The sequence below is a fragment of the Coregonus lavaretus genome (assembly GCF_964263955.1).
Source record: "Coregonus lavaretus genome assembly, chromosome: 38".
In the NCBI taxonomy this organism is placed as follows: Eukaryota; Metazoa; Chordata; class Actinopteri; order Salmoniformes; family Salmonidae; genus Coregonus; species Coregonus lavaretus.
The window spans coordinates 3,529,270-3,673,448 of record NC_140025.1 but is presented as its reverse complement, the minus strand read 5'-3'; the positions used below and the strand labels follow the sequence as shown (position 1 = coordinate 3,673,448).

General features: G+C 43.4%; 2 protein-coding genes across 2 annotated transcripts; both read right to left on the bottom strand.

The window, feature by feature from the left end:
• Window positions 1–23,713: 23,713 nt before the first annotated feature.
• On the bottom strand, window positions 23,714–81,381 carry LOC311111984 (inactive dipeptidyl peptidase 10-like; the record flags this gene model as incomplete). Its single annotated transcript, XM_084154935.1, has 26 exons — window positions 23,714–23,854; window positions 24,600–24,673; window positions 24,804–24,900; window positions 25,790–25,848; window positions 26,136–26,232; window positions 26,321–26,375; window positions 28,774–28,968; window positions 29,165–29,234; window positions 29,414–29,512; window positions 30,027–30,074; window positions 30,393–30,514; window positions 30,720–30,767; window positions 30,961–31,052; window positions 31,186–31,293; window positions 31,490–31,528; window positions 31,647–31,770; window positions 32,298–32,395; window positions 33,645–33,799; window positions 34,525–34,645; window positions 35,480–35,561; window positions 36,386–36,438; window positions 37,481–37,555; window positions 38,678–38,772; window positions 43,098–43,193; window positions 43,475–43,589; window positions 81,319–81,381. 26 exons carry the CDS (start codon window positions 81,379–81,381, stop codon window positions 23,714–23,716), a joined length of 2,421 nt encoding a protein of 806 aa, XP_084011061.1.
• A 34,889-nt stretch (window positions 81,382–116,270) lies between these two features.
• Window positions 116,271–127,181, bottom strand: LOC311112163 (actin-related protein 3). The gene is made up of 12 exons (XM_084155140.1): window positions 126,956–127,181; window positions 126,262–126,317; window positions 123,446–123,570; window positions 122,885–122,995; window positions 122,704–122,799; window positions 120,817–120,924; window positions 118,846–118,989; window positions 118,456–118,629; window positions 117,546–117,638; window positions 117,168–117,293; window positions 116,923–117,006; window positions 116,271–116,727 (listed from the first exon to the last, which is right to left on the bottom strand). Exons 1-12 carry the CDS (start codon window positions 126,997–126,999, stop codon window positions 116,632–116,634), a joined length of 1,257 nt encoding a protein of 418 aa, XP_084011266.1. The 5' UTR covers window positions 127,000–127,181; the 3' UTR covers window positions 116,271–116,631.
• Window positions 127,182–144,179: the final 16,998 nt, after the last annotated feature.

The window sequence follows — 144,179 nt, the reverse complement described above, 5'->3', positions numbered from 1 at the left end:
GGTCTTGGTTGGGGTTTTGAAGTGTCTCTGAGAGGGTTGGTCCCCTAGACCTCCATGCCTGGAGCATCATAGAGGTTATGAGAATGTCAGCACTGCAAATCACTTAGTAATGACATTCCCATATGCTCCCAAACAGATATTTCTCTGTCAAAAGCAGAATACATTTGATGTCCTCAGTCAGTTCGATTTCATTGCTGATCCATGCATTTTCATTGTGGATATCTTCGGTCATGGTGTATCTCCTGTATGCGTTTTAGAGCAACGCTGTCTACAGTCTGTATACAGTCTATGTCACCTAGGGAGTAATATATATTCACACTAACAAATTGCATTGCAGGAAATACGATTTAATCAACAGTTTTAATAAGCAAGATTTGCAACAAATCCAGGTTAAACAGGGTTCTTTATCTGCTGGTGATAATGATGATATACTCTTACATATATTTTCCTGCTCTTCTCTGGCATTTTTCATTTGTTCTTTCTTCTTGCTCTTTGTTCCATTACACACCACCTAGCTAGAATTCAGCATGGTCTGAATAATATTGTTCTCTCCTCTAGGTCTGCAGCATCTGCTGGTTTGATAACCCAGTGATTTCGCTGTCTGCAGGGATTCAGGGGAGCAAACATGCAACAACACTCAGACCCCTCGAGTGTGACCGCAACCATTGTTCCTCCCAAACAAAGTCTTCACTTTGATGTGTCTGTGCTTGGCTAACTGGAGGAACTTTTTTCAATCTGCGCTATCCGTCCTCTCTTTTCCTCTTTTCAGTCCCTGGTCTGTTTGAGGAGCTAACACAACCCCAAAATACCACAGATGTTTTCCACCCTCCATGCGTTGAGACAAAATCAATAATGGCTAAAGAGAGTGTGTTCAGTCAGATGGCTTATTAGAATGAATCCAAATGCTATAAAGACCAGCTGATAAAAACACAGAAATAGACAGATGTCTTTACTGGTCGAAATCTACAAAATTCATATTACTTTTTTCAAATAAACAAAACCTACCTCGTAAGTTTAGTGAATGTTCATAAGCTCCTAAACACCGCTCAAAGGATGACATGTATATGTTCAGCTGGAAATTAGGTCTGACAGAGACAACATCCATATCCAGGATATTGTTCCTGCCTTCTCATCTTTGCACCAGTCTCTGAGCAGCTTTGTAACACATTGTGTGTTGCATGGTGATCTTACTTGGAACAATTGCAGGGTTTCTGTTGCACTAATACATCCCAGACTCCCTTAAAGGGTTAAGCCCTGGGCACTACTTTGTTATTGTCCTGTTGCTGTGACAACATGGTGTTTTGACTCCTGTTCAAAGTCTTGATTGACAGGTTCAGCCCGCCAATGCGCTGGGCACAAAAGGTGACAAAACCATTGAGGAAGTAAGCCTTTATCCAGGCCTCTGAGCTACTTAACCTGCACACTGATTCTTATTCACAGGCTAAATTGTTTACTACACACACAGGAGCACATGCAAGAATACACACAAAAACATTTTGGTATGCACGCAATCACACACGCAAGCAAGTGTACACACGCACGCACACAAGCAGGTATACACACACACACACATGCCGTACACAAACACACACACATTTATATGCCATACGCAAACACACACATGTACGCACACACACACACAGAGAGAGAGAGAGCTGTGCATATGCACATAGACTTACATGTTTTATATAAAATGCTATTTTCCATTAAAAAAAATATATATATATATATATTAATGGAAAATAGCATTTTATATATATATATATATGAAAATAAAGCATCTTCTGATGGCAGTTTTATCTAACCAAAATAGTTTATTTACAAACCCAAGAGTAGGATATTTTACACATTACATTATCCATGGTAACAAGAGTACTATCCATGATTGGAGTTGTCATGAAAAAAGTCATTTTTGTCACAACCAATATAGGAAATGCAATTCAATTAATTTCGACAGTAATGTTATCATCTCAAATTGTCTGGAAAGTATTTTTTATACACAATATATAGGTTTCGATTCAGATAGTTAAGAGGGTCTCAAATATAGTGTCGAACAATATATTAAAATAATATAATTTCTTTTGAAATACTAGTCCCTAAAAAGGAAATGCATAAAATAATATTTTCCTTATCCTGAAATACAATTTAATGCAACATACTTTATTTATAATGTTGATAGTATACAGGGAAATAGCAATAATTTGTGATGTATGGCATTGCATTATTGACATTTATCTAAAAACACCTACATATAAATATTTCAAGTATACAAAAATCGTAACTTATTTTTAACACTTTTAGTGTTTTTTCCATTTTCAATGTTTCAAATTAATTTTAAAAAGTGATAATTGGTCATATAAATTGGAGTAGTTTCCCTGTAGCCTGCAGTCTTCTGACAGTGGGAGTTGATTACTGTTCAAAAGGGGCCTCAATGTACGGTTATATGTCGGGTACAGTGATTTTGTGCCCCCTTCTGGCTGTTCAGAATACACTTTTTAACAACAATTTGAAAGATGGAAGGCCATTGAGACGAAAGTATATAAATATGATCAACATTTTGCTGAATAAAGATTTGGACATCACTGCATACACAAATGATTGTGTGTCACAGTAGGTATATAAAGACTTTACTGGGACCTTGCATTGTCTTAAGTGTAAGTATATACTGCAAAGGTCTATGAGGCTGATTCTGTCCAAAGCCTATTTTAATGTGGCATTTTAATTAAGGCACTGCAAAGCCAGCCACTATGAATCTATCTATCAATCTCACTGTTTAGGTATGTCACCCTCTCTCTCTCTCTCTCTCTCTCTCTCTCTCTCTCTCTCTCTCTCTCTCTCTCTCTCTCTCTCTCTCTCTCCTCTCTCTCTCTCTCTCTCTCTCTCTCTCTCTCTCACGCACACACACACAGACAAACACACACAGACCGAGGCCATTTAACTGTGAGCGCTGAAGAGGTTGTTGTGCATTGGGCCCTCCCTCAGATAACGATTCCAGTCTCCTTGACACCCTAATAGAATGCCTCTCCCCCTACGAGTGCAATTGAGCCAGGCGCTGGAGCAAAAATCATTAGGTAAGCAAGATAATCAAAACCAAATCAGCCAGTATCCCCAGTGCATCTGTGTATTCTGCGTCCTGACAAGCTACCGGTCTCTCAAGTCTCCCACTCAACATTTTTTCTTTATTTTCTTTCCCCTCCTTCGCACCTCGACCCACCATCCACCTCTCATCCTCCTCTCGTCTTCTCAGCATACATGTCACATTCCCCCATATTCATTTCCGAATGTGTAAAAGAGATGCTGACTTTGCAGCCTGCGCAATCTGGGAATGACAATGACCCTCAGAGTGGCTGAGGTAGAGCAGCGAGCGCTATCGGAACCATAGAACTATGTTATCACCGCTATTAGGGAGCTTTAAACAGTGGCTGGGAGTGGGGAGACATGGGCGAAATTGGAAGCTTATTGTGATTGATGGGTTCCTATTAGAGGCTGTGTGTTATCTCTGTGAGGGTGGGGCGAGATGAGGGGAGAACGGGCACTGAGTTGTAACACAACAGATTACCTGAACCTCCAGTCGCTCCCGTCTCTCCCTCAAGGATGTTTAAATAAAACAGAGCTGCCTTTTTATTTACAGAGACGCTCATTTTCACTCTCTCAGGCACTCAAACTATTTCACGTCAGGTGCGATTTGTCGTAGCCACTCAATAAACTGACACGGGATTCATATTTTCCATTCATTTCATTCAGGTAACGGTTAGCCTATTTCTTCAGAGGTTTCTGTAAAACAGGCAAAGCCAACAGGAATTGTGTTAGGGTCCAAGGTGCTTCACTCAGATTTTTTTCTTCTCTTTTTTCCTTATTCTTTTCAGTTTTTCGGTGCACAGTTGCCAAAATGATTGATTGTGACTAGCAAACTGGGTGTCCGGCATCATCCAACAAATGACTTTGGCCCGTACCGGCAGACCTTGGCCAAACAGAAATCAATAATTCACCATTAAAATCTATCAAAGAAGAGTTAAGGCTCCAGCTGTCTTGGCCGCCTTTTTGCGGCACTCCGACATGAAATCCGACACTTGTAGTACATGAGTAATCAATATATAGTGGTTCACAGATCATCTGTGGTCACCTCGTAGCCAGTGATGGATGCCTTGAGTAGTTGTGATTCATTTTGTCACCCCATTAAACTGGATTCTGTCGAGTTCTTCCCTTGATTTCATTTAGGAGATCATTCTTCACACTTCAGAAGACAGGCAGAAAAACGGCTGGAAAAGGGAAAGGAGAGAATGGAGAGCATTGCTTTTAGTTTTTTCTCTATTCAAATATGTCAGGTTATAGACATTTTGTAGCTCACAGAGTGTGAAAATCCCATGGCGGGTCGAACAAACATGCTTTCGGAGCCATTCGCTGCATGACTTATGCTGAGTGTGAAGTGGCCTATGTGAGTACATTTACCTATGTACTCGCTGCATGACTTATGCTGAGTGTGAAGTGGCCTATGTGAGTACATTTACCTATGTACTCGCTGCGTGCCGAACCCATTCACTCTGCTCAGAAGATGTATTTTTACTCTGTGTAAAAGTATAAGGGGCTAAATGGGTTCTGAGAGCTAAACTATTGTATATTTAAAGGTTGCTGCGTACAGTTTTCACACAGAGAAGTATGTTACACTACTGCAAACTCTATCCTTCTTTTAAAACACACAATGTAAGTCTCATAGCCTCATACGCAGAGAGCACCATCTTGTAAATAAAAGATGACCACACATTAACAACGAACAAGAAACGACAGAAAAACACGTGTGTTGTTGATTCAGAGGAGGACATTGGTTTCTCTCTTATTTCTCTCTTTCCCTGAGTGAGAGAGAGAGTGATTTTCTTTTCACCGCTCATTTGCTTCAAGGACAGACTGTGTGTGTGTTTGTATTTGTGTGTGTGTGTGTGTGTGTGTGTGTGTGTATACCTGCTTGCGTATGTGTGTCCTTCCCTGTCTGCCTCCCTGTGTTGGACCGTAGCCCAGGAACACACTGAGCGTGCTCCGTAGCTCACTGACTCAGCTACAACAAACAGCTGCTGGAGTAGTTGTCCTCCTTCAGCTCACCCCATATGTTGGTCCTCACCTGCTGCCAGTGCTGAGAGGATTATTAGGTACAACCCTTATTAAAAATGGATTTGTTTCACCCTAACTGGGGGGGCTGTGTGTGTGTGTGTGTGTGTGTGTGTGTGTGTGTGTGTGTGTGTGTGTGTGCGCGTGTGCGTGTGTGTGTGTGCGTGTGCGTGTGTGTACGTGCTTTAACCCACATGACTCTTTCTAGGCCCATGCCCTTTACACAATCGCCTACCCAATTCCACACACACGTACACTCAGCCCTGTGCATGCTGACATACTCACACATAGTCCCCTGTAGCTCAGTTGGTAGAGCATGGCGCTTGCAACGGCAGGGTTGTGGGTTCGTTTCCCACGGGGGGGCAGTATGAAAATGTATGCACTCACTAACTGTAACTGTAAGTCACTCTGGATAAGAGCGTCTGCTAAATTACTAAAATGTAAATATACACAATAGCACACATACATACTGTACAGTAAGTCTCAATTGACAACCTCCTTTAATAACTGTAATTCCCCTTTGTCAGCTGAATGGTTCCTCTCTAACCAATCACGTGCAGTATCCAATCATGTAATGATGCCATAGCAGAAGCATCTTTTCTCATTGTGGAAGCACAACATGTTTAGATGGTTATGTACATCATCCACTAGATGAATACAGTGTGATGCCTGAGTATGATGCCTGAAAATTATGCCTGAATATGATGCCTGAATACGATGCCTTAATATGATGCCTGAGTATGATACCTGAGCTGAGCCCTAGAAGAAGAGATCTGTGTGATGCTGTTGTGATCTCAGTATGTACAAATTATCATGACCCATTCAGCTTTAGTACTAGATACTGTACTGGGCCAGTAATAAGTCTGACTATCCTCATTGGCAGTTAAATAGCTACTTACAAAGATTGCTTTCAATTCAATTGTTTCTTATTAAACACGTTATTTTGATTAGTATTTCCAAAACACTTCACAATAGTATTGTGAAAGAGATGATACCAGACAGACTGCCAGTGTAATTCTCTAAGTAGATGCAAATGTAAACCAACCCCATTCACAACCAGCAGGAGGGCTAATGGCTTTTCTGATTTGGTCTAAATGGCAGAGACGCTGATTCAAAAAAGAGAATAAAAAACATAATATTTGCAGTCAAATCTGTAGTGTACAATACAGCTGCATCACCAGGGTTGAAATGGGATACACAATTATTCTTTTTTGAAAAAGAAGATGAGGGAAAGGTACAAATTTTTCAAGTACACCAAAGGTTTCAGTGCAAGCGCCTTCTCCTTGGCATTGACCCTCATCTACTGAAATGACTTTGCAGAATGTCAAGAGTGAAACATAATTCATATTAATTCATAACCTGTAATAATAGACTGTTTAAGCTTTTCAAACAGTGAGCAGCAGTGTCATACCACTTACTCTAATTCACACTCCTGATGAAAATGACTCCACAAAACAACTACCCTTGAAACTTTCCACATTATCTGCTTTTCAAAAGGGGAGAGGAGATAAGGGGAAATGGGGGATTATCCCACACACAGAACAGACCTAAATGGAGAATATTCATCTTAATTGCTTGTGGTGGTGGCAGCCAAAAGGAGGCAGGTAGCATTAATCTGCATTAGGACAGGCAGACAGAGGAGAGGACACTTAGGCTGAGTCCCAAATGACAACCTATTCCCTATGTAGTGCATTACTTTTCACCAAGGGCCCATGGGGCTCTGGTCAAAAGTAGTGCACTGTATATGGAATAGGGTGCCGTTTGGGACGTTTCCTCAGTGCTGATTCATAGTCATTTAGGCTGCATGTTACTAAAGTGATAATACTGGACCTTGAATAAAAGATCAGGGGATTTATTAATCCACCTTCCAGTTAGGGGAGTAATATTATTCTAATTTTCAATATACACTAGTGTTAGAAACTGTGAATTTTCATAAGCATTGGAGAGGTGTTTCTTACAGTATGATGTCACATTATTTGCAGTTTGGTGAGATTTATATATTTTTCTGTTGCTGTGTTTGAACGTGGAGGACCGAGTATGTGTGTCACAAAGGCCAATCAGTGGGCCGTGTGTGTGTGTGTGTGTGTGTGTGTGTGTGTGTGTGTGTGCGCGCGCGTGCGTGCGTGCGTGAGCATGCATGTGTCTGTTCTCACTCGCATGTGCATGCATGTGTGTATGTGTGTGTGTGTGTGTGCGCGAACCTGTGTGTGCACCGGTATCATCCAAGGTGTTATCTCTGGGTGAACTGGAGCCTGTCTGCCACACACGATGAGGGATGGGCCGATAAGGTCACACAGAAACACAATATTAATGTAATTAAAGGTAATCCACTTAGCTCAGGTTTTATCTGCTCGCAGCCTCTCGCTCAATCTAGGATTTACATAATTTACTGAGCGCGATGTCAAAGAGCAAACTCCAGCACTATGCTGAAATGTGGCCCGGATCAACAAAAGGGATTTTGGGGGAAAGGGACAATGTCACAGTCAGAGAGAACGAGAGGGGGAGAAGAATGAGAGGGGGAGAAGAATGAGAGGGGGAGAAGAATGAGAGGGGGAGAAGAAACGAGAGGGGAAGATAGGAGAGGGGGAGAAGATACGAGAGGGGAAGATAGGAGAGGGGGAGAAGATACGAGAGGGGGAGAAGAGCAAGAGGGGGAGAAGGGTGGTTGAGGGAAGTAGGGGACGATTATTGTCATAATGTCCATATTTTATATTTTTGTATTGCTAATCAACCTTTGAACTTATGGATGATTGACATTATACAGGAAAATATGAAGTACTTCATAACAAAATGTACTTATTAAGACGTAATAACGGGGACAAAAATGCTGTTACTAAATCATAGGCAAAAAACACACAACACTCTCCACACTGTTGTATTCTATTGGAAATGTTCAGCGTTTTCATCATTCAAGGTTACCCTACTTGGCCCCTAAGGGCCACTACATTAACTTCTAGGAGAGGGTCAGACTGGAGGTGAAGTGGAGTGACAGCACTGGTCTGGAATGAGCAGCAGACAGCTAGAGTAGAGGAACATGCAGGACGTTAGCCGTGGGAGGTCTGTCTGCTGCACTGCTCTACTGGCATTCCACAGACAAGTGTTTGGCACCTGCTGAGGCTTGCTCAAAGACTGGGCTATGGATCATGGAGGTGGGTCTGAAAATCCCTTTTAAAGCACATCTTGTGTGACGTTGTAGATTGAAAATATTCATGGTTGTCCTTACAAGATTCTGCTGTCATTTTATTTGTTAGGTTTATTCCATTTATGTTTGTATTACATTTCTTAATTATAATAAAATAAAATAAAATAATCCCAATATGTTTAAATATTATATCTTTATTATGGTGGGATTCCTTTCACAGTCAGAGTTTTTTGGAGATTACGTTTCTAATAAGTGAAATTACTTGATTCATGGCAGCAGGAAATCGAGGCGCCAAGCGGTCAGTCTGACCACAATCCCAGCCAAAAATGGATTTCAGGGTTGAAACATAAACATGCTGGAGAGCACTGGTTCACACCAAACAATACACAGAACCATCACATGTGTATGTGTTAGCCTTCCAGTGTGAGAGCCTATGAATGTGAGTACCCAACTGCCCATCATTTTAACTGTAACAATATCTTAACAAGTCATGGCACAAGCTGCCAAAAGGCAGTCTATGGAGAATTAATCAAATACACAGAGGCAGAACACAAGTGAGACAGTTGTGATTTTGGATGCTACAGATGTAGGATCTTCATTCGAGCCAGTTTGCTACAACAGGAAATGTTAATTATTATATGGATTGTAACTAATTGACATTTTTGTAGGGGTTGACATATTTTTCATTAGGGTAAATCAAGTCTGAAATTTCAAAGTGGAAATGACAAGCTTCAGAAGACATCTGAAACCTCAAATACACTACAAGTTTTACATTTCCTACATACAGGGTGATCAAATTAAGATCCTACACCTGTACACTGGCAGTATGGTAAGGAGATGGAGCTCCAGCAGTCAATGTCTGACAGACAGGTGCACATTTTCTAGGCCTGTTCACAGTGGATCACAGCGCTTGTCCCGCTCCCCGCTTCGCACCACCCCACACCGGCCTCCAGGATCTCTCCAGGGGCTCCCTACAACACCCCATGGCCAACACACTGCTGCTATTGTTGCCCCCCTGTCAGATGAACTGCAAACAGCTCATGATTTACCAAGCTGTCTGATGTTGTCTAGCTGCATGACTCTGGCCCTAATGGAGTTTTCAGCTTTTGGATTTCACGTCTTGGGCTGAGCCAAATAAACAGCAGAGGATGAAAACGAGTTGGTCTCGCAAGAGTTCAGCAATATAATATTGGCACTGCAGTCCCTGTAATGTGTGAGCGCAGGGGTTACATTTTGATGCCCCCCCCCAAAAAAGACACGCACTGGGACAAAATAACCGTAACATTTCAGATAGATGGGATGGCACCTTGTCCAAGGTGAGTTCTGAATACTCTAACCAGCGGTTAGGCCTACATCACATGAAACACATGTTTTTTTTGCACTGTGTAGGGCTACTTTACATGCTCAATGGGACAATCAAGAAGAGAACCAGTAGTTGCTACATGTCTACCAGGCCCTATTGTATGTTGTCTGGGTAATTTATGACACGGTGCCTGTGTAGGCCAGTTGAACTTCCATCACCGCCGTACAACTCCCACCCGCCGCAGCTGCCCCAAAAATGCCGCCTTTGAGAAATCGATCATTTCACACCTCGTAAAGCATTCTGCCTCCAAAAATATGTGGATCAAGTCTGGTCCCCCCCTCCACAGCCCTCCTTAGCCCCAGCCCCTTCAAAATGCATAATCTGCCAGACACCGCAGCAAATCCAAACTCATATGAGTCTCAGGCTCCCAGTAAAGTTTAGAATTCAGGTAGCCTACACAAAAGTGGCCATTCCTTTGGCGGCATCATTTCATGCATTTGGCAAATAGATTCCCCTACACTTGTTAATGCAAAGTTTTACAGTTTACTGTATGCCTGACCCATAAAGTCATAGGATGAAATATTAGCAGCATACTCAAAATATGTCACGTGACATTTAATTAGACCAAAATTGTCTGCTATGAGCAACTCCAAATGCACTGATCCCAATCCAAGCCTCTTGTATGAGTTTCTAAAAGTATTCTAAACCTTTAAACATGCACAATACACACTGTGTAATACCCTCTAAAATATAAATGGCAAACTCTTGGAGTGACTAATACAAGCAGGAATAAAGTGCTAACTGCAGAGATTTCCTTAATCCATCTTGATTTATTTTATTTAGCAGCTTAGCCTTAAATCTATTAGACCTCATACTGCGGTAAATCATGTGTGGAGTAGTTATGAGAGAGAGGAACAACAATAATCACACACACGTTCTTCAGGGGATTCAATGTGCTCTGCTGTAAACAAGTTAGGGACATTCAGATTAAGTGGAGCCAGACCAACACTCAATAAAACTGTTCCTATGCCTCTATTTTTGGTCAATCCAAATACTGAAAATGTTTGCACTCACTGTCCTGTAAGTTGCCTCGAGTCGGATAAGAGTGCCTGCTAAGTGGCATATAATTCACATTTCCTGGAACCCTAGGAAGAAGACACCAAGGCATACAGTATTTCTGACAAGCCTGAAAAATTGTCACGGTTGTATTGTAATGGAGGATCCATGCTCAAAGCTTTCTCACACTCTCAACAGCACACATCAGGACCTAGCTTGAGAGGCAAGTGCAATCAAATGATAATGCAGCATTTGCAATAAAGAAAGCAGAGCCCCGGTCCTTCTCCCATATAATTACAGTGATACCGCAGCTCCTGCTCTTCAGCGGGAAGCTCAGAGGTGTTGTTCCTGTCCATATATATGAAGGGGTTATCGCTGCTTAATGGCATCATTGCTTGTAAATTAATTCAGGGCTGTCAGCAGCTCACCGCGCTTATCAGTTAATGTGAACGAATAGGCTGGGGGGCTGGGGTTCTATCTCTAGAGAGAGGACAGAGGGAGGAAAAAAGAGGATGAGATGGTAGAAAGAGGGAGAGAGAGAGGAAGGGAGGAGGAATAGAGAGTGAAGAGAAAGAGAGAGAGATAGAGGGATAAAGAGAGAGAGAGAAAGCGAGAGAGTAGATGGGTGGAGGGATCCCTATTAGGGTGTCAGAGGGGCTGATAGTAGCAGTAGCCTCCTCTGGATGATAAGTGAATATGACCTGGCACCCGATTCATCATCCCGGCCGGCCCAATATTGAGGGTCCTTCAGTTATCAGCACTATTTGTCCCAGTGTCACAACCCTGGTATAAATCTTCCACTGGGGGCCCCTCTCGTTAAACTGCCCCCACATGATCAGCCCCCTCCAGCCTCCCCTGACCCCTCAGTTGTTTCTTATTAACCCTTCAACCTCTGCATGTAGGCTCAATTCCCTGACGAAGATAAAAACCCTTAGCCCAGATCCCATTGACGCCGAAGCTCTGGTGACAAATTGGGACAGACAGTGACAAATTGTTGGGAAAACACTCACTGCAGGGATTACATTTAGCACAGTGAAGGAGCCATTGGGAATGGGATTATATGGGATAATGTGGATAATGGTGATAGAAAATAGTGCAGAAAAAGCAGATGTAAATGTGAGTTAATTAGCATTAGCTGGTATGTTTTTTTATTTCCCAAATCAATTTACAATAAGAAGATAATTTGAAAATAGATAGAACATTACGAAGTCTTTATCAAAATCAATTTAAAGAAAACAACATCAGAACTACTTGAAATGACTGTCCACACACACATCTGATTCGGTTTGGAAGTGAGGCACAAGGCACAAGTAACATATGGCCAATTGTTCTGGTCGCCTCATATCCTCAAGTATTTTGTTGTTCAATAACATTTTCCGTTTTTATGCAATGGAAAGTGGGAGTGATATGCGAGTGCCCCCAATCTCCCACACAGATCAAGAAATCATTCTAACTACTTGTGACAAGTTGTGGAGACCAGCTAAACATCTGCTGGGCAGCGTCTGAGCCAGGGAAGAAGCAGTGGAGGAGAAAAGACAGGAAATGAATAGAGAAATATGACTAATAGGGCTATATCTTCCCAAGCGTCTCCAGGGGAAGCTACATGTATGCATAGACCTGATCTGATCTAGCTGGCTCCTTACCCATATCTATCCAGGGGAAGCTACATGTATGCATAGACCTGATCTGATCTAGCGTCTCCTTACCCATATCTATCCTGTTAACATTGTGAAGGTACATAAATAATGGTATTCCCTCTCTAAAGGTGTTTGGTTCAGAAACTACAGATGAGACCATCTTCAGTTGAAGCATTTACTTTTAAAAATATATATACATTGTTCTCTCATTGTACTTCCCTTAACTGCTGTGTTTCTGTATTTAAGTAATCAATGTATTCACTGCTGTGCAGGACATTGTAATTTCACCACAGAATAAAATATAAATGTCCATACAACAAATAAATTCCAACATACCATTTATCTGATGTATGAATGGCTGAAATATATTCACAGCAAAACATGCTTGGCAAAACATCAAAGACTAAACAATGCAGGCTTTTTAGCCACTGTGAAGAAAACAATAAGGTACCATGCATCATCCTTTGTGATCCATTATGTGGGACCATTATTGGCTATGGTTTCTGAGACAGCAACCCAAAAGCATTAGAGAGAGGTAATAATGGTAGTGATTTCTGCACATTCGGCTTGACAAAAGCAGCATTTCAGCCGTCAGCAAATGAAGCCAAATGAATAAAGCAGTCAAGCCATACATTTATAAAAACTATGCTGTGTTTAACATGTCGAAACCTCTGTGGATCCTCACGATTGGAGCGCTAACCAGCTTGTGCCACCTAGTGCTAGTGTTTGAGCACACACACACACACATACAAACACCTCGATTTAGAGGGGAAAACAACACAAATCAGCTCAAAGAATCATAGTCCCAGGAACAATGGCAAAAGGCCGACACTGCAGTGGTTGCAGGTCTGTTTTCCCCTTCTGCGTGCAGCAGGTTTTCAGAGGCCTCATCTCAGGGTTGCCTCTACTGTTTGCTGCTCTGCCAGCTTGATACGCCTTGCTAGCCTTTTAAAGGAATACTATGTTGCATAGTAGCACCGACTACTGCCTGAGATACAGTTATATAGACTGAGGAAAGGCAATACTTTTCCGTTCTGTCTACCGGCTTGCACATTTAGGGACTACAGTCCACGCAAGCGCGACCACTAGCAAGTACATCCCCCACCCACTCCCCCCACCTCCGTTTTCTAATTAGCCCAGACCCATCCATTAAGAATACTGAGCAGCAGGCCGGCTGCCATACGCGTATTACGAAGCATACTAACCATGCTACTTAGCGCCCATAAAGGCAATACATTCTAGTCTTAAAGTCGCGTTCTGCCCGCCTGCACCTATAATGCTCGCTAATTGAATGAAGAAAGAGGAAGTCTACGCTCTTGAGAATGGTGGATTCTGATTGGCTGGCGGCGTGCGAGCCTTTCGGTTGCTCCAAACTGTCAGTGTTAATCAAGTCTCATCTCTTAACACTGGGCTGGTAGTTATCAATGAGGTTGAGATTAATATTCGGGGCGAAACAGATGATAAATCATTTGTGCGTAATTAGTGCACACGGCAAGGTTACAGCTGACATGAATTTTTATCTTAATTACGTGGGAAATTTGTTCCATTAATTTAATTTGGCTTGCTCGAATGAGTCCGACAACTAACAAAGTTAATCTTACACCTGTCACTTGGCAGCAGGACAGGAAAGGGCTATGTGGGTTTGGAAGGAGGAAGGAAATGGGTTCTTCATATTACTGGCTGTTTTAAGTGGTGTGTGTGTGTGTGTGTGTGTGGTGTGTGCGCGCGTTTGTGTGTGTGTGGGTCTGTGTGAGTGCGTGCGCGTATATGTGCATGCATGTGTGTGTGGCCATAAAAAAGCCAAACAGGAGCACCTCAGCCTCTACCCATCTGTTACAGTATTTCCCCCAATTCACCCACTCTCTTAGTTTACAACTAGGGCATCATGTTGTTGGAAAATTATCACCTTGATTTGTAGAACTGACGTATCGAATCAGACATTTTGCAGTGGAGGGTTAAATGAGCTCCGTTTTATGAGAGTCACAGAGTGTGACAGTACATTGAGTGTATTATTATTTCTGGTGTCACCAGACAGTGTCAACGCTGTTCATTGGCTCTCATCAGGGAGAGGAGGCCTCCACAAGGACCCTGTCATGGATAGCTGCTTCAAATAATTAGCATACTTGAATCAAAAGTAGGAATAGGACAATAACCCTGGAATTATTCAATCAGATGCCTCATTTTTCTCAGTACCTAAGAATAAGATAATGTAGTAGCAATATTGCAACAGTTTTCGTGAACATAATATCGAAATGGACAACACAGAAAACAAGATAGCAAAATAGTATGACTTCAAATCAAATCATAGTTTTAAAGTGGATGTGCTTTGGTCAGAATATGTATGTTTTTAAGTAGTACTAATAGTCTAATCGTGCCATAATAACAAACACAATAGTACTACAGGAATTAACTGAATTGAATAAACTTAAAACTTCACTACCGATTAGAAGAGAAGAGGGAACATGAAGGGAGCATCAGACATCCCACTCTCTGAGGGTGCCTCGGGAGTTGGGATATGCAAAAAATATATATAATTCACACATGCGTATACTCCACACTTGTACATGTGTGAAATAGGACAAATATATGCACCCACACAATGATTTTTTATTAATATTACATTCACGTTCGATATTAAGCCATGATAATTACACGACCAATCCCGTGACACCGAAGGTTAACCGAACGGGAAAGCCCCGACAAAGACTGATTTAGAAACAAAGGGGCCTTAATCGAATTCACCTGCTCCTCAGTCATTCAAACTGGCAACTCTATTACCTGGCGGTGATTCACAGTCCATTATGGCCTCCGCCATTCTAATAGAACGTCTATCCCGCTGTAATACAGACGCCTCAGGCTTGGAGACATTTGTCAAGCCTGTGATTTCACCTGGAAACTAGGTTTAACCCCACTTGGAAACTAGGTTTAACACTTTCTCTGGCACGGAGCAGCTCTCAGCTCCTCACACGTCACTTACCCTGGCACGGAGGAGGACGAGCTAATGATTGACTGATTCAGAAAGAGACACTCAAGAAAAGAAATGGGGAGGAGGGATTGGTAGGTTCTAGGTTACATTGCTGTCTTGATATTAGAGCAGATATTGACGCCTAAAGATGCTGCTGCTGCTGATGATGATGATGATGATGATGATGAGGAGGAGGAGGAGGAGGAGGAGGAGGATGAAGAGGATGAGGATGCTGAGTAGCACAAGTAATAGTATTGATTTTAAGTTTTTCACAAATTTTACCTCAGACTACAGCTTCAAGACACTGTGTCAGCATATAATGCCATAGGGAGTCCCTGAGCTGCTCTTTAAACCAGGTGAAGTCAGGTTGAAGCCAGGTGAAGGAGGCTCCCTGATTAGAAACAGACTACTGGAGAACATCTCCTCTCTCTAAGTTCTGCTTCATTGGCCAGGTGATGACCTCTAAGAACTGGAGTGAACATCATTATGGAGCTGTCTCAGTAATAAGAAGACAAGAAGGAAAGGAGGACAGATGATCCTAGCCTTGGCCAAGTAGCCAAGGATTTCAGGCTCTGTAGGACAGTAGAAACACCAAACTATGGATCATCAATACAGTGTCTTAGAATCCTATGTGGGCACTTGAATAATGAAATATATCCATTAGAAAAAATCACTATAATCCAGTGTTTTTTGGGAGGTCAATATATAAGCAAATGTAGTCCTACTTCTATTAAATGAACGTCTTCACAGTGAATGTGCTGCTATTGTTTTCACAGTGGTGCTGTATTTTGATTATATTACATTAATAATTCATAAATAACTGCATAGAAATACATGCATGTTATTCCCTTCTGGTGAATGTATAAGGATTACATTACAAATACAATTTGACTTGATAGATTAGGCTATCCAGCATTTAGCTGAGGCTTGGACAAGATGTGGACAACAGCGCTCTCCTGTGGTGAGCGAAAATACTCAAACGCATCTGTCCAAAACTAAATACTGTAGTTAGATTAGAGCACCACCTTTCGGTGAAAAGGCACTGTGCCCATATAATATGTTCAGTACTATAATTTCATCCTTACCTACAGTCTTTATCTCTAGTCTATTCAGTGTCATGCAAGACAACATGCATGTATTATAACACTGCGCTCATATCTCTATTTCATTCATAGATTGTTCCATATTTATAAATGTCAAGTACTTAGTTAATTTGTTTGCAAATGGTTGGTGAATGCTTACTGCTGAGCTGTCTATCTAAGCGTCAGTCCCCATCACTGTGCCCAGTTTCCACCCTGGCATTGTTAACACCATAGTTGAGGTGGCACTGGCAGATGTATCCACCATTACGGCTCTGGCTCTATAAATCCCTGGTGCCTCCATTGCTTATTCATCTAGCAGTGTGTTTAGGGCGACTGGGACACAGATGGCATTGAACTAGAGCCACTGGAGCCGTGCTAGCTCTTCAGTAGGCCTGGCTAGTTGTCACCAATGAGGTGTGAAGGTGTTTAGAGCTAAGCAGACCTCCAGACCTCCATGTCCTGCAGAGTACCAGATAAGCAGGCTCTTTCTATCTCGCTTTAGGGGAGCCTGGAGGGGCTGTCTAGGCTAATTAGAGAGCCAGGAATCAGTGGTTATATTACATATACTGTACTAACATCATATGAAGAGTAAGCTGTAATCTATCAACTGGAATGAAAAGAAGGATACTCCTGTTTGGCAGGAACTGGCTGATAATGTCGTCTGTCCCTCATTGTAAGAATGTAGATGGAATTTATTTGTATTGAATCAACAGACAATCTATTGTCAATCTATTTCATGTTCAGTGGCTAATGTGTACATGTGTTCACATACAAGCCTGAAGACTGTGTTGTTCTAAATGTACTCATGTGTCACACACTTGTGTCAAAGGGTTTGTGCTTTTAGCAGCTGAAATACTGTCCAAGTGGACTGTCTGGTTCTCTGTTTTTGGAATTACAAACTGTAGTAAGAGACCTGATTGGTTGACTAGAACGAGATGGCTTGATGCAACCTGGGCATAACAGGTGCCCCACTGAACGCTGCAGCTATTCAGTACTCATGGAGGTCCCTCCTTGGTCCCTCCCCCTTCCTTCCCACCCACCCTCAGTAGCTGAGAGCAGCTGCTTCAGCATGCAGTAGAGCAGGTCTGAAGTAGCCCTGGCTCCAGATGTTTCTGCTGGGAGGTATTAGTGGAGGGTCATGCTCTGGAATTTACTGCAAATCTTCCCCATCCTTCACTGCCACCAGAATGCGCAGACCCCCCTGGAGTTTGGCCCTGAGACGAGTTGGGGGGAAGCATTTCAGTGTGACACCTACTACATGTTTGTATGCACTAGCATTAGGCCTAGGCTATATGTGTATGAGGTATGCTGAGTTTGGGAAATCATTGATTGATAATGGTTTACTGACAGTGATGGCTCCCACATGTGTGACAGGTGCGGAGACTAAGTTGAGATCCGTTTACCCCATCTAGTGAAATAAAAACCTTGTTAAAGCTCAACTCTGTTTGCTTTGTAAAGCCAGGTGGTCATGGCGACGGCCACTTACAGGTCAGAGGGCGAGGGAGCGGGGCATCTATTACTCGACACTGACGTGCATTATTTCCACCGCCAGGTGCGGCGAGCGCTGTGACAGCGATTGTTAATGGATGGTATGTCACTAATATGGCCAGATGTCTTCACATATGGTTCCCCCACCGCCACACCGTTTCATTGGCGTGAACGAATTAGGCACGCGGCCACGGAACGGAAACTCAGACACAACTGGAGCGTATTCATTAGGGCACATCGTAGGAAACCGTTTTGCAAGAACAAAAATACATGTCTTATTGGAGGAGTTCAGGTGTTTCAGTCAGTTTTCCTCAGTTTGGTGCCTAATGAATACAACCCTGATAATCAAAAGTGATAGGCCTACTTCCTCCCTCAGAACTGTCTGTATGGATATTCCGTGAGAAAAACGATACCAACATGGTGTTTAGAGGCGGGTCTCCATTATGGAATGTATAAAACTGTATCCTATTACACCACATGTTTACTGAAGAAAATAGACAGGTTGGTTGAACAGCTGAAAAATATAGTCATACAGCAGGAAAATAGTTGTGTCCAAAATGGCACCCTATTCCTTATAGTGAAATACTTTTGACCAGAGCCCTATGTGTTGTGGTCAAAACTAGTACACTACACAGGAAATAGAGTGCTATTTGGGACGCAAACCTGGTTTGAGGAGTATTAGCTAATGACAAGAGCTGAGCCTTGGTCACGGTGAAAGGATGTCAATTGTTGAGTCATAAATCCTCATCTTTTCATCCTCTCGATTTGTCTTCTCTGAGGTAAGAGGATCAGGTTTGCAGAGAAGCACGCCATCAGGCCCACAGGGCTTTCATTCTCTCCCCTGTCTGGTCTTGCCTGGAGAGCCACAGCAATAGGACAAACTGTTATTCTGTAGCGAAGACTAATGGTGCAGCAAGTTGAGCAGTGCTTTCACAATATCAGAAAGGAAGATATATTGAGCAATGCAGATATGGCTTGGCTTTATGTCTGTACTGCTTACGTTTTGCTTTCGGCTTTGCTATCCCCATCTTTACCTCAGGATGGGATTGGAAGCATCTTCTTTTGTCATTTTCTACTTCTTTGTCATTTTCTAATGTCCTTCCTTATAGGAAACATATTACATATATTTCTGGTCACTGGTCTTATCACAAAAATAACTTCATGTTTAATAGTATTAAAAACCTCGACCACAAAAATACATATGTTAGCCGGCTGCTGTAAAGCGTTGAGACATACATTATGTGTAAGGGTTAACGTTGGTAGAACTATCTCTCTCGGTAGATGAGATGAGGGCACTTCAACACTAGATGGTGGTCTGGTCTTACTAATGGGCTACAAAACAAATCAACAAAGTTGTACATATTACTCACAAGTGTGGAATACTGAACCAACATTATGGCACAAAGGCTGCGTTTACACAGACAGCACAATTCTGATCATTTTCCCCACTAATTTGTCTTTTGACCAATCAGATCAGCTCTCTTGCCAATAATTTGACAAAATATCTGAATTGGGCTGCCTGTCTAAACTCCATAGTGACTCTCTCAGGGCTATGACTTAGTTGAAACAGGTTATTTGTATGCAGTGCAATCAGTGCAACCAATGACCATAGTGAGAGGTAACATAATCTTAGTGGTATACTCTGTGGTTTTCAAACAATTCATATCTGTCTTCCATTCAATAATATCCAAAAGCATTTAATGAAATACCCTTTTTTGAGTGTTTATCGAGTGTAGTTTGTCTGAGGCTGAGGGAGGAATCAACATGCAGCCCAACTGAGCCACATTCCCTCTCCCACTCCCCACCACAGAGTGAGACATCCAACCAGGCAGGGTTATAGCCTGACAGATAGAAGCATTAAGGAAGGCCAGGGCCCCGTACAATGACATGGAATCTGAGCCTTGGAAGGGCAGTGGGAAACTACTTGCAAGCCCATTGATCCCATTTGTTTAGATGGCCGGCTTATGAACTGATATCTATTTCAGCCATTTATACAACATAGAAACATAGCATAGGTTTATGTCAAATCCTCTTCAGTACAATGTGTGGCCTCCATAGTGTTCATCAGCATTCCAGTTAAAACGCTGCAGTGAAAGGCCTTCAATACACTCTTAGAAAAAAGGGTTCCAAGGGGTTCTGCGGCTGTCCCCATATAAGTACCATTTTTGGTTTCAGGTAGAACCCTTTTGGGTTCCAGGTAGAACTATTTTGGGTTGTGTAGAACGTTCTGTGGAAAGGGTTCTACGTGGAACCCAAAAGGGTTCTACCTGGAACCAAAATGGTTCTACCTTGAACCAAAAGTGGTTCTTCAAAGGGTTCTCCTATGGGGACAGCCGAATAACGTTTTTGGTTCTAGATACCACCTTTTTCTCTAAAAGTGTAGTGCTGACATCCTTCTTTGAGCCACAAACCAAAACACTAGCTTACTTAGAACAATGAAGAAATAGGTCAATGGAATGTATAGTACATAATGTAAAGTACATGTAAAGAACAATACTGTGTGTCTACTCAGATTTAGAAGGTACAAAGGGCTTGGAGATATCTTCAAATGTTTTCTCCTCAAGATAATCTAGCCAATATAGTCTGAATAAGGCCATTTGTATGCATGCATGCACACACTGTCAGTATAGGTTGTGAATTGTTGTATTAATTCAATTACATACCAAGATGATAGAAGTGGGAGGAGGTGTTACGTAACATTAAGAAATATACATACAGCTAATCATTTATGGTTGTGGCAACATCTATTCCTAAGGAGAGCCTAAGGAGATGCGTGACTTAGTTTTAGACTTCACATTACATACACAGGGCAAGTGGCAAATGAGTAGGACGCGGAGTGGGGAAACAGACCCTCAGGGCCTGCAGAGGCTAAAATGGCCACAACAACTCATTATTATTTGCTGCATTGATACAGGTGTAGGATCTTAATTTGATCACCCTGTTGCAATATAACTTTCCTGCATGAAGGACATGTTCAACATGTAGTCTATTTGAGGTTTAAAAAGGCTTCTGAAGTTTGTAATTTCCACTTTGAAATTAAAGACTTGATTTTCCCTTACGAAAAATGTATCAACCCCTACAAAAATAGCCATTAATTATAATCCACATAATAATTCACATTTCCTGCTGTTGCAGGATTATTTTCCTGTTGTAGCAAACTGGTTCAAATTATGATACTACATCTGTATAGGGTCTGCAACTGTAAAAACATGAGGAATATGGGGGTAGAGGAGGAAAAAAGCATAGCTGTTGACAGAGAAAAATGTTCTAGCTTTTGCTTTCTGCTCAAAATCTCTCTCACAGACCTTCACCAAAACTGACAGTGGACATAATAATATTCTCAAGTTATGGGAAGGATAGCCTCAGGGCCAAGTTATTTGTGCTATCGTATCAACTCCTTGTTACTCGTTGTCATGACAAACAGTATTTGGCTTGTCAATGAAAGCAATGGAGTTGGCAAGAGCACAGACAGATCTGCGACCAGACTATAGGAAGGAGGCTTCAGGTGTAAGAATGAGAAAATGATGTATTGATGCTAGCTAGACCTTACAGATGCTACATATACTGTATGATAAGATGTATTCTGGAGATAAGCAGCTGTTGTGTTTTGAACAATACAATAAACCAATTCAGCTAGCACAGTTTAGGCTCTTCAGAGATCCATGTGTAAAAGAGTCCTCTGGATAAGTGGCTAGGATTGCTTATAATAGGCCAACATGCTAACAAACCATGCAGTGCTATAGTCAATGTCCATTTTACATAGTATCAGCCACGTTGGAATTGTATTCCTTTCTAGGGTGGTGAGAGCGACCCCCTATGTCTCAATGATGAATGACCTCGTATCATCGACTTTAAAAAGACAGACAGAAACCCTAAACGCATGAATAATAAAGTGAATCCATCGTGCTACAATGGGATCTCCCCATGCTATTGACATTTGGCTCTGTATCCCTCCACATTGCTCAAGCTCAAGGCCTATTTTGTAGCCTGGTTAAACCAAACTGAATGCTGCGCTCACCATTGGCTCTGAGGCTACCTATTTTGTACTTTCCTTCTCTCAAATAGGTTCATTCAGTCAGAGGAGACGCAGTATCAAGCTGACTCACAGGGCAGTTTAATTTGTTCCTGTAAAGTAATTAAGTCTCTCTCAGATAGTGTATGCGTCACAAATGCCACCCTATTCCCTGTATAGTGCACTACTTTTAACCAGAGCCCTATGGTTCTGCAGGTAGTGCACTAAAAAGGGTGCCATTCAGGACACAAACAGTCTGTCTGTAAAATAATCACACAGGTCACTGGCTCGATCTATGGGACTACAGTCAAAAATTAGCCGGCTGGCTAATCAGGCACAGACATTTTCACACATGTTGATTAATGTGCATTGCCCCTGTCAAATACACCTAATAAAATCAAGTAAAGATGAATGGGAAACAACTAGTGTAACAGGGCTATCATACCCAATGTGCATTTGTTTGTATTGCATGCAATAAATGAATGAGAACAGCAATAACCTCCAACCTGTTGCACTCATAACCTACCATTTGAACCACTGAGACACTGAGTAGGAGGCAGTCTTGGCAATGGATACTCAAGCAGGATTAAAGACCTCAGATTCACTGTCGTTCCAGACATCTGAATACCGTGCAGAATATATCCTATTTGAGCCTTATATTAACTTGGCTCTCAGATGGAAAAATCTACAGAAAGTCTCTCAATATGAGACCAAGAGAGACCTTTAATGGACATTTCGTTGGCAGAATATAGTTGTTTCTAAAGTTCTTTATTTTTCAATTAATCCAAAGACAATGGCTATTATTCTAAAGTGTAACAAACCCCAGCAAAAACAAAGACCATAAATTCATACAATATTCAAATAGATCAACCCCTGCGACACATATCTAAAAAATATACACACTGTATACTGTAAACGTTCAGCTGAAAACAGCATATCATTAGAAGACAAGAAAAATAGCACTTTATCAAATAATATGGCGTTATATTGTATATATAATATCAGAAACTGGAAGTGAAATTGAAGCATTATTAGTGCACAGACAGGAATGGGATACATCAGACAGAAAGCGGTAGAGTTGTGTTGATGATGCTTAGTACAATTGGAATCATGTGGATGAACGTGGGCTTCAACAAAAGCATGCTTTCACAGTATAACGATACAGCTGATGGTAAGAAGCTGTGAAGGGAGAAGCCAGTGTATCACTGAGTGGAATTTTGATATGTAAAAAATAATGTTTAACCCTCAGATTTTGTCCATCAATCATTGTGCCATTCTACAAATAGAAAGCCTCCATGATTTGTAGTCCTGCATTTGCAAGCACGCACACACCAAACACACATCACTTTACCCCACATCAGCTATGTCTTGCCTACATTGGACACCTAATCAACAGCCAAACAGCCCTCGTGAGGGCAGAGCAGTCATTGCACTGCTTCAACATAGCGATCCCAGATCCACACACGGCCCGTCTGCACGTCCTCCTGTCAGTCACCATTTAACCCTAACCTTGTCAGTCACCATCTAACCCTAACCCTGTCAGTCACATCTAACCCCAACCCTGTCAGTCACCATCTAACCCCAACCCTGTCAGTCACCATATAACCCTAACCCTGTCAGTCACCATCTAACCCCAACCTTGTCAGTCACCATCTAACCCCAACCCTGTCAATCGCCATCTAACCCCAACACTGTCAGTCACCATCTAACCACAACCCTGTCAGTCACCATCTAATCCTAACCCTGTCAGTCACCATCTAACCCCAACCCTGTCAGTCACCAACTAACCCCAACCCTGTCAGTCACCATCTAACCCCAACCCTGTCAGTCACCATCTAACCCCAACCCTGTCAGTCACCATCTAACCCCAACCCTGTCAGTCACCATCTAACCCCAACCCTGTCAGGCACCATCTAACCCCAACCCTGTCAGTCATCATCCTCTTTGCCTATCTCCTCAGGTAGCGGTGTGCTGAAGTCCCGAAAACATGTTCTGAAGTAGCCAACCAGGGACTCAGACAGGTGCTGCTGGCTCTGCAGGGACAGGAAGTGGCCCTCGTCTGGGTAGAGCTGTCTCAAACAAAGGTCAAAGGTCAAACAGAAGGTCAGTCAGGATAGTGCTGTCCAGCATTGGGACTATCATTCCTGTAGTGAAGTGTGGTTACTCTTCTATCAGTTAGAAGGAACAAGAAAGTAACTCAATGTTTTTCCTGAGAGGTGTGTGTGTGTGTGTGTGTGTGGACGTGTTTAACTATTCTTGTGGGGACCATAAGTCCCCACAAGAATTGTAAACAAACAAAATTTGACCAACAGGGGACATTTTGTTAGTCCCCACGAGGACAAATGCTATTTCTAGGGGGTTTAGGGTTAAGGTTAGAATTAGTGTTATGGTTAGAATTACGTTAAGGGTTAGGGTTAGGAGCTAGGGTTAGTTTTAGGGTTAGGAGCTAGGGTTAGGTTTAGGGTTAGGGTTAAGGTTAGGTTGTTGTGTTAAGGTTAGGGTTAGGGTTAGGGTTAAGGTTTGGTTAGGGTTAGGGTAAGAGTACGGGTTAGGTTTAGGATTAGGTGTTAGGGAAAATAGGATTTTGAATGGGACTGAATTGTGTGTCCCCACAAGGTTAGCTGTACAAGACTGTGTGTGTGTGTGTGTGTGTGTGTGTGTGTGTGTGTGTGTGTGTGTGTGTGTGCATGCGTGCGTGCAAGTGTGGTGGGTAGGTGCATTTATATTGGCTAGCAATCAAAATCACTTCAATAATCACATTATGTAATCACTCATTCAACATTTTCATTCAAATTTGTGGATCACGGCTCATACCTGCATTGTGTAGTTCGCTCCAATTTTGATCAAGTGCTTAATCAACTCTGCTGAATGTTGGAAATGAACATTTGCTGAGAAAGGAACAAGAAAACACCAATTGGTTTAGCAAACTGACTTTGAATACAACACAAGGCCAATCAATGATTATGACTGATTTAGGATGGTCTATTTTCCATTTCAGTTGGACAAAAGGGTCATTACCATCAGCTGTTCCATGAATCAACAGAAAATCCGGTCCTTGCGGTCCTTTCATCATGTTTCCTTGCAGTCCTTTCATATTTGGAAGCACTCTAGAAACCTAAAAGATTATAGATATGGTAGACAATGTAACCTCAGGTGTTCTGTTATTTCTTCCCCTTTATTTGAACAGGGAGTCATGCTGAGACCAAGGTCTCTTTCACCGATGAGCCCTGTATACACATCAGTACACATCAATATACACATCAATATTCACATGAATATTCACATCAATACACGAAAAGCTAAACAAAACTTCAGGTTTGAACAGAAAACAATATCTGAGGGAAAACCAACCACAGCAGTGTACAAATAGTTTGTGAAAAGGTCACGTTATACAACTAGCCTTGTTAAATCGGACTGCTCACCATTGCTTCACTACACAAACAATGGTGAGCACAGTGTTCAGTCTGGTTGAGCCAGGCTACATTACAAGACTGGATCAAACCTTTCTAACACCCCAGGGGATCCAGTGTGTTGCTTCATTAACAGAACAAGACCATGTCTTTTTCCATCTACCTCTGAGGACTGTATGAGTGATACCCCGCTGATTAGTTTATGATCAATTTGACCTACTTCTCTGGACTAGCATCATATTACATTTTAAACCACTCATCTGGGTGCTACTGGAAATGGTTCAAACTGTGTGGTCCACAACCCACTTTCAGGGTACATTGTCACTGATTACACTGTAATCTCACACAGGAAGTTGTACAACACTGGTTATTATTCTGACTGATGGACAATACCTGGCCCATGAACATATGCGCACACATACATTTGTGCCCGTCCACACACATAAATACGAACACAACACCCCACACACACGCACGCACACACGCTTCAGTGCGACAGTTCCCGCTGTTCTCCAATCTGCTGTGACATACTGTCGAACAAAGAATAGAAGACCATCAATAATAACAACAGATGGACTGTGATAAACAACTTACTTGATATCTGTTGTCATTCTTTGACGTCAGGCCAAAGTATCGCTCTGAAAATGCTGAAGCTGCATATAGAGAAAGTAGACAACATTTCAAAAATATATTCAGTTCTTTCATCTCCAATTTCATTGATAATCAAATTTGTACAATATTAACTGTCGTTTGTTGTGGGAAAATGTACTCACACAAAACACATAGCACCGGTTTCATAATCCTAGATTGAGCCTAAACCTAGATTAAAAAGCTAGTTCAATGGAGATTGTCAATTGAGCTTAATTTTCAATCCAGGAGTAGGTTTAATCTCTGACAAGGAAACTGACCTAAAGGGTAGGATCATGGAGACATTACTCACCATAGAGTTTCCAGTCAATCACTGGGGAATTAGCAGCTGCACACTTAATCAGTGCAGTGGACCTCAGAAGCATCAAAGTGAGGTAAGCACCATATCCCTGGAAAGAAAAGAACACCTTCACTTGTTGAAAAACACCCGTGAGTGTGAAGCATGGCGATCAACTGAAAGACAGCAGTTAAACTTGCCTTTCCGTAGATTCCGATCCGTGCGCGGTCAATGTATGGGAGTGTCAACAAGTATCTGTAATAAGTAAATTAAAAAAACAACCCCAAAAAACATAATTACTCATTATTTTTACAGACATCTCATGAGGGCTTTAACACAGATGACTGACAGGGAAGTTAAAGAGTGTACAACCATGTCATACATTTGCAATGGATTTCAATGGAAATGGGCAAATATTGTATCATACAGTATTACATCATATCGTACCATATCACATCCTGTCTTATCTTATGGTGTTGTATTATATCATATTGAATGGCATAGCATCGCACTGTATATCGCATTACATCTTATATATTGCATTGTATATCGTATCATATAATACTGTCCATCGCATCGTGTATCATATTGTATTGTATATATATATATACTACCGGTCAAAAGTTTTAGAACACCTACCCATTCAAGGGTTTGTCTTTATTTTTTACCAGTTTCCACATTGTATAATAATAGTGAAGACATAAAATAACACACGGAATCATGTAGTAACCAAAAAAGTGTTAAACAAATCAAAATATATTTTATATTTGAGATTCTTCAAATAGTCACCCTTTGCCTTGATGACAGCTTTGCACACTCTTGGTATTCTCTCAACCAGATTCATGAGGTAGTAACCTGGAATGCATTTTAATTAACAGGTGTGCCTTCTTAAAAGTTAATTTGTGGAATTGCTTTCATTCTTCATGCGTTTGAGCCAATCAGTTGTGTTGTGACATGTTAGGGGGGGTATACAGAAGATAGCCCTATTTGGTAAAAGACCAAGTCCATATTATGGCAAGAACAGCTCAAGTAAGCATAGAAAAACAACAGTCCATCATTACTTTAAGACATGAAGGTCAGTCAATCCGGAAAATGTCAAGAACTTTGAAAGTTTCTTCAAGTGCAGTTGCGAAAACCATCAAGCGCTATGATGAAACTGGCTCTCATGAGGACCGCCATAGGAATGGAAGACCCAGAGTTACCTCTGCTGCAGAGGATAAGTTCATTAGAGTTACCAGCCTCAGAAATTGCAGCTCAAAGTTCAAGTAACAGACCCATCTCAACATCAACTGTTCAGAGGAGACTGTGTGAATCAGGCCTTCATGGTCGAATTGCTGCAAAGAAACCAATACTAAAGGACATCAATAAAAATAAGAGACTTGCTTGGGCCAAGAAACACGCGCAATAGACATTAGACCGGTGGAAATGTGTCCTTTGGTCTGGAGTCCAAATCGGAGATTTTTGGTTCCAACTGCCGTGTCTTTGTGAGAAGCAGAGTAGGTGAACGGATGATATCCGCATGTAATGGTTCCCAACGTGAAGCATGGAGAAGGAGGTGTGATGGTGTGGCGGTGCTTTACTGGTGACACTGTCTGTGATTTATTTAGAATTCAAGGCACACTTAACCAGCATGGATACCACAGCATTCTGCAGCAATACGCCATCCCATCTGGTTTGCACTTAGTGGGACTATCATTTGTTTTTCAACAGGACAATGACCCAAAACACACCTCCAGGCTGTGTAAGGGCTATTTTACCAAGAAGGAGAGTGATGGAGTGCTGCATCAAATGACCTGGCCTCCACAATCACCCAACCTCAACCCAATTGAGATGGTTTGGGATGAGTCGGACCACAGAGTGAAGGAAAAGCAGCCAACAAGTGCTCAGCATATGTGGGAACTCCTTCAAGACTGTTGGAAAACATTCCAGGTGAAGCTGGTTGAGAGAATGCCAAGAGTGTGCAAAGCTGTCATCAAGGCAAAGGGTAGATACTTTGAAGAATCTCAACAATAAAATATATTTTGATTGTTTAAGACTTGTTTGGTTACTACATGATTCCATATGTGTTATTTCATAGTTTTGATGTCTTCACTATTATTGTACAATGTAGAAAATAGTAAAAATAAAGAAAAACCCTTGAATGAGTAGGTGTGTCCAAACAGACCAATAGTAAATGCACTGAAAGAGGGTACATTTTTTTTAGCACATCTTCTCATTCTTGAGATGATTTCATTTCAATGATGTATTACATCTATTCAATACAGATGGGTAAGATACACTGGAGCTGAATAGGGCTAACAGTTACTAGAATGCAGCTGAAATGTCTGGTGTTATTGAGTAGAATATTTTGACATACAGAATGTGCATTTCTTCATGGGGAAAATGTTTTAGAATAATTTCTCACCTGTGCACGTACCCTGGACTCCGACATTGCTCATCCTAATATTTCTATATTTTTTAATTCCACTCTTTTACTTATAGATTTGTGTGTATTGTTGTGTATTATTAGACATTATTGCACTGTTGGAGCTAGGAACACAAGCATTTCGCAACACCCGCAATAACATCTGCTAAATATGTGTATGCAACCAATAACATTTGATAATATTATATCACATCTCATCACATCACATGCTGGTCGGAGGCTACATACTCCAGTGCAGCTATCTGGTCCTGAACCTCCACAGTACCCAGGCGCTGGTGGACCTGCTGCAGGACTCTCAGGCCCTGGAAGCCTGTCCCCCTGCCATCCAGCCTGGCCACGATCACCTCATCACAACTGACCAGCACCGAGTCCCAACCCAGCTCATACTCATCACTCACCGACTGACTGCCAGGCCCACCATCACTAAGAGAGGGGGGGAAGTGGGGAGGGAGGGAGAGAGAGAGAGGGAGAGAGAGAGAGAGAGAGAGAGAGAGAGAGAGAGAGGTAAAAAAAATAATTGTGTTAGTTCTCAAGGTAAAGTATTCAGTTCTAAATGTATTTTTAAATGAAAATGTACTGTAACTATGTTAGAATGCCAGGAAAGAGGAGCGATGCTTACACAATCAAAAGAAGGCCATAGAGAAGAGATTCAGAAAAGTCAAGCGGATAGGTGAGCTTCAAAGGCAGCTCTGTGGGAATAAATTATTTAAGTACAGTTATTAAAATAAACTATATACCGTAGAGAGAGAGAGAGAGAGAGAGAGAGAGAGAGAGAGAGAGAGAGAGAGAGAGAGAGAGAGAGAGAGAGAGAGAGAGGGAGAGAATGAGAAAAATAAAGAAATATACACAGAGAGAAATGGTTAGTTACCAAAGTCTTCACTTAGAATAACCCTGACATCTGATTTAGAGATCTTTTTATTTTCCAAGGCAGCTCTCAGAGGCATGTTGTTGTCCAAGATAAAGTAAGCTGTGGGAAGAAAGTGTGAAAGTAATCATTCACATACTGTGTGTTAAGAGACACAAGGATACTGATTATATGGCGTATTAAACTGTGATGGGAAAAGCAATCAACAGATTGTTTCAAGAAACACATTCATTTCAGTTTTACATTTTTATAATACAGTTGATTGACTTCACATAGGCCACTGCATCTAAATCACGTCCTGTGATTCTTTGTTTTAGACTGTCACCTATCACATCATTTCAGTACAATTATGCCTCATTTTCAGTCTCATTGAAAAGCATCCAGGCATAAAAAACACAAATCAATACAATTTGCATTAAAAACACTTCCCAGATGCTCATTTAAACCTTGGCAGAACATTCCATTTGGATAGCTGTTAAAAATGTATTTCACACGATGTGAAACACAGCCAACAACCTCTTGGCCAAATATGAAATACGAACCATTGAAACAGACTGGAAATAGTACAGGACAGTACAGGAGAGGAGAGTTCATATCAATACTTAGTACTACTCACTGTTTACATCATTAAAACTCTGCAGCATCACAGATGGAGCACCGGGACCTGTGGAACAGAAGATACTCTAGCAATAATGCATAGCATCGTTTTGAGACTGAACAAACGTTCAGTATGATATTCTAACGTGGGCTTCTAGCAGTATTGTAGTACCCTAGCCTATGTAAGCCCAACGATGTCACCGGTGGGATATACTTATTGCAGCAGTGGTTACATCATGGCATAATTGACATAATGACTCCCTAAGCATACCTCATACATTACCCAGAATCAGTTGTGTTTTACTACAGTGGCTATATCATATCCACATAAAGCTGTATTTGGCTGAATGATTTCCAGAAGGAAAAACACTGACCAGACTCTTACCTTTACACTGTAGAATAACATGCTGTTTGTTCGGGCTGATGTCTGCATCAAAGAACGTGCATGCTTCCTGGTTCATCTCACAGGTCAAACATCGTTGAGAGAACAGACCAATAGTAGATGCACTGAAAGAGGGAAAACATTTTTAGATAAATGCATTTCAATGATGTATTACATCTATTCAATACGGATGGGTAAGATACACTGGAGCTGAATAGGGCTAACAGTTACTAGAATGCAGCTGAAATGTCTGGTGTTATTGAGTAGAATATTTTGACATACAGAATGTGCATTTCTTCATGGGGAAAATGTTTTAGAATCATTTCTCACCTGTACACGTGTCTCTTTTGTGGGGAGTCTTGAGTACTGATAAAATATCTATATGGGTGAAAGCAGAACAACTTTAACTAGGGCAAGTACAAGAAACTATAGTTACAAATAGAATAGTTTGACCAGAAGAGATGTTTGAAAAGAGAAAAAAGGTAAACACCTGTTGAAGCTCATATCTATAACACAAAATATGATATTAAATGACTCTCATAACTGATCTGAAAGAATCTGACAGACTTACATGGTTTGCTCTTCCTCATCATAGGCTAATATCTTGGTCACCTCCCAGTTGCCTGACGTCAAGTGACGGACATCACTTTGATCACTTCTGAACTGAGAATAGGCAAATTATAATTTCTTTGATAAAAACATGTACAAAAAAAAGAAACAAAGTGAGCGCTGACAAAGCAGGAGAATGACAAGATGACCAATGTGTATTTCGGAATTGGAGTATGACAACACCCACCGATTTGGTGAACATGGCAATATGATGGAAGTCTCCTTGTCCCCCCTGCTTCACTGGTATGGTCAGGAAAAACCTGCTCCCGTCCTTTGAAAACACTGGCTCCTGGTTCTGAAGACATTGGATTTAAGGGACAGTCAAAGTGCATCGATTTCATCTTTATTATTAGCATATAGATACAATACTCACTGTTTTAAAATTGCAGCACAATTTGGAACACATCAGGCCCATTGTAGCATTCAAATAAAATGTTACTAGATGGAAATATGAATTGCTAATATTATAGAACATTTACATTTCAGTTTACCTGTCTGGTGAGCCAGAGATCTGAAGCTTCCTCATGTTTCTGAAATTCAAGTGGAGGAACACGTCTTAGATCCAACATGGAGTACGACACAGATGATACCAATAAAACCTGTTTCTAGTGAGGACCATCTTAGCGTAGGTGAAGAAATAAAACCCACCTGTACACAGGACCCGATGGTGGCGTCACACACAGTGAGGAAGGACATGTTTTGGGGCCGGTTGAGCCATCGAACTGCTGCATGGGTGTTGCTGATCCATTTCACCATCCCTACATAGTGTTCTCTGGGTCAATGTGAGACAAACATTCAGACGTATAGCAACTACTTCTCCGGGCTATTTCATATTTCTGAACGATGGTTGTGTACTTGATCAAACATGCACAATCAGGGGAAGACTGGCCTTCTGGCATTTCGGGTAAATGCCAGATGGGCTGGTCCATTTTTAGCAAATGGGCCTCTCTAACTTGGGTTTTTCACGCAAAATTATTACTTTCTGGCTAATAATGGGGGCCTTAATGAAAAAAATGGGCCAGTGTAGGGGCCTCGAGGAATATAATGGGCCGGTCTGGGGGTCTCAAGGAAAAAAATTGTCCGGTGTGTTAGAAATGCCAATACTGATTTCTGGTCCCAGTATGCTCCTGGAAACAATGAAACATGCATACATGCAGATTCAATTGTCCTATACTGGTTATAATGGTTAGTAAAGAAATAACCTGCAAAGAATAACCTGACATGCCTGTTAGCAGCACAACAATTACAAATGCAGAGTAAAAGAACTAAGGGGCTGCCAGAATGTTGAGGCTTCCTCACCTTCCTCTCAGGCCATCGGGTGGTACCAACTCCTGAGTGTGTGTGGGGCCGTACAGGTTCACCACCAACAGCCTGACTGTAGGGTTGGGCTGGCCAGCCTGTCAGCAAACAGATCCTCATAATGTCAATTATTAAGCATGCTGAGAAAAACAAATACTGTTGCTACACCGCGTTCAAATCAAGGTGCATTAACAGTGGAGTAAATTGAAGCTGTAAGATATTCAGCAACTCATAATAAATTATGCTAACAATCAATGCTTCAAATGACCTCACAGGTTATTATCTTCTTATCATCTTTGTTTTGCCTGGACCATTTGGATGTCTGTCTCTAGCTTAACATCCAACAAGAGATTATCTCAGAGCAAATCATCTATTTTTTAAATCCCTGGAGTTAAGGACTGAACTGGCAGAATATCATTGTGAATACTTCATACAAGCAGGCTGCTTCGTTCCGGCAGATTTAGATATGTTAGAAGTAGGGCTGGCACGGTTATTCTATAATCGTGTAAACAACGAATATGGATGAAGACCGTCATTTTCAAGTCGACAAACTTTACCTAAAAGCAGTCAAGTAAAAGTAAGTCTGGTTCACATCGAACAGCCGATGTAAGGAGAGATGAGAGGAGCGAAAACTAGCCTATCTTGGAATGTTGTGTTCTGGAACGAACAGCTGACTGTAGACAGCCGGGCATTCAAAAAGACGAGATGTGCAGTCAGGAGGAGAGGAGAAGATGTGCTTCTTTTTTTTGCTATTCGAAAGGTTATACTTGTAACTATAACTGGGATCATTTGGCTGACAAAGAACCGTAATCCAAAATTACATAACCGTCACAGCCTTTGCTAGAAGCGCTATTACCTCCTCCTATAAAATCTAAGCAGGGTTCTGATCATTTTGTCTAATCATTTATTCAGTTTCCAATTTCCCTTTTGTTGCGACTCCATAAATACTTGATCTATCAGAATATAAGACCTTTATGTGTGCAGTATTTCTAACCAACACTATGCACAGGGTAATCGAGATACCTGGATAGCTATAGTTGTTGTATCGACATGGAGTACATGTAATACAGTACATCAATCGATAGCACAGGAACATGACTTCCAAAGCTCAAATCTAGTATACTGTGTGAATCAACAAAGACATACAATAGTTATATAATCAGAACTGAAAGAACTGTTTCTTGAGCCAGCAGTTTTTGTTGTTGTTGCTAAGACCAATAGTGTTTTTTTTCTTCCAGCAAACAAGCACAATTTCACCAATGGGGGCAACATAGTGACACAGACAGATACATGCACTTTCTTCTGCAGCATGCTATCCTATCCCATTATATTGTGTCTTTCCATTACCTTGGGGTACGGGTACTCCTGTGATCTGGGGTAGGGGCTGCCAGTGAACCGGGGCAGTAACATGTTGGGTACCAGGGTATCGTTGATCATGAGGAAGGCCAGTCTCTCTCCATCAGGTGACCACCAGTGGGCTATGTGTGACTGCAGAATCTCCTCTAAAAACACAAGGACCAAACTACCATCAATCACACACTGAACTATACTATAGTTTTTTTTCCAATCTAGTCCTATCCACATGAATATAGGCTTCTTCTGTACACCAGTCCTTGATGTTGCTATATATATATAATATCAATATGTTATTGTAAATGAAGTTAAGAGAAAGTTTGAATTTGTATCTGCATCAATTGGAAATCTGTGTTTTACACAACCTTGTTGAAAATATGTCAAAAGGAAGATTTTTTTATTTTTATGGAACTTGTTTTGGGCTGATGTAGATAAAATAAAATGAGTCTTAATTAAGTCAGAGCTAAAATCCATTATTAAGGTGTAATTAATAAGTGCAAATTATGAATAAAATTGTCCCTGCTATCCAAGAGCATGGAACAATGCGTGGATTATGGCCCATTCATGAGAAGACTTAACACTGCTGTAGTGAAATAATGACTTTCCTTCATCTATATTTAATTAACTTTAATCAAAATTCTGAGTTAGTTCTCATTTATTCAATTATTCTTCGGAAATGGGACTAATACCGTTAGTAGTGTTAATTTTGAATTCTTATTCCATCCGTCCCTGAATGCGACCGAGAGCCGTTCAACTGTGAAAGTGATGAATTCCTTTGTGGCTGAACATGATTTATTTCCAGTACCTGGCATACCTTTCCTGACATTGTGTCCTTGGGTACGCCGTGAACCTGTCAATTGGCATTCAGACAAACCTTCATACAACCAGTCAGCGATTCCATTAAATATGACTCCTTCCTCTCCCGACGACGTAATCCTAAGAGAATTGCTCTGCACATCTGATTGGTAATAGATGTTGTTTTCAAAGATGTAGATCTGAAATGAGAAGGTGCAAAGAGAATTGCAATTGTGCTTTGAACGGTGGCTATAAAACTATAGCTCAGCAAAAGCCAGACTGATACCCTTCATTCTCCTGCTACAATACAGCACTAGTTCACTGCCAGGGAAATATGGTAGTGATTTTATTTTACATGATGACTTATTTCCATTTATGATCCATATCAGGAATTAAAGTGCACTGTAATAGGTAGTATTGATTCATTATTCTATATTGCTAAACTTCAGTATTCTCTTTTTCAGTCAGTTCCTTTCACACATTCACTTTTGTTCCCTTTTAACAATCAAGTGTGCTTCGTTAGGCCGCCAGATGTTCAGCCAGACAAAAATCACATGCTGGGTTTTGTTTGTGACCAAACAAACTCTGAACAGAGTAACAGAAGCTCAAAGACGTCTGGTCCAGATAAGTGTAGTCTGCATCCCCATCTGTAACAGGACCACCTGCTGTCAAAATGGCTGCCTGATATACAGCAAATGGTGCTTTTTACTCCTTCACATGAGAAACTGTACCACAACTGGCCATCACAAGAAATATAAATATGGCAAATTTGATACAAACCCCTAGTGTGACGACTGGGTTTGAAACCGGGTCTCCTGCATGCCAGAAAAGCCCATTCAACACATCTTGATGGCACCCTGTGCCAAAGCCATTGATAATGCTCACACCTATCAATTTCTTTCATATGTGTGATGAGGCATCTATGACCGTCTAGGAGTTGTGCCCAGAGGTTGATTTCAGATTGGGCGAGAGAGAGAGAGTGAAAAGAGGAAGTGTATGGCATCATAGAAGAGGAGAGGAGGGGAGAGACTCACCAGCTGCTGTCTCTTCACACCCCACGCCGCATGCTGAAGCACTGCATTCTGGACCTCAGGAGGATTCAATTCCCACACCTCCCTAAACACAAGCACGCACACAAAAGCACACACAGACACAAAGACAGGCAGACAGGCATGAACAAACCCCATCTGTTGTTGAACTGGAGATGTCAAAGATTGGGTGTATCATACGTAATACTAGTGGTGTAACGATTCGTTTTAACAACGATTCGATTTGTATCACGATTCGTGGTTGTCGATACGATTCAAGGACGATATTGGTTCATTTAGAACGATACGATCCGAAACGATTCAGTGACTTGAAATCGATTCAGTAACCTTTTAGCCAAAAATTCAACCAGTGTGACTGAAATAAATACCTGGATACTGGACAGTGCAGGTGAAGTTTCCTAGATTCCTGTTTCTTGTAAGGACCGCAATGGTGGCTTGATAATTTCTCGCTCATCGGCTTCTCCTCTGTCGTCCGCCATGCTATGTTTTGTTGTCTTTGCGCCTTTGCGCTGCTGCTGGCGCGGGGCGATGACGTCACGGATAGGCAGACTGAATCGAGTGATGTTTACAGCCTTTATCATTAAAAGTGCTAAGAAAAAACATCCATATAAAGTCTGACGTGCTTAAATCCAATGGGTTATTTCCTAGTATCGATACAATCGATTTATTACATTTTAAAACAATGTTAGATTGATATATGTTGTCCAAAAGGCCAACTCGCCGAGCACAGATCGATGTAGTTGGATCATAGGAATATAAATCGATACATCGATGTAGTAGATGGATCGTTACACCCCTACGTAATACAGTATGTTCTTCAGTTACAGGAGTGTGGGGGTATGCATGTCAATACAAGACATGAAGCATCAACCAGTCCATTCTGTCTCTTACCTTGTGTGGATGTTGTAAACGATGTACGATGCAGTATAGGAATGTCTATACACCTGAAATTAAAAGTATTGACCATTAATATGATAATAAATAATAGAAAACAATAAAGCATACATGATGCAAATGAATCATGTCAGAAACCACGTCAGGATTCCACAATGTAATTGTTTCCAAAAGGAATTCAAAACTGTGTTAGCCCACACAGCTCAGGAAGCCAATGCAAGTCTTCAGTTGTCAGGCAAGGTTAATCATCACGCAAACTTGGTTGAACACCACCTTTGATACTGCATAATAATAAACAACAATATAAATAACAAAATTTGCGCCTAAGTCCATTCTCTAGGGAATCCCATGATGGTGCAATGTTTCCAAACCTTGGTTGCCAGCGATCCAGCCATTAAACAAAGTGGAAATCAATGAGAGATCCTTGATTTGGGTCTAACATTAAAACGGAAAACTGCATAAACAATGAATAAAGAATAAAGAAAGAGAAAGAAGATACAACTCAATGAGGTTAGTACACCTGCCATTAACCCAGGTGGTGCAATCAGATTTCTGATCAGAGCCTATTTGCTGTTTGTTCTCCTTCCTGTCAAACTATGGGTGAATCCCAATTGTAATTTCCTTGAATCCTTGCATCCTCTCTCCTCACCTTCTTCAAACGCATTGAAACAGAAGATCTGAGATTTTCTTCTGACCTTATCCACCTATGCATTCTGAGAAGGAGGCGAGGAGAGAGGAGGCGAGGAATCAAGGAATCAAGGAATTACAATTGAGACTCAGCCTATGCTTAGGGTAATTGGAAACACTGATTAACTCTGTAGCTCCATTTTTATTTTGGTTGGCTCAAACATTTGTACTGCATTCATGTTTGGTTATTTGCTAGGGATCAAGACTTATATAATTATCTGTTAGCCTGTTAGAAAGGTGATCCATATCTCATGCTGCTCTGGTGGAAGACAATTGTATTCATTTGACTGTTGGTGTACTAATGATGCCCTGTGACGTTGTACTGTATGTGTTATGTAACTGTTATTGGAAAAGCCTAATGGTAATTAATAAACAACAGTCATTTAACAAGTATTCATATCCTACCTGTTTCACTTCGTAAGCAAATAGCACATATTTCATGTCTGGAGAAAGAGAATATTTGGCAACTTTGAAAGACACCTAGGACAAGGGAAAGACAGTTAGAAGTCACAAATAATACATATAAAGGTTAATACATATTGTACATAGATCTAGGAAGTATCTTGTACATAGATCTAGGAAGTAATTCAGATGATGGTAAACCATTACACAGCTTGTATACTTTGCCCGTTAGGGCCACCGTACTATTACAATCCCAGGCATATGACCATTCCACCTAAAATTGTAGCTAGTATTGCTAAACATTAAACAGGGATTAATAGTGTCCTCCTTTCCCCCCCAGTTAGATAATTAAATGGCAAAAAGCAAGTCTGCTAATGACAGTCCAAAGCTGCTTAGGCCATGAGCCTTATGCAACACATAAAACATGACCTGTCAGATGGGTATTCTTAATATTTTTTTTATTATATATATTTTTTCTCAAACAATAACAACCATACATAAACAAAAGACAATAAACAGACGGACACACATTTCAACAAACATCAATGACATCACACCTGCTCAGACCCACATGTTCCCACCGCAACCATACACATCACATATGTCTCACAACCACACGCCCCGTCATCCTTCATCCCCTGGAACTTTCCAGTGCTTGCAGCACTCTATGCCATTGTTTTCTCCGTAGCCCACACCTTTTCAATATTTAAATAATAATAATAATAATTCAGATATATCACAATGCTACCGGAGGCAAATAATGACAATGTGCTCATCTTTGATATTTGTATGCAATATGGTACTGTGTTATGAATGCTGATGGATCAATATGGTACTGTGTCATGAATGCTGATGGATCAATGTGGTACTATGTCATGAATGCTGATGGATCAATGTGGTACTGTGTCATGAATGCTGATGGCTCAATATGGTACTGTGTTATGAATGCTGATGGATCTATATGGTACTGTGTTATGAATGCTAATGGATCAATGTGGTACTATGTCATGAATGCTGATGGATCAATGTGGTACTATGTCATGAATGCTGATGGATCAATGTGGTACTGTGTCATGAATGCTGATGGCTCAATATGGTTCTGTGTTATTAATGCTAATGGATCTATATGGTACTGTGTTATGAATGCTGATCGGTCAGTTGAGGTTAGAGAGGGGGACCCATAGGTGGCAAGCTACTTACAAATATGCTGTTTCTCAGAACAATTTCTGTTTCGTTTAAAGCAAAGTTGAACTTGATGACGTGGCCGTCTCGGTTCCTGTACAAAACCTCTGAATCTGTAAAATTATACAAGAACATTTTTGTAAAATGATAACCATATTTTAGATAAGAAATAAATAGGCCTACACATTCTGACACTGTATATCCACTTATCAATATTCATGTCAGACCCCAAAGAGAGAGAGGGAGAAGGAGATGGAGAGAGGGGGGAGAGGGTTATCTTAGTCCCACATCGCCAGACTTACTGGCACTTCATTTTCCAGCAGTTCATTTCAAGAGTGCCTCTCCTCATTTCTACTGAGCAAAACCTTTTAGACCTGCAGTCAGCCAGCCAGTCAGCCAGCCAGACAGCCACATTATTGCAATGGCTTCCTTGTGTTCTGCATTACAAATCTCACTATCTACCTTTAGGAAGATGGCTCCCAATTCACAGTTGTTGGCTCGGGCAGTTGCTCTGAGTAAAAATGTGATCTTAAATGCAGCCACGTAACTGGTATGCTAAACCATGCAGAACAAGTGTAAAACGGTTGGTCAGCATTATATTATATTATATATTAGAAATTAGAAATGAATTCCTCAAATAAATAAAAAAGAACAATGGAAAATTGAATAGAAATCTACAAAGCCACCTAGCAATGCCCAAATGTTTTGGTTTTGCCCTAGCACTACACAGATGATTCATATAATCAAAGCTTGATGATGAGTTGGCTATTTGAATCAGCTGTGTAGTGCTAGGGCAAAAAACAAAACGTGCACCCAGGGGGGACCCCAGGACCGAGTTTGGGAAACACTGGCCTACTATAGACCATTTAGCAATACTTTCATTTCAGGAGAACTAGGAATAGGACAACCAACAAGCCCAGTTTAAAGCCTGTAGCCTATGTGGTGATTCATATTATCTAGCTGGAGTTCGTGTGACACTATAACCTTTAAATGGCCTTTCGCTTAGCCACTGCTGTCTCTGCCTCGGCGACATCATTAGAAATATATTTGTATTTAGTTCATTAAAATTCCTCCTATGTCCACAAGGCTAGGCAATTATAATCTTTAAATAGCCTTCCTCACATGACATCCAACCTCTATCTATGTAGACCATAATCAGGTAAAATGAGTGTTGTGGTCCTGTGTGGCTTAGTTCATAGAGTATGGCACTAGCAACATCAGAATCATGGGTTAGATTCCCGCTGGGGCCACCCATGCAAAAATGTATGCACTTTGGATAAAAGCATCTGCTAAAAATATGTCTTCCAATTTGAGATACTACTATGGTATTAATGAATAGAAATACATGTATCAGTCACCAAAACATTGACATGAAAATATATATGAATACAGAGTAGTAAATGAATAATGAATTATTACAGAGACATGTCAGAGGTTATGGAATCACATATGTTGGTAGTCATGATCATGCTTGGCACATGTATGGACAAGTTAATAGGATATGACTGTGGTGATGAAGTTGATGCTATATTGAATCACTCATCATATCCCCCATGGTATACCTAGCATGGCTTCCAATCTAATGTCTCTCATTCTAGTATAATATACACTTCATATTCTATATAAATGTATGGACAACCACTTCATATTCTATTTGGGCTCCCGAGTGGCGCAGCGGTCTAAGGCACTGCTTGAGGCGTCACTACAGACCCCCTGGTTCGATTCCAGGCTGTATCACAACTGTGATTGGGAGTCCCATAGGGCGGCGCACAATTGGCCCAGCGTCGTCCGGGTTTGGCTGGTGTAGGCCGTCATTGTAAATAAGAATTTGTTCTTAACTGACTTGCCTAGTTAAATAAAGGTAAAACATTTAAATAAATGTATGGCCAACCACTTCATATTCTATATGTATGGCCAACCACTTCATATTCTATATGTATGGCCAACCACTTCATATTCTATATGTATGGCCAACCACTTCATATTCTATATGTATGGCCAACCACTTCATATTCTATATGTATGGACAACCACTTCATATTCTATATATATGGCCAACCACTTCATATTCTATATGTATGGACATCCACTTCATATTCTATATGTATGGACAACCACTTCATATTCTATATGTATGGCCAACCACTTCATATTCTATATGTATGGACATCCACTTCATATTCTATATGTATGGCCAACCACTTCATATTCTATATGTATGGACAACCACTTCATATTCTATATGTATGGCCAACCACTTCATTTTCTATATGTATGGACAACCACTTCATATTCTATATGTATGGACAACCACTTCATATTCTACATGTATGGACAACCACTTCATATTCTATATGTATGGACAACCACATCGTATTCCACTAACGGGATAAACAGAGTGTGTATGGTGTTCACATTTCCGAGGCTATATTTGGTATGAAAATTGTGTCCTCTTCCCTGATTAAAACACATGAAGACTTGTTCTGACTAATATGTTGTGTGAAAATGTAGGGTTAGTTTACATTTACATAAGTCACATATACAGTACATGCCTCTGGCCAGAACAAACAGTTATTTATCGTTCCCCAGATTGTCGACAATTATATACGACCCATACAATATATTCAGAAAATCGATAAATAGGGCATATAGTTTCCATGGTTACACAAATTAATTGTATGAGATTTAAATGAATTGTTGGGATGCAGGCTGTTTGGAATTTCATGTAATGTATGCACTAGAAAATAACAAGGGCCATACTAAATATCATGATCAGCAAGAGTACATTTACTATTACAGCACTGTTTACAGCATGTGAAATGAACACTAATTTCTACTTTTTGGTACTTAGGTTATGGACTAGAAATGACAACATGTGATACACAGTTAGTGCTGATCATGTCAAACAAGGTGTTAAAAAAATACAATTCAGTTAACATGTATGCGATTGTGAACACTAGTTTTATAAATGTAATAGCCTAAACCTGAGCAGCTTTCCTAAGTTGTTCTGCCTACTTAGAACTAGTCTGATAGTGTTGTAGCATAGCATGCTAGCAGCAGGCAGACAGGGAGCACTCACCAAGATAATCGCCCCAAATGTAATGAGGTCCTAGCAGGAACTGTCTCTACAGCTGTGCCATGGCAGACCACTGCCCTTCACCATTACATCACTGTCTGTCTGTCTGTCTTTCTGTCTTTCTGTCTGTCTTCATACCACCTGATAGCTTGGCTCTAATCACTATGCTAAGTAGCCTACACATCAATCTCACCAATATTTACCACTATAACGTAATGTCAGCTAACATGAGAGAGGTGGTGATGAAATCACTAGTCATTATATTTCTCATAGTGTTTTATGAGGGGGGGGGGGGGGGGGTAGCAAAGTTTTATCGATGTGTCCTACAGAAGGAGAAACGTCAGCATGAGCTGACGAGGGGGCGGACGATATGGCTTGATCCATCACGGAAGGCGTTGTAAAAAATTACAGGAGGCCCATGAGAGTTAATGCAGTCCATCAGGTTAACACAGTGTGCGAGAAGGCATCACACCCCAATCCCCATAATGAGAATCAACAGGCGACTGAAAAAGTCATTTGTATTTGCTACCCTTCGATGGAAAGCTCTCCGCAGGCTTCCAGGCCTCCATTTCATATGCAGGCTGGAAGAGAGCCCGTTTGCTGTGTCCAAGAAGAGTGAAGAAGAACCACACTAGCTCAGACAACAGAACAGACACCAGTGCTGACACTCCAAATGATTCTCTCACACTATTAAGAAACCTGCTAGGTTTTAGAGAAAGGGGTATTGTTCTGGATATGGGGCTGGGAGATTTGACCTGAGAGTATATCCCAGATGAGCGCCCAGTGATAGCTTAAGATAGAGTCAATCCTGTGTTTTGGCAAACCAGACAGAATAGGGGCTTGACTGGGAGGCCATCTGTTTTACTGAGACGGGTCAGGAGGTGTTGCTCCCATGCCATGCTAAACTCTCAGCCGTCATTATAGCTCAAGATGAGATGAAAGCTTGCAGGAATACTCCCATGCTTGAGTTGAGAGGTTCAGAATGCTCTGCTTGTGAGTGAAACAAAGTTTTAAATGTATACCAACAACAAGCGAAAATCTAGGATTGAATAGTTTCTATATGAGAACTAGGATTCTAGGATCATGTCAAGAGAATATAATCTCTGTCACCCTCATCCAACTATCAGACAGAATGTAGCCTAATAGCTTCCAAAAACTAGCCAACCTGGCCACACCCTTTCTCTTATAATGGTAGCCTCCTTGGCAGACCCTTTGTGTGACTGCTGAGGGCTTATAAACTGTCGCTTTTGGGGGTGCTTTTTTAAAGAAATCCAAACTTTTCAATAAGATTGAGAGGATAGAGATCAGCCTAAAGGCTTCATTAGAACAGGAGTGTTAGATGGTTATCCTGAAAGTACTTACCACTTATCCACCTGGCCTCAGGATCGTGCACGGAGAACTCTGGTTTAAACAGGTCCAGGACAGTAAGTCTGGAGTTAGCGGCACCAGGGAGTTCCACTGCAAATAAGATATTAGTGTTAGGCTAGTTATCAAAATATGGATTAGAGCTTGATGAGGATAAAATCACACAGGAAAATAACTGATGTTCACACACATAACAACAGTCAATATTGCACTGATCATAAAACTGATTCGAAAAACTCAGGGCTCTGACTACATAACCTGACCAGGACAAATTCTGGTTCTTATATTTTGTTAGTTAGAATACAGGCCTACATTAACTATGACCCTAGAAAGAAACTCCATGAGGTCTCCTGGTCCCCTGGTGAGTACAGTACCTGGTGTGAGCACAAAGACAGACATGGTGATGAGGGAGCAAACCGCCACTATGACCAGCAGGGAGATGGCTATTCCTTTGTAGTTCCTTGATTCAGGGCTTACTTGCACAAAGTCCTGGAAAAAACACACAAAGCAAACTGAGAACACTCTTCAACTAAGTAATGTAATGATTACTACCAGATATACACATGTTTGGTAGTAGAGGTTCATATGGAACATAGAGGCTCCTATGGAATGGCGAAATACTGTGTTCATTTGAACTTGTGGATTGTCAATAAAACAATATTGTAAGATTCTAATTCTAAATTGTAATTAAGTAGAGTCCACTTTTGGTGTCAGCAATGGGATCCAATCCCACAACTTCCCGCAATATAATCCCTAATATAATGACAGTACTAGTTAGTCACTGTAAGCTTATGGTTTAATTAAATGGGATCACACTGCTATCTATGGACATGTCTTTGTCTCAAAGCAGTAGGTGTCTACCTTTTCATGATGAGCATTCTGAATATGTCAAAGTGAATAGGCGTATGTCTAGCAATTTTTTGACTGACCAGAGCTGGCATGATTAGAGCTGAGAGGTGTATAGAAGAGTGTTACAGTACAACACCTAGCCTTCCTTTCGCAGTAGATAAGGGACGTAGGGAGGGCAGAGGGTGGTGGAAACACAAACTATTGATTGCTGTCAAGTAGCTATCTCCAGAGAAAATACTCCCTTAGACCTTCAAATGTCCCTTTCATTTCTCCTCTAAAAACACTGAGTCATAGCCACTGAGTCATAGAGGGAGATAGTTTTAACACGGCTTGTTGCATTGGTTTTTGGTATGTCTATAGTCTATACATAAATCAATTATGTCAATTTAATCTAATGTTGGAAGCATGTAGAATTATAGCTGTACACGGTTGGTTACATTGGTTTGGGTAAGAATGTAGAATTACAACTGCAAAACCATACCGGATTTACATGGTTGGTTCACAGCCTGTAGCCTATGCCCAAATAATGTAATATGTATAACAACTATAAAACCAAACAGATTTTTGGTAAATGCAGACATCGTTTTTTATTTTTTTCATCATTTGCTAGTTTGTCATGAGGTGGTTATAACAAATCAATAACTAAAATATTTTTGACGCCAACATCCAGCCAATTATGTTTTCAGCCTGTTACATTTTGGAAACAAGCTCATTCATCAGAACAATGCAAATAGACAAGCATGGTCCAGCGCAAGGTAATCAACGCCATAAGAAACACCTGTAATGTGAGACTCTGCTGGGCAGACAAACAAACTAACGAGGTCATGTTCCAGGCAACTGTGGCCTTTCATTAATCTATTGATTAGCACTGAAAAGCATGAGTCATGGCTCTGCGAGTCTGAACCTGTTTGTCTAGTCTACTGTGGAGAACCTACTGTGCTCTCTCAAGAAACCAGTTAAGGAGAACATTGTTTTCACAAGGAGCAGAAACTCACTAGCCTGGATTTAAAGTCAATTGTTCTGTTTCAATTCACAAAATGTAAATAGAACAATTCTGTTTGGATCCAGGCTAGAAAGTACAGCTGTAGATATACAGTATACAGGCCTATGTAATTATGTGCTTGACGTGAGAAATCTACTGTACACAAAACCATGTTTGCACACATCATCCAGTAGAATAGTGATTTTTGACAGACCATCTTCTCAAGGCACTGGGATTTAGGAGAAGAGTGAGGATTACCCCTGCAGTCACTGAGTCTCATTAACTTCCTGACTGTGAGCCAGCCACTACAAACAAGTGCAATTAGGGAGAGTGAGGCCTTGCCAAGTCCTTACAGAACACATCTCCCTAGCCCTCCACTCTGCTGCCAGACTCTTCTTGTTTGTGACCACAGGGCCACCTGTCACAGTCTGGCCCCTAATGACCACTTTTATGAGTCCCAATTCCTAACAGATATTCATGTAATGCTAGCTCTGGTCCAGGGTGTTAGTGTGGCTTGCTAACGCTGAGCCTGTGAAGGAAAACACACTCACACCCAGGACCAGAGCTAATATTAATATCATTTTTATTTTTTTATTTTATTTTTTATTTCACCTTTATTTAACCAGGTAAGCCAGTTGATAACAAGTTCTCATTTACAACTGCGACCTAACCAAGATAAAGCAAAGCAGTGCGATAAAAACAACAACAACACAGAGTTACATATGGAATAAACAAAAACAAAACGTACAGTCAATAACACAATAGAAAATCTATATACAGTGTGTGCAAATGTAGTAAGTTATGGAGGTAAGGCAATAAATAGGCCATAGTGCAAAATAATTACAAGTTAGTATTAACACTGGAGTGATAGATGTGCAGAAGATGATGTGCAAATAGAGATACTGGGGTGCAAATGAGCAAAATAAATAACAATGTAAATAACAATATGGGGATGAGGTAGTTGGGTGGGCTAATTACAGATGGGCTGTGTACATTTATAGATACGTGCCAAGAAAATAGATGGGTTTGATCTACGAAGGCCCCCTACTCAGCCTTAACTCAGTCTAACCTGTCATGAATGTATTGAATCACACAGGTATGTGGAGTTACCCCTGGGCCGTATACAGTACATGCCCATAACTCCCTACTGGGCAGCTTTCAGTGAATTCTGAATTATTTAGAGATGAGCTGTGCTGTTGTAGTGGTTTCATTATGAGATCTTTTGGCAGTACATTCAGCTAGCCAGCCTCGCCATACATCAGAGCTGGGCTGTAGACAGGTATAGACTAGTAATGTCTCACTCTCTCCCTCTCGTTCATTGTATCCAGGCCATTGAAAAGAGAACCATGATGTGAGTGCAAAATAGGCAGCCTATAGGGAGGAGACCTGGCAGTGTGGTGCCAGGACAACAACCTCTCCCTCAATGTCAGCAAGACAAAGGAGCTGATCGTGGACTACAGGAAAAAGAGAGTTGAGCAGGCCCCCATTCACATCGACAGGGCTGTAGTGGAGCGGGTTGAGAGCTTCAAGTTCCTCTGTGTCCACATCACTAAAGAATTAACATGGTCCACACAACCAACACAGTTGTGAAGAGGGCACGTCAGTGCCTCTTCCCCCTAAGGAGGCTGAAAAGATTTGGCATGGGCCCTCAGATCTTAAAAAAGTTCTACAGCTTCACCATTGAGAGCATCTTGACTGGCTGCATCACTGCTTGGTACGGCATCTGCAAGGCACCCGACCGCAAGGCGCTACAGAGGGTAGTGAGTACGGCCCAGTACATCACTGGGGCCGAACTCCCTGTCATCTAGGACCTCTATGGTGTCAGAGAAGGCCCAAAAAATTGTCAAAGACTCCAGCCACCCAAGCCATGGACCGTTCTCTCTGCTACCGCACGGCAAGCGGAACCAGTGCACCAAGTCTGGAACCAAACAGGACCCTGAACAGCTTATAAGACTGATAAACAAGACTGATAAACAAATGGCTACCCGGACTACTTGTATTGACCCTTTTTTGCACTAACTCTCTTGCACCTACTCTATGCACACACACTGGACTCTACCATACTCACACTGACATCCCAACACACACATACACACAAATAGCACGAGCACACATGCATACTGACGCTACACACACACCCACGCTCACACACACATTCACACACACATTCACACTCAACACATATGCTGCTGCTACTGTCTATTATCTACAGTATCCTGTTGCCTAGTCACTTTACCCCTACCTAACTGTACATACAGTGGGGAGAACAAGTATTTGATACACTGCCGATTTTGCAGGTTTTCCTACTTACAAATCATGTAGAGATCTGTCATTTTTATCATAGGTACACTTCAACTTTGAGAGACGGAATATAAAACAAAAATCCAGAAAATCACATTGTATGATTTTTAAGTAATTAAAATTTGCATTTTATTGCATGACATAAGTATTTGATCACCTACCAACCAGTAAGAATTCCGGCTCTCACAGACCTGTTAGTTTTTCTTTAAGAAACCCTCCTGTTCTCCACTCATTACCTGTATTAACTGCACCTGTTTGAACTCATTACCTGTATAAAAGACACCTGTCCACACACTCAATCAAACAGACTCCAACCTCTCCACAATGGCCAAGACCAGAGAGCTGTGTAAGGACATCAGGGATAAAATTGTAGACCTGCACAAGGCTGGGATGGGCTACAGGACAATAGGCAAGCAGCTTGGTGAGAAGGCAACAACTGTTGGCGCAATTATTAGAAAATGGAAGAAGTTCAAGATGACGGTCAATCACCGTCGGTCTGGGGCTCCATGCAAGATCTCACCTCGTGGGGCATCAATGATCATGAGGAAGGTGAGGGATCAGCCCAGAACTACACGGCAGGACCTGGTCAATGACCTGAAGAGAGCTGGGACCACAGTCTCAAAGAAAACCATTAGTAACACACTACGCCGTCATGGATTAAAATCCTGCAGCGCACGCAAGGTCCCCCTGCTCAAGCCAGCGCATGTCCAGGCCCGTCTGAAGTTTGCCAATGACCATCTGGATGATCCAGAGGAGGAATGGGAGAAGGTCATGTGGTCTGATGAGACAAAAATAGAGCTTTTTGGTCTAAACTCCACTCGCCGTGTTTGGAGGAAGAAGAAGGATGAGTACAACCCCAAGAACACCATCCCAACCGTGAAGCATGGAGGTGGAAACATCATTCTTTGGGGATGCTTTTCTGCAAAGGGGACAGGACGACTGCACCGTATTGAGGGGAGGATGGATGGGGCCATGTATCGCGAGATCTTGGCCAACAACCTCCTTCCCTCAGTAAGAGCATTGAAGATGGGTCGTGGCTGGTTCTTCCAGCATGACAACGACCCGAAACACACAGCCAGGGCAACTAAGGAGTGGCTCCGTAAGAAGCATCTCAAGGTCCTGGAGTGGCCTAGCCAGTCTCCAGACCTGAACCCAATAGAACATCTTTGGAGGGAGCTGAAAGTCCGTATTGCCCAGCGACAGCCCCGAAACCTGAAGGATCTGGAGAAGGTCTGTATGGATGAGTGGGCCAAAATCCCTGCTGCAGTGTGTGCAAACCTGGTCAAGAACTACAGGAAACGTATGATCTCTGTAATTGCAAACAAAGGTTTCTGTACCAAATATTAAGTTCTGCTTTTCTGATGTATCAAATACTTATGGCATGCAATAAAATGCAAATTAATTACTTAAAAATCATACAATGTTATTTTCTGGATTTTTGTTTTAGATTCCGTCTCTCACAGTTGAAGTGTACCTATGATAAAAAATTACAGACCTCTACATGCTTTGTAAGTAGTAAAACCTGCAAAATCGGCAGTGTATCAAATACTTGTTCTCCCCACTGTAGCTACTGGTGATGGGGAAAAAATCAAAACAATTATAATGGCGCCGGAGGGGATGGCTGCTGTTTTACGGGATAATAACCAACTGTGCTATTTTGTAACTTATTTCGTACATAATGTTGCTGCTGCCGTCTCTTATGACCGAAAAGAGCTTCTGGATATCAGAACAACGATTATTCACCTAAAATGGGACAAATAGGTTTTCTTTAATGAGTCCAACTCGAAGGATATACTGCTTCTCTGAGACAAGGCCCAAATCCCCGTCATTTGCGTGGAGAAAAGACGGAAATACATGTGCGGAGATTGGGGTGCCTTGGGAGAATTCGTCGGCGAGTGGGTCCGTTCTATTGGCCAATGTGCAATCACTGGAGAATAAACTGGATGATCTCCTTTAGAGACTATCCTACCAGCGGGACATTAAAACTGTAAAATCGATGTTTCACCGAGTCGAGGCTGAATGACGACATGGATAATATACAGTCGGCTGGGTTTTCCGTGCATCGGCAGGACAGAACAGCTACGTCTGGTAAGACGAGGGGCGGGGGTGTGTGTCTATTTGTCAATAACAGCTGGTGCACAATGTCTAATATTAAGGAAGTCTCGAGGTATTGCTCACCTGAGGTAGAGTACCTCATGATAAGCTGTAGACCACACTATCTACCAAGAGAGTTTTCATCTATATTTTTTGTAGCCGTCTATTTACCACCACAAACCGATGCTGGCCCTAAGACCGCACTCAACGAGCTGTATAAGGCCATAAGCAAACAAGAAAATGCTCATCCAGAAGCGGCACTCCTAGTGGCCTGGGACTTTAATGCAGGCAAACTTAAATCCGTTTTACCTCATTTCTACGAGCATGTCACATGTGCAACCAGAGAAAAAAAAAACTCTGGACCTGTCACGGTTTCGGCCGAGGCTGCCTCTCTCCCTTGTTCGGGCAGGCTTCGGCGTTCGTCGTCTCCGGAATTCTAGCTGCCACCGATTTATGTTTTCATGTTCGTTTGCTTTTGTCTGTTTGTGTCACACCTGTTTCTGTTTTACGTGATTAGTGTCCTATAAGTTTCTCGTTGTGTTTGTCTTGTGTTGTGTGTGATTGTTTTCGTCAGTGTTGTGTTTGCTCGGTTGAGCATATTTCTCTCCACTGCGCTGGAGCTCGTTTGCACTTGTTTCGTGCACTACATATTTTGTCGCACCTGTTTGTGCGCATTTTGCCTACACGCCTTGGGCGTAGTTTAGCTGTTGGGCTTTGTTGCCCTGTTGCCTGTGTTTGGGTCGGAATACAGCTTTTGGAACCTACCGTCTGCGTCCTGCATCTGATTTCCTACACCACACCTACACACGCCCTGACAGAATCACACACCACCCATGGAATCAGCAGGAGCAGAAGCAGCCCAGACAAGACTGGAAGCCCAGGTTCGGGATCAGCAGGAGCAACTCCTGCAGATGGGGAACGCCCTGCAGGAGGTTATTTCCACACTCCGAGGCTGGGGTTCGCCTCCACCACCGCCCGCCCAGCCAGCACCATCGGCCAGCCCGCCCGTTCCAGCACCGGAACATCGAGGAGTCCGACTATCTCTCCCGAGGGCTTACGACGGGACAGCGGCTGGGTGTCAGGGGTTCTTGCTCCAGGTCGAGCTGTACCTGGCCACAGTCCATCCGGCACCTTCAGGGCATGAGAGCGTGTCCGCCCTAATCTCCTGCCTGGCCGGTAAAGCGTTGGAGTGGGCCAACGCGGAGTGGAGGAAGATCGACGCCACGACCATTACCTACACCGAGTTCTCCCGCCGCTTTAGGGCGGTGTTCGACCATCCCCCGGAGGGGAAAGCGGCGGGGGAGCGTCTGGTCTTCCTTAGGCAGGGGAGGAGGAGTGCCCAGGAATTCGCACTCGAATTCCGTACTCTAGCGGCAGATGCAGGGTGGAATGATCGGGCCCTCATCGATCTCTACCGATGTAGCCTCAGAGAGGACGTCCGTCGGGAGCTGGCCTGTCGGGACGCCAGTCTCACTTTCGACCAGCTGGTCGACATGTCAATTAGGTTGGATAACCTATTGGCTACCCGCGGACGTCCTGAGGGGGGTCCGTCCATTCCATCCTCCAGCGCACCCGAGCCGTGTCCTATGGAGCTCGGGGGCGCTGGCGCTAGAGGTAGGAGGAGTCGGCAGAGTGGGGGGTCCATCCACTGCACCAACTGTGGTCGGGGAGGACACACCGCGGCTAGGTGCTGGGGATGGCCTCCTCGGGGAGATGACGACAGGTCCCGCACTGGGGATTCCCTCCAGGTGAGTAGGCGCCCCACTCACCCAGAGCTCACTGTTGCCCATTTTTGTATGCCTGTGTGTTTTCCGCAGGTGGCACCTCATTCCCAGTGTAAGGCGCTGGTAGATTCAGGCGCGGCTGGGAATTTCATTGATAAGAAGTTTTGTTTAGAGTTAGGGTTTCCCCTTCTCCCTGTGGAAGTTCCTTTTCCCGTTCACGCCCTAGATAGTCGTCCGTTGGGTACGGGCTTAATCAGGGAGGTCACGGCGCCACTTAGGATGTGTGCGCAGGGGAGTCATCAGGAGATAATACAACTGTTTCTGATTGACTCTCCTGCGTATCCGGTGGTGCTGGGCATGCCCTGGTTAAGTACCCATAACCCCGTTATTTCGTGGCAGGAGAGGGCTCTGAAGGAGTGGTCTGCTCAGTGTGTGGGTAGATGTTTGGGCGTTTCCTTAGGGGCTACCTCGGTGGAAAGTCCAAACCAGGTGCCCGCATTGCACATTCCACCTGAGTATGGGGATCTGGCTATCGCGTTTAGTAAGGCGAGGGCGACGCGATTGCCACCCCATAGGCAGGGGGATTGTGCGATAGACCTTCAGGCAGGAGCTGCGCTCCCACGGAGTCATGTGTATCCTCTGTCTCAGGAGGAGAAGAAAGCTAAGGAGGTTTACATAGACGAATCACTGAGACAAGGATACATACGGCCGTCCACTTCCCCCGCGTCCTCGAGTTTCTTTTTCGTGAAGAAGAAGGATGGGGGGTTGCGTCCGTGCATCGACTACCGTGGTCTCAATCAGATTACGGTGAAGTATAGTTATCCACTCCCGCTGATTGCGACCATGACTGAGTCGTTGCATGGGGCGCGTTTCTTCACGAAATTAGATCTCAGGAGCGCGTACAACTTGGTGCGCATCAGGAAGGATGATGAATGGAAAACAGCCTTTAGTACCACCTCGGGCCATTACGAGTATCTCGTCATGCCATACGGGTTGATGAATGCTCCGTCAGTTTTCCAATCATTCGTGGATGAGATCTTCAGGGACATGCAGGGACAGGGAGTGGTGGTGTACATAGATGACATCCTCGTGTACTCACCTACCCGTGTCGAGCATGTGGCCCTGGTGCGCAGAGTGTTGCGGAGGCTGGTGGAGCACGACCTGTATGTGAAGGCAGAGAAGTGTCTGTTTTTCCAGGAGTCGATTTCCTTCTTGGGGTATCAGTTGTCTGCGTCAGGGGTGAAGATGGAGGTAGACCGAGTGTCAGCCGTGAGTAATTGGCAAACACCAACCACTGTGAAAGAGGTGCAGCAGTTTTTGGGGTTTGCGAATTACTACCGGAGGTTTATCCGGGGTTTTGGGCAGGTGGCAGCTCCCATCACGTCTCTCTTAAAGGGGGGCCCGGTGCGTCTGCAGTGGTCAGTCGAGGCGGACAGGGCTTTTAAGAAGCTGAAGGACCTGTTCACCTCGGCTCCGGTGCTGGCGCATCCGGATCCCTCTTTACCATTTCAGGTAGAGGTGGACGCGTCTGAAGCCGGTATTGGCGCCGTGCTGTCCCAACGGTCAGGCGCGCCACCTAAACTCCGCCCCGTTGCCTTCTATTCCAAGAAGCTCAGCCCGGCGGAGCGAAATTATGACGTAGGGGACAGGGAGCTGTTAGCTGTGGTCCAAGCCCTTAAGGTGTGGAGGCACTGGCTTGAGGGGGCTCAACACCCTTTCCTCATTTTGACGGACCACCGTAACCTGGAGTACATCCGGGCAGCGAGGAGGCTGAACCCTCGACAGGCTAGATGGAGTATGTTTTTGACCCGTTTCTCTTTTAAGATCACCTACATCCCTGGGTCACAAAACGGTAAGGCAGATGCACTGTCTCGGCGGTATGACGGGGAGGAGAGGTCCGTGGAGCCCACTCCCATACTGCCGGAGTCGTGTCTAGTGGCACCGGTGGTGTGGGAGCTCGATTCTGAGCTCGAGCGGGCATTACGCACCGACCCTAGTCCACCACAATGCCCGGAGGGTCGGAAGTATGTTCCGCTCGAGTGTCGGGATCGATTGATCTATTGGGCTCACACGTCACCCTCCTCTGGACATCCGGGTATCGGCCGGACAGTGCACTGTCTTAGTGCCAAATATTGGTGGCCTACGTTGGCCAGGGATGTGAGGGTTTATGTTTCCTCCTGCTCGGTGTGCGCCCAGTGTAAGGCGCCTAGACATCTGCCTAGGGGTAAGTTACTACCCCTGCCCGTTCCACAACGACCATGGTCCCACCTCTCGGTGGATTTTATAACTGACCTTCCCCTCTCTCAAGGGAATACTACACTCCTGGTCGTTGTGGATCGGTTCTCTAAGGCCTGTCGTTTGCTCCCCATGCCGGGTCTTCCTACTGCCCTACAAACCGCCGAAGCACTATTCACTCATGTGTTCCGGCACTACGGGGTGCCCGAGGACATTGTGGCTGACCGGGGTCCCCAATTCACCTCCAGAGTCTGGAGAGCTTTTATGGAGCGGTTGGGGGTCTCGGTGAGTCTCACCTCGGGTTACCACCCGGAGAGTAATGGGCAGGTGGAACGCGTAAACCAGGATGTGGGCAGGTTTCTCAGAACATACTGCCGGGACCGGCCGGAGGAGTGGGCGAGATATGTGCCCTGGGCTGAGATGGCACAGAACTCTCTTCGCCACTCCTCCACCCAACTAACCCCTTTTCAGTGTGTTTTAGGGTACCAGCCGGTTCTGGCACCATGGCATGAGAGCCAGATCGAGGCCCCCGCTGTGGATGAGTGGGTGCGGCGCTCGGAGGAGACGTGGAACGCTGCACACGTCCATCTGCAGCGTGCCATACGTCGACAGAAGACGAGCGCCGACCTACACCGCAGTGAGGGGCCTGTGTACGCACCTGGAGATCGAGTCTGGCTCTCTGCCAGAAACCTGCCCCTCCGCCTGCACTGTCGGAAACTGGGTCGGCGGTTTGTAGGGCCATTTAAAGTCCTGAGAAGGTTGAACGAGGTTTGTTATAGATTACAGTTGCCAGTGGAGTATAAATGTATTAACCCCTCGTTCCATGTGTCCCTTCTCAGGCCGGTGGTAGCAGGCCCGCTCCAAGAACATGAGATCTTGGAGACCCCCCCGCCCCCGTTGGACATCGAGGGGGCACCGGCGTACACCGTGAGATCCATCTTGGATTCTAGACGTCGGAGAGGGGGTCTTCAGTATCTAGTGGAGTGGGAGGGGTACGGTCCGGAGGAGCGGTGCTGGGTGCCGAGGAGAGACATCTTGGACCCGTCGCTCCTGACGGAATTCCATCGGGGGTATCCGACGCGCCCTGCGCCGCGGCCTCCGGGTCGTCCCCAAGGCCGGAGTCGGCGCGCGTCTGGAGCCGCGCGTCAAGGGGGGGGTACTGTCACGGTTTCGGCCGAGGCTGCCTCTCTCCCTTGTTCGGGCAGGCTTCGGCGTTCGTCGTCTCCGGAATTCTAGCTGCCACCGATTTATGTTTTCATGTTCGTTTGCTTTTGTCTGTTTGTGTCACACCTGTTTCTGTTTTACGTGATTAGTGTCCTATAAGTTTCTCGTTGTGTTTGTCTTGTGTTGTGTGTGATTGTTTTCGTCAGTGTTGTGTTTGCTCGGTTGAGCATATTTCTCTCCACTGCGCTGGAGCTCGTTTGCACTTGTTTCGTGCACTACATATTTTGTCGCACCTGTTTGTGCGCATTTTGCCTACACGCCTTGGGCGTAGTTTAGCTGTTGGGCTTTGTTGCCCTGTTGCCTGTGTTTGGGTCGGAATACAGCTTTTGGAACCTACCGTCTGCGTCCTGCATCTGATTTCCTACACCACACCTACACACGCCCTGACAGGACCAACTTTACTCCACACACAGAGACGTATACCAAGCTCTCCCTCGCCCTCCATTTGGCAAATCTGACCATAATTCTATCCTCCTAATTCCTGCTTACAAGCAAAAACTAAAGCAGGAAATACCAGTGACTCGCTCGATACGGAAGTGGTCAAATGACGCGGATGCTACGCTACAGGACTTTTTTGCTAGCACAGACTGGAATATGTTCCGGGATTCATCCAATGGCATTGAGGAGTATTTCCCACCTCAGTCACCGGCTTCATCAATAAGTGCATCGAAGTCGTCGTCCCCACAGTGACCGTACGTACATATCCCAACCAGAAGCCATGGATTACAGGCAACATCCGCACCGAGCTAAAGGCTAGAGCTACCACTTTCAAGGAGATGGACACTAATCCGGACGCTTATAAGAAATCCCGCTATACCCTCAGACGAACAATCAAAGAGGCAAAGCGTTAATACAGGACTAAGATTGAATCCTACTACACCGGCTCTGATGCTCGTCGGATGTGGCAGGGCTTGCAAACTATTATGGACTACAAAGGGAAACCCAGCCACGAGCTGCCCAGAGATGCAAGCCTACTAGACAAGCTAAATGCCTTTTATGCTTGCTTCGAGGCAAGCATCACTGAAGCATGCATGAGAGCACCAGCTGTTCCGGATGACTGTGTGATCACGCTTTCCGTAGCCGATGTGGCAAGAACTTTAAACAGGTCAACATTCACAAGGCCGCGGGGCCAGATGGATTACTAGGACGTGTACTCAGAGCATGCGCGGACCAACTGGCAAGTGTCTTCACTGACATTTTCAACCTCTCCCTGACCGAGTCTGTAATACCAACATGTTTCAAGCAGACCACCAAAGTCCCTGTGCCCAAGAAAGCGAAAGGAACCTGCCTAAATGACTACCGCTCCATAGCACTCACGTTGGTAGCCATGAAGGGCTTTGAAAGGCTGGTCATGGCCCACATCAACACCATCATCCCAGAAACCCTAGACCCACTCCAATTCGCATACCTCCCCAACAGATCCACAGATGTATCAATATCAATGTCACAGATGATGCAATCTCTATTGCACTCCACACTGCCCTTTCCCACCTGGACAAAAGGAACACCTATGTGAGAATGCTGTTCATTGACTACAGCTCAGCGTTCAACACCATAGTGCCCACAAAGCTCATCACTAAGCTAAGGACCCTGGGACTAAACACCTCCCTCTGCAACTGGATCCTGGACTTCCTGACGGGCCACCCCCAGGTGGTAAGGGTTGGCAACAACACTGCCATGCTGATCCTCAACACGGGGGCCCCTCAGGGGTGCGTGCTTAGTCCCCTCCTGTACTCCCTGTTCACCCACAACTGCATGGCCAAGCACGACTCTAACACCATCATTAAGTTTGCTGACAACACAACAGTGGTAGGCCTGATCACCGATAACGATGAGACAGCAACCTCTCCCTCAACGTGAGCAAGACAAAGGAGCTGATCTTGGACTACAGGAAAAGGAGGGCCGAACACACCCCTATTCACATCAACAGGGCTGTAGTGGAGCGGGTCGAGAGTTTCAAGTTCCTTGTTGTCCACATCACCAACAAACTATCATGGTCCAAACACACCAAGACAGTTGTGAAGAGGGCACGACAACACCTTTTCCCCCTCAGGAGACTGAAAAGATTTGGCATGGGTCCCCAGATCCTCAAAGAGTTATACAGCTGCACCAACTAGAGCATCCTGACCCATTGCATCACAATCTGGTATGGCAACTGCTCGGCATCTGACCGTAAGGCGCTACAGAGGGTAATGCGTACAGCCCAGTACATCACTGGGGTCAAGCTTCCTGCCATCCAGGACCTATATACAGTGGGGAAAAAAAGTATTTAGTCAGCCACCAATTGTGCAAGTTCTCCCACTTAAAAAGATGAGAGAGGCCTGTAATTTTCATCATAGGTACACGTCAACTATGACAGACAAATTGAGAAAAGAAAATCCAGAAAATCACATTGTAGGATTTTTAATGAATTTATTTGCAAATTATGGTGGAAAATAAGTATTTGGTCACCTACAAACAAGCAAGATTTCTGGCTCTCACAGACCAGTAACTTCTTCTTTAAGAGGCTCCTCTGTCCTCCACTCGTTACCTGTATTAATGGCACCTGTTTGAACTTGTTATCAGTATAAAAGACACCTGTCCACAACCTCAAACAGTCACACTCCAAACTCCACTATGGCCAAGACCAAAGAGCTGTCAAAGGACACCAGAAACAAAATTGTAGACCTGCACCAGGCTGGGAAGACTGAATCTGCAATAGGTAAGCAGCTTGGTTTGAAGAAATCAACTGTGGGAGCAATTATTAGGAAATGGAAGACATACAAGACCACTGATAATCTCCCTCGATCTGGGGCTCCACGCAAGATCTCACCCCGTGGGGTCAAAATGATCACAAGAACGGTGAGCAAAAATCCCAGAACCACACGGGGGGACCTAGTGAATGACCTGCAGAGAGCTGGGACCAAAGTAACAAACCCTACCATCAGTAACACACTACGCCGCCAGGGACTCAAATCCTGCAGTGCTAGACGTGTCCCCCTGCTTAAGCCAGTACATGTCCAGGCCTGTCTGAAGTTTGCTAGAGTGCATCCAGAAGAGGATTGGGAGAAAGTCATATGGTCAGATGAAACCAAAATAGAACTTTTTGGTAAAAACTCAACTTGTCGTGTTTGGAGGACAAAGAATGCTGAGTTGCATCCAAAGAACACCATACCTACTGTGAAGCATGGGAGTGAAAACATCATACTTTGGGGCTGTTTTTCTGCAAAGGGACCAGGACGACTGATCCGTGTAAAGGAAAAATGAATGGGGCCATGTATCGTGAGATTTTGAGTGAAAACCTCCTTCCATCAGCAAGGGCATTGAAGATGAAACGTGGCTGGGTCTTTCAGCATGACAATGATCCCAAACACACCGCCCGGGCAACGAAGGAGTGGCTTCGTAAGAAGCATTTCAAGGTCCTGGAGTCTCCAGATCTCAACCCCATAGAAAATCTTTGGAGGGAGTTGAAAGTCCGTGTTGCCCAGCGACAGCCCCAAAACATAACTGCTCTAGAGGAAATCTGCATGGAGGAATGGGCCAAAATACCAGCAACAGTGTGTGAAAACCTTGTGAAGACTTACAGAAAACGTTTGACCTGTGTCATTGCCAACAAAGGGTATATAACAAAGTATTGAGAAACTTTTGATATTGACCAAATACTTATTTTCCACCATAATTTGCAAATAATTCATTAAAAATCCTACAATGTGATTTTCTGGATTTTTTTCTTCTCATTTTGTCTGTCATAGTTGACGTGTACCTATGATGAAAATTACAGGCCTCTCTCATCTTTTTAAGTGGGAGAACTTGCACAATTGGTGGCTGACTAAATACTTTTTTTCCCCACTGTACTAGGTGGTGTCAGAGGAAGGCCCAAAAAATTGTCAAAGACTCCAGTCACCCAAGTCATATACTGTTCTCTCTGCTAGCGCACGGCAAGTGGTACCGGAGCGCCAAATCTATGTCCAAAAGGTTCCTTAACAGCTTCTACCCCCAAGCCATAAGACTGCTGAACAATTCATGAAATGGCCACCCGGACTATTTACATTGACCCCCCCACTGCTGCTACTCACTGTTTATTATCTATGCATAGTCACTTTACCCCTACCTACTTGTACAAATTACCTCGACTAACCTGTACCCCCACCCATTGACTCGGGTACCAGTACCCCCTGTATATAGCCTCGTTATTGTTATTTTATTGTGTTACTTTTTATTTAATTTTTTACTTTAGTTTATTAAATACATATTTTCTTAACTCTATTTCTTGAACTGCATTGTTGGTTAAGGGCTTGTAAGTAAGCATTTTATGGTAAGGTTGTTGTATTCGGCACATGTGACAAATAAAATTTGATTTGATTTGATCAGGATATTAGTTTTAACATATCGTATTGTTTTCAGAATATCAGAGTATTATTTTTGCGTTAGTTGGCTGTACCGGTACCAAAACTCCAGTATTTTTCCTTCATAGATTGTTCTCCATCTTCTTTTTAAATAGGGAGCCAATTTGTTTTCAACACTTTCATTTCCATGACTGATCAAAACTCGTTTTCTCATATCTCTCTCTTGTTCCTCTGCAGCAGACATATGGTGAGCAAATGTTTGGATCATCGAATCGCAATAAATTCACAGTATTGAATTGCAATATATAGAATCGTGAGAATCGCAATACATACTGTATCGTATCGGCACCTAAGTATCGTGATAATTATTGTATTGTGAGGTCCCTGGCAATTCCCAGCCCTAATAGCGACCTCAATTACCTCGTACCTCTGCACATCGACTAGGTACTGGTACTCCCATGTTACTTGTACCTGTTATTGTTATTCATCATTCACTGTTTATTTATTCCTCGTGTCACTATTTACATTTTTAATTACATTTTGTATCATTATCTTAACTCTGCATTGTTGGAAAAGGACCCGTCAGTAAGCATTTCACTGTTAGTCTACAAATGTTGTTTACGAAGCATGTGACAAATAACACATTTATTTGATTAGAAAATAGGCTACTATACTCGCCCTTTTGGATTAACTTCAGACTTGAGGGGCATTCTCCTTTGGCTGTCGTGAAAAAGTTAATAGTACAAATGAGCATCCAGGCCACACACTTATGAGGACGGTTCTATCGATGTCAGAGTATTCACACAAACAAGGTTGGTGTAGTGTGAGGGAAAGGTTGAGCATGTCACACACACACACACACACATATCACACAAACACACACACAGAGACAAACACACGACCAGATTTGTATTCTGCTCGTAATCCAGAGATTTAGAATAATTAATGTTCTTTCCTACTGAGACTACATGTCTGTCAATAGGATTTCCGCTGTACTCACCAGCTGACTGAGCATTCACTGCACAGCACTGGGCTTTAAAAGTCCCAGAGTATTTGTTAAACACGTATTGGAGCTATCCTTCTACTTATCAAAGCCAGATAAAGCCCAAGCAGAGAGCTGGCCAGACTCTCCTGAAACCGCCTAAAACTATGTTTGAAAACTGGAATCATTAATGAAAACCAGAGAATAAGGCCGGTAAGAACTGCAGTCCAGTGGTTTTACATAACATAAAAAAATCTAGATTAAACAGCAAGGGAGTACATGATTAGCTGACGAACTCTACTCGTCGCAATGTGTTCGGCTAATAAAATGATTTGTAGAACAAACATACAATGATTGTCAAATGTGTGAGAGATCTCAGAGATTCCCTGACACAGAATGACCATTTGGGGAGTGGTATCTCTTTTGTCTGGACCATTCAACTCTCATGAAGAACCAGTACACTTCAAAGTTTGCTGATAAACATTTTAAACAGCATGCCTAAATTTGTATACAAACCTGACTATAGTTATTTCCAAAATGTGCAATGGGCTATACAATTTGTCACTGTTGTTGAAGTTTATCATCTTTATGGATCCCAGAGAGTTGGGCTCCCGAGTGGCGCAGTGGTCTAAGGCACTGCATCTTACTGCTTGAGGCGTGCGTCACTATAGACCCCATGGTTCGATTCCAGGCTGTATCACAACCGGCCGTGATTTGGAGTCCCATAGGGCGGCGCACAATTGGCCCAGCATCGTCCGGGTTTGGCCAGTGTAGGCAAATAAGAATTTGTTCTTAACTCTTAACTGACTTGCCTAGTTAAATATATATATTTTTTTTAATGGCAGGGTTGGTCGGACACACAACACCCCGCACATCCCCCAACCCCCCCCCCCCCCCCCCCCACCCCCCCCCCCCCCCCCACCCATCTCCCCTACTCAATAGCACTCAATAGCACTTAAGCAATAAAAATAATTATGACTAATTGATGTGGTAATGCTAAATATAAGGATACGTTTATAACATTATTATGCTGCACAGTTTTTTAAATTATGCTATAAACTAATACTACTAGTTTGATGGTTTTAGCCATCAATTGTCCCATTGACAATCACCCATATTAGCAAACTTATTTCATTTCAAACTTCACATTTCTCTAGTATAGGCAACTTATCATAATGAACGATATCGGTATGGTCCGTGTCGATAATTTTCGGTTTATCGTCCCAGCTCTAGTTTGACCAGTAACCGAACGGTCGCTAGTTCAATTCCCAGAGCAGACAAGGTGAAAGATCTGCCGATGTGCCCTTGAGCAATGCACTTAACTCTAATTGCTCCAGGGTCACAGTTGATAATGGCAGACCCTGGCCATGACCCCACTCGCTAAGGGTGTCTCAGAGGGAGTTAGGGAAGGGGGGATATGCAAAAAAGCTATTTTCAATTCACACATGCGTATAATACACTCTAGTACATGTGTGAAACAGGACAAATATAAGCACCCACCAAATTAATGTTATTATTGTTATTAATAGGAATCACTTTCAAGTAATAAGATCTCACCTTGAAATAAGTGAATTGCCTAGGAGAATGATCAGTGCATGCATCCAGTACATCTCTGGGAGTAGGCTTAACAGCATTCATATTGGTTTGAGCATGTGCTGAACTAAAATGTTCAGGACAATGTTATTGATGTAAGTTGTGATAACATAAGGCAACTTCAGAAACCTATGAAACAGTTCATCTTAGCAATTATGGTGTAGTAGCCTAGGTCATGATGGAAAGATGCCAATACAATATGCGTCATTGGGAGTCAATTAATAAAACTTCCATGAATGGTAGGCTAAATATTTCTAAAAAGAGAGTAGATTAATGTCGTCAAAGTGTGCCTATCCGAAGATATTAATACATCTCACGTCTTTTCAAACAAAACTAATCCCTTGCAATATGGCATCAGTTCTGTTTTGCATGATGCCTGATCTGTTGCATCCATCACGCAGTTGACACAGACTGCACGCAACTGAAAATAAGCACTCCATCTCTACACAAATACAATACCTCTATCAAAATCAGTATTAGCGTGTACCACCCTACCTCCTCTCCTTCCTTTGAAGCTGTCATTGTGGAATCTTGATTTTCGGACCTCCTCGATCAGATGGACTCGATAATGTGTGCAATGTATGCACAGACCTTTCGGAGTAGCTGATATATCTACGTATCAACACAGAGAATGGCGAGCCGCTTGACGCACAACACAATTCAGAAATTTTGACCCAAGTCAAGCAGGGGGCATCACGATTTCAAGAAATCTACCGGAGCTCGCATTTCAAAGAAGCATAGATAGAGAAAATGTAAAACCTCCAGTGTATCAAATCTCTTTCAAGCACGCAATATCACGAGAAAGATAGTATGTGATGTGTGTTGCTGACGCTGTAAACATCCACGACCACGAGTAGAAATATCCCCCCCTCTCACTACAATAAAAGAGACACACACTCCGCAAAGGGGGCGGGAAATAATACACTTCGTGTTCATTACAGAGTTTTCAGAGTACTGGATACAATTAGACTGGCACGGGGTTCTATCAATAGTATGATGTGTATGTGTGTGTATATCTTTGTATCATAATCCAGTTTGGCTTGAATAAATTAATCTCTCACTTTGAAGGATATAGCGCTCAATGTGAGCTGTCCATGGTGCTGAAGTTCACTACGGCATTGTGCATTGAAAGAATGGACAATCGTTCACTGAAACAAAATAAATCTAACAAACCAGAAATGTTACAAGAAAAATGAGATATCACCTACATGGACATTGAGAAAATAATTTTGCCAGGTTTAAACCAGCGGTCTATAGTGCCGTTCATGCAGAGGCGTCATGCACATATGGGGCACGTGCCCCCTCAGATTTGTTCTATCAAAAAAATGTGTTGTTGTTTCTCTGTAGTACTACTAGCCACCTAGCAATTTTAGGAAGTTGGCTTTAGCTAGCCCAGATAGGTTCCCAATCTCCCAACCTCATAACTAGCTGTCAAAAGCGATTTCAGGCTATCAATCAAGTTAGAGTAGCTAGCTTGTGTAAATAACTATCTTAGCCGGCATCCCTGCTGGCAAGGTTGGTAGACTTTAGAAAAGCAAGCAATTACTAAATGTACTGAATAAGACTCACATTCCTGTCAATCTTTTACCCATATTTTAGTAGAGATACAGAGAAGCATATTTCGTTTCTTTAAAAACATAACCACCAGTCAGGAGGACACAGACAGCTCAGGAGGTATGCTTAGATATGCAGAAAAATACATATATTGTTGACATAGAATTAAGCATAGTGATGATGGCTCTAGATGAAAGGAAAAAGCTGTTTCAGATGTTTGAAAAATCAAGAGTTAATGATGCAGATTGCAGCCTTCCTTTATCTGCCGCACTGCCAAGCAATCATGGTCCACATAGCGGCTCTCAAAATAGCCATCCATCCCCAGTCCAGTTGAAAGACTGTGAGTCATACTCGGGCCTACATATTCTTCACATCATCATTACTTTTCCAAATGAGCGCCATGTCCTGCAAGATTATAATCGTGATTGATAAATTGGTACAAATTCCCTGTTGCTCACAAACACAGGGCTGATTTGTCACTGAGTTAGTGTTGAAGGTGTGTGTGGGGTGTGTGTGATATGGTGTGTGTGTGTACCAGAGAGAGAGAAAGAGAGAGTGAGAGAGAGAGAGCGAGAGAGCGAGAGAGAGAGAGAGAGAGAGAGAAGTAGAAGAGAGAGAGAGAAATAGAAGAGATTGAGAGAGAGAGAGAGAAATAGAAGAGATTCATAGCGAGAGAAATACATGGACATTGAGAAACAGGGAAGGGACTCAGGGGGTATGCTAATTTGATATAGAGCAGACCTAACTCACTCTATTAAATTAATCAAAACAGGAACATTTTACATTTGGCTAGAAATTCAAAAGGAAATTATCTCAACAGAGAAAAATGTCCTCCTGTGTGCTACCTATACCACTACCACTAGAATCCCCATACTTTAATGAAGACAGCTTCTCCATCCTGGAGGGGGAAATCAATCATTTACAGACCCAGGGACATGTACTAGTCTGTGGCGACCTAAATGCCAGAACTGGACAAGAACCTGACACCCTCAGCACACAGGGGGACAAACACCTACCTGGAGATGACAGCATTCCCTCCCCCATATGCCACCCTAGGCACAACTACGACAACATAACCAACAAAAACGGGTCACAACTCCTGCAGCTCTGTCGCACGCTGGGTATGTACATAGTCAATGGTATGCTTCGAGGGGACACCTATAGCTCATCTCTTGGCAGTAGTACTGTAGACTACTTTATCACTGACCTCAACCCAGAGTCTCTCAGAGCGTTCACAGTCAGCCCACTGACACCCCTATCAGACCACAGCAAAATAACAGTCTACTTGAACAGAGCAATACTCAATCATGAGGCATCAAAGCCAAAGGAACTGAATAATATTAAGAAATGCTATAGATGGAAGGAAAGTAGTGTTGAAACCTACCGAAAAACAATTAGGCAACAACAAATTCAATCCCTTTTAGACAACTTCCTGGACAAAACGTTCCACTATAATAGTGAAGGTGTAAACTTGGCAGTAGAAAACCTAAACAGTATATTTGACCTCTCAGCTTCCCTATCAAATCTAAAAATCTCTAACAGAAAACCGAAGAAAAGTAACAACAGTGACAAATGGTTTGATGAAGAATGAAAAAACCTAAGAAAGAAATTGAAAAACCTATCCAACCAAAAACATAGAAACCCAGAAAACTTGAGCATACGCCTCCACTATGGTGAATCACTAAACCAATACAGAAATGCACTACAGAAAAAGAAGGAACAGCATGTCAGAAATCAGCTCAATGTAATTGAAGAATCCATAGACTCTAACCACTTCTGGGAAAATTGGAAAACACTAAACAAACAACAACACGAAGAGCTATCTATCCAAAACGGAGATGTATGGGTAAACCACTTCTCCAATCTTTTTGGCCCTATAACAAAGAACAAACAGCAAAAAAATATACATGATCAAATGCAAAACTTAGAATCAGCTATTAAAGACTACCAGAACCCACTGGATTCTCCAATTACATTGAATGACAAAATACAAACCCTCCAACCCAAAAAGGCCTGTGGTGTTGATGGTATCCTCAATGAAATGATAAAATATACAGACCACAAATTCCAATTGGCTATACTTAAACTCTTTAACATCATCCTTAGCTCTGGCATCTTCCCCAATATTTGGAACCATGGACTGATCACCCCAATCCACAAAAGTGGAGACAAATTTGACCCCAATAACTACCGTGGGATATGCATCAACAGCAACCTTGGGAAAATCCTCTGCATTATCATTAACAGCAGACTAGTTCATTTCCTCAGTACTGAGCAAATGTCAAATTGGCTTTTTACCAAATTACCGTACGACAGACCACGTATTCACCCTGCACACCCTAATTGACAAACAAGCAAACCAAAACAAAGGCAAAGTCTTCTCATGCTTTGTTGATTTCAAAAAAGCTTTTGACTCAATTTGGCATGAGGGTCTGCTATAGAAATTGATGGAAAGTGTGGTTTCGGGAAAAACATACAACATTATAAAATCCATGTACACAAACAACAAGTGTCCGGTTAAAATTGGCAAAAAACACACACATTTCTTTCCACAGGGCCGTGGGGTGAGACAGGGATGCAGTTTAAGCCCAACCCTCTTCAACATATGCATCAACGAATTGGCGAGGGCACTAGAACAGTCTGCAGTACCCAGTCTCACCCTACTAGAATCTGAAGTCAAATGTCTACTGTTTGCTGATGATCTGGTGCGTCTGTCACCAACCAAGGAGGGCCTACAGCAGCATCTAGATCTTCTGCACAGATTCTGTCAGACCTGGGCCCCGACAGTAAATCTCAGTAAGACAAAAATAATGGTGTTCCAAAAAAGGTCCAGTTGCCAGGACCACAAATACAAATTCCATCTAGACACCGTTGCCCTAGAGCACACAAAAAACTATTCATACCTCGGCCTAAACATCAGCGCAACAGGTAACTTCCACAAAGCTGTGAATGATCTGAGAGACAAGGCAAGAAGGGACTTCTATGCCATCAAAAGGAACATAACATTTGACATACCAATTAGGATCTGGCTAAAAATACTTGAATCAGTCATAGAACCCATTGCCCTTTATGGTTGTGAGGTCTGGGGTCCGCTCACCAACCAAGAATTCACAAAATGGGACAAACACCAAATTGAGACTCTGCATGCAGAATTCTGCAAAAATATCCTCTGTGTACAGCGAAAAACACCAAATTATGAATGCAGAGCAGAATTAGGCCGATACCCGCTAATGATCAAAATCCAGAAAAGAGCCGTTAAAATCTATAACCACTTAAAAGGAAGCGATTCCCAAACCTTCCATGACAAAGCCATCACCTACAGAGAGATGAACTTGGAGAAGAGTCCCCTAAGTAAGCTGGTCCTGGGGCTCTGTTCACAAACACAAACAGACCCCACAGAGCCCCAGCACAACAACAACAACACAATTAGACCCAACCAAATCATGAGAAAACAAAAAGAGAATTACTTGACACATTGGAAAGAATTAATAAAAAAACAGAGCAAACTATTCGAAAACAAACCCAATTTTGATCAACTCCCTTATCTACTGGGTGAAAAACAACAGTGTGCCATCACAGCAGCAATATTTGTGACATGTTGCCACAAGAAAAGGGCAACCAGTGAAGAACAAACACCATTGTAAATACAACCCATATTTATGATTATTTATTTTCCCATTTGTACTTTAACTATTTGCACATTTGGTACAACACTGTATATATACATAATATGACATTTGAAATGTCTTTATTCTTTTGGAACTTCTGAGTGTAATGTTTACTGTTAATATTTATTGTTTATATCACTTTTCTTTACTATCTACTTCACTTGCTTTGGCAATGTTAACATACATTTCCCATGCCAATAATGCCCTTAAATTGAAATTGAAATTGAAGATATTGAGCGAGAGAGAGAGAGAGAGAGAGAGAGAGAGAGAGAGAGAGAGAGAGAGAGAGAGAGAGAGAGAGAGAGACAGAGAGAGAGAGAGAGAGAGATTGAGAAATAGAAGAGATTGAGAGAGAGAGAGAGAGAGAGAGAGAGAGAGAGAGAGAGAGAGAGAGAGAGAGAGATAGAAGAGATGAGAGAGAGAGAGAGAGAGAGAGAGAGAGAGAGACAGAGAGAGAGACAGAGAGAGAGAGAGAGAGAAATAGAGAGAGAGAGAGAGAGAGAGAGAGAGAATAGAAGAGATTGAGAGAGAGAGAGAGAGAGAGAGAGAGAGAGAGAGAGAGAGAGAGAGAGAGAGAGAGAGAGAGCGAGAGAGAGAGAGAGAGAGAGAGAGAGAGAGAGAGAGAGAGAGAGAGAGAAATAGAAGAGATTGAGAGAGGGACAGGGACAGAGACAATACTACTATGACAAGACATCTCAACACACCACTATATTGAAAGTAATCCAACCCACCAAATCCACATTAAAGTCCTCTAACTTACCAATACGACCAATCAAAATATAATAATAACAGCCATGTTACATCAGTGATAGAACAGCAGCCAATGGGTGTGACTGAGATTGACCTTTAGATATTATTCAAGCCAAGCTCCCGAGCTCCTCTCTAAAAAATAAAAGGACAGAGGAAAGGTAATCAACAGCCCGGGGATATTTTTCTTTTCTTTGCTCTTTTGGAGTTGGGAGATATGAGTGACATTTTCATTTTTTTATTTAACTGTTATTTATTCAGGGAGCCCATTTGAGACCATGGTGCCTTGAAAACAAACAATTCACAAATCAACATGATAATTCAATAAAACAGCAAAAAATAAACTACAAGACACTGCAGTTACAGAAACACTACATTTCAACAACACAAATAAATTATTAAAATCAAACAAAACACTCACAAACCCTCAGTGAATCCATTCCTCTTCAGTGTTCTTAACTGCCCTATTGGCAACAGGGATTCAAGGCGTACTGAGGTTTGTAAATTCTTCCAAACATTGGGTGCATTAAAGCTAAAGGTTGATTTACCTAGGTTGGTAGAGACACCAGGGACCTCAAGAGTTAACCAACCCTGTGAGTGGGTTTGGTGCCTCGTATTTTTATACTTTAACAGAGAAGTGAGATACGTTGGAAGCTTGTGCAGCAGAGCTTTGTAAACAAAAAGGGAGAAATAAAGTTATCTACGGGAATTTATAGAGGTCCAGCCGACCTTCTGATAAAGGATGCAGTGATGAGTGTTAAACCTGTCACCTGTGATAAAGCGAAGCGCACTGTGGTACACAGTATCCAAGGGTTTTAGAGTAGTTGCTGCTGCATTCTGGTAAATGGTGTCACCATAATCAAGCTGGCAGGAAGGTTTCCTGTTAAACCTGCTGCCTGCTGTTTAGGGAGAGGCATGATCTATTTCTATAAAATAAGCCTACTTTAGCCTCAGCTTCTTAATTAGCTCATCCGTACGCTTTTTAAATGTCAATTTATTTGTCAATTCAAAGCCCAGTTATTTATAGGTGGGAACCTGCTCAATGAGAGAACCATCCTATGCATAAATGTGTAAATCATCTGAAACATTTCTATGAGAATTACAAATCAACATACATTTCATTTTTCCCGCATTAAGTATCAATTTTAAATAAACAAGGTCTTTCTGCAAGGCAGCAACATCTGATTCCAGCTCTAACATAGCCTTTTCAGCAGTAGGGGCAATAGTGTACATAACAGTTTCATCTGCATACAGATTAATGTTACAGGTTTTGCAGATAGACCAATATTATTTAAATAAATAGTAAAGAGGACATGTCCCAAAATCGACCCCTGCGGGACACCTTTAGTAATATTGAGGTAACTTGACTTATAGTTCCCAAACCACTTGCAAGATGCCTGGTCGAGACCCATTTCAGACAACCTCTGAATGAGTAGGGGATGGTCGACAGCCTTGGATAGGTCTATAAATATGGCAGTGACTAAAGCAATTTAACACGTCATTTAAGACAAATGCAGCTGCTGAAACGGTGCTATGTCCAGGTCTATAACCAAACTGGTGCACATTAAGAATATCATTTGGAATGAGCAGGAGAACAGAGGGAGAAATCACAACCACTCTCCCATTAAATATTTAACCAGAGAAATCAGAGACTGTGTGTGTGTGTGAGTGTGTGTGTGTGTGTGTGTGTGTGTGTGTGTGTGTGTGTGTGTGTGTGTGTGTGTGTGTGTGTGTGTGTGTGTGTGTGTGTGTGTGTGTGTGTGTGTGTGTGTGTGTGCGTGCGTGCGTGCGTGTGTGCGTGCGAGCGTGCGTGCGTGCGTGCATGCATGCATGTGTGTGTAAATGCTCTTCTCTCTCACTCAAGGAGAGGTGACCTCCACTAGTGTGTTGAAATACAGTCATATCCTCTGGACTGGAGAGAGTCCACATTGTGTTGTTCTATTCTAAACGAACATGTATAAGAAGCCTTCCTCCCTTCTCTCCTTACTCATGCCCTGACTAATTGAGACAATTTACATGGCAAACATCCGAAGAATACAATGCTAAAATATAATGTATGAATGTCTTGCTGTGGCAATTTGAAACACCGTAATCATCATAGCTCAATTTGAATTGACCTTCATGTGTAGGCTACACCATTTATAGATAGTTGATGAATAGGTTTCGTCTACAGCTCCAGGTGGTTTTCTAAGTGTAATATCCTGGTATTTTTAGCCTGGTCTGCTCTCCCAGTGGGCGAGAGGCTGAGGTAGAGCAGGAGTCTCCTCTGTCTATTAGCATTGTAGGTCATTGGAAACGACTCAAATGAGAGCTTGAAAACTCTATTTCCAAAGAGGTGTCGTCACTTAGTCTCTACTCCTTTTCTTTGCCAAGAATCTTCACACTGATCTTTGGTTGGGCAATTTATCAGAAGTATTATCATTGTGGAGAGTCAAACAGCCTATAATCTTCATTTTCATTCCTCTCTTGTACAAAGAGAAGACACATTCTCCATGTGGTACTCACGGCCCAGAGCTCCGCTGATGTCAGTAATCAAATATTCTCATCTGAAATACTCTCAAATGGCCGACCACCAGGGATGTGTTCCAAATAACATCCTATTCCCCATTTTGTGCACTTCTTTTGACTAGGGCTGCATAGGGTTCTGGTCAAAAGTAAATAGGGTGCCATTTGGGAAGCAGCCCAGGAGTTCCTAACTACCAGGGCACAAATGAGAGCCTGTAAGACTGTGTTCCGGAAGACAATGTACAGACAATATTATCCCAAAGGAGGCTGTCGATCTCTCAATCTCAATTACGGCTGCATATTATAGTCTCATAACTCAATCATGCATTCAACAGACTAGGCCCTACACATGGGCCTACTTCTCCACTCTGAGGCACGGTGTCAGAGTGCATCATCTACATTAAACATAGGCCTACAGGAGGGATGAAAACAGCAACACACTCAGACAACAAGACTGCAGAACAACACGAACTCTGAAACAGGTTACTTTGCTTTCTGTCCAGAGGAGAGGAGGAACAAGAGTCCTCATCAAGTCGCCTGTTATTATGGCAATAGACGGACCTAGCTGACAAGCTTTTCCTCTGAATACTAAAGCAGGCAGTGGACATGTATTGGAAGACAATGAGTACGGCTGAGTAGGGATCTGCTGCCCACGGGATAGCCTAGGCCTTTTAAAACCATCCCCAAATACACCAGTGTAGAGAGTTGGCGCTCGACAACAAACTGAACACACAGTGCTACAGTTACCCTGGGGTGCGTCCCAATAATATCTCCTTTCTCATGAAGTTAGCACTCGTTCACTACTTTCCAAAAATATATAATCATTAGATGAGGTGGAGGCACGGGCTAGTGGGAGTTTCCACCATATTTCTTATACCAGCCATTTCTCTTTCAAATCACTGAAGGGAAGTGAACAAGTGCACACGTCGGGAGGAAGGAGAGATAATTGGGACATAGCCCCATTTCCTCACATAAGCGCTATAGTCACTGAACAAACTCAGAAGGAGATTGTTGGAGCGCTGGCTACACTGACTATATCTACTGCATGCGGTTATTGATAAGCTGTAGTACTATACAGATAGTTACACTCAAAATCACAGACAGACAGATAGAAATATGAGGAAGTTTCAACTATTCTCTACCCACTCCCGTTGGCACTAATAATGGACAGGTCAATTGTTTTTGACCCTCGCTGCCCTGACCATTTTAACAAATAGCCCACCTCCACAAAACACGATTAAAGCACAGCTAACATTTAAATCAGTATGCGGACCATTAAAAATGTGAACTATTATGTGGTGATTATCTGCTGTGATTAGAGAAATCTAATGAAACAAATGAGAAAAATGGAAGAAGATAAACATGCCATTATGATTAATCTTCGCCCATAGCCAGTTGACATAATGATGCATTATAACAGGCAACTGAAGTAGCTAAAGTACACAACTGGCAAAAGGTACATCAACAGCATAGTGATAATCCCTTCAAACATTACATTTTATCCAGAGCGACTTACAGTAGTGAGTGCATACATTTTCATACTTTTTCCCATACTGGTCCCCCATGAGACATAGATGTCTACATAGAATATAAAGTCATATTGGTGTTCAACAAGCGTCTATGTATGTCAGTGCAGGGAGACAATTATCTCTGGGATAGAACAAGTACAGCACTGACACACTTCAGATCCCTCAGGGTCTGTGTCTATGTTTCTCATGGCCCTCTCTCTCCCAGGGATCCATGCCAGCCACAGGGTCTGTGTCTATATTTCTCATTGCCCTCTCTCTCCCAGGGATCCATACTAGCCAGGCACTGGAATCTCTTCACATCCCCTCCCTCTGTCCTCCTCCTCCTCCTCTGTCCTGCTCTTAATCCAGCAGTCCTCCAGGGACTTCAGCCTGTCTGGTAGAAATCCAGAGGCTGTTTTCTCAGAAACAACCACTCTCTAAACTCCCTTCTGACATACTGGGGAAGAGGGGATGGGAGAGGGAATAAGTGGGGTGTTGAGATCCCCCAAAACACACTTTACCTATGTAATGTCCTCCTCAACCATTTTTGGACATGTTGTCGAAATATTTCCCCTATTCAAATCATCCTATCAGGGCGGTTTTTCTTAGATGCCGTGACTCAGGACAGGACAAGACAGGATATATGCTGATTTCCTCTCCCCTGTCCGGTGTGGATTTACTTCTAGCACTGAGCCGTTTCGCCCTCACAGTTGAGTCATTTGGCCAGAGGTTAACACAGCCAGTAATGCAGTGTAATTTGTTTCAGTGCGATTCCAAACATTGCATCAGCGCCACTAATCTAGCCTACACGTGACACAGGGAGGAGCCCTGGCCTGGCCTCTGGCGACATGGCGTCTTGATTTTGATTTACATACACAGAAAGAATCCAATATAAAATATATATATATACCTCAATATAAAGCATGACAAGACAAACAACCATCAAATTACACCTCCCTTCTATTCTGTTTACAAACATACAGTACAAGTAAGATTGATTATAATTATATTGTGTTCTTCACATAAAATTATTTAAATTGTCCATATAACAATGTTCTGGTCTGGACACTTCTCTCTTGGAACACAGAAATGCTAAACATCCAACACCTTTGTGAAGCTTACAGTAGGTAACCTTGTACATTAATTAAATCCAGTAGAATTTTAATAGACGTTATGAGGCACATTCTGAGTCAGCGCAACATCTACGGACAACGACAAAAACACAAACAAACAGGAAGTATAGGTTAATCTAAGGTGAAGAATTACAGTACATACTCCTGCATATAGTCTATTACAGCCACTGTTTACACAGAGTTCTAGGTTTATTCCAGACAGAAAACTGGTACTGTATATGAAGTTTAAGGTCGATATAACAGTCTGGTACTCCAGTCTATCCGCACACTATCCACAGAGAATTCCTTCCTGTTCTAGAACATGTTGCGGAACTGTTGGATACAGCCTACTGTCATAACTCAGTGGAATAACTGTATAACAACTCACAAAGATGTCAATTTATCCAACAAGAGCACCTAGCTGAGGGCTTTACATTTTCTCACAGATTGCTGTGAAATTGTCAATTTCTTGTTGGACTGGCTAGAAAGGTGAACCTGGATTACTTCAGCCTTTGATGTTCTCCATGGTGATTTCATGAGTAGGGATGTTGGGTAGCCACAGGACATTTCAACTTTTTGTTTACACTAGAGGGTACTCTTCACCTTGTATCCCATCAGTCCCCTGTCCCTGGCCTGTACATGGTAAAATCACATAATTATCCTCCTCAATGTTGGGTTTGATTCATTTACTTCAGCCATAAAGATGTAGTTCACTTTGATGGAAGTATAAATAAGATAGCAGTACCCTCTAGTGGTCAAGCATGAGACGTGCATGTATGACATTCATACAGCAAGGAATTACTTCAATATAATGCATTACCATTAGGGGGCAGTATTATCCGCCTTAGTTCTCTTTCTCTACGTTTTCACTCTGTCTGATCGAAGCGACATGGTCTGTGGATGTACAGTGTATCAACTGGTGGGGTGTGAAGCACGCTATGATACTCCGATTATTCATCTTTCTGCCAAGCCTCTCTGGTAAAGACAAGAGATACAGAGCTTTTCTTGAGCTTCTGACAATCTTTTGATCCTGCTTTGTGCTTATTCCCAATGCACATACACTGAGTGTATAGATGACCAGGTGAGTCCAGGTGAAAGCTATGATCCCTTATAGATGTCACCTGTTAAATCCACTTCAATCAGTGTAGAAGAAGGGGAGGAGACAGGTTAAAGAAGGATTCTGAAGCCTTGAGGTAATTGAGACATGGATTGTGTATGTGTGCCTTTGAGCGGGGTATTGTAGTAGGTGCCAGGCGCACCGGTTTGAGTGTGTCAAGAACTGCAACGCTGCTGGGTTTTTCACTCTCAACAGTTTCCTGTGTGTATCATGAATGGTCCACCACCCAAAGACATCCAGCCAACTTGAAACAACTGTGGGAAGCATTGGAGTCAACATGGGCAAGCATCCCTGTGGAACACTTTCAACACTTTGTAGAGTCCATGCACCGATGAATTGAGGCTGTTCTGAGGGCAAAAGGGGGTGCAACTCATGATTATGAATGTGTTGTACACTCAGTGTACATACTGAGCAGATGAAACAAACTTGTGAGCAGGGTGTTTATCTGTGAAATTGAAATCCTGTTACAAGTCATATCCGAATGACATAGTTTCTCATCATTTTGAGAAATGTCTTCGTTACTGAAGTGTCAACACTTAAACAAACACAAATTAGTTCCTGTCAATCTTGCAGTAATCAAGCTGCAAGAATACAATTATATGGTCACATCTACCCTCCAAAACCTGCTGTAGTGAACATTAGCATTTCTAGAGCAGAATTCTTAACACGAATTCACACCATAAATCATGCATTTAAATGAGGGGATTAAAACCTGCCTGTCACCCTCAGAGACAGCTTAGAGTTAAGCACAGCCTTGGACAAATCCTAATACCACAGCTCTTTTGAGGATCACAGTTTTACTTCAAGTTTTAGTTGTTACATGCACAAGTACAGTTAAATGCTTAGCTTGCAAGTTCCACCCCACAGTGCAGTATTCAATATAACAAATATTATATATTATATACACTACCGGTCAAAGGTTTCAGAACACCTACTCATTCAAGGGGTTTTCTTTATTTTTACTATTTTCTACATTGTAGAATAATAGTGAAGACATCAAAACTATGAAGTAACACATATGGAATCATATAGTAACCAAAAAAGTGTTAAACAAATCAAAATATATTTTAGATTTTAGATTCTTCAAATAGCCACCCTTTGCCTTGATGATAGCTTTGCACGCTATTTGAAAATTCTCAAATATAAAATGTATTTTGATTTGTTTAACACTTTTTTGGTTACTACATGATTCCATATGTGTTATTTCATAGTTTTGATGTCTTCAGTATTATTCTCCAATGTAGAAAATAGTAAAATAAAGAAAACCCCTTGAATGAGTATGTGTTCTAAAACTTTTGACCGGTAGTGTACATATCATAAAAACACACGAGAAATAAGAAATAAGAGAGGAAGCTATATGTGGGGTCAGTGCCAGTACCAAATTTAAAATGTGCAGAGATACTAGAGTATTGTGGTAGATATATATTATTTTTGGAACAATCTTCTAACTGTTCTTACATTTGTTGTTTGGAGGGCACTATGGTGTAGTCGATGAACAGCATTCTCACATAGGTATCCCTATTTTCCAGGTGGGAGAGGGCAGAGTGGAGTGCAATTGATATTGCATAGTCTGTGGATCTCTGTGGCAGTATGCAAATTGGTGTGGGTCCAGGATGTGAGTGCTACAGGGTGCTATAGTCATTGTGGCAGGATGCTTTAGAGTTTTTGGAAACAGGAATGATGGTAGTCAGTTTGAAACATGTGGGGATTACAGACTGGGACAAGGAGAGGTTGGAAATGTCCGTGAAGACGCCTGCCAGCTGGTCTGCATATGGCCTGAGGACATGCCCAGGAATACCGTCTGGCCCTGCGACCTTACAAGTGTTGACCTGTTTAAAAACCTCACTCACGTCAGCTTCGGAGAGAGAGCTCTTATGTCCCCATTCCCCTTCAAATATCACAGATTTAAATGTACAGTATATCTGTGCCAAATATGTTTTATATCATTCAGAGGTGAAGATAAACCAAAGCATTTTTATTTTATCTCTTTGGTTAAGCCAATGAAATGTGTGTATTTCATTTCCATAGTAAGACATGTTATTACTTGCCCAAACATAACACTTTCCTTGAATACATGATGCAGCCTTCTATGTCTCTAGCAGTGGAGGTTCCTCCTAAGAGGAAGGGGAGGACCATCTTCCTCAGTGAATTTCAGCAAAATATAAATAGTGAAAACTATACTAAACATATTCACGTCACCAAATAATTGATTAAAACACACTGTTTTGCAATGGAGGTCTACAGTAGCCTCAAGAGCACTCTGTAGGGTAGCACCATTGAGTAGCTGGAGGACAGATAGTTTCCGTCCTCCTCTGGGTACATTGACTTCAATACAAAACCTAGGAGGCTCGTGGTTCTCACCCCCTTCCATAAACTTACACAGTAATTATGACAACTTCCAGAGGACATCCTCCAACCTATCAGAGCTCTTGCAGCATGAACTGACATGTTGTCCACCCAATCAAAGGATCAGAGAATGAATCTAGTACTGAAAGCATAAGCTACAGCTAGCTAGCACTACAGTGCATAACATGTGGTGAGTAGTTGATTCAAAGAGAAAGACAATAGTTGAACAGTTTTGAACAAAATAATTTCTTCAAAAATGAAGGAGAAGCAAGAGAGAGAGAGAGAGAGAGAGAGAGAGAGCTATATTTCATGTTTTTTTCACTTTCACTTACTTAGCTAGCTAATGCAGCTAGCTAGTATAGCTTACTCAAACACCCAGCTCAGCTCAAACAAAGCGTTACATAGCTGACTATGGCTATCCAACACTGGAACTCTTCCAAGTCAAGGTAAGTTATATGAAGGTTTGACTTCGAATGGTTTTTTCGCCTGGTCACAGACAGCTGATGTGTTGTGCACTGAAATCCACAAGCGAAGTGAAAAGGTGAGAGGAGGAAGGCGCGTAAATGCGAGAAGGAACGTAGATGCGAGAAGGAATTATCCAACGATCAAAGGGATCATACTATTTGTATGTCGCTGCTATGAAAGTGAACTGTGTTTGCGTGTGATCAGGGGTGTATTCATTCCGCCGATTCTGTTGAAAAACGTTTCTTAAACGGAAGCAAACGTAATGAAATGGGGATAAACGTACCTGAAGTTGCCTAATAGAAACTCTTGTTTGCAACTGCTGGATTAATAGGTGAATTTTATCAATATATCAAATCAAATCAAATCAAATTGTATTGGCCACATGCGCCGAATACAACAGGTGCAGACATTACAGTGAAATGCTTACTTACAGCCCTTAACCAACAGTGCATTTATATTTAATAAAAAAGTAAAATAAAACAACAACAAAAAAGTGTTGAGAAAAAAAGAGCAGAAGTAAAATACAATAACAGTAGGGAGGCTATATATACAGGGGGGTACCGGTGCAGAGTCAATGTGCGGGGGCACCGGCTAGTTGAGGTAGTTGAAGTAATATGTACATGTGGGTAGAGTTAAAGTGACTATGCATAAATAATTAACAGAGTAGCAGCAGCGTAAAAGGATGGGGTGGGGGGGCAGTGCAAATAGTCTGGGTAGCCATGATTAGCTGTTCAGGAGACTTATGGCTTGGGGGTAGAAGCTGTTGAGAAGTCTTTTGGACCTAGACTTGGCACTCCGGTACCGCTTGCCGTGCGGTAGCAGAGAGAACAGTCTATGACTAGGGTGGCTGGATTCTTTGACAATTTTGAGGGCCATCCTCTGACACCGCCTGGTATAGAGGTCCTGGATGGCAGGAAGCTTGGCCCCAGTGATGTACTGGGCCATACGCACTACCCTCTGTAGTGCCTTGCGGTCGGAGGCCAAGCAGTTGCCATACCAGGCGGTGATGCAACCAGTCAGGATGCTCTCGATGGTCCTTTGTCTTGGTCACGTTGAGGGAGAGGTTGTTATCCTGGCACCACACGGCCAGGTCTCTGACCTCCTCCCTATAGGCTGTCTCATCGTTGTCGGTGATCAGGCCTACCACTGTTATGTCATCGGCAAACTTAATGATGGTGTTGGAGTCGTGCCTGGCCATGCAGTCATGGGTGAACAGGGAGTACAGGAGGGGACTGAGCACGCACCCCTGAGGGGCCCCCGTGTTTCTGGGATAATGCTGTTGATGTGACCCATGACCAGCCTTTCAAAGCACTTCATGGCTACAGACGTCAGTGCTACGGGTCGGTAGTCATTTAGGCAGGTTATCTTAGAGTCCTTGGGCACGGGGACTATGGTGGTCTGCTTGAAACATGTTGGTATTACAGACTCAGTCAGGGACATGTTGAAAATGTCAGTGAAGACACTTGCCAGTTGGTCAGCACTTGCTCGGAGTACACGTCCTGGTAATCCGTCTGGCCCTGCGGCCTTGTGAATGTTGACCTGCTTAAAAGTCTCACTCACATCGGCTACGGAGAGCGTGATCACATAGTCATCCGGAACAGCTGGTGCTCTCATGCATGCTTCAGTGTTGCTTGCCTCGAAGTGAGCATAGAAGTGGTTTAGCTCATCTGGAAGTCTTGTGTCTCTGGGCAGCTCGCGGCTGTGCTTCCCTTTGTAGTCTGTAAAAGTTTTCAAGCCCTGCCACATCCGACGAGCGTCAGAGCCAGTGTAGTACGATTCAATCTTAGTCCTGTATTGACTCTTTGCCTGTTTGATGGTTCGTCGGAGGGCATAGCGGGATTTCTTATAAGCGTCCGGGTTAGAGTCCCGCTCCTTGAAAGCGGCAGCTCTACCCTTTAGCTCAGTGCGGATGTTTCCTGTAATCCATGGCTTCTGGTTGGGGTATGTACGTACGGTCACTGTGGGGACGACATCATCGATGCACTTATTGATGAAGCCAGTGACTGATATGGTGTACTCCTCAATGCTATCTGAAGAATCCCAAATATTAGGCTCTATTTAATCTCAGATTCGAAAATGCTAATTAGCATCAGTAGACATCATGCAAGAGTACAAATCCCTGCAAGCTCCTTCATGTTATCTCTAGCTGACAACTTTGCTAAGAGGTATTGTGTAAATTAAAAAATTGCACAAGACAGTTCACAGAATAGTCTATTTACAGTAATTTTGCCAATTTATTCATTACTACATTTAGCTAACATTAGATAGTTAATTCCTTTTTTTCCATTTTTTCCCCCTTTATTACTTTCCAACCCCACCACCCTAATTGGAGTAAACTAGTGAACAACAACGCTTAGGCCTCTACTTCCAAATTATACATACTGTATACATTTTATGGACACAGTCAATTTTACAATAATTATATTTTGTTTGTTTTTACTCCTGAACTTCCTCTACCCTCAACATCTTCATTTTCATGATGTCCATCCGGTTTGCTTCTATAAGCCATATGTTCTTTAGTTAATTCTTACCTTTGCCTCGATTCGTCAGTCTTGTCCAGATCATCATGGCATTTGTAGTTCTTTATGATGGCCACATTAGCAGCTAATTAGCATTTTGTTTTGGGGGGGTAAATACAGGCGAATATATTGATAAAAGTCACCTTGTCTTAGAAAGATTTACACGGTTATCAAAACGTCACGCCAGGGTAAGCCTACAGTGCCTTGCAAAAGTATTCACCCACCTTGGCATTTTTCCTATTTTGTTGCCTTACAACCTAGAATGAAAATAGATTTTTGGGGGGTTTGTAGAGCCACCTTTTGCAGCAATTACAGCTGCAAGTCTCTTGGGGTATGTCTCTATAAGCTTGGCACATCTAGCCACTGGGATTTTTCCCATTCTTCAAGGCAAAACTGCTCCAGCTCCTTCAAGTTGGATGGGTTCCGCTGGTGTACAGCAATCTTTAAGTCATACCACAGATTCTCAATTGGATTGAGGTCTGGGCTTTGACTAGGCCATTCCAAGACATTTAAATGTTTCCCCTTAAACCACTAGAGTGTTGCTTCAGCAGTATGCTTAGGGTCATTGTCCTGCTGGAACGTGAACCTCCGTCCCAGTCTCAAATCTCTGGAAGACTGAAATAGGTTTCCCTCAAGAATTTCCCTGTATTTAGCGCCACTCCTCCGTAAAGCTCAGCTCTGTGGAGTGTATGGCTTAAAGTGGTCCTATGGACAGATACTCCAATCTCCGCTGTGGAGCTTTGCAGCTCCTTTAGGGTTATCTTTGGTCTCTTTGTTGTCTCTGATTAATGCCCTCCTTGCCTGGTCCGTGAGTTTTGGTAGGCAGCCCTCACTTGGCAGGTTTGTTGTGGTGCCATATTCTTTCCATTTTTTAATAATGGATTTAATGGTGCTCCGTAGGATGTTCAAAGTTTCCCAACCCTGATCTGTACTTCTCCACAACTTTGTCCCTGACCAGTTTGGAGAGCTCCTTGGTCTTCATGGTGCCGCTTGCTTGGTGGTGCCCTTTGCTTAGTGATGTTGCAGACTCTGGGGCCTTTCAGAACAGGTGTATATATATTGAGATCATGTGACAGATCATGTGACACTTAGATTGCACATAGGTGGACTTTATCTAACAAATTATGTGACTTCTGAAGGTAATTGGTTGCACCAGATCTTATTTAGGGGCTTCATAGCAAATGGGGTGAATACATATGCACGCACCACTTTTCCGTTATTTATTTTTAGGAATTTTTGGACTATTTGGACTATTTTGTGTATGTCCATTACATGAAATCCAAATAAAAATAAATTTAAATTACAGGTTGTAATGCAAGAGAATAGGAAAAACGCCAAGGGGGATGAATACTTTTGCAAGGCACTGTACACGAAACACAGCCCTTATTTTAAGTGTTTCTAAAATCTCCTATAGGAAAAATGAATGTTGGAAAAATGATTGGAACCATTTCCCTGTTTAACCACTAGTTTTTATGGGTATTATGACTCATACTGTGGTACTCTATGATTACACCCTAGATCAGCTAGATGCAGGCAAGATTGTCAATGTCTGTCACCTTGATTACTAAAATGTATCTCGACCTGTGCACCTACGTTGTAAACTTTCATTCATAGGCTAGGTTGTAGCAACCTCATGATGGGTATAGGGAAAATTTGATTATCACATATGTTACATTGAGCTGGGTGAATGGAATATGAATGACAGTCATCCAATATGCTGCAATAGAAATAAGGCCATGCTCATTAAAAAAATCATAATCCTCCCTGATCTTAAACGGCACCAACCGCCACTGGTCTCTTGATAGACTACATTTGCAGACACAGAAATAGAATCCATTGGATTGTATTTCTATGTTTGCAGACCATGCAATCACCGTTGTTGCTAAGAGACCAGTTGTGGTCACTTTATTTTTGGTATTTCGGATGTTGATTAAGATAACAACCATTTAATATGCAGCCACTATAATCACTTCATATGACTGGGTTTAATTGTTTGCATAGTGTCTCGTGACAGTTTTATAAATTACGCACATAAGATTGGGTTCTGCGTGCTGAGATTGTTTGAATAACTATTTTCTATAAAGGCAAAAGCTGTGCAGAAACTCATTCATCTTTGAAGTCCAGAAGAGACAACTTTTAGCCTGAGCAACCCACCATTGTGATCGACAGTGATGGATAAAAGGGGATATGAATACGATTGTTTGCGCGCACCTGTTCAAACCATTGATCACAATCCCATTCTTATACAGGCAACATTGTAAGCTACAGGTGGTGATTAGGATACTGTAGACTTTAGACATAGGATAAATATGACATATATCTGAATTTATAAGTAGGTTGTGCACATCATGCATTATAAAATAAACACACTTACCATATCCTTAGATGATTGGCATGGTATTTGATGAGAGACGCAGGCTGTTTGATTCATCTTGGACACCGTTTCCTTTGATGAAGATAAATACGAATTGATAAAGACAAATGAAATGTGGTCTAGAGTTTTCCAAGCTCAGGGTGCATGTTGCTATCAAACGTGTCCGGTGTCTAGAATACTTTGCAGTTACTGCATTCGATCCTTGTTGCCTTCTGGTGATGAGTTTCTCAGTCGCTGCTCCTCTCTCTCCCTCTGTGAAAAACATATCTGACACACCTCCTCCAAGCAGACTCTGAATATGTTACTGGTTTTACTGGGGTTGCTTCATGAATTGTAGAGAAGAGATAGTATAAAATAAATAGCTACAGCTCATGTTTCTATACAAATGTAAGCTAAGGAACGGGTTATTCAATTGTGTTGTCAAGTGTTTATCGTTTTTGGTTCCTCTGAATTTCAGTAGTAAAACTTGAAATTAAACGTTTTGGTATTAAGCATTTCTTGGTTCAGATTAAAATACTGTTATGCACCTCTGAAATATTGTTCTATTGCCTTCATTGATCTGCTTTCAGGACCACCATCTGTTGAACACTGCAGTAGCCTAATACATTTCTCACAATGTTTCACTCACATTCCTTGAAGAGATACCTTAGGTTAAGTCCCATTGGATAAAATAAGACCTTGTTTGTAAAACATGTAGACTGAAGGATTTCTGGCATGCCTACACACTGCCTGAATGTGTACATGGGGAGCAATTATCAAGATCCTCAGGCAGTTCTTAAAGGCATGTTGAGCCCACTCATTTATTATTCCCTCTCTTTCCAAATCCATGTTGCATTTACTGAGTGGTTGTCATCTAGTGGAAAATATGTTACTGTAAAATAATTCAACATTAGGGTGCATAATCTGTTTGGTTATCACATTCATGGTATGTGCATTGCACTTGCTGAGATGATCCATGACTGCTGTACATTAAGTGTACAAAACATTAGGAACACCATCCTAATATTGAGTTGCACCCCTATTTGCCCTCAGAACAGCCTCAATTCATCGGGGCATGGACTCTACAACGTGTCGAAAGCATTCCACAGGGATGCTGGCCCATGTTGACTCCAATGCTTCCCACAGTAATGTCAAGTTAGCTGGATGTCCTTTGAGTGGTGGCCCATTCTTGATACACATGGGAAACTGTTGAGCATGAAAAACCCAGCAGCGTTGCAGTTCTTGACACAAACCGGTGTGCCTGGCACCTACTACTTTACCCTGTTCAAAGGTGCTTAAATCATTTGTCTTGCCCATTCACCCTCCGAATGACACACATACACAATCCATGTCTCAGTTGTCTCAAGGTTTTAAAATCCTTCTTTAACCTGTCTCCTCCCCTTCATCTACACTGATTGAAGTGGCTTTAACAGATGACATTAGGGCTTTCACCTGGATTCACCTGGTCAGTCTGTAAGTCTATGTCTATGTCAATGCTTTGTACACTCAGTGTACATATTTCAGGACAACCCACTGGGCATCAGTTCAGTTGTCTAGTTTTGATTTACAGTTGTCAACTAACGTGAATTCAACATGAAATTAACAAAACATTTCACCATGTCATTGGAGTTAGGTTTAAAGTTGGGTGAAAACAAATACGAAATTCCCTCATGTTGATGACTTTTTGCAAATCCAATCATTGATTCAACGTCATCACATCATTTGTTTAGCGTTAAAATGATGTGGAAACAACGTTGATTCAACCAGTTTATGCCCAGTGGGAAATTAATCATTGCCAGCCTCTTCACATTCTTATGTAACTAACAATACTGCTGCTTTATCAATGAGCTAGTGTGCATATCGTCATGATGAAAAATAACCAATATATGAAAGTCATGTAGCTGGGGGACATAATATCAATGCATGTAAATACTATTCATATGGCTATTATTCACAGTTCAGACAGCACAATTATATAAAAGGTATAAGTATACTGGTAGGTTTTCACATTGTTGCACTTCCATTTAGGCTTTCATTCATCGGCAACATTAATAATTGCCACATTGATCCTAATATTTCCTTTTTTTTATTTCACACTGAGGTGAATTTCTGTTATAAAGAGACACACATGGAGAGGAGGCAGTGTGTCAACAGAGTGGGCTGAAGCTGAGAGAGGACTCAGAGGATGAATACTGGCATAATTATAGAGAATACATGTTGATCTCCAAATAGCAACAGTGCAAACACCACTCTCCTCAAACCAACACTGACACATACATTACATGGACACCTGCTAGTCGAACATCTCATTCCAAAATCTTGGGCATTAATATGGAGTTGTTCCCCCCTTTGCTGCTATAACAGTCTCCACTCTTCTGAGAAGGCTTTCCACTAGATGTTGGAACATTGCTGCAGGGACTTGCTTCCATTCAGCAACAAGAGCATTAGCGAGGTTGGGCACTGATGTTGGGCGATTAGGCCTGGCTCGCAGTCGGCGTTCCAATTCATCCCAAAGGTGTTCGACGGGGTTGAGGTCAGGGCTCTGTGCACGCCAGTCAAGTTCTTCCACACCGATCTCGACAACACTATTTCTGAATGGACCTCGCTTTGTGCACGGGGGCATTGTCATGCTGAAACAGGAAAGGGCCTTTCCCTAACTGTTGCCACAAAGTTGGAAGCACAGCATCGTCTACAATGTCATTGTATGCTGTAGCGTTACGATTTCCCTTCCCTGGAACTTAGGGGCCTAGCCCGAACCATGAAAAACAGCCCCAGACCATTATTCCTCCTCCACCAAACTTTACAGTTGGCACTATGCATTCGGGCGGGTAGCGTTCTCCTAGCATCCGCCAAACCCAGATTTGTCCGTCGGACTGACAGATGGTGAAGCATGATTCATCACTCCAGAGAACGCGTTTCCACTGCTCCAGAGTCCAATGGTGGCGAGCTTCACACCACTCCAGCCGACACTTGGCATTGCGCATGGTGATCTTATGCTTGTGTGCGGCTGCTCGGCCATGGAAACCCATTTCATGAAGCTCCCGACTAACAGTTCTTGTGCTGAAGTTGCTTCCAGAGGCAGTTTGGAACTCAGTAGTGAGTGTTGCAACCGAAGCTAGGCGCTTCAGCACTCGGCCGTCCCGTTCTGTGAGCTTTTGTGGCATATTACTTCCTGGCTGAGCCATTGTTGCTCCTAGACATTTCCACTTCACAATAAAAGCACGTACAGTTGACCGGGACAGCTCTAGCAGGGCAGAAATGTGACGAACTGACTTGTTGGAAAGGTGGCATCCTATGATGGTGCCACATTGAAAGTCACTGAGCTCTTCAGTAAGGCTATTCTACTGCCAATGTTTGTCTATGGAGATTGCATGGCTGTGTCCTCGATTTTATACACCTGTCAGCAACAAGTGTGGCGAAATAGCCGAATCAACTAATTTGAAGGGGTGTCCACATACTTTGGTATATATAATGTTGCATAACGCATGCAAGATTGTGACATGAAATATACCTTGATATCATACCTCTGGGTGATGGAGATACAGATATTCCCCCAAAAATGTAAAGGTCTGTAATGTATACAAACTGACTAGCTAAAATCCTTGCAAGCTAGGATTAACCAGCTAGCTAGCTAGCTACAGTTACTTAATTTCAACTCTGATTTGCAAGCTGAGTAGCTAGCTAGCAGTCGGGGGCTTCATCTGCTAACCCCAAACAGCTCACCTGACACTGTTTTCATACAAGTTTATTATGTGTAGGGCAAAAATAAATTAAGAACCGAGCTATGGTGATAACTCATGTCAAACCACTACTAACATCGTCCAAGACAGAAGGGGACCATTATAACTGACCCTTGCTGACATTTGCTAACTCTAATACCTCAAATGAAGCAGTACCACCCTCACTCTTACCAAGCCTACAATAGGACAGAGTAGGTGCATAGCTGCCGTCAGCTAAAAGTCAATATAAATGCCATTAAAGTGGTCAGAGGAAAAGGGTATTAACGTTTTACTGCAGTGGGCTAAATCAGGGTCACACGGAGTGATTCTTGGTAGTCTTAAACAAATCTACTTTGAAACAAAAGTATACACCTCACTCACATGGTTATGGGCTTTAAAAAAGACACCTGTACCATGTCAGATATAGAGTTGAAATGTATTCAATTTTGAGTTTGCATCCCAATATTACCATAGCCACGGGAAGTAGGGGTGCTGAGGGTGGTACTGCACCCCCTGAAAAATAAGAATAATACAACATATATACTGTATATGTATTTTGACATAGAAACAATTCTCACAAAAGCAGTGCACTTGGCATTTAATAGGCCTGAATTAGAAGACTGATATAGCCGTCTGTGGCGCGGCCACCACCCCCCTCCCCCCCCAAACTACTACTATGAATATTACACTTTATATACATCACAGAAGACTGAAATATAACAAAAATGTTTGACATAGAAACACCAGACTTTCATAGGTTCTTTATTAATTATTAAAATATTAAAATATTAATAACATTCCACCCATGATGTCGCTTTTGGTCATTGACTGCAGGAAAGGGCTACTCATAGCATTCTAACACTCTAAATCCTAGCACCTAAATCTCCATGGTCTTCGACAATATGGTATGGTTATAATTATATTTGAGAAGGCAAGAGTTTTAGAGAGGTGCATTAGGAAAGCATTAGGAAAGTCTTCAGACCCCTTGACTTTTTCCACATTTTGTTACGATGCAGCCTTATTCTAAAATGGATTAAATTGTTGTTTTCCCTCATCACTCGTCACGCAATACCCCATAATGACAAAGCAAAAACAGGTTTTTAGACATTTTTTTACATTTACATTTAAAAAAAGAGGGGAAATATCACATTTACAGAAGTATTCAGACCCATTATTCAGTACTTTGTTGAAGCACCTTTGGCAGTGATTACAGCCTCGAGTCTTCTTGGGTGTGATGCTACAAGCTTGGCACACCTGTATTTGGGGAGTTTCTCTCATTCTTCACTGCAGATCCTCTCAAGCTCTGTCAGGTTGGATGGGGAGCATCGCTGCACAGCTATTTTCAGTTCTCTCCAGAGATGTTCGATTGGGTTCAAGTCCAGGCTCTGGCTGGGCCACTCAAGGACATTCAGAGACTTGTCCCGAAGCCACTCCTGCTTTGTCTTGGCTGTGTGCTTAGGGTCGTTGTCCTGTTGGAAGGTGAACCGTAGCCCCAGTCTGAGGTCCTGAGCGCTCTGGAGCAGGTTTTCATCATAGATCTCTCTGTACTAGTCTGACTAGTCTCCCAGTCCCTGCCGCTGAAAAACATCCCCACAGCATGATGCTGCCACCACCATGCTTCACCATAGGGATGGTGCCAGGTTTCCTCCAGACGTGACGCTTGGCATTCAAGCCAAAGAGTTCCATCTTGGTTTCATCTGACCAGAGAATCTTATTAGGTGCCTTTTGGCAAACTCCAAGCGGTCTGTCATGTGCCTTTTACTGAGGAGTGGCTTCCGTCTGGCCACCCTACCATAAAGGCCTGATTGGTGGAGTGCTGCAGAGATGGTTGTCCTTCTGGAAGGTTCTCCCATCTCCACAGAGGAACTCTGGAGCTCTGTCAGAATGACCATCAGGTTCTTGGTCACCTCCCTGACCAAGGCCCATCTCCCCCGATTGCTCATTTTGACCAGGAGGCCAGGTCTAGGAAGAGTCTTGGTGGTTCCAAACATCTTCCATTTAAGAATGATGAAGGCCACTGTGTTCTTGGGGACCTTCAATGCTGCAGACATGTTTTGGTACCCTTCCCCAGATCTGTGCCTCGATACAATCCTGTCTACGGACAAATCCTTCGACCTCATGGTTTGGTTTTTGCTCTGACATGCACTGTCAACTGTGGGAACTTATATAGACAGGTGTGTGCCTTTCCAAATCATGTCCAATCAATTGACTTTACCACAGGTGGACTCCAATCAAGTTGTAGAAACATCTCAAGGATAATCAATGGAAACAGGATGCACCTGAGCTCAATTTCAAGTCTCAAAGCAAAGGGTCTGAATACTTATGTAAATAAGGTATTTTTATTTTTATTTTTTACATACAGTCGTGGTCAAAAGTTTTGAGAATGACACAAGTATTGGTCTTCACAAAGTTTGCTGCTTCAGTGTTTTTAGATATTTTTGTCAGATGTTACTATGGTATACTGAAGTATAATTACAAGCATTCCATAAGTGTCAAAGGCTTTTATTGACAATTACATTTAGTTTATGCAAAGAGTCAATATTTGCAGTGTTGACCCTTCTTTTTCACGACCTCTGCAATCCGTCCTGGCATGCTGTCAATTAACTTCTGGGCCACATCCTGACAGATGGCAGCCCATTCTTGCATAATCAATGCTTGGAGTTTGTCAGAATTTGTGGGTTTTTGTTTGTCCACCCACCTCTTGAGGATTGACCACAAGTTCTCAATGGGATTAAGGTCTGGGGAGTTTCCTGGCCATGGACCCAAAATGTCGATGTTTTGTTCCCCGAGCCACTTAGTTATCACTTTTGCCTTATGGCAAGGTGCTCCATCATGCTGGAAAGGCATTGTTCGTCACCAAACTGTTCTTGGATGGTTGGGAGAAGTTGCTCTCGGAGGATGTGTTGGTACCATTCTTTATTCATGGCTGTGTTCTTAGGCAAAATTGTGAGTGAGCCCACTCCCTTGGCTGAGAAGCAACCCCACACATGAATGGTCTCAGGATGCTTTACTGTTGGCATGACACAGGACTGATGGTAGCGCTCACCTTGTCTTCTCCGGACAAGCTTTTTTCTGGATGCCCCAAACAATCGGAGAGAAAATGACTTTACCCCAGTCCTCAGCAGTCCAATCCCTGTACCTTTTGCAGAACCTTTTGCAGAGTAGTCCCCTGTAGCTCAGTTGGTAGAGCATGGCGCTTGCAAGGCCAGGGTTGTGGGTTTGTTTCCCACGGGGGGCCAGTATGAAAATGTATGCACTCACTAACTGTAAGTCACTCACACCTGCCCGCTGCCATTCCTGAGCAAGCTCTGCACTGGTGGTGCCCCGATCCCGCAGCTGAATCAACTTTAGGAGACGATCCTGGCGCTTGCTGGACTTTCTTGGGCGCCCTAAAGCCTTCTTCACAACAATTGAACCTCTCTCCTTGAAGTTCTTGATGATCTGATAAATGGTTGATTTAGATGCAATCTTACTAGCAGCAATATCCTTGCCTGTGAAGCCCTTTTTGTGAAAAGCAATGATGACGGCACGTGTTTCCTTGCAGGTAACCATGGTTAACAGAGGAAGAACAATGATTTCAAGCACCACCCTTGTTTTAAAGCTTCCAGTCTGTTATTCTAACTCAATCAGCATGACAGAGTGATCTCCAGCCTTGTCCTCGTCAACACTCTCACCTGTGTTAACGAGAGAATCACTGACATGATGTCAGCTGGTCCTTTTGTGGCAGGGCTGAAATGCAGTGGGGATTAAGTTAATTTTCATGTCAAAGAGGGACTTTGCAATTCATTGCAATTCATCTGATCACTCTTCATAACATTCTGGAGTATATGCAAATTGGTATCATAAAAACTGAGGCAGCAGACTTTGTGAAAATTAATATTTGTGTCATTCTCAAAAATGTTGACCACGACTATACATTTGCAGAAATTTCTAAAAACCAGTTTTTGCTTTGCCATGATGGGGTTTTATTTAATCCAGTTTAGAATAAGTCTGTACCATAACAAAATGAGGAAAAAGGGAAGGGGTCTGAATACTTTCCGAATGTACTGTATATTTATTCATGTTTTTAATTTTACAAATACACTATGGAAGTTTACATCACATGAAAAACGTTCCAGGAAATACATTTTGCATGCATCTATCACAGAGAAAATAAGCTTTTTCAATATATAGAGACATACACACTACACCATTTTTTCTTTGGGAGGCTAATCAGGACGATGTGGGTGTCTGTGTGGGTGGGTGGAAAATCACAAGTCCATCCAATTGGAAAGGAATGGTAACTAAGACAAATTAGTGGCAGAAATTCTTCACAGGTTTTGGGATTTGAATGATACATTTCAGTTGAAATCACACAGTATGCAGAGTATCAATAGGTGTTTGATTCATATATTTGAGTCTAGTTTCAGATTAATATAAGATAATTGATCTTCTATTTTGTTTAATCAGTTGTATGTAGGCCTACAGTGGGGGAAAAAAGTATTTAGTCAGCCACCAATTGTGCAAGTTCTCCCACTTAAAAAGATGAGAGAGGCCTGTAATTTTCATCATAGGTACACGTCAACTATGACAGACAAATTGAGAATTTTATTTCCAGAAAATCACATTGTAGGATTTTTAATGAATTTATTTGCAAATTATGGTGGAAAATAAGTATTTGGTCACGTACAAACAAGCAAGATTTCTGGCTCTCACAGACCTGTAACTTCTTCTTTAAGAGGCTCCTCTGTCCTCCACTCGTTACCTGTATTAATGGCACCTGTTTGAACTTGTTATCAGTATAAAAGACACCTGTCCACAACCTCAAACAGTCACACTCCAAACTCCACTATGGCCAAGACCAAAGAGCTGTCAAAGGACACCAGAAACAAAATTGTAGACCTGCACCAGGCTGTGAAGACTGAATCTGCAATAGGTAAGCAGCTTGGTTTGAAGAAATCAACTGTGGGAGCAATTATTAGGAAATGGAAGACATACAAGACCACTGATAATCTCCCTCGATCTGGGGCTCCACGCAAGATCTCACCCCGTGGGGTCAAAATGATCACAAGAACGGTGAGCAAAAATCCCAGAACCACACAGGGGGACCTAGTGAATGACCTGCAGAGAGCTGGGTCCAAAGTAACAAAGCCTACCATCAGTAACACACTACGCCGCCAGGGACTCAAATCCTGCAGTGCCAGACGTGTCCCCCTGCTTAAGCCAGTACATGTCCAGGCCCGTCTGAAGTTTGCTAGAGTGCATTTGGATGATCCAGAAGAGGATTGGGAGAATGTCATATGGTCAGATGAAACCAAAATAGAACTTTTTGGTAAAAACTCAACTCGTCGTGTTTGGAGGACAAAGAATGCTGAGTTGCATCCAAAGAACACCATACCTACTGTGAAGCATGGGGGTGGAAACATCATGCTTTGGGGCTGTTTTTCTGCAAAGGGACCAGGACGCCTGATCCGTGTAAAGGAAAGAATGAATGGGGCCATGTATCGTGAGATTTTGAGTGAAAACCTCCTTCCATCAGCAAGGGCATTGAAGATGAAACGTGGCTGGGTCTTTCAGCATGACAATGATCCCAAACACACCGCCCGGGAAACGAAGGAGTGGCTTCGTAAGAAGCATTTCAAGGTCCTGGAGTGGCCTAGCCAGTCTCCAGATCTCAACCCCATAGACAATCTTTGGAGGGAGTTGAAAGTCCGTGTTGCCCAGCGACAGCCCCAAAACATCACTGCTCTAGAAGAATGGGCCAAAATACCAGCAACAGTGTGTGAAAACCTTGTGAAGACTTACAGAAAACATTTGACCTGTGTCATTGCCAACAAAGGGTATATAACAAAGTATTGAGAAACTTTTGTTATTGACCAAATACTTATTTTCCACCAAAATGTGCAAATAAATTCATTAAAAATCCTACAATGTGTTTTCTGGATTTTTTTTCCTCATTTTGTCTGTCATAGTTGACATGTACCTATGATGAAAATTACAGGCCTCGCTCATCTTTTTAAGTGGGAGAACTTGCACAATTGGTGACTGACTAAATACTTTTTTCCCCACTGTATGTACGCTGCAATTCAGCTTTTAGCTTCAAATGTGTACTATTCCCTTTTTCCTCATTTTGTTACGTTACAGACTTATACTAAAATGGATTACATAAAAAAATGTCCTCATCAATCTACACACAATACCTTATAACCACAAATTAAATGTTTGCTAAAAAATGTAAAACAAAAATACCTTATTTACATAAGTATTCAGACCCTTTGCTATGAGACTCAAAATTGAGCTCAGGTGCATTCTGTTTCCATTGATCATCCTTGAGATGTTTCTACAACTTGATTGGAGTCCACCTGTGGTAAAGTCAATTTATTGGACATGATTTGGAAAGGAACACACCTGTCTATATAAGGTCCCACAGTTGACAGTGCATGTCAGAGCAAAAACCAAGCCATGAGGTTGAAGGAATTGTCCGTAGAGCTCCAAGACAGGATTGTGTCGAGGCACAGATCTGGGGAAGGGTACCAAAAATGTCTGCAGCATTGAAGGTCCCCAAGAACACAGTGGCCTCCATCCTTCTTAAATGGAAGAAGTTTGGAACCACCAAGACTCTTCCTAGAGCTGGCCACGCACCCAAACTGAGCAAACGGGGGGAAAACGGCCTTGGTCAGGGAGGTGACCAAGAACCTGATGGTCACTCTGAGAGTTCCAGAGTTCCTCTGTGGAGATGGGAGAACCTCCCAGAAGAACAACCATCTCTGCAGTACTCCACCAATCAGGCCTTTATGGAAGATTGGCCAAAAGGAAGTCACTCCTCAGTAACCGGCACATGACAGAGTTTGCCAAAGGCCCCTAAAGGACTCTCAGACCATGAGAAACAATATTCTCTGGTCTGATGAAACTAAGATGGAACTCTTTTGCCTGAATTTCAAGCCTCACTTCTGGAGGAAACCTGGCACCATCCCTTTGGTGAAGCATGGTGGTGGCAGCATCATGCTGTGGGGATGTTTTCCAGCGGTAGGGACTGGGAGACTAATCAGGATCGAGGGAAAGATGAACGGAGCAAAGTACAGCGAGATCCTTGATGAAAACCTGCTCAATACACCTCAGGACCTCAGACTGGAACGAAGTTTCACCTTCCAACAGGACAACGACCCAAAGCACACAGCAAAGACAACGCAGGAGTGGCTTCGGGACAAGTCTCTGAATGTCCTTGTGTGGCCCAGCCAGAGCCCGGACTAAAACCCGTTCGAAAATCTCTGGAGAGACCTGAAAATAGCTGTGCAGCAACGCTCCCCATCTAACCTGACAGAGCTTGAGAGGATCTGCAGAGAAGAATGAGAGAAACTCCCCAAATACAGGTGTGCCAAGCTTGTAGCGTCATACCCAAGAAGACTCTAGAATGTAATCGCTGCCAAAGGTGCTTCAACAAAGTACTGAGTAAAAGGTCTGAATACTTATGTAAATGTAATATTTCAGTTTTTTATTTTTTATACATTTGCAAACATTTCTAAAAACCAGTTTTTGTTTTGTCATTATAGGTATAGTGTGTAGATTGATGAGGGGGGGAAAAACTATTTAATCAATTTTAGAATAATAACGTAACAAAATGTGGAAATAGTAAAGGGGTCTGAATACTTTCCAAATGCACTGTATATCCAAAGAAATGGCAATATAAATAAAGGTCAAACAAACTAAAATGCACATAGTTTGCTGTCATTTCAGCTGATTGATGTGATTGTGTGTTAGCCTTAGTTGGCTAGTTAGCAAATGAGAAGTAGCTAGCCGGCATTAAATATTTGTTTTGCTTAGAACCCAAAACCAGTCCTTATGGATTAGCAACCATGCCAATAGAATGGATGATCAGCCATTTGGCTAGCAACTTGAGAATCTCAAAAATAATGGTAGGCTAATATAAGAAAGTAGGACCGTCCGGAAACAACTGTGTAACCACAGTTCTATGAGTGAAGCGAAGCCCCATAGGAGGGCTAGCTCCTATTGGTATATCTAGAGGCGTCGCCCGTCTGATAAATAATTTATGCATGCACTTGTAGCTAATGAGAGTACAGGAGCCCCTATATAATGGGGTGCAACCCCTCAATCTGTCTCCCAAAATATTATCTTCAGCGTGACGACCGAGGTCAGCAGAGCTCATAGTCCTATGGTGCTTCGCTTCACTCATAGAACTGTGGTTACGTGAGTAACCTTTGTTCTAACTTGTGGAGCTCGCCTAGCTCCTATTGGTATAGGGCGTAGCTCTGCGAGCCAAAATGTACTCCCTGCCGAACCAAAACTTCCCACATAATGAAAAGGTCCAATCCAGCTAAGTCCAAGACTTAGGTTCAAAAGTATGTCCCCTATTCAATTTTACCACACCCAGTCAATAACTAGGGGTCAGAAATAATCATGGGTCAGAAAAACTGTACCTGTAGTCCATAACCATGAAAAACCGTGCATTGTAGCCAGTTCCACTGAAGGGGCAAGAACTAACAGGTTGTCTAAGTAGGCCAGCACTCTGACTCCTTGACTGCGCAGTGCCTCCATGGCTGTCTTAATGCACTTGGAAAATGTGCGAGGCGCGAGGGCGAACCATTCCTGGTGAACCCTCCCTGGAAGGCCAGTCCCTGGAATGCAAAGCGAAGATACTTTCTGTGACACGGCAGAACCGGTACATGGAAATATGCAAATCCTTTAGGTCTATGCTCGTGCAAAAATTGTTTGGATGGATATATTCCATTTTACATTTTACATTTTAGTCATTTAGCAGACGCTCTTATCCAGAGCGACTTACAGTTAGCACATACATTATTTTATCGAACCCACAACCCTGGCGTTGCAAACGCCATGCTCTACCAACTGAGCTACATCCCCTGCCGGCCATTCCCTCCCCTACCCTGGACGACGCTGGGCCAATTGTGCGCCGCCCCATTCCAATAAACGTTTTGTCGTAAGCATGCAAAAAGGCTGTTTGGCTACATTCTTGTCTGGTGATGTCATCACTGTCCCCACTATTCCCAAGAAGGGAGGAGGGGGCCGGCAAAATTGAATAGCATAGTCATTCACACAAAGCAGGGAGTGAGCCCTTGTGGTGGGTTCGAAACATGCCCCGAAAATCACAGAGGCAGAGAGGGAGCACTCATGCTGATTGCAGTGCTAGTGCAGTCCGAAAGTGTAGCGTGAGGGTACTTATGAGCAGGCTGCCCAGCTGTGTGTAAAGGCGCATGCAGTGTCTTGCTTAAATCAATGTAATAGGTGTCAACAGCCCGTGCTACTGTGGAGGGCTGAGCCACTTACAGTATAGAGAGAGAAGGATAGAGAGAAAGAGGAGTGACCATTACGTTTGTTATGGAATATGGGCCCTTTTGTGACAATGTCAGAAGATACCATATCTTTATTACAAACAGACAACACAGGTTCCACCACCTCTCCAATAAGAGGGTGGAGAGCAACAGAAAATGTAACACTTCTGGTTGCGAGGGTCCGGCCAGGACATTGCACGGTGAGTTTCAGTCACTGGAGGGGCAGCCTTGATAGCGGGAGTGGTGCTCGGGTCTGCTCCCTGTCTATGAGCTTGGCGTCTTTGCGACTTGCCCGGTCTGTTGAACGAGGCTGACGATGCGGCGGAAGTCGTCTGTCCTCTGGGGATGTTCGGTTTCGCCAAGGGCAGGTGCTTCAGCAGCTACTGTCTCCCCTCCTCTAACTTCCCAAGACGGTCTGTAGCCTCCAGCATGGTGGGGCCGAAAAGGGCTTCCTTCGAGATGGGGCATTCCAATAACTTGTTCTTGTCGCTCTCCTTCATGGAGGTGAAGGAGAGCCATAGGTGTCAATGTATGACTACAGAGGTGACCATGGCACATCCAGCACAGATTGCAGAGGTCTGTGTGAGGTGGAGGATGGCCCCAGAGAGCCTTGACACTTCAGCTGCATTCTCTCCCGAGATGACGGCTTTACACGTTGTCAGCTTGGAGAGAGAGAGGCTCTTAGGATTATCACATTACATTGACATTTTAGTCATTTAGCAGACGCTCTTATCCAGAGCGACTTACAGTAGTGAATGCATACATTTTCGTATTGGTCCCCGTGGAAAACGAACCCACAACCCTGGAGTTGCAAGCGCATTCTCTTCCATGTGAGCCACACAACATTACTGGCTGCAGCCGCAGCTTGGGCGCTGAGGACGAAAGTCTTCTCGACCAACTGTGCTGTGACTGTCCTTCTGAGACGGTAGCAGGGCCTTCTTGTTAAACGACCATGAACCCGAACCCGGGACCAAATTGGTATTTGTCACATGCTTCGTAAATAATAGGTTTAGACTAACAGCGAAATGCTTACTTAGTGGCCCTTTACAACAATGCAGAGAGAAAAATATAAAAAGAATAGAACGATAATAACACGAGGAATAAATACACAGTGAGTAACGATAACTTGGCTATACACGGGGTACCAGTACCAAGTCGATGTGTAGGGGTACGAGGTAATTGAGGTAGATATGTACAGTTGAAGTCGGAAGTTTACATACACTTAGGTTAGTACATACACCACTCCACAAATGTCTTGTTAAACTATAGTTTTGGCAAGTCGGTTAGGACATCTACTTTGTGCATTGCACAAGTAATTTTTCCAACAATTGTTTACAGACAGATAATTCACTGTATCACAATTCCAGTGGGTCAGAAGTTTACATACACTAAGTTGACTGTGCCTTTAAACAGCTTGGAATATTCCAGAAAATGATGTCAAGGCTTTAGAAGCTTCTGATAGGCTAATTGACATCATTTGAGTCAATTGGAGGTGTACCTGTGGATGTATTTCAAGGCCTACCTTCAAACTCAGTGCCTCTTTGCTTGACATCATGGGAAAATCAAAATAAATCAGCCAAGACCTCAGAAAAACAATTGTAGACCTCCACAAGTCTGGTTCATCCTTGGGAGCAATTTCCAAACACCTGAAGGTACCACGTTCATCTGTACAAACAATAGTACACAAGTATAAACACCATGGGACCACGCAGCCGTCATACTGCTCAGGAAGGAGAAGCATTCTGTCTCCTAGAGATGAACGTACTTTGGTGCGAAAAGTGTAACTCAATCCCAGAACAACAGCAAAGGACCTTGTGAAGATGCTGGAGGAAACAGGTGCAAAAGTATCTATATCTGTCACGATCGTTATAAGTAACGGACCAAGGCGCAGCGTGATATGCGTACATCTTTTAGTGAGTACTTTATAACAATACAACAAAACGATACGTGAAGTCCTAAGGTTAACAAAACACAAACCTCTCCGGAACAAGATCCCACAAATGACAAGTGCAAAACAGGCTGCCTAAGTATGGTTCCCAATCAGAGACAACAAGCCACAGCTGCCTCTGATTGGGAACCACCCCGGCCAACATAGAAACACATGAACTAGAACATGAACATAGAACACTAAACATAGAAACTAACACCCTGGCTCAACATATAAGAGTCCCCAGAGCCAGGGCGTGACAGAACCCCCCCCCCCCCCCCCCCAAAGGCGCGGACTGCGACCGCGCCAACTAAACCCAACAGGGGAGGGGCCGGGTGGGCATTCCGCCTCGGAGGTGGATCCGGCTCCGGGCGTGACCACCACTCTCTAGCTACCCCCCCGTAGCGCCCCTGGTCTGGTCCCGCTGGCTGGAGCTGGATTGGACATCGGTGGAGCGGATTGTTTAGGCTCCGGTGTGGAGCAGCTGACCGGTACCTGACCAGGCACCGGTGGAACAGGCACGGGCTGTGCCAGACTGACGACGCGCACCCCTGGCTTGGTGCGGGGAGCAGGAACAGGCCGGGCCTGGCTGGCGACGCGCACCACAGGCTTGGTGCGGGGAGCAGGAACCGGCCGGACCGGGCTGGCGACGCGCATCACAGGCTTGGTGCGGGGAGCAGGGACGGGCCGGACCGGGCTGACGACGCGCACCACTGGCTTGGTGCGGGGAGCAGGAACGGGCCGGACCGGGCTGACGACGCGCACCACTGGCTTGGTGCGGGGAGCAGGAACAGGCCGAACCGGGCTGACGACGCGCACCACAGGCTTGGTGCGGGGAGCAGGAACAGGCCGGACCGGGCTGGCGACGCGCACCACTGGCTTGGTGCGGGGAGCAGGAACAGGCCGGACCGGGCTGTGGAGACGGACTGGAGGTCTGGAGCGAAGAGCTGACACAACCCGTCCTGGCTGAATGACTATTACTACACACTCTGTGTGAGGCATCAGCACAGGACGTACAGGACGTACAAAACTCTGTCCTGGCTGCATTCCCACCTTAGCACGACACGTGCGTGGTGCTAGCACAGGACGTACAGGACTGTGCCGGACCACTCGCGGCACAGTACGCAGCTCCACATACCTCGGAACCTGCCCAGTCTCACGCTGCCTAGCCTGAGTACGGGGAGTTGGCTCTGCTCTACCTCTAGGCTCCGCCAACCTCCCTTCCAGCCCCCCAAACCCGGTGGCCTCCTCTCCTAATCCACAAACTCGCCCTGTAGCTGCCTCCAGCAGCCCCGTCGTCCATGCCGTGTGCCCCCCCAAATTTATTTATTGGGGTTGCCTCTCGCCTGTCCGACGACGGCCCGGTTGGCGCCGCTTCTCCTCTCCTGCCTGGGCATCCTCCCTCATCGCCCTCCGGTAGCGGACGGCCTCCTCCTCGGTGATCTTTCCCCAACCGAGGAGGACATCCACTAGCGTTACCTCTGGCGTTTGCTCCTGGACACGCTGCTTGGTCCTTATTTGGTGGGATCTTCTGTCATGATCGTTATAAGTAACGGACCAAGGCGCAGCGTGATATGCGTACATCTTTTAATGAGTACTTTATAACAATACAACAAAATGAAACGTGAAGTCCTAAGGTTAACAAAACACAAACCTCTCCGGAACAAGATCCCACAAATGACAAGTGCAAAACAGGCTGCCTAAGTATGGTTCCCAATCAGAGACAACAAGCCACAGCTGCCTCTGATTGGGAACCACCCCGGCCAACATAGAAACACATGAACTAGAACATGAACATAGAACACTAAACACAGAAACTAACACCCTGGCTCAACATATAATAGTCCCCAGAGCCAGGGCGTGACAATATCCACAGTAAAACGAGTCCTATATCGACATAACCTGAAAGGCCGCTCAGCAAGGAAGAAGCCACTGCTCCAAAACCGCCATAAAAAAGCCAGACTACGGTATGCAACTGCACATGGGGACAAAGATCGTACTTTTTGGAGAAATGTCCTCTGGTCTGATTAAACAAAAATATAACTGTTTGGCCATAATGACCATCGTTATGTTTGGAGGAAAAAGGGGGGCGTTGCAAGCCGAAGAACACCATCCCAACTGTGAAGCACGGGCATGGCAGCATCATGTTGTGGGGGTGCTTTGCTGCAGGAGGGACTGGTGCACTTCACAAAATAGATGGCATCATGAAGATCTATCGATTATGTGGATATATTGAAGCAACATCTCAAGACATCAGTCAGGAAGTTAAAGCTTGGTCGCAAATGGGTCTTCCAAATGGACAATGACCCCAAGCATACTTCCAAAGTTGTGGCAAAATAGCTTAAGGACAACAAAGTCAAGGTATTGGAGTGGCCATCACAAAGCCCTGACCTCAATCCTATAGAACATTTGTGGGCAGAACTGAAAAAGCGTGTGAGAGCAAGGAGGCCTACAAACCTGACACAATTACACCAGCTCTGTCAGGAGGAATGGGCCAAAATTCACCCAACTTATTGTGGGAAGCTTGTGGAAGGCTACCCGAAACGTTTGACCCAAGTTAAACAATTTAAAGGCAATGCTACCAAATACTAATTGAGTGTATGTAAACTTCTGACCCACTGGGAAAATGATGAAAGAAATAAAAGCTGAAATAAATCATTCTCTCTACTATTAAACTGACATTTCACATTCTTAAAATAAAGTGGTGATCCTAACTGACCTAAGACAGGGAATTTTTACTAGGATTAAATGTCAGGAATTGTGAAATTGTTTTAAATGTATTTGGCTAAGGTGTATGTAAACTTCCGACTTCAACTGTAAATATGGGTAGGGGTAGAGTAACTAGGCAACAGGATAGATAATAAGCAGTAACAGCAGCATATATGATGAGTCAAAAGTATGAAAAATGTATGCACTCACTAACTGTAAATCACTCTGGATAAGAGCTTCTGCTAAATGACTAAAATGTAAATGTAAAAGTGTTAGTGCAAAGGGGGGTCTATTTAACAGTCTTATGGCTTGGGGGTAGAAACTGCTCAGGGTCCTGTTGGTTCCAGACTTGGTGCATTGGTACCGCTTACCGTGCGGTAGCAGAGAGAACAGTCTATGACTTGGTAAGCTGGAGTCTTTGACAATTTTTAGGGTCTTCCTCTGACACCGCCTGGTATAGAAGTCCTGGATGGCAGGGAGATCGGCCCCAGTGATGTACTGGGCCGTACACGCTACTCTCTGTAGCGCCTTGCAGTCGAAAGCCAAGTAGTTGCCATACCAGGCGATGATGCAGACAGTCAAGATGCTCTCAATAGTGAAGCTGTAGAACTTTTTGAAGATCTGAGGGCCCATGACAAATATTTTCAGTCTCCTGAGGGGGAAGAGGCATCGTCCTGCCTTCTTCACGACTGCGTTGCTGTGTGTGGACCATGTTACTTCCTTAGTGATGTGGACACCAAGGAACTTGAAGTTCTCGACCAGCTCCACTACAGCCCAGTCGATGTGGATGGGGGCGTGTTCGGCCCTCCATTTTCTGTAGTCCACGATCAGCTCCTTTATCTTGTTGACGTTGAGGAAAAGGTTGTTTTCCTGGCACCACACTACCAGGTTACAGCGTCGTTGGTGATCAGGCCTACCACCGTCGTGTCATCAGCAAACTTAATGATGGTGTTGGAGTCGTGTGCGGCCACGCAGTCGTGGGTGAACTTGGGAGTTCAGGAAAAGATTAAGCACGCACACATGAGGGGCCTCCGTGTTGGGGGTCAGTGTGGCGGATGTGTTGTTGCCTACCCTCGCGGCCTATCAGGAAGTCCAGGATCCAGTTGCAGAGGGAGGTGTTCAGTCCCAGGGTCCTTAGTTTATTGACGAGCTTGGAGGGCACTAGTTTCAAGTTTTAATGTCACATGCACAAGTACAGTGAAATGCCTTTCTTGCAAACTCAAAACCCAACAATGAAATAATCAATAACAATGTAATACTAGAAAAAAACTTGATAAATATGAAGAACACAATAAGTAAGTAAGCATACTATATACAGGGTCAGTTCCAATACCATATTTACAATGTGCAGGGATACTGGAGTGATGGAGGTAGATATGTATCTGGGTAAGGTGACTAGGCAACTGGATATAAGATAAACAGAGTAGCAGCAGCAGCTTGTATGTGAGTGGGTGTGCGTGTGTGTAGAGTAAAATCAAATCAAATCAAATTGTATTGGCCACATGCGCCGAATACAACAGGTGCAGACATTACAGTGAAATGCTTACTTACAGCCCTTAACCAACAGTGCATTTATTTTTAATAAAAAAGTAGAATGAAACAACAACAAAAAGTGTTGAGAAAAAAAGAGCAGAAGTAAAATAAAATAACAGTAGGGAGGCTATATATACAGGGGGGTACCGGTGCAGAGTCAATGTGTGGGGGCACTGGCTAGTTGAGGTAGTTGAAGTAATATGTACATGTGGGTAGAGTTAAAGTGACTATGCATAAATAATTAACAGAGTAGCAGCAGCGTAAAAAGATGGGGTGGGTGGGCAGTCCAAATAGTCCGGGTAGCCATGATTAGCTATTCAGGAGTCTTATGGCTTGGGGGTAGAAGCTGTTGAGAAGTCTTTTGGACCTAGACTTGGCACTCCGGTACCGCTTGCCGTGCGGTAGCAGAGAGAACAGTCTATGACTAGGGTGGCTGGAGTCTTTGACAATTTTGAGGGCCTTCCTCTGACACCGCCTGGTATAGAGGTCCTGGATGGCAGGAAGCTTGGCCCCAGTGATGTACTGGGCCATACGCACTACCCTCTGTAGTGCCTCCTTGCGGTCGGAGGCCAAGCAGTTGCCATACCAGGCGGTGATGCAACCAGTCAGTAATTATTTGAGGATCTGATGACCCATGCCAAATCTTTTCAGTCTCCTTCAGTCAGTATAAATGTCTGTGCATATTATGTGTGAGTGAGAAGATGATGGAGTGAGTGTGTGTGTGAGTATGTAGGGCCCTGTGAGTGTGCATAGAGACAGTGCAAAACTAAAATTAAAAGGTCAATAAAGATACAAGGTTCACTCAGATAGTGCGTGTAGCTATTTTGTTAGCAATTTATCAGTCTTATTGCATGGGGATAGAAGCTGTTCAAGAGCCTGTTGGTGTCAGACCTGATGCACCGGTACCACTTGCCGTGCAGAAGCAGAGAGAATAGTCTATGACTTGGGTGGCTGGAGTCTTTAACGTTTTTCTGGGCCTTCCTACCACACCACAGTGATGCAGCCAGTAAAAATTCTCTCAATGGTACAGCTGTAGAACTTTTTGAGAATTTGAGGGCCCATACCAAACTTTTTCAACCTTCTGAAGGGGAAGAGGCGCTGTTGCTCCTTCTTCACGACTGTGCGTGTGTGTTTGGACCATTTCAAGTCTTTAGTGATTTGGACACAGAGGAACTTGAAGCTCTCAACCTGCTCCACTGCAGCCGATGTGGATGGGGGCATGATCACCCACTGTCACGACTTCGGCCGAGGCTGCCTCCCCTCCTTGTTCGGGCAGGCTTCGGCGTTCGTCGTCACCGGAGTACTAACCACTGCCGCCCCAATCATCATCACACTTGTCTTGTCAATCACACACACCTGGTTCCTATCCCCTAATTAGTCTGTGTATAAGTGTTCCCTCTGCCCCCTTGTCCTTGTGGGTGATTGTTAATTGTGAGAGTATGTAGCTCGGTGGAGCTACTCATAACATTGTGTTGCCAGGGTAGATTTTCCCCCTGTTCCTATGTATTATTGGATTCCGTTACAGTGTATTGGCAGGGATGTTTGTTTCCCCCGTGCCTGTTTCGTTGATCGCTATTGGAGCACGTGTGTGTCAACAAAGAAATAAACTCTGTATTCGGTGATTACCCTCCTTCTCCTGACTCCTTTCACCACACTCACCACAGAATCACCCACCCACCCGCTATGGAGTCAGCGGGAGAAGAACGCATGCCTGGAGTTGTGGCACGGGTCCAGGAGCAATCCACGATGCTGGCCAGCTTGGGGAAAGTTATGGATCGGGTTCTTCAGGCCGTCCAACGCCTGGAGAGGAGAGGACTCGATCTGTCGAGACCAGCTGGCCAACCGGATCCAGCCATCTACACCCCAGCACCCGGCGGGATCCAGATATCCCGACCACGGGCGTTTGATGGGACGGCGGCGCTGTGCCAGGGATTCCTCCTCCAATTGGAGCTTTACTTCGCCAGCATCAAACCGGCGCCATCGAAGCGGGAGAAGGTGTCCGTCCTCGTTTCCTGCCTCTGTGGGAAAGCCCCGGAGTGGGCCAATGCAGTGTGGAACGAGGGAGGGGCTGCGTTGGAGGACTACAGAGAGTTCGCTCGCCTCTTTCGGGCGGTCTTCGATCACCCGCCCGAGGGTCGAGAAGCGGGTGAGCGGCTGGTCCACCTGAGGCAGGGGACGAGGACCGCGCAGGACTTCGCATTGGAGTTTCAGACGCTGGCAGCGGGGTCCAGGTGGAACGAGCGGGCCCTGATTGACAATTTCCGGTGCCATCTGCGGGAGGACATCCGACGGGAGCTAGCCTGCCTGGACACCATGTTGTCCTTCGATAAACTGGTGGACATGGCCATTCGTTTGGACAACCTGCTGGCAGCCAGAGGACGTCCTGGTAGGGGTCTGCCCGTTTCCACCCCGGACGACTCTGATCCCAAGCCGATGGAGCTGGGTGGAGCCGCCGGCTGAGAGAGTGGAGGAGGACAGCGACAGTGCCACTCTGGTGGCACGAAGGGACAGTACACCACACGTCGTACTCAACGTTCTTTTGGGCCGGGAGGCAGCAGGCAGGGCACTCACGCATCACCTCAGGTATCGAACACCCACACTTCAGAGCCATCTGTTGCGCACTGTACCCTACCTATCCACTTTCCCGATATCATGGTTGTTCCCCAGTGTAAGGCGCTAGTCGATTCAGGCGCAGCTGGGAACTTTATGGACAGGGCATTCACACGCCATCAAGGCATTTCATTGGTTCCCCTCTCCATTCCACTCCCCATCAGAGCAATCGATAGTCGACCATTAGGGTCCGGGTTTGTTACGGAAGTCACTATACCCGTCACCATGATCAACCAGGAGACTCATTGTGAGAAGGTTATTTTTTCGATTATTGAATCTCCTGCATTCCCTGTGGTATTAGGTATCCCTTGGCTAGCACTCCACAACCCCACCTCATGGCCGCAGAGGGCTCTCACGGGGTGGTTGCATGAATGTCAGGGTAGGTGTCGAGATGTTTCCGTTACCTCCACCGTGCGCATTCCCCCCGAGTAACTCGATTTGACGCACGCGTTTTCCAAGACGCATGCTACTAAATTACCACCTCATCGGGCGAGGGATTGCGCGATAGACCTTCAGGTAGACGCTGTACCTCCCAGGAGTCATGTGTACCCCCTGTCGCAGGCTGAAATGGAGGCTATGGAAACATACGTCTCCGAGTCCCTGGGCCAGGGGTACATACGTCCCTCTACTTCACCCGCCTCCTCAAGTTTCTTCTTTGTGAAGACGGCTGTCTGCGCACGTGCATTGATTATCGATCACTGAACAAGGAGACGATTAGATGTACAGTGAGGGACAAAAGTATTTGATCCCCTGCTGATTTTGTACATTTGCCCACTGACAAAGAAATGATCAGTCTATAATTTTAATGGTAGGTTTATTTGAACAGTGAGAGACAGAATAACAACAAACAAATCCAGAAAAACACATGTAAAAAAAATTATGAATTGATTTGCATTTTAATGAGGGAAATAAGTATTTGACCCCTCTGCAAAACATGACTTAGTACTTGGTGGCAAAACCCTTGTTGGCAATCACAGAGGTCAGACGTTTCTTGTAGTTGGCCACCAGGTTTGCACACATCTCAGGAGGGATTTTTGTTCCACTCCTCTTTGCAGATCTTCTCCAAGTCATTAAGGTTTCGAGGCTGACGTTTCGAAGCTCCCTCCACAGATTTTCTATGGGATTAAGGTCTGGAGACTGGCTAGGCCACTCCAGGACCTTAATGTGCTTCTTCTTGAGCAACTCCTTTGTTGCCTTGGCCGTGTGTTTTGGGTCATTGTCATGCTGGAATACCCATCCACGATCCATTTTCAATGCCCTGGCTGAGGGAAGGAGGTTCTCACCCAAGATTTGACGGTACATGGCCCCGTCCATCATCCCTTTGATGCGGTGAAGTTGTCCTGTCCCCTTAGAAGAAAAACACCCCCAAAGCATGTTTCCACCTCCCTGTTTGATGGTGGGGATGGTGTTCTTGGGGTCATAGGCAGCATTCTTCCTCCTCCAAACACGGCGAGTTGAGTTGATGCCAAAGAGCTCGATTTTGGTCTCATCTGACCACAACACTTTCACCCAGTTCTCCTCTGAATCATTCAGATGTTAATTGGCAAATTTCAGACGGGCCTGCATATATGTGCTTTCTTGAGCAGGGGGACCTTGTGGGCGCTGCAGGATTTCAGTCCTTCACGGCGTAGTGTGTTACCAATTGTTTTCTTGGTGACTATGGTCCCAGCTGCCTTAAGATCATTGACAAGATCCTCCCGTGTAGTTCTGGGCTGATTCCTCACCGTTCTCATGATCATTGCAACTCCACTAGGTGAGATCATGCATGGAGACCCAGGCCGAGGGAGATTGACAGTTATTTTGTGTTTCTTCCATTTGCGAATAATCGCACCAACTGTTGTCACCTTCTCACCAAGCTGCTTGGCGATGGTCTTGTAGCCCATTCCAGCCTTGTGTAGGTCTACAATCTTGTCCCTGACATCCTTGGAGAGCTCTTTTGTCTTGGCCATGGTGGAGAGTTTGGAATCTGATTGATTGATTGCTTCTGTGGACATGTGTCTTTTATACAGGTAACAAGCTGAGATTAGGAGCACTCCCAGACACCTGGGAGCCAGAAATCTTTCTGATTGAGGGGGGTCAAATACTTATTTCCCTAATTAAAATGCAAATCAATATATAACATTTTTGACATGCGTTTTTCTGGATCTTTTTGTTGTTATTCTATCTCTCACTGTTCAAATAAACCTACCATTAAAATTATAGACTGATCATTTCTTTGTCAGTGGGCAAACGTACAAAATCAGCAGGGGATCAAATACTTTTTTCCCTCACTGTAGTTATCCTCTCCCCCTCATTCCTTCAGTGATCGAGTCAATGCATGGGGCGCGCTTCTTCACGAAGCTAGATCTCAGGAGTGCGTACAACCTGGTGCGTGTTCGGGAGGGGGATGAGTGGAAGACGGCATTCAGCACAACCACGGGGCATTATGAATACCTGGTGATGCCCTACGGTTTGATGAATGCTCCATCCGTCTTCCAGTCCTTTGTGAATGAGGTGTTTCGGGACATGCTTGGTCGCGGTGTAGTGGTCTACATCGATGACATCCTGGTGTATTCCACTACTCGCGCCGAGCATGTGTCCCTGGTTCGCAAAGTGCTGGCCAGACTGTTGGAAAATGACCTTAATGCCAAGGCAGAGAAGTGTATGTTTTTCCAGCAGTCCGTCTCCTTCCTGGGATACCGCATTAGCACCTCGGGTTTGGAGATGGAGGGAGATCGCATTTCAGCTGTGCGTAATTGGCCGACTCCAACCACGGTTAAGGAGGTGCAGCGATTCCTTGGCTTTGCCAACCACTACCGAAGGTTTATCTGGGGCTTTGGCAAGGTCGCAGCTCCCATCACATCCCTGTTGAAGGGTGGGCCATCCCGGCTCCACTGGTCGGCTGAGGCGGATCTGACCTTCAGGAGTCTGCGGGGTCTGTTCACCTCAGCTCCGGTACTGGCCCACCCCGATTCATCACTACCATTTGTAGTGGAGGTGGATGCGTCCAAGGTAGGGATAGGCGCTGTCCTGGCCCAACGCTCAGGCACGCCACCCAAGCTCCCCCCCTGTGCCTTCTTCTCGAAGAAGATCAGCCCGGCGGAGCAGAACTATGACGTTGGTGATCGGGAACTGTTGGCTGTTGTCCGAGCTTTGACCGTGTGTAGGCATTGGCTCTTATCTGTGATCGTCTGATCATCTGGGCACACATGTCACCCTCCTCTGGTCACCCAGGTATCGGTCGTACAGTGCGCTGCTTGAGCGGAAAGTACTGGTGGCCTACCTTGGCTAAGGACGTGAGGGTGTACGTCTCCTCCTGCTCGGTGTGCGCCCAGAGTAAGGCACCTAGGCACCTCCCAGCGGGTAAGCTACAATCATTACCAGTTCCACAACGACCATGGTCTCACCTTAGCATTGATTTTCTGACAGATATTCCCCTCTCCCAAGGTAACACCACCATCCTGGTCACTGTGGACCGCTTCCCAAGTCCTGCCGCCTCCTTCCTAAGCCCGGTCTCCCCACGGCCCTGCAGACTGTGGAGACCCTGTTCACTCACGTCTTCCGGTACTATGGGGTGCCAGAGGATATAGTGTCCGACCGAGGTCTCCAGTTCACGTCCAAGGTTTGGAAGGCGTTCATGGAACGTCTGGGGGTCTCGGTCAGCCTGACCTCTGGGTTCCACACCGAGTCAAATGGGCAGGTGGAACGAGTAAATCAGGATGTGGGTAGGTTCCTGCGGTCCTACTGCCAGGACCGGCCGGGGGAGTGGTCAGTGTTCTTGCCATGGGCAGAATATGCCCAGAACTCTCTCCGCCACTCCTCTACTAACCTAACACCATTTCAATGTGTTTTAGGTTACCAATTTGTTCTGGCACCATGGCACCAGAGCCAGACCGAGGAGCCTGCGGTGGATGACTGGTTTCGGCGTGCGGAGGTGACGTGTGACGCTGCCCACGTTCACCTCCAGCGCGCCGTGCATCGTCAGAAGGCCAACGCTGACCGTCACCGCAATGAGGCCCCGGTCTTCGTACCGAGGGATCAGGTCTGGCTCTCGACCCGGAATCTGCCCCTCCGTCTGCCCTGCCGGAAGCTGAGCCTGCGGTTTGTGGGGCCGTTCAAAGTCCTGAGGAGAATCGACAAGGTTACGAATAGGTTGTTACTCCCCCCGATTACCGTATTAACCCCTAGTTTCATGTGTCTCTCCTCAGGCCGGTGGTGGTTCGTCCGCTCCAGGAGTCGGAGGTACGGGAGGTTCCTCCACCTCCTCTCGACATCGAGGGGGCCCTGCGTACTCTGTCCGTGCCATCCTGGATTAGAGGTGTCGGGTGGGGGGCCTTCAGTACCTCGTGGAGTGGGAGGGGTACGAAACGGAGGAATGGTGCTGGGTCCTGGTGAGGGATATCCTCGATCCCTCCCTGTTGTGGGATTTCCACCGTCGCCATCCGGCTCGCCCTGCTCCGCGTCCTCCTGGCCGTCCCCGAGGCCGGGGTCGGCGCGCAGCTGGGGCTGCGCATCGGGGGGGGGGGGTACTGTCTCGACTTCGGCCGAGGCTGCCTCCCCTCCTTGTTCGGCATTCGTCGTCACCGGAGTACTAACCACTGCCGACCCAATCATCATCACACTTGTCTTGTCAATCACACACACCTGGTTCCTATCCCCTAATTAGTCTGTGTATAAGTGTTCCCTCTGCCCCCTTGTCCTTGTGGGTGATTGTTAATTGTGAGAATATGTACAGTAAGGGAAAAAAGTATTTGATCCCCTGCTGATTTTTCACGTTTGCCCACTGACAAAGAAATGATCAATCTATAATTTTAATGGTTGGTTTATTTGAACAGTGAGAGACAGAATAACAACAAAAAATCCAGAAAAACACATGTCAAAAATGTTATAAATTGATTTGCATTTTAATGAGGGAAATAAATATTTGACCCCCTCTCAATCAGAAAGATTTCTGGCTCCCAGGTGTCTTTTATACAGGTAACGAGCTGAGATTAGGAGCACACTCTTAAAGGGAGTGCTCCTAATCTCAGCTTGTTAGTTGTATAAAAGACACCTGTCCACAGAAGCAATCAATCAATCAGATTCCAAACTCTCCACCATGGCCAAGACAAAAGAGCTCTCCAAGGATGTCAGGGACAAGATTGTAGACCTACACATGGCTGGAATGGGCTACAAGACCATCGCCAAGCAGCTTGGTGAGAAGGTGACAACAGTTGGTGCGATTATTCGCAAATGGAAGAAACACAAAAGACTGTCAATCTCCCTCGGGCTGGGTCTCCATGCAAGATCTCACCTCGTGGAGTTGCAATGATCATGAGAACGGTGAGGAATCAGCCCAGAACTACACGGGAGGATCTTGTCAATGATCTCAAGGCAGCTGGGACCATAGTCACCAAGAAAACAATTGGTAACACACTACGCCGCGAAGGACTGAAATCCTGCAGCGCCCGCAAGGTCCCCCTTCTCAAGAAAGCACATATATACAGGCCCGTCTGAAGTTTGCCAATGAACATCTGAATGATTCAGAGGAGATCTGGGTGAAAGTGTTGTGGTCAGATGAGATCAAATTCGAGCTCTTCGTGTTTGTAGGAGGAGGAATGCTGCCTATGACCCCAAGAACACCATCCATACCATCAAACATGGAGGTGGAAACATTATGCTTTGGGGGTGTGTTTCTGCTAAGGGGACAGGACAACTTCACCGCATCAAAGGGACGATGGACGGGGCCATGTACCGTCAAATCTTGGGTGAGAACCTCCTTCCCTCAGCCAGAGCATTGAAAATGGGTCGTGGATGGGTATTCCAGCATGACAATGACCCAAAACACACGGCCAAGGCAACAAAGGAGTGGCTCAAGAAGAAGCACATTAAGGTCCTGGAGTGGTCTCCAGACCTTAATCCCAAAGAAAACCTGTGGAGAGAGCTGAAGGTTCGAGTTGCCAAACGTCAGCCTCGAAACCTTAATGACTTGGAGAAGATCTGCAAAGAGGAGTGGAACTAAATCCCTTCTGAGATATGTGCAAACCTGGTGGCCAACTACAAGAAACGTCTGACCTCTGTGATTGCCAACAAGGGTTTTGCCACCATATTTTGCAGAGGGGTCAAATGCTTACTTCCCTCATTAAAATGCAAATCAATTTATAACATTTTTGACATGCGCTTTTCTGGATTATTTTGTTGTTATTCTGTCTCTCACTGTTCAAATAAACCTACCATTAAAATTATAGACTGATCATGTCTTTGTCAGTGGGCAAACGTACAAAATCAGCAGGGGATCAAATACTTTTTTCCCTCACTGTAGCTCGGTGGAGCTACTCATAACATTGTGTTGCCAGGGTAGATTTTCCCCCTGTGCCTATGTATTATTGGATTCCGTTACAGTGCATTAGCAGTGATGTTTGTTTCCCCGTGCCTGTTTCGTTGATCGCTTTTGGAGCACGTGTGTGTCAATGAAGGAATCAACTCTGTATTCGGTGATTACCCTCCTGCACCTGACTCCTTTCACCACACTCACCACACCAACCCCATTTCCTGTCGTCTACGATCAGCTTCTTGGTCTTACTGATGTTGAGGGAGAGGTTGTTGTTCTGGCACCACACTGCCAGATCACTGACCTCCTCCCTGTAGGCTGACTCATCGTCGCCGGTGATCAGGCCTACCACCGTCGTGTCATCAGCAAACTTGATGATGGTGTTGGAGTCATGCGTGGCCATGTAGTTGTGGGTGAACAGAGAGTACAGGAGGGGACTAAGCACACACCCCTGTGGCGCCCCTGTGTTGAGGGTCAGCGTGGCGGAGGTGATGTTGCCCACCCTCACCACCTGGGGTCGTCCCGTCAGGGTCCGGTTGCAGAGTAGACCCAGAGTCCTAAGCTTGGTGACAAGCTTGGAGGGGACAATGGTGTTGAATGCTGAGCTGTAGTCAATGAACAACATGCTCACATACAGTGCATTCGGAAAGTATTCAGATCCCTTGACTTTTTCCAAAGATTTTTACGTTACAGCCTTATTCTAAAATGGATTAAATGAATAAAAATCCCCATCAATCGACACACCATACCCCATAATGACAAAGCGAAAATAGGTTTTTAGAAATTTTAGCACATTTATTAAATATACAAAACAGAAATATCACATTTACATAAGTATTCAGACCCTTTGCTATGAGACTCGAAATTGATCTCAGGTGCATCCTGTTTTCATTGATTGGAGTCCACCTGTGGTAAATTCAATTGATTGGACATGATTTGGAAAGGCACACACCTGTCTATATAAGGTCCCAAAGTTGACAGTGCATGTCAGAGCAAAAACCAAGCCATGAGGTCGAAGGAATTGTCCACAGAGCTCCAAGACAGGATTGTGTCGAGGCACAGATCTGGGGAAGGGTACTGTTATGATGATTTGTGATACAAGATTAATTAATGTATGGAGAAATCATAAGCTGTATGTGGACAGAGAACAAGGACAAGCCATGTGTTATGTCGGTCACGAGTGAGTACTAGAAGGTCAGTGTGCCAAGATAGATTGGGGGGCCACTGTTGCTAATCCTAGGAAGGGTGCGTGATGGAATGGCCTGGCTAGGGTGCCACACGACACCAAGGAGGTAGATGATATGGTGGGGGAATGAGTGGCAATCAGTAATGGTTAGCAACTGTATATGGGATAAAAGTAGATTGGAAGAGCAGTATTTAAGGTGAAAGATTGTCTATGGAAGTCATTCAGATGGCAAGATGCAAAGCCCGTGCAGCCTGTCATTGAATCAAACATTGTAACCATTAAACAATGACTGAATCAAATACCCATCTGTGTCAACTGCTCTCTTGCATCCTGAACTTCTCAATACCAGAAACTCATCATAACAGGTACCAAAAAATGTCTGCAGCATTGAAGGTCCCCAAGAACACAGTGGCCTCCATCATTCTTAAATGGAAGAAATTTGGAACCACCAAGACTCTTCCTAGAGATGGCCGCCCGGACAAACTGAGCAATCGAGAGAGAACGGCCTTGGTTAGGGAGGTGACCAAGAACCCGATGGTCACTCTGACAGAGTTCCAGAGTTCCTCTGTGGAGATGGGAGAACCTCTCAGAAGAACAACCATCTCTGCAGCACTCCACCAATCAGGCTTTTATGGTAGAGTGGCCAGACGGAAGCCACTCCTCAGCAACATTTTTATACAACCTGTTTTTGCTTTGTCATTATGGGGTATTGTGTCTAGATTGATGAGAAAAAAGAAACAATTTAATCAATTTTAGAATAAGGCTGTAACATAACAAAATGTGGAAAAGGTAAAGGGGTCTGAATACTTAATGAATGCACTGTAGTTATTCCTCTTATCTAGGTGGGTGAGGGCAGTGTGGAGAGCAATTGAGATTGTGTCATTTATGGATCAGTTGGGGGCGGTATGCAATTTGGAGTGGGTCTAGGGTGTCTGGGATGGTGGAGTTATTGTGTGCCATAACCAGCCTCTCAGAAGCCTTTGAGCTCTTGGGGAAAGGAATGAAGGTGGTCATCTTAAAAAATGTGGGGATTACAGACTGGGACAAGGAGAGGTTGAAAATTACCGTGAATATGCCTGCCAGCTGTTCTGTGCATGCTCCGAGAATGCACCCTGGAATACCATCGGGCCCCGTGGCCTTGCGGGTGTTGACCTGATTAAAGACTTTTCTCACGCCGGCCTCAGAGAGCGAGATCACCCAATCCACCCGTTCGGTGACGGCCCTCACACCCGGCACAATGTTGTTGTTGTCAAAGCATGCATAAAATGAATGGAGTTTGTCTGGTAGAGAGGCATAGTTGGGCAGATCACGGTTGGGTCTTCCTTTGTCATCCGTAATGGACTGTAGTCCCTGTCACATGCGGTGGGCGGCGGAGCCTATGTAGTATGATTCCACCTTATTCCTATATTGTCCTTTTGCTCATTTGATGACTCTGCGGAGGTCATAGTGGGACTTCTTGTACTTATTCCTGTCCTCTGCCGTAGCCTCAGGGTTGTCTACGATAGCTCAGTGTGCGATAGCCCTGTCCTTTAGTTTAATGCCAAACTCTGTGTTAATCCAGGGCTTTTGATTGGGGAAGCAGCGAACCCTCAACGTGGGGACAACGTCGCCAATACATTTTCTAATGAAGCCGGTGACGGAGGTGGTTAGCGGAGTCTCGAAACATATTCAAATCAGCGCTAGCAAAGCAGTCCTGTATTATAATCTCTGATTCTGGTGACCATTTTCAACGGAGCGAGTCACGAGTACTTCCTGTTTGAGTTTCTGCTTGTAAACAGGAAGCAGGAGTACGGAGTCATGATCTGATTTGCCGAATTGCGGACGAGGGAGGTCCTTTTATGCTGGATGGGGGGTAGAATAACAGTGGTAGGACTTTATCGCCCCTAGTGGCATTGGAGACATGTTGATGGAAGTTGGGCATGCCGTGTATTAGTGATGTAGAAGTAAAATCGTGGCAACCAGAAAAGCAGCTTCTGGATGTAGGTTTTCTTGCTTGTTAATAGCCTTGTACAGTTCGTTAAGTGCCATCTTGTTATTTTTATTGTCCTGAGGTGGAATGTATACAACAGTCACGACAACAGCTGAAATCTCCCTCGGGAGGTAAAAGGGTCAGCATTTGACCATCAGGTATTCCAAGACGGGTGAACAGTGGGTCGACACTTCCACCGCGCTGGAGTTAGCATACCAGTTGGTGTTGATGTAGAGGCAAACCCCTCCCCCCTAGATGTTCCCGACTGCACTGCCCTGTTCGCCCGGTGAATGGAGAATCCATCGAGTTGGATAGCCAAGTTATTCTGTCCGAGAGCCATGTTTCAGAAAAGCAAAGAATATTGCAGTTTTGAGAGTCCCCCCCCGTCCGTCCATTTATGTTGACATACTCATGTTCCGGGAGCCATGTTGAATTGCAGTTACCCATGACTCCCACCTAGGCTAATCAACCATCATTATTAGTCAGTTTAAAATGGACTCTATTGGTCAAGTTTTTTAAACTTATGCTGCAGTCTTAACCAAGTGGGAAGGTGGTATTTGCCACATACGACTGGAAAAATCCACTTGAACGCCCTCTAATTTGTAATTACAAGTGGGACACTCGTCTATGATGCCATGTTCAAAACAACTGGCTACTCGGATTTCGGAACTCAAGAAATCTCCGACTTCCGACTTCACTGCGTTCAAGTCAACTGGGAACTAAGGAAAAAACTAGCTCCGACTGGGAAAAATAGTTTTGAGCGGTCATCAACGGAATTCCAGCTCCTTTATCTTGAGCGGCCAACTCGGAATTCCAAGTCGGACACTCGGGCATCTTGCTAGAGCTCCGACTTTCCAACAGGAAGATCACTGATGTCATGATTTGACCTTATTTGTTTTTGGGTTCCAAGTTGTCTTGAAACCACCATCATTCCTGAATACCGACTTCTCCCACATGCTGACCTCTGACGTCAACTACTAAGAAAATTACCTTGATAACAGCATTTTCGGCAGTTAAATGTAACAACAAAACATTATTTATAAAAAGCAATCTATTAATATGGTTTTTGAACACTATCATTTCTTTACAAGCATGATACTGTAGCTGTACTTTTAGTTTATGGTTGACACAGCTGGTTGGCCATTAGCCAATCAACGTTTCTCAACTAGTTCAAGCACGTGAATGCATCCAACCGACATTTACGACTTCACAACTGGTAATTACCATCTCCAGTTGGCTATGAATGTAGCATTATTGGCGTTTTTTTGTGATAGTTGCGGGTAAAAATGATTGATTTTGCTCTGGCATTTCTGACATTTTGCAGTGATTTCTGTCAAATGTGTCACGAAAATGCACTGGTGAGGGAACGTATGGCTTGTTGAACCATTTTCGGCGGTAAAAGTGCGGCGATTGGTTAAAATTGCGAGCCCTCTTTACAAAATGCGGTGATCAGACAGTTTTATGGTGTAATATCGCAGTGATTTGATTGTTAGCAATCTGTCAGTCGATGACACAGTCTATGATGTGGGACACAACCATTGTACCGACAGAGAGGGCTGCCTTGCTTCTAGCTCTTAGGAAACTTTGCAGCATTTTGTTTTTCTATGTATTATTTCTAACGTTATTAGCCCCCAAAATTGTTTGTGTTATTACATACAGCCGGGAATAACTATTGGATATCAGAGTGGCGGTAACTCACCAGCACTACCAGCATTACGACCAGGAATACGACTTTCCCGAAGCGGATCCTTTGTTCGCACCCCCCAGGGCAATTGAACTGATTCCAGAGGCCGACCCAACACAACGCCGGAGGAGAGGTACTTGGAGCGGTCTTCTAGTCCGACTTAGGAGGCGTGCACACCACCCACAGCTTCCGAGTATATTACTCGCTAATGTTCAGTCTCTGGATAATAAAGTTGACGAGCTCAGGGCGAGGGTTTTCAGGGATTGTAACATACTCTGTTTCATGGAAACATGGCTCTCTCGGGATATACTGTCCGAGTCGGTCCAGCCAGTTGGGTTCTCAGTTCATCGCGCAGACAGGATTAAATATCTCTCCGGGAAGCAGAAGGGTGGAGGTGTATGTTTTATGATTAACGACTCATGGTGTAATTGTGATAACATACAGGAACCCAAGTCCTTTTGTTCACCCGACCTAGAATACCTCACAATCAATTGTCGACTGTATTATCTCCCAAGATAATTTTCTTTGGTTATAGTCACGGCCGTGTATATCCTCCCTCAAGGATACCCCGACAGCCCTCAAAGAACTCATCCAGAAGGCGAGGTCAGTACAGGTGCATCAAAGCTGGGACTGAGAGACTGAAAAACAGCTTCTATCTCAAGGTCATCAGACTGTTAAACAGCCTTCACTAGCACATTAGAATACTGCCTGTATACATAGATTAGAAATCACTGGCCACTTCAATAAATGGAACACTAGTCACTTTAATAATGTTTACATATCTTGCATTGCTCATCTCATATGTATATACTGTATTCTATACTATTCTACTGTAGTCCCGTGTAGCTCAGTTGGTAGAGTATGGTGCTTGCAACGCCAGGGTTGTGGGTTCGATTCCCACGTGGGACCAGTATGAAAATGTATGCACTCGCTAACTGTAAGTCGCTCTGGATAAGAGCGTCTGCTAAATGACTTAAATGTAAATCTTAGTCTATGCCGCTCGTCCATATATTTATTTATATATTCTTAATTCAGTTGCTTTATTAAAATTTGTGTGTATTGGGTATATGTTGTGAAATTGTTAGATATTACTTGTTAGATATACTGCACTGTCGGAGCTAGAAACACAAGCATTTCGCTAAACACTTGTATGTGACCAATAAAATTTGATTTGATGCATGCAATGTATGAGCAGGGGAACACAACCTTTATGGAGGAACTGTGAGCTCATGCGGGAAAGCATGCTCACGTGAGAGGGAACGCCCACCTACAGACAGGAACCTTGATTTTAAATGGTAAACCGTCATATTAAACATCTTCATTTATCCACCATCTTTGGTATATACAACTCATGTCTATTTTATGTTAATTTCTGATGAAGACGCTAACTGAAATGTGTTGGTGTGGGGAGGATTATGAAGAAATATTCCATTGTCATACTAAGACTTGCTGAATATCATTTCATCTTCAGTTTACTGCATTGTTCATTCACCTTGGTTTGAAAGTAATGTAGCGAAAGCACTTTCTAGACTTAAGACACTTACTGTACCATTAAAGTAGTCCTTTCAGGTCATAACCATGGAGACACATTTATAGAAATATCTCTCTGCCTTTATTGGAATGTGGGTAGGCGTTGAAATCCAGATTGGGCACATGGTCAAATACACGAGATCCTCGACAGCAATGATGGTCTAACAGTCATTTCAATTGAACTGATAATAAATGTAACTTTTTTTGTGAAGATACTGTATGATTCAGGGATTATTCCAAACCAATCCACAAAGCGACCACACAACAAAACTGCAGATGTTAAGACTACGTTATAGTTTGCGAGAATACAACCACTGTCAATGTTACATGGGTTATGCGTTCATGCCCCCCCCCCCAAAAAAAATATTCTTATATAAATAATAGGAAATATAAACAAGCTCTACCCTTGAACACACAGAGAAGTGCATCTGAAAAAAAAGAGCTATTGACTAAATATAATCCAACTCTGTACTTAATTGCTGTATGTGTGGATACCATAATAATAACATACATCGGGCACATACTTAACCATACATGAGTTGACTTTATTATCATGATCTTACACATTGTTTTGTGTCCACACAATTGCTCTGAAAATGCTTTTGGCTTTAAGACACCATTTCCTTCTCCTTTACATAGATATTCACCCCCGTTTGTCAGCCTGATAGTTTGGTCTGCAGTTGATAAATGAGTCATTCTCCATAGGAATAGAATCTAGTCATTCTATTTCTATGTCATTCTCTTCCAGTATTTTGTCTGTAACCGCAGCCCTGGAAATAGGCTAGATTAAGCAGTGACCGTAGTGCAGTAATGCCACTCTGCCTCTGTCCGTCCACTCAATTCTGCTCCAACTGCAAGCTCCAGTGATAACTGAGGGAAGTCCTTTTAAGACATGACCCCGAAGACAGGGTTATGGCGGCAGATGCTCGGTCCGATCTCCTCATAGTCTTTTTTGGTGTGGCACACTTGGTAAAACTCCGGCTGAGGAAAGAGTAGATATGACCGTTATTATTGGTTGGTGTACATTTTTCCTTTCAAGTTTGCTATTTCATATTCTAACCTAGGCTAACAAAGCCTCCTCAAGTGTCTGTCCTGAGCTTTTGAATCAGTATAATATTCATTTCCGATAGTAACATGAGTTAACAGACAAAGATCCCTCTCGGTTTTAGAACTCACAGTTGATGCCAACATGGACCCGCCGAACCAAACAGCGTATCTCTGCATGTGGTGAGTGATGACTTGCACGTCGATGGGTTTGGGCTGGCAAAAAAACATAAAACGCCTCATTATTGAGCCAATAACACCGATGATTATGCTTGAAATGCAAAATATGACATCATTTTGGAGCCACAACACCCATAAACCTGTAGCATTCCTATAGAGTACATCAGCTGACTAGGTCAAATGTAATCTGTTCTCACCTTCAACTTGCCACCGCTCAGTTCCTCACTGAGTTTCAGTCTGCCGTCCACTGTCCTCTTCAGGTCCCTCTGCAGACGACGGCCAAAGTCCCTGAACATAGTGGAGCCTCCAGAGAGCACAATGTTCTGCATAGCAACAGACAAGGTAAATTATACACTTGGAACCTTGACATACTCCTGAATAGATCATTTGGAAAGTAAAACACATTTCATCCACATACTTAATCTCATAACTTCTAGTTGGAGACAAGTCTCAGTATCTGGCATAGGGTTATTGTTTCAATTAATCATGAGACCTTCTTTCATATTGTCAAACACAATGTTCTTGCCGCCTGCCATGTGAATGAAATAAAACGAACTTGAACTCCCCAGACGTACCTTATAGAGAGGACGTCTGACGTCAATAGGGCAGTTCTGAATGACCTCATCAACAACCTCTGAGATGGGCTGGGTGAAGTCAGGGTTGGCAAACTGGGGGAGGAGAAAAGTACAACATATAAAACCAATGTTATTATGATACAATTAGTGCTGAGTGATAAACTAACATTTCGGTTATTTTTCGGTTTTTAAACTACTAACTGACCAACGTTAGTTCAATTATTTGAATTCCATTTCGTTCGGGTTTCTGTGAGCTCAATGCCGCACATCGTTTCCTTAGAGATAAATCAGATCCAGCCTGAACTGTGCGATGTAGTAGGGAGTTGTAGTTTCCAACAGGCCAATATTCTACATAGTTTAGTGCATAAACGTGGTAATTAACTACAATGACCATAATCCATTGCGCATCTACTTGTCCGGTCTGTGTTTCTTTTACGCCTACTACTGAAGAGAGAAGAATGCGCGATCGTGAGGTGATATAGAGAGCAGCTGTTGCTTCGAGAGGTATCTCTAACTGAACATACATGATCTAAGTGATTGATAGTTGGTATTCAGCAGTCAAAAAAATATGCCTTATTTACTTAGACCAAATCACTATTTTGTAGCTCTTCAGACAGCATAGGCAGCAGCTCTATAGAGATGAGACGATGACTTGGAATGAAATAATAAAGTCATCAAATAAAACAAATGTAATATACACAACTGAAATATTTTCTTAAAGTAATGTGAATAAATGATGGTTAATAAGTAATAAGCAGTAATGGGCAGTCACTACCATTGTTTTATTCTGTGTTGTTATAGCATTCAACCCACATAATGCACAATTCATTTCATGTTTAAAACAAAATCGAAACCCGTTATTTTTTAAATAATCGAAACGTTTCATATGGAAAAATCAATGGGATCATACCTCTGGGTGGAAGAAGATCTCGGGGCCGAGGAAGCGCTCATAGCCCACGTCGATGGTGAACTCCTTCTTGCTGATGGAGTTGATGCCCGTGTACTGCTTGATCCACTTGGAGCCGTCCGTATCGTACTTGTTGAACTCTTTCACCAGGTCAGGGCAGACATAGCTGAACCTTTCCTGGAACACAATATGGAATCATTATCAATTGTAAGTCATAATTGAGTGTACACAAGACACTGGGTAGATGCCAAAGAGCTTACAAGAAGGAGTCATGATCTGTGACTGTACATCTCTAGTCAATTGGTACAGCAATACTGACCTCTGCTGTTGAACCAGAGAAATGCTCACAAATAATACATTTAATCATTCCTTAAGTTATAAGTGTGCAGGTACCTTGACGGCTTTGGCTGTTTCCAATGACTGCTCTGGTGGGATGCCCACCTCCCTCTCTCTCAGCAGCTGCTGGGTGAAGTAGGTGATGTCTCGACCAGCGATGGGGATGTGCTTTATACAGCTACCGATGACGTAGCCTTCCGCCTGGAAGAAAACACAACACCATCGATAACACAATCTATTAATATGTTACCATGTATGTGTTAGCAATAGTACACTGCTCAAAAAAATTAAGGGAACACTTAAACAACACATCCTAGATCTGAATGAATGAAATAATCTTATTAAATACTTTTTTCTTTACATAGTTGAATGTGCTGACAACAAAATCACACAAAAATTATCAATGGAAATCAAATGTATCAACCCATGGAGGTCTGGATTTGGAGTCACCCTCAAAATTAAAGTGGAAAACCACACTACAGGCTGATCCAACTTTGATGTAATGTCCTTAAAACAAGTCAAAATGAGGCTCAGTAGTGTGTGTGGCCTCCACGTGCCTGTATGACCTCCCTACAACGTCTGGGCATGCTCCTGATGAGGTGGCGGATGGTCTCCTGAGGGATCTCCTCCCAGACCTGGACTAAAGCATCCGCCAACTCCTGGACAGTCTGTGGTGCAACGTGGCGTTGGTGGATGGAGCGAGACATGATGTCCCAGATGTGCTCAATTGGATTCAGGTCTGGGGAACGGGCGGGCCAGTCCATAGCATCAATGCCTTCCTCTTGCAGGAACTGCTGACACACTCCAGCCACATGAGGTCTAGCATTGTCTTGCATTAGGAGGAACCCAGGGTCAACCGCACCAGCATATGGTCTCACAAGGGGTCTGAGGATCTCATCTCGGTACCTAATGGCAGTCAGGCTACCTCTGGCGAGCACATGGAGGGCTGTGCGGCCCCCCCCAAAGAAAAGCCACCCCACACCATGACTGACCCACCGCCAAACCGGTCATGCTGGAGGATGTTGCAGGCAGCAGAACGTTCTCCACGGCGTCTCCAGACTCTGTCATGTCTGTCACATGTGCTCAGTGTGAACCTGCTTTCATCTGAAGAGCACAGGGCGCCAGTGGCGAATTTGCCAATCTTGGTGTTCTCTGGCAAATGCCAAACGTCCTGCACGGTGTTGGGCTGTAAGCACAACCCCCACCTGTGGAAATCGGGCCCTCATACCACCCTCATGGAGTCTGTTTCTGACCGTTTGAGCAGACACATGCACATTTGTGGCCTGCTGCAGGGCTCTGGCAGTGCTCCTCCTGCTCCTCCTTGCACAAAGGCGGAGGTAGCAGTCCTGCTGCTGGGTTGTTGCCCTCCTACGGCCTCCTCCACGTCTCCTGATGTACTGGCCTGTCTCCTGGTAGCGCCTCCATTCTCTGGACACTACGCTGACAGACACAGCAAACCTTCTTGCCACAGCTCGCATTGATGTGCCATCCTGGATGAGCTGCACTACCTGAGCCACTTGTGTGGGTTGTAGACTCCGTCTCATGCTACCACTAGAGTGAAAGCACCGCCAGCATTCAAAAGTGACCAAAACATCAGCCAGGAAGCATAGGAACTGAGAAGTGGTCTGTGGTCACCACCTGCAGAACCACTTATTTATTGGGGGTGTCTTGCTAATTGCCTATAATTTCCACCTGTTGTCTATTCCATTTGCACAACAGCATGTGACATTTATTGTCAATCAGTGTTGCTTCCTAAGTGGACAGTTTGATTTCACAGAAGTGTGATTGACTTGGAGTTACATTGTGTTGTTTAAGTGTTCCCTTAATTTTTTTGAGCAGTGTATATAGGTAGAATACATCTGAGTCGTGTTCAAATCTTTTGCAGCAGATTAAGAAAATGTGTTCATGTTAGACAAGTTCAGGAAATACCTCCCCGTTTCACTTTGGTTCAAAACGTTCGCTACCTACTAAACATGACCCAGTTCTAGGAAAGATAATATGTAATGATGATCGAAGGCATGTACCCACCACTGGGATGACGTGGGTGACCCCATCACCGCTGTCAATCACCGTCCCAGTCAGGGTCCTCTCGCCCAATTGTCTGGAGGTCCAGGAGGCTGCCAGCGCCAGGACCGCCTGAGGAGGAAAACACAGACCCTGTCACTTTCCACTAATGATGACAACCCGTATTCACAAAGTCTCTCAGATCAGGAGTGCTAATCTAGGATCAGTTTAGCCCTTTAGATCACAATCAATACGATTATACACTACCGGTCAAAAGTTTTAGAACACCTACTCATTCAAGGGTTTTTCTTTACTTTTACTATTTTCTACATTGTAGAATAATAGTGAAGACATCAAAACTATGAAATAACACATATGGAATGATGTACTAACCAAAAAAGTGTTAAACAAATCAAAACATATTTTATATTTGAGATTCTTCAAATAGCCACCCTTTGCCTTGACGACAGCTTTGCACACTTTGGCATTCTCTCAACCAGATTCATGAGGTAGTCACCTGTAATTCATTTCAATTAACAGATGTGCCTTCTTCAAAGTTAATTTGTGGAATTTATTTCCTTCTTAATAAGTTTGAGCCAATCAGTTGTGTTGTGACAAGGTTTGGTAAAAGACCAAGTCCATATTATGGCAAGAACAGCTCAAATAAGCAAAGAGAAACGACAGTGAAGGTCAGTCAACGCGAAAATGTCAAGAACTTTGAACGTTTGCAGTCGCATCAAGCAATATGATGAAACTGGCTCTCATGAGGACCGCCACAGGAATGGAAGACCCAGAGTTACCTCTTCTGCAGAGGATAAGTTCATTAGAGTTACCAGCCTCAGAAATTGCAGCCCAAATAAACGCTTCACAGAGTTCAAGTAACAGACACATCTCAACATCAACTGTTCAGAGGAGACCGTGTGAATCAGGCCTTCATGGTCGAATTGCTGCAAAGGAACCACTACTAAAGGACACCAATAAGAAGAAGAGACATGCTTGGGCCAAGAAAAACAAGCAATGGACATTCGACCAGTGGAAATTTGTCCTTTGGTCTGTAGTCCAAATTTGAGATTTTTGGTTCCAACCGCCGTGTCTTTGTGAGACGCGGTGTGGGTGAACGGATGATCTCCAAATGTGTAGTTCCCACCGTAAAGCATGGAGGAGGTGGTGTTATGGTGTGGGGGTGCTTTGCTGGTGACACGGTGTGATTTATTTAGAATTCAAGGCACACTTAACCAGCATGGCTACCACAGCATTCTGCAGCGATACACCATCCCATCTGGTTTGGGCTTAGTGGGACTATCATTTGTTTTTCAACATGACAATGACCCAACACACCTCCAGGCTGTGTAAGGTCTATGGAGTGCTGCATCAGATGACCTGGCCTCCACAATCCCCCGACCTCAACCCAATTGAGATGGTTTGGGATGAGTCGGATGGCAGAGTGAAGGAAAAGCAGCCAACTGGTTGAGATAATGCCAAGAGCGTGCAAAGGCTAGGGTGGCTATTTGAAGAATCTCAAATATAAAATATATTTTGATTTGTTCACGACATGATTCCATGTGTGTTATTTCATAGTTTTGATGTCTTCACTATTATTCTACAATGTAGAAAACAGTAAAAATAAAGAAAAACCCTTGAATGAGTAGGTTTTCTAAAACTTTTGACCGGTAGGGTATATAGTCAGGGGGGGATTTGATCCTAGATCAGCACTCCTACTCCTTTTTGAAAAGGGCCCAGAACTGAGATCCACTCCGAGGTTTCGCAGACACCTCATGGACACCCTCATTTCCTCTGTGAGAGTTGTGATAATGCACTCGAAATCAAGTTTGACTTGACTTGACACTTGAACATGAAGAGGTGCAGGGAAGAGATTATATAGAACCAATATAGAACATAGAGAGGACTTACCTGTACAGCGATATAAAGACCTGGAACATTGAAGGACTCAAACATAATCTCTGCTGTGTACTCTCTGTTTTCAGGGGTATTCAAAGGAGGCTCTGTCTGTGGAGAAGACAAATACAAATCCCATAAGTCCCTGCTACTGGGTAGCATCATTTCCACACTAATGTAAATGTTATGAACGTACCAAGAGGAAGTAGTGGTCTTCGGGCTCTGCCCGCAGATACTTGAAGATGACCTGTTCCATGAACCTCTCCATGAGATCCCAGTCTTCCACGATCCCATGACGAATGGGCCACTGTTACAAGGGGACCACACCCACATTTAATTTTTCCATTAGGCTACTCAGCTCTAACAGGCATTCAGCATGACTTTACGTTTAAACTTAAAAAAGGGGCAATCTACAGTTGAAACAATAACCAAGCGAAATCTCAGCCACTGTTTCAGTAAAAACCTGAGTAATGGGGCTGAAGAAATGTAACCACTCTCAAATTCATAGATAGACATATGGTTGCAAGGACTGACCATCCAACATAGTAGTTTTCACCATGTTTTGTTTACAAACATTGGAGTAAAACAAGCTTATATTTTCAGTCCTGATGGGATATGCCAGTTGAACTAAGCTCATGAGGCATTTATAAAAGTTATATTCTTCAAGAATATCAATAATTTACAAGTCCAAAAATGTATGTAGCAACTGCAGATTGACCCTTTAAGTAGACCTCCATCACTGGAAAGTCCAATGTACCTTTGTTGCATAATTTGGTTTGTCTATTGCCTCGTCACCGATGTAAAAGTCCAGATCGTCCACCCCCTTCATCATCCTGCGCTGGGCTTGGTCTCCAACCTTGGCTGACTCTTTGATGGCAATACCTGAAGTTTAGGAAGATTCAACACAATTAAATCCTTAGTACCAGCCTACATATGGTTAGCACATGGTTGGTTGAAACATCATCACTTGAGGGTGCCAATAGTCAACGTTACATAGGTGAATTGATGCTAAACATAAGAGGAAACTCAATGAGCGGTAGGCCTATTACTTCGATTTGTCTTGTAAATTCAGTAAACAAATAGCCACATTTTTTAAGAGATACTGAACGAACTGATTCTGCATGTGTTTTTCAGTTGCTCATTAAGAAAAACAAGATTTCAGTCTTGGGGGTGTGGTTCGATGTGGCTGTTACTAATGTTTGTCCCGCATGAGACACCATATGAACAAAGCCAGTATCACTTCCTCAAAATAGTCCGAATGAATTAAATTCAAAGGGCTTTATTAGCATGTGAAACATATGTTTACATTGCCAAAGCAAGTGAAATACTGTAGATAATAAACAACAGTGAAATAAAAATGAACAGTAAACATTACACTCACAAAAGTTTCAAAGGAATAGAGACATTTCAAATGTCATAATATGGCTATGTACAGTGTTATAAGGATGTGGAAATAGTTCCAAGTACAAAAGGGAAAATAAACAAATATGGGTTGTATTTACAATGGTTGACCTTTTCTTGTGGCAACAGGTCAAAAATATTGCTGCTGTGATGGCACACTGTGGTATTTCACCCAATAGATATGGGAGTTGATCAAAATTGGATTTGTTTTTCGAATTCTTTGTGGGTCTGTGTAATTTGAAGAAAATATGTGTCTCTAATATGGTCATAAATTTGGCACGAGGTTAGAAATTGTAGCTCAGTTTCCACCTCATTTTGTGGGCAGTGTGCACATAGCATGTCTTCTCTTGAGAGCCAGGTCTGCCTACGGCGGCCTCTCTCAATAGCAAGGCTATGCTCACTGAGTCTGTACATAGTCAAAGCTTCCCTTAATTTTGGATCAGTCACAGTGGTCAGGTATTCTGCCACGGTGCACTCTCTGTTTAGGGACAAATAGCTCAGTTTTTTGGTAAATTATTTGCAATGTGTCAAGTAATTACCTTTTTATTTTCTCATGATTTGGTCGAGTCTGATTGTGTTGCTGTTGCTGTCCTGGGGCTCTGTTTGTGAACAAAGCCCCACGACCAGCTTGCTTAGGGGACTTCTCTAGGTTAATCTCTCTGCAGGTGACATCCGCATTCTTCAACCATCTGTATAGGGGGTAACACCTTAAATTCCAAACAAGTTTCTAGACAGTCGTGGAGGGTAACTATATAGTCCACCACAGCTTTTCCTAGAACAGATATGGATGTAAAGTTATTGCTACATTTGCACATTCACGAGTGCCTCCGCCACATGCACAAGTGTTTCAAAGCTGAGGGAGTGAAAATTATCGAGGGTGTAGGGGCTAATTAGACCCTCTGATAGCCACTTCGACCAAGCCAGCAGGGCTGCAGGCTCCAGAGCGAAGTGGTATCCCAACACGCAGCGATATGTTTGGAGTTTGCGCAATTTCATACAAAAGAATGGAGAGGCATGCCTAATTACATGCCATGTGCATTTGTTTTTATCTGATTTAAAAGCTTGACATGTAACAAATGGAATACCTCAAATTAAAATGTTAGAATAAGTAGTCTATGGTGCCTCTAACAAGCAAGCATCGACATTTAGGGCCTACTCGATGACTCAATGCAAGAGGAAGGCGACCTAATTTTCTGGGTGAATTAGGCGTGCTCGCCTACTTCCTTTGAGCACTCCAATCAGAAAGAAACACAGGAAGGACCGATCCCAAAATGCTTTCAGCAGATTAATTTGACTAATGACCATATGTCCGGTGTGTCCGCCTACATATGAATTAGGCCAATATTGGACTAAAGGAGCCTAACATTACTCCATAGTCCAAGGACCTTACATGTTCTGTTTAAAGGGTGAATTGGCTCTGGAAGCCAAAACTGCCCAATACTCCATCTAAACGTGAATCGATTCTCAATTGCGGTACGGTTCTAGAAATATAAATCCTCATATCACATCAAAATTATTTCACAAATGCAAAATACACACTTACTGTACACTGTTTTAACACAGTTGCAGCCAACAGTATTTTTCAGACAACACATTTGTTGCGTCCATCTTCCGTTTACACACAGGTGTTCAGAAACGCAGATAGCTAATTAGCACAGGTAATCCACTCTGTATTCTGTCTCTTTTCAGTAAACAAGCGCTGTAACATGGAAATATGGCCATGTGGGAACCCTAACCCTATAAAACCTTTCTTAAATTATTATCATTTCTCGCTGATATGAAAGATAAGGTCCTTATGATTCCAAAACAGTAACGCAAGTGATGCGTGTTAATGTTCAGACCGAGCGTCGCAGCTCTTAACAAATCTCCTCAGTACAGAAGACGCCTTCATCCAATGACTCATGTGTAATGGAATGGAACTGAGAGTCATGATCAAGGGCTACATATGAATTAACATGGTACATTATCATTAGAAGACTATGACAGCGTTTCCCAAACTCAGTCCTCGGGACCCCAAGGGGTGCACGTTTTGTTTTTTGCCCCAACACTACACAGCTGATTCCAATGATCAAAGCTTAGTTGATTATTTGAATCAGCTGTGTAGTGCTAGGTCAAAAACCAAAATGTGCACAGAGTTTGGGAAACGCTGCTGTATGATACAGAAATACTTACATGACGGAACAATAAACTGTGGCTCTGTGTTTCCAGCATATCCAATCTTTGTGTACCTACAACAAAAGCATTGCATGAGAAAGTTCAGTGGGTTATATAGATCATAATGGTGTAATCATTATAGATCATGATGCATGATCTAAAGCAGTGGTTCCCAACCTGGGGGTACTTGGCCCATCCACAGGGGGTACTTGAGAAGACTCATGAGACCATAGGCCTACTGGTAAAGTGTACATAAGGGGGTACTTCAGGGGTACTCAGTCCGGGCAGAGCAAAATTCAGTTGATGGTATAGTAACCGAAAAAGGTTGGAAACCACTAATCTAAAGGGTGTCATGACTGTCTGTGGTCTTGGCCAATTATACGCTTCCATAAATTGAAACAGAAATGTAGACTCCTGTAACAGATTAAAGTCAATGCATTCAGCTAATGTAACGAGGGAGTGAGGATCCCTGATGGAAATTAGCTACTAGCAAGGTAGCTTCTTATGCCTAAAATGGTTAGCTAGCTAGCTTGCTGGCTGGATTCACGAAATTAAGCAAATAAAAGTTGTTGCTGACTAGTTAGCTAATTGGCTAGCTATCTTGCATGGTTTACTTTGCACGCCCAACATTTCTGCCCTGTCTGGGTGTATAAAGCTAAAGCCAATTAATCTGTTAGCTAGCTAGCTATTAGCATTAGCACTTGCTACTTACCCTGTGCCACAGTCAACTACACAAGCCGGTAGACGTCCAGCCATGTTTCCTTAAATATCTACTGCAGAATGCAATGGTGACTTGCTGCTTTATTCCAAATGGGTCTTATAAAAAGGAAAGTAGTTTGTTTTCGGTAGAGGGATAACCATTTATTTAGCTAGCTAGTTAGTTTAGAGGCGGAACCCTGAACCCGCAGAGTGAAGTTACTTCCGCAATCACCTGATGCGGATGTTGAAAGTGGCTGACGCGACGCTGATCATAACAGTTGTTATAGCATTTCTAATATCGCACCTTATCAGAGGGGTACGAAAATGTACAGTTTCTAATTTAATGTAAAACATATTAAACAATTATTCTCTATGGTGTACCGGTAGTTTTTATGGTAGCAGCAGAATAACTGTGTTCAGTCAATTCATGGACTTTTCAGTAGAAGGTACTGTTGAGCTCTAGTCGATCAAGGTGAGTGTTTACTGTAGGCAGGAAGGGACAGGATTATGTGACGACTGATATGAGGGCAGTAGACTATCTGAATAGAATACCCTCTTTTAACATTGCATGACTCTGTAGGCTATAGTCATCAAATACATTCAAATGCATTGTATTAATGTATTATATTGGCCTTTTGGGTGAACAGATTTCTTCTCTCTAGCCAATGTAAATTCTACAATAGCCTATAGCTAAAATTGGGAGATTGAAGAAGTAAACTGCACGAGAGATCAGTTTCACCCAAGACCATCTCAAAAGTTTCCATCATTTTCAGAGCTATGTGTCCCTCAAAGCTATAGGCTACTGCAGCCCCCACAGAACACATCTCCCATCAACCAGCCAAGTAGGATTGTATTCCCTTCTACCATGACCACATGGAAGGCCACTGATAAAGAAGATATATTAACCGAGAGAGCTCTGGGGCTTAGAGCTAGATCCATCATGGAGGACCAGCTAGTGGCTAGACTAGATCCAATCCCTGAGCTTTATAGAACATTGCCTTATTTCTCTCCAGGAAGTCATCCATCGCTCACGTCGGTGGTCCCTCACTCCCTGTGTCCTCCCAATGCCCTCAGCTTTCATTTCTTGTTCAAACTATCCTCTCCTGTCTCCAGTCAGTGGGAGAAACCATCCCTTTACTGTGTGTCGACATTAGGATGGGAAGAGGAAAAGCTGACAAATAGATACAGTTTAGCTGAGAAACCTTTCAAAGGTACATTCCTTTAATATTAAATGTACACTATCAGAGTTACTGCATATGAAGGGCTGCTATAAGAAAGAGGATGCATACAGTAAATTGTTATTATAACTTGGGGTGTATTACTATCTCACCAGCAGGTGGCAATATGCATTTGACAGTAAAATGTACAGTCAGTGCCTATAGAAAGTAAACCCCCTTGAACTTTTTTCACATTCATTTTTGTTGTGTTACAAAGTGGGATTGACATAGATTTCATTGTATTTTTTGGGACATTGATCTACACAAAATACTCAATGTCAAAATGAATTTGTATATATATATATATATATATACAGTGAGGGAAAAAAAGTATTTGATCCCCTGCTGATTTTGTACGTTTGCCCACTGACAAAGACATGATCAGTCTATAATTTTAATGGTAGGTTTATTTGAACAGTGAGAGACAGAATAACAATGTCAAAAATATTATAAATTGATTTGCATTTTAATGAGGGAAATAAGTATTTGACCCCTCTGCAAAACATGACTTAGTACTTGGTGGCAAAACCCTTGTTGGCAATCACAGAGGTCAGACGTTTCTTGTAGTTGGCCACCAGGTTTGCACACATCTCAGGAGGGATTTTGTCCCACTCCTCTTTGCAGATCTTCTCCAAGTCATTAAGGTTTCGAGCCTGACGTTTGGCAACTCGAACCTTCAGCTCCCTCCACAGATTTTCTATGGGATTAAGGTCTGGAGACTGGCTAGGCCACTCCAGGACCTTAATGTGCTTCTTCTTGAGCCACTCCTTTGTTGCCTTGGCCGTGTGTTTTGGGTCATTGTCATGCTGGAATACCCATCCACGATCCATTTTCAATGCCCTGGCTGAGGGAAGGAGGTTCTCACCCAAGATTTGACGGTACATGGCCCCGTCCATCGTCCCTTTGATGCGGTGAAGTTGTCCTGTCCCCTTAGCAGAAAAACACCCCCAAAGCATAATGTTTCCACCTCCATGTTTGACGGTGGGGATGGTGTTCTTGGGGTCATAGGCAGCATTCCTCCTCCTCCAAACACGGGGAGTTGAGTTGATGGCAAAGAGCTCGATTTTGGTCTCATCTGACCACAACACTTTCACCCAGTTCTCCTCTGAATCATTCAGATGTTCATTGGCAAACTTCAGACGGGCCTGTATATGTGCTTTCTTGAGCAGGGGGACCTTGCGGGCGCTGCAGGATTTCAGTCCTTCACGGCGTAGTGTGTTACCAATTGTTTTGTTGGTGACTATGGTCCCAGCTGCCTTGAGATCATTGACAAGATCCTCCCTTGTAGTTCTGGGCTGATTCCTCACCGTTCTCATGATCATTGCAACTCCACGAGGTGAGATCTTGCATGGAGCCCCAGGCCAAGGGAGATTGACAGTTATTTTGTGTTTCTTCCATTTGCGAATAATCGCACCAACTGTTGTCACCTTCTCACCAAGCTGCTTGGCGATGGTCTTGTAGCCCATTCCAGCCTTGTGTAGGTCTACAATCTTGTCCCTGACATCCTTGGAGAGCTCTTTGGTCTTGGCCATGGTGGAGAGTTTGGAATCTGATTGATTGATTGCTTCTGTGGACAGGTGTCTTTTATACAGGTAACAAACTGAGATTAGGAGCACTTCCTTTAAGAGTGTGCTCCTAATCTCAGCTCGTTACCTGTATAAAAGACACCTGGGAGCCAGAAATCCTTCTGATTGAGAGGGGGTCAATTACTTATTTCCCTCATTAAAATGCAAATCAATTTATAACATTTTTGACATGCGTTTTTCAGGATTTTTTTGTTATTATTCTGTCTCTCACTGTTCAAATAAACCTACAATTAAAATTATAGACAGATCATGTCTTTGTCAGTGGCCAAACGTACAAAATCAGCAGGGGATCAAATACTTTTTTCCCTCACTGTATGACATTAAGAAGGGTGACAGGAACAATATACGGGGAAACAGATATTTCCTATGTTCTTGATTACATTTTGCATTTTGGCCATTTGGCAGACGCTCTTATCCGGAGCAACTTACAGTTGGTGAGTGCATACATTTTCATACTGTAAAGAAAGGGGCAATCCTACGAGATAATGTCTGGCATAAGGATAAATTATTAAATGTATTAAAGTCACTGTTTTGATATGGGTAAATCAATGTGTCAATAGGGGGAATGGTAGAGCAGGTTAGATGGTAGAGCAGGTTAGGAAACACTTTGTGGCCTATGGTATAACGAATTACTAAAAAATTCTGGGTTCCAGATGTGTCATCTGTGCGCAGAATAATCACCAAGATAGACAGAGAGCACCCCAGGGGGAATATCCCCCTGTCAAAATATCCAGTCTAGCAATTGGAAATTGATTTTATAGAGTTATCAGGGAGTGAAAGGAAGAAATTGGGTACAATGTCTACCGATAGTATTAATGACGATTAGGGTAACACCAGATAAATTGGGTTGTCCCCCTTTGAGAAAGTGTTTGAAAGACCTTACAGAATGCCACAGTTGGCAGGACCAGAACAGGCAGACATAGAACTAGAGAATACACTAGCAGAACACATGAGAAAATTGTTCATTAACCATACCCGTATGTGTAAGAATTTGTGTCCTACAGGAGAATTAAAGGAGAAGGTGTACAACCTGGAGACTGGGTGTGGATCCAATCGTTGAGGAAAAAGGATTGAAAGCAGCCACACTGGGAGGGACCATACCAAGTCCTATTGGTAACTGCCTTCGCTAAAAGAATAGCTGAGAGAGCCACTTGGGTCCACGTTATCCACTGCAAAAAGGTAGGCCCACATACCAGCACCGCTGAACACACACAGAGTTAAAGAGAATAACTGAACCACTAGGGTTTGGGGGTAAACTCTGTTAACAAAGAAACCCTACCCCGACCTTTCATCACTGTGGGGTGTTCCTAGAGGTGTGGGTATGGGGAAGTACCAGGCAGGTGGGTCAGGGACAGGATGTGGGGATTTGGGGGACTCTAAGCTGCATCATCGTGTTAACCATATTATGGATTAATCCAGGTCAACCTAAACAGGGAAATGATGAACAAAATAATACCAAGGTACTGATTCGATCTCGTAGAAATACTGAAACCAAGAAAGACTATTGGGGGAATGATTATTTTATAGTTAAAGTCAGTTTAGGACATGATGGGGGATTCAAGATACCATTCGACTTCTCCCATGAAGAGATATGAGGTTTTGGGGGCGTGTACAATAAAGTTAGGTCCTAGAAGGTATGGTAAATACATTTGCACTGGGGAACGCTCATGTCCTTGGGCAAGAGTGTTTAAACATACCTGGGGAACATACTATGAGAATGGAATGGACGCAGCACACCGATGGTGAATTAAACAAACCCATGATGAATGTAAAACGGAACTGGTGATAACGGTAAAGTCAATTATGCAAGATGACATAGCAAATAACTATTGGGTCTGTGTTGATGATGTTGGGGCAAATACAGTGGGGGAAAAAAGTATTTAGTCAGCCACCAATTGTGCAAGTTCTCCCTCTTAAAAAGATGAGAGAGGCCTGTAATTTTCATCATAGGTACACGTCAACTATGACAGACAAAATGAGAAAAAAAAATCCAGAAAATCACATTGTAGGATTTTTAATGAATTTATTTGCAAATTATGGTGGAAAATAAGTATTTGGTCAATAACAAAAGTTTCTCAATACTTTGTTACATACCCTTTGTTGGCAATGACACAGGTCAAACGTTTTCTGTAAGTCTTCACAAGGTTTTCACACACTGTTGCTGTTATTTTGGCCCATTCCTCCATGCAGATCTCCTCTAGAGCAGTGATGTTTTGGGGCTGTCGCTGGGCAACACGGACTTTCAACTCCCTCCAAAGATTTTCTATGGGGTTGAGATCTGGAGACTGGCTAGGCCACTCCAGGACCTTGAAATGCTTCTTACGAAGCCACTCCTTCGTTGCCCGGGCGGTGTGTTTGGGATCATTGTCATGCTGAAAAATCCAGCCACGTTTCATCTTCAATGCCCTTGCTGATGGAAGGAGGTTTTCACTCAAAATCTCACGATACATGGCCCCATTCACATTCTTTCCTTTACACGGATCAGTCGTCCTGGTCCCTTTGCAGAAAAACAGCCCCAAAGCATGATGTTTCCACCCCCATGCTTCACAGTAGGTATGGTGTTCTTTGGATGCAACTCAGCATTCTTTGTCCTCCAAACACGACGAGTTGAGTTTTTACCAAAAAGTTCTATTTTGGTTTCATCTGACCATATGACATTCTCCCAATCCTCTTCTGGATCATCCAAATGCACTCTAGCAAACTTCAGACGGGCCTGGACATGTACTGGCTTAAGCAGGGGGACACGTCTGGTACTGCAGGATTTGAGTCCCTGGCGGCGTAGTGTGTTACTGATGGTAGGCTTTGTTACTTTGGTCCCAGCTCTCTGCAGGTCATTCACTAGGTCCCCCCGTGTGGTTCTGGGATTTTTGCTCACCGTTCTTGTGATAATTTTTACCCCACGGGGTGAGATCTTGCGTGGAGCCCCAGATCGAGGGAGATTATCAGTGGTCTTGTATGTCTTCCATTTCCTAATAATTGCTCCCACAGTTGATTTCTTCAAACCAAGCTGCTTACCTATTGCAGAATCAGTCTTCCCAGCCTGGTGCAGGTCTACAATTTTGTTTCTGGTGTCCTTTGACAGCTCTTTGGACTTGGCCATAGTGGAGTTTGGAGTGTGACTGTTTGAGGTTGTGGAGAGGTGTCTTTTATACTGATAAAGTTCAAACAGGTGCCATTAATACAGGTAACGAGTGGAGGACAGAGGAGCCTCTTAAAGAAGAAGTTACAGGTCTGTGAGAGCCAGAAATCTTGCTTGTTTGTAGGTGACCAAATACTTATTTTCCACCATAATTTGCAAATAAATTCATTAAAATCCTACAATGTGATTTTCTGGATTTTTTTTCTCAATTTGTCTGTCATAGTTGACGTGTACCTATGATGAAAATTACAGGCCTCTCTCATCTTTTTAAGTGGGAGAACTTGCACAATTGGTGGCTGACTAAATACTTTTTTCCCCCACTGTAGGTGCCATGTGGTCTCACACTTTCCCTTACATTTACCCAAATCGTGCTTCCCATCCGTTTTATTGTAGCATTCATAATTTTGATTATAGTCTATACGGTATTTTTCCGGTGCTTCCATTTTTCTGGGCTCTATTCTGATGTCTAATTTTTTACACCACTCTCCACATCGTACTTGATTATAGAATCTGTAATGATAGGGATTTCCCAAAAATGATAAACATTCTGCAGGACAGTAGGGCCTTTCTCCTCTTTTAAGATGACAGTAGCTTCGTTTAAAGTTAGCACAGTCCTTGTAACTGTGTGGATTTGGTATTACTGTCAATTATTTTAATGGAGAAGGAGCACATACTAAACAATTAGTTTTTCTATTAATTGTTTTAGCTGAATATTGTGCCCATTTGTACCAATCATTTTGCATGGCTCCCTCCCATAGCCTTTCTAATTTTGTTGGTGCTTTCATTACTTTCGGTATTACTGTTGAGGCTGAGGTAGATTGTCTTTTTTCCTGATTTCCCCAATTAGTTAAAGAATCCCATACATTTTGAAAAAACCCAGTTGTTCCTATTTTTTCTAATCCTGTCTTTGTTGGTTCAACTGCTATAGTAATTAGTGGTCCTTGGGTAGTGGTCATAGTTACATTAACTATTTCAGGTTCTTCTTCCTGTCTAGATTGGTGTTTGGAAATAGGATCAATGTCCATTGTTGTTATACTATTCCCTTCTGACACTTTAGTGCTAACTATTTCCAATATGTACTTTGCATTCTTTTCTTGAGTCAATTCCTTTAAGGTAATTTCCCAACTAGTGTCTCCTTTGTTAACTTCTATTTGGCAGCCATATTCATCCCAGATTGCTTCTCCTCTTGTTTGATGATTAGCCCACCCACAAAGTGATTTTTCTGGCAGAGGTTTTATCCTTCGTATTGAAAATGATTTTTGAGTTTCTGTAGCTGTCAGTACTTTGGCTGGAATAGAAATACTGGTTCGAGCTATTTCCAAAGGTACATTCTTTTTAAATTATATTTCTTATTTTAGCTTCAGGAACCAATTTCTTAAGTACTGACGAAATCATGAGATGTTTGGCTTGTTTTAAATCCATTATTTTTTCATATCCATTCCCTTTTAGCTCAACTTCTACACAATGATTTTTTAGGCATTTTATTTTAAACATTGCATATCCTTCAATCTGACATTTCCCCAATCTAGGCCATCCTGTGTACAATACTTGTTCTTTATTCACAACAACAATTATTCCTGGCTCAGTAAGACTATCTCTAGAATATTGTATAGTTGTAGGCAGACTCACCACCATCTCTCCTAGGTTAACTGCTATTACCGTTAGAGCAATTCCACAGTTCTTAAATTGTCGGGGACCATGTGAGGGCAGAGAAGTCAATTGTGGGAAAGTCCCCTTCCTCAACAGCAGAGGAGTCTCTTCCTTCAATGGTGGAGAAGTCACCTCCCTCAATGGTAGAAAGATCGCTTCCTCCTCCTTCTCCTGTTGTCCCTCCATTCCCTGGGTCTCTGCTTGTGTTTGGGGCATCTGCCATGGCAGGTATCCTATCAGCAGTATTCCCCACATCATCAGGCCCCACCTCCCGACTCTCCGGATTTTCAGGAGGGAGTGCCTGTTGTCCTTCGACGTTGGCACTTGGACTCGTGCTTGCTTCTTCTTCTTGGACTCCATCTGGTGCCTCGACATCCTCCGCTTCCCCATGGCTCACCGACGGCAGACCGGTTCTCTTCGGGACCCTGGTGCAGTGGTTCAGATGGTACCACGTCGTGCTTCCTTCCACCTGTACTGCTGTGGGCGTCGCTAGGATCACTGTGTATGGTCCTTCTCTCCTGGGCTCGTTCCACTTCCTGCGAAACACTCGGATCTCGATCTCCTGGAATCACCGGCCCTGGCTCCTCTGGTCCAGGTTCCAGTTCTCGCCCTTTTTCCTGGAGATAGATCACTTTATGTATAGCAGTTAGTTGTCTTACATATGCTTTAAGTTCCATCTCTAATTGTTCCAATGAGGGTCCTTTGTAGGGCCCTCTTAGAACTGGCACTGGCATGGGTCGACCCGTAAGCATTTCATGCGGGGTTAGATGCGTATTTCTGTTAGTTTGAATGCGATAACTCATCAACGCTAGTGGTAGTGCATCCACCCAATTGAGCTTTACACTGGCACAGATTTTATTCAGTTTAGCCTTCAGGGTACTGCTCCTGATCCTAGATCTTCTGAGGGTACCGCTTCTACCCATCTACTGAATCTATCTATGATCACTAGCATGTACCTTTTGGCATTCACCTTTTTTTTATAATATCTACATAGTCCATGACTAAGTGTCGAAATAGTCCTTCAGGAATTGGTATATTCCCTATAGGCGTTGTTATTCCTTTCCTTACATTGTTTTTTGCACACACCTTACATCTTGCTAATGCCTCATATATTGTTGCCTGTAGGTATGGAGACCAGTATCCTTGTTTTTTAATTTTCCTTATTATCTCCCCCCTTGCGCAATGGTCAAAACCATGCGCATCAGTTATCAGTAGGTTGAGCAACACACTAGGTGCTACTATGGTTCCTTCATGAGATCTCCATAATCCCTTCACATCTTTGGTGGCCCCTCTTTGGTGCCACATAGTCTGTTCATAAGGTCCTTCTCTTTCCTGCATCCTTATTATATCATCTGGCTTTGTTTTGACAAACCCAGGACTTGCTGATTTTACCAATCCAACATCTGTATCATGTTGTGACCATACCTCATGTTTTTCTCCATTTCCTGTTTTTGCTGGTCCTAAAATTCTGTTGCTTCCCCTAGCTGTGTTAGCTGTTGGGATGTAACTTCCACTTCCCTTGGGTCTCCAGTCATTATTGTAGTATGGTGTATCTTGATTAAGGCTTTATCTTTTGAGTGATAAATCAGTGGATTTTCTGTCTTGTTCCATTTAATTGTTTTTGCTCGCTTCATCATGGGGCCCAAATCCTTGGCCTCCATTCCCTTGTTCACCAGCAAGGTAATGTGTGGGGCAGCTTCAGAAACATTGTACCATTTTGCCACAAAGTCTGAGCCATCCATGTCCGTCACCTCCATTGCTGCTCCTTGTTTTCCTATAATTATTAGGTACTGATTTCCCATTTGCATTTAACAACCACAGTTGCTCTAAAAGATCATCACGATAGGGATCATATTGCATGGTGCAGTGATATTCTGACTTTCCTCTTTCTGCTTCTGGTATTTGAGCCTGAATAAACCTACCCCATTTCTTGACTACCCCATCTACTTCTGTCTCAATATCCCCTAACCAATAGACATTTGCTGTATCCTGTTTCATTACCATTTGTAAGTTTAACCCTGCCCTGTCTATGATTACCCCTTCAGAGGAACATCGAATTTGTATACCCATTTTGCATAAGGCATCTCTTCCCAATAGATTGACAGAGGTGTGTTCTGATACAAGTATAGGGAGGGTTGCGGATTTGTCATGCATTTGTCAGGCGAACTGGAACGTTTTGGCATATTTGCTAGACATGGGGAGGTGAGAGGCATAATTTGGACTTACACAGGTGTAAGTGGCTCCAGTGTCAACCATCATGGGTGTGCCTCTGTTCTCTATTTGAACCTGCAGCATAGGTTCTCGATCAGCTCGTGTAGTTAGTACTGGAAACTGACCCTCCCCGGTAGGATTCTCCGGGCACCCCTAGTACCCCTGAGTGGGCCCTGCCCATGGATTCACAGGACCTTGGATTTGCTGATTTTGTTGCCAGCCGTCAAGTTGCTTTGGTTGCCAGCCGTCTGCTTGCTTCCAATTATTTTGTTTTTTGTTCCCCTGTTGTTACCAGGGGTTTGTGGGGCAGTTTCATCTGGTATGCCCTGGCTGCTGGCATCCCCAGCAAATTCCAGGTGGCCCTTGTGGGCCCCGATTTCCTCCTTTCTGATTATTTTGCTGAAATGTTTGCTGTTTATTGTTATTATTCCATTGCCGGGGTTGTTGTGCATACAAATTCACTACTGGTGCTGTGGGTTGTATTTGGGCCTGTGGCGCGGGAGGCAGATATGGCCCTCCTGGAGTGACTGCAACCATCATTCCTGTTTCATTCGCAGGTGCTGTTACTGGGGCCTAGATTTTCTTCTTCCCTCTGTTTGTCAGTTCTTCCAATTGGAGTTGAGTCAGTTTCCTCTGAATGTTCCAGTTTCCTCTGAATGCTCCATAAGTCTCTGTTCATCCTTTCTGTGTTTTTCTACTGCATGTATCACATGGTCACATAATTCTTTGTTGTGTTTTTGAGGTTAGTCCCACCACATCCTCCAGCCTGCTTCTCACTGATTGGGGCATGATGGAGACACGATGGAGACTGGAAACAGAACGAGATCCAGAAGGGGACCCACTGATGACAACTCTATTCCAAAACTCAATAATAGAGGCCTATTATTGAGTTTTGGAATAGAGTTGTCATCAGTGGGTCCCCTTCTGGATCTCGTTCTGTTTCCAGTCTCCATCGTTTCATCTGTTCATGTAGATAGGCAGCTGGATTCTCAGTTTCTCCCAGTGTCCCCCCTTTCAGTGACTTGGGGTCAATTCTCACCGGGTATTCCAGTCTTAGTGCTTGCCAGACTTCAGGGCGGTGTGAATCAAAGTTTATCCCATCTCCTTGTGGGTCACTCACTTCTCTACTCAGGTCACTGTTCCCCAGTATATCCTCCATTTTTGCCTTTCCAACCACCCTTGCCAACAGTGCCTTCAGATCCCCCACAGCCAGCAGTTTCCCCATGGTTTGTTCCTCAAAAATCCTTATCCATTTTCCTGCCCCATCATGCAAATCTGGCAGACGGGCAACCAATCCTTCCAGGTCCTGTGATCCCCACGGAACATAGTGAGCATGGGTACCTATTATTAGAATTGGATATTGTCCCTTGTATTTTTCAGGTCTTCTCAATGTTCTCCTATTCCGCAATCTTTCTTCCCTTACGCCTTGATTGCAATCTCCCCATATTTCAGCTGCTGCTCCTTCTTCCTCCTCTAGCTCTCTGCCTGTCCGCTGTCTTATCTCACTCTGCTCCCTCTCTATTTCTTCCTTTTCTCTCAATATTCTCCATTTATTGATACTACTCCGGACACCTGGGGATATTGTCCACCAATATATGGTGGAGGTCCCACAGACCAATCTGCTTTCTTTTTGTTTGTTTTCTCATCATCTTTTCTCAACATGTTTCTGGCTTCTCGCATGTTCTTTAGCAATCCTTCTCCTTCCATTTTGAACATGTTGAGTACTTATTTTTCTCTTTCTTTTTTGGCGCTTCTCTTCTTTCCTGTGTCTGTTGCTTTATGGTTCTTTATCAGTGTTTCCATTTCCTCACACACCGCGGGATCAAATGTTCCTCCTTCTGGCCATTTGGTGCCCATTTTCCTGGTGCGTTTCTCCCATTTTTCAGATGTTTTCGCTATTTCTCCCTTGCCTAAGGGATACCTAGTACTCAGTATTTCTACCGCCGTTTTATTCATATTTATGACCTTTTTAATCTATTTTAGTATTCGTCCTATTTATTTATTTATTTCTCCTTCTTAATTATTTTTATATTAGTATTCACTTTTATTGTTAAACTATTTGTGCTTCTTTGATTATTGTTTGGTCAGAACTGATTTATTATTAATGGGCATTCGACAGTCTCTTTATGTAATAATAATATCTCCTGATGTCCACTTTTCTTTTGTGTGGAACACCTCATGAATCTTTCCCTTGCTAGTGTTTTTTCTTAGCTTTAAATCACTCAGCTATATTCTTTATGTAATAATAATATAATATATCCTGATGTCCACTTTTCTTTTGTGTGGAACACCTCATGAATCTTTCCATTGCTTGTGTTTTAACTTTAAACCACTCAGCTATATGTGTGTTTCTACCCCTATGAGCATCCACACACCATTCACACTTTCTCTCCTGGTGTGAGACCAGGTGGGTCCTTCCTACCAGGTTACACTTAAGCAACGGTCCAGGAAAGGTGCGTCAACCTTTCCCCACCAAGGACAGAGACTTTCACACTCACTTGCACTCTCACTCTTTCACGCACTTGTCTAAGTTACCTGTAAACTTAAACCCTTCTTGATACACTTCCTCGACACAAGAAAAACAGTTTTATACAGGATTTCTATTTATATAGCCCCCTAGGTGATACACTTCCTCGACACACCTGGACTTCTACCTATCCTACGCTTTCCTATGCGACCTGTAAATTCTGCCCTGCTTCTCTGATTCACTTCCTCGACACAGAGAAAAAGCGATATTTATACAGGATTTTGCCTACCTAAGCAGTCCTCAAAACGATTCACTTCCCGTCACGTTTAGAGCGGTATCTGTAGGGCTTTCTACCATGTTATTTTGTGATCGTTCAACCAGATGGACAGCCGCCCGTGCCGAAATGACCCAGACAAAGTGATCAGCAAGATGAATCAAATGAATCGACCGAATCGAACAGATGCATCAGATGAGCAGCCGAGTGACCCCGATGATTGAATGCACGAATTGAGCAATCGAATCATACAGATCGATCAGACTGTCCAGATGAGCAACCTGAATGAGACAGATGAATCATCCAACTTGACCACAACCTATCAAATCACAATGGATCAAACAGAATGACCAGCAGGACGAACAAATGAATCAAATGATTTGAACAAGCGGTTCAGACGAACAACCGAGTGACATCGACGAGTACAAGACGCGTCAGACAAAACAGTGGGTTTAGTCAAACAGATGCAATCATACTGACCAAATGATCAACTCAAATGAGACAGATAACCCACCCCACTCAACCACAATGACTGAACCACACCAACCCAAGCAGACCATCCACCTACTTGGACTGAGCAGATTTAAACTATTTTCTACTTATTGCAACCCTCGAGGCTTTTCATCATTTAACATGCATTTTAAATCCAAAAGCTCCCAGTCTCTAATTTTCTGGTTCTTAAATTTGGAGAGACCTACTTGGTATTCTGCAGCTGAGGCCGGGCCCCGGATCGAACCACACAAACGTTATACTATATAAGTAAGAACTTGGCTTACCTTTTTTTTTTTTTAAGCGTCCGCTTTTGTTTGTATGGTCCGTCCAAGCCGTTTCACAACCGCAGATGTTCACCGTCTCTGGTCCCTGTTTTCAACTCCTGGCAACGCTCGCCATTTATGTGGTAGAAATATTTGACTCAAAAGTAGTCAACTATTATTATTATTATTATTATTTATTATTAAAAATATCTCTCAAGAAACTGGAGCTTGTGAATCCAAAAATTTTACTTTATTATCTAATAACAAAAGCCGAGCAGTTCCATGGAACAACTGTCTCTCTTTGGCTTAGAGATCCCTTTTATACACACACAAATACACAAACATGCTTACATAGCATATACAGTTACTCCCCTTATGGCAAATTCCTAACTTATTTTAGTTCTGCACCACCCTTCTCTTTCAACGTCCAGCTGTCACACATGGTCCACTCCAAAAGGTCATACTTTTCTATATGAAGCCTCTCATTCTATTGGTTGCGTGGCTCAGGCCCTTTCTTAAAAAAGAATATACATACATTCATTAAAACACAGTTACATACTGCATTGGCTATATTCCTTATTTAAGCATGCATCTGGATTATAAAATATCAAACATGTTTATTATATTTTACCTTTGGCATCTCCCTACATTTGCCTTAATGATACATACAATATCTCTCTATATACAGTTGAAGTCGGAAGTTTACATACACTTAGGTTGGAGTCATTAAAACTAGTTTTTCAACCACTCCACAAATTTATTTTTAACAAACTATAGTTTTGTCAAGTCGGTTAGGACATCTACTTTGTGCATGACACAAGTAATTCTTCCAATAATTGTTTACAGACAGATTATTTCACATATAATTCACTGTATCACAATTCCAGTGGGTCAGAAGTTTACATACACTAAGTTGACTGTGCCTTTAAACAGCTTGGAAAATTCCAGAAAATGATGTCATGGCTTTAGAAGCATCTGAGTCAACTGGAGGTGTACCAAACTCAGTACCTCTTTGCTTGATATCATGGGAAAATCTAAAGAAATCAGCCAAGACCTCAGAAAAGAAATTGTACACCTCCACAAATTTGGTTAATCCTTGGGAGCAATTTCCAAACGCCTGAAGGTACCACGTTCATCTGTACAAACAATAGTACAAGAGTATAAACACCATGGGACCATGCAGCCGTCATACCGCTCAGGAAGGAGACGCGTTCTGTCTCCTAAAGATTGAACGTACTTTAGTGCGAAAAGTGCAAATCAATCCCAGAACAACAGCAAAGGACCTTGTGAAGATGCAAGAGGAAACAGGTACAAACGTACCTATATCCATAGTAAAACAAGTCCTATATCGACATAACCTGAAAGGCCACTCAGCAAGGAAGAAGCCACTGCTCCAAAACTGCCATAAAAAAACCAGACTATGGTTTGCAACTGCACATGGGGACAAAGATCGTACTTTTTGGAGACATGTCCTCTGGTCTGATGAAACAAAAATAGAACTGTTTGGCCATATTGACCATCGTTATGTTTGGAGGAAAAAGGGGGTGGCTTGCAAGCCGAAGAACACCATCCCAACCGTGAAGCACGGGGGTCGCAGCATCATGCTGTGGGGCTGCTTTGCTGCAGGAGGGACTGGTGGACCTCACAAAATAGATGGCATCATGAGGAAGGAAAATTACATGGATATATCAAGACATCAGTCAGGAAGTTAAAGCTTGGTCGCAAATGGGTCTTCCAAATGCACAATGACCCCAAGGATACTTCCAGAGTTGTGGCAAAATGGCTTAAGGACAACAAAGTGGCCATCACAAAGCCCTGACCTCAATCCTATAGAAAATGTGTGGGCAGAACTGAAAAAGCGTGTGCGAGCAAGGAGGCCTACCAACCTGACTCAGTTACACCAGCTCTGTCAGGAGGAATGGGCCAAAATACACCCAACTTATTGTGGGAAGCTTGTTGAAGGCTATCCGAAACGTTTGACCCAGGTTAAACAATTTAAAGGCAATGCTACCAAATACTAATTGAGTGTATGTAAACTTCTGACCTACTGGGAATGTGATTAAATAAATAAAAGCTGAAATAAATAATTATCTCTACTTTTATTCTGACATTTCACATTCTTAAAATAAAGTGATGATCCTAACTGACCTAAGACAGGGAATTTTTACTAGGATTAAATGTCAGGAATTGTGAAAAACTGAGTTTAAATGTATTTGGCTTAGGTGTATGTAAACTTCCGACTTCAACTGTAAGTTCATTAGAGTTACCAGCCTCAGAAATTGCAGCCCAAATAAATGCTTCACAGAGTTCAAGTAACAGACACATATCAACTTCACCAATGCCACGAGAATGCCAAGAGTGTGCAAAGCTGTCGTCAAGGCAAAGTGTGGCTACTTTCAGGAATCTAAAATTCTGCACCATTTTCACTATATATATATATATATACAGTACCAGTCAAAAGTTTGGACACACCTTCTCATTACACGATTTTTCTTTATTTTTTGTTGGCTGCTTTTCCTTCACTCTGAGGTCCAACTCATCCCAAAACATCTAAAGTGGGTTGAGGTCGGGGGATTGTGGAGGCCAGGTCATCTGATGCAGCACTCCATCACTCTCATTCTTGGTAAAATAGCCCTTACACAGCATGGAGGTGTGTTGGGTCATTGTCCTACATTTTTGTCATTTAGCAGATGCTCTTATCCAGAGTGACTTACAGTTAGTGAGTGCATACATTTTTTATTTTTCATACTGGAACCCCATGGGAATCGAACCCACAACCCTGGTGTTGCAAACGACATGCTCTACCAACTGAGCTACATCCCTGCCGTCCATTCCCTCCCCTACCCTGGACGACACTGGGCCAATTGTGCGCCGCCCCATGGGTCCCCCAGTCAAGGCCGGCTATGACAGAGCCTTGATTCGAACCAGGATCTCTAGTGGCACAGCTAGCACTGCGATGCAGGGCCTTAGACCACTGCGCCACTCGCGAGACATCAAGTCCTGTTGAAAAACAAATGATAGTCCCACTAAGCCCAAACCAGATGGGATGGCGTATAGCTGCAGAATGCTGTGGTAGCCATGCTGGTTAAGTGTGCCTAGAATTCTAAATACATCACAGACAGTGTCACCAGCAAAGCACCCCCACAACATAACACCTCCTCCTCCATGCTTTACGCTGGGAAATACACATGCGGAGATCAACCGTTCACCCACACGCGTCTCACAAAGACACGGCGGTTGGAATCGTTTCTCTTTGCTTATTTGAGCTGTTCTTGCCATAATATGGTCTTTTACCAAATAGGGCTATCTTTTGTATAACCCCCATACCTTGTCACAACACAACTGATTGCCTCAAACGCAGTAAGAAGGAAAGAAATTCCACAAATTATGTTTTAAGAAGTCACACCTGTTAATTGAAATGCATTGCAGATGACTACCTCATGAAGCTGGTTGAGAGAATGCCAAGAGTGTGCAAAGCTGTCATCAAATATTATTTATAGTTATTTGTATTTGTTTAACACTTTTTTGGTTACTACATGATTCAATATGTGTTATTTCATAGTTTTGACGTCTTCACTATTGTTCTACAATGTAGAAAATAGTAAAAATAAAGAAAAACACTTGAATGAGTAGGTGTGTCCAATTTTTTGACTGGTACTGAATAATATACAGTGCGGAGAACAAGTATTTGATACACTGCCGATTTTGCAGGTTTTCCTACTTACAAAGCATGTAGAGGTTTGTAATTTTTATCATAGGTACACTTCAACTGTGAGAGATGGAATCTAAAACAAAAATCCAGAAAATCACATTGTATGATTTTTAAGTAATACATTTGCATTTTTTTGCATGACATAAGTATTTGATACATCAGAAAAGCTGAACTTAATATTTGGTACAGAAACCTTTGTTTGCAATTACAGAGATCATACGTTTCC

Coding starts and splice junctions, on each gene's coding strand:
- LOC311112163 (XM_084155140.1), bottom strand. CDS start 126,999: ATGGCTGGACGTCTACCGGCTTGTGTAGTTGACTGTGGCACAGG. Junction 126,318..126,955: donor GTAGTTGACTGTGGCACAGG/GTAAGTAGCAAG, acceptor CTTTTGTTGTAG/GTACACAAAGATTGGATATG. Junction 117,294..117,545: donor TCAGACGTCCTCTCTATAAG/GTACGTCTGGGG, acceptor GTTGCTATGCAG/AACATTGTGCTCTCTGGAGG.